Source organism: Gymnoscopelus microlampas (genome assembly GCF_963454915.1).
Source record: "Gymnoscopelus microlampas genome assembly, chromosome: 21".
Lineage (NCBI taxonomy): Eukaryota > Metazoa > Chordata > Actinopteri > Myctophiformes > Myctophidae > Gymnoscopelus > Gymnoscopelus microlampas.
This window is the reverse complement of record NC_139958.1, coordinates 23,780,062-23,923,040: the sequence shown is the minus strand read 5'-3', so window position 1 is coordinate 23,923,040 and position 142,979 is coordinate 23,780,062. Positions and strand designations below refer to the sequence as shown.

General features: G+C 39.6%; 11 protein-coding genes across 17 annotated transcripts in view; 4 read left to right on the top strand and 7 right to left on the bottom strand.

Moving 5' to 3' along the window:
• Nucleotides 1-453, top strand: part of drg1 (developmentally regulated GTP binding protein 1) — a 6,409-nt gene extending 5,956 nt beyond the window's left edge. Inside the window, exon 9 of the mRNA XM_084047942.1 lies at nt 1-453. This exon is cut by the window's left edge and continues 176 nt beyond it. The gene's annotated coding sequence lies outside the window, so the exon portion shown is untranslated.
• Nucleotides 454-8,278: 7,825 nt separating this feature from the next.
• stard7 (StAR related lipid transfer domain containing 7) lies at nt 8,279-18,151 on the bottom strand. Of its 2 annotated transcripts, XR_014600050.1 has the most exons (9): nt 17,245-18,151; nt 16,372-16,532; nt 16,113-16,162; nt 13,704-13,814; nt 13,198-13,280; nt 12,954-13,053; nt 12,760-12,844; nt 10,780-12,141; nt 8,279-10,696 (listed from the first exon to the last, which is right to left on the bottom strand). XR_014600050.1 is itself a non-coding variant. In XM_084047937.1 (8 exons), exons 1-8 carry the CDS (start codon nt 17,709-17,711, stop codon nt 11,963-11,965), a joined length of 1,236 nt encoding a protein of 411 aa, XP_083904063.1. In that variant the 5' UTR covers nt 17,712-18,151; the 3' UTR covers nt 8,279-11,962. The 2 variants fall into 2 exon arrangements, 1 of the variants encoding a protein (XP_083904063.1); XM_084047937.1 differs by having other exon boundaries at nt 8,279-12,141.
• A 9,076-nt stretch (nt 18,152-27,227) lies between these two features.
• On the top strand, nt 27,228-44,208 carry slc20a1b (solute carrier family 20 member 1b). Its single transcript, XM_084047924.1, has 11 exons — nt 27,228-27,558; nt 29,485-30,189; nt 31,121-31,261; nt 31,853-31,938; nt 32,498-32,594; nt 36,549-36,668; nt 38,222-38,503; nt 39,837-40,470; nt 40,623-40,808; nt 40,946-41,030; nt 42,409-44,208. The coding sequence occupies exons 2-11, from the start codon at nt 29,838-29,840 to the stop codon at nt 42,562-42,564; spliced, it is 2,139 nt and encodes a 712-aa protein (XP_083904050.1). The 5' UTR covers nt 27,228-27,558; nt 29,485-29,837; the 3' UTR covers nt 42,565-44,208.
• A 121-nt stretch (nt 44,209-44,329) lies between these two features.
• On the bottom strand, nt 44,330-49,534 carry LOC311038425 (uncharacterized protein). Of its 5 annotated transcripts, XM_084047946.1 has the most exons (15): nt 49,397-49,534; nt 49,132-49,185; nt 49,001-49,030; nt 48,470-48,499; nt 48,333-48,368; nt 48,189-48,209; nt 47,823-47,855; nt 47,660-47,707; nt 47,511-47,531; nt 47,042-47,089; nt 46,514-46,552; nt 46,316-46,345; nt 45,968-45,985; nt 45,559-45,612; nt 44,330-44,590 (listed from the first exon to the last, which is right to left on the bottom strand). In XM_084047946.1, the coding sequence occupies exons 1-15, from the start codon at nt 49,449-49,451 to the stop codon at nt 44,577-44,579; spliced, it is 531 nt and encodes a 176-aa protein (XP_083904072.1). In that variant the 5' UTR covers nt 49,452-49,534; the 3' UTR covers nt 44,330-44,576. The 5 variants fall into 5 exon arrangements, with proteins under 5 accessions (XP_083904072.1, XP_083904073.1, XP_083904074.1 ...); XM_084047947.1 differs by lacking the exon at nt 45,968-45,985; XM_084047948.1 differs by lacking the exon at nt 45,968-45,985 and having other exon boundaries at nt 46,514-46,549.
• A 24,507-nt stretch (nt 49,535-74,041) lies between these two features.
• pcyox1 (prenylcysteine oxidase 1) lies at nt 74,042-79,138 on the bottom strand. Of its 2 annotated transcripts, none has more exons than XM_084047931.1 (7): nt 79,017-79,138; nt 78,451-78,601; nt 77,913-78,119; nt 77,655-77,829; nt 77,276-77,487; nt 76,822-76,974; nt 74,042-76,667 (listed from the first exon to the last, which is right to left on the bottom strand). In XM_084047931.1, exons 2-7 carry the CDS (start codon nt 78,575-78,577, stop codon nt 75,997-75,999), a joined length of 1,545 nt encoding a protein of 514 aa, XP_083904057.1. In that variant the 5' UTR covers nt 78,578-78,601; nt 79,017-79,138; the 3' UTR covers nt 74,042-75,996. The 2 variants fall into 2 exon arrangements, with proteins under 2 accessions (XP_083904057.1, XP_083904058.1); XM_084047932.1 differs by having other exon boundaries at nt 78,945-79,126.
• Nucleotides 79,139-80,215: 1,077 nt separating this feature from the next.
• fam136a (family with sequence similarity 136 member A) lies at nt 80,216-83,123 on the top strand. Its single transcript, XM_084047951.1, has 3 exons — nt 80,216-80,473; nt 81,851-81,991; nt 82,179-83,123. The coding sequence occupies exons 1-3, from the start codon at nt 80,387-80,389 to the stop codon at nt 82,365-82,367; spliced, it is 417 nt and encodes a 138-aa protein (XP_083904077.1). The 5' UTR covers nt 80,216-80,386; the 3' UTR covers nt 82,368-83,123.
• Nucleotides 83,124-84,645: 1,522 nt separating this feature from the next.
• On the bottom strand, nt 84,646-96,827 carry gmcl1 (germ cell-less, spermatogenesis associated). Its single transcript, XM_084047933.1, has 15 exons — nt 96,495-96,827; nt 94,804-94,981; nt 94,122-94,245; nt 93,813-93,909; nt 93,625-93,722; nt 92,900-93,012; nt 92,728-92,793; nt 91,654-91,738; nt 91,288-91,378; nt 89,436-89,576; nt 89,226-89,295; nt 88,427-88,502; nt 88,167-88,312; nt 86,490-86,577; nt 84,646-86,380 (listed from the first exon to the last, which is right to left on the bottom strand). The coding sequence occupies exons 2-15, from the start codon at nt 94,977-94,979 to the stop codon at nt 86,240-86,242; spliced, it is 1,512 nt and encodes a 503-aa protein (XP_083904059.1). The 5' UTR covers nt 94,980-94,981; nt 96,495-96,827; the 3' UTR covers nt 84,646-86,239.
• A 1,206-nt stretch (nt 96,828-98,033) lies between these two features.
• ggcx (gamma-glutamyl carboxylase) lies at nt 98,034-105,640 on the top strand. The gene is made up of 15 exons (XM_084047923.1): nt 98,034-98,197; nt 98,673-98,909; nt 99,226-99,384; nt 100,208-100,373; nt 100,473-100,551; nt 100,657-100,763; nt 101,455-101,618; nt 102,068-102,369; nt 103,087-103,218; nt 103,313-103,464; nt 103,591-103,760; nt 103,896-104,026; nt 104,120-104,267; nt 104,572-104,773; nt 104,946-105,640. Exons 1-15 carry the CDS (start codon nt 98,173-98,175, stop codon nt 105,103-105,105), a joined length of 2,334 nt encoding a protein of 777 aa, XP_083904049.1. The 5' UTR covers nt 98,034-98,172; the 3' UTR covers nt 105,106-105,640.
• Nucleotides 105,641-105,733: 93 nt separating this feature from the next.
• On the bottom strand, nt 105,734-116,013 carry snx24 (sorting nexin 24). The gene is made up of 8 exons (XM_084047945.1): nt 115,813-116,013; nt 113,910-113,993; nt 113,690-113,794; nt 112,573-112,667; nt 112,395-112,424; nt 111,106-111,170; nt 110,840-110,906; nt 105,734-106,695 (listed from the first exon to the last, which is right to left on the bottom strand). Exons 1-8 carry the CDS (start codon nt 115,879-115,881, stop codon nt 106,638-106,640), a joined length of 573 nt encoding a protein of 190 aa, XP_083904071.1. The 5' UTR covers nt 115,882-116,013; the 3' UTR covers nt 105,734-106,637.
• Nucleotides 116,014-117,095: 1,082 nt separating this feature from the next.
• Nucleotides 117,096-124,709, bottom strand: loxa (lysyl oxidase a). Its single transcript, XM_084047936.1, has 8 exons — nt 124,139-124,709; nt 123,451-123,857; nt 123,242-123,350; nt 122,631-122,768; nt 120,130-120,286; nt 119,243-119,338; nt 118,590-118,705; nt 117,096-117,751 (listed from the first exon to the last, which is right to left on the bottom strand). Exons 1-8 carry the CDS (start codon nt 124,432-124,434, stop codon nt 117,745-117,747), a joined length of 1,326 nt encoding a protein of 441 aa, XP_083904062.1. The 5' UTR covers nt 124,435-124,709; the 3' UTR covers nt 117,096-117,744.
• A 9,199-nt stretch (nt 124,710-133,908) lies between these two features.
• Nucleotides 133,909-140,427, bottom strand: LOC311038408 (eosinophil peroxidase-like). The gene is made up of 16 exons (XM_084047921.1): nt 140,345-140,427; nt 140,164-140,235; nt 139,904-139,991; nt 139,335-139,510; nt 139,006-139,144; nt 138,634-138,757; nt 138,318-138,524; nt 137,704-138,067; nt 137,344-137,504; nt 136,608-136,860; nt 136,227-136,397; nt 135,728-135,965; nt 135,411-135,613; nt 135,152-135,183; nt 134,852-134,959; nt 133,909-134,420 (listed from the first exon to the last, which is right to left on the bottom strand). The coding sequence occupies exons 2-16, from the start codon at nt 140,231-140,233 to the stop codon at nt 134,397-134,399; spliced, it is 2,358 nt and encodes a 785-aa protein (XP_083904047.1). The 5' UTR covers nt 140,234-140,235; nt 140,345-140,427; the 3' UTR covers nt 133,909-134,396.
• Nucleotides 140,428-142,979: the final 2,552 nt, after the last annotated feature.

Below are 142,979 nucleotides of genomic sequence, written 5' to 3'. Positions count from 1 at the left end.
TGAGAATAATGGTGCCATGTGGTTCCCAGTTTGTTTGTATTTGAGGGAAGAAGAAGCGAAAAAAAAATAATGCGATTGGCATTTAATTAAGATCTTAAGCACTTAAAGCTGCAAAAGGTTTCATGTCCTACCCAGGATTTCAATCTGGGTCTTCCATGTGGCCGATCAAACCTCCATCAAGAAGAAATCCCTGCTTGGCCAGGGGAGATGTTGCTTATGAGCTTCAGGCAGTACTACTTGTCAACCAATAGGTGTTCTACCCACCAGGGTCTAAAGAGTAGGGAGACCACCTACAACCATTGCAGATGTACTAGTTATATTGTATTAATATAGTCTACCATAAAGATTGATTTAAATGTATCAATAAGTTCCAGATTGCAGCTTTAACTGGGAAAGGTTCACAACCAGTTTTAAACCGTTAGCCCTGACATTAATAAACGTACAATAAAACAAGCTTGCAGTTTCATTTGTCTTTCAAATTATTTTATTTAACGTATATTCATGTCCAATGTAGCTCCATTGATTAGAAATAGATAGAAATTGAAGAAAAAAAATATGCTCTTCATGGGCTCATATTACAGTATAGTACAGTACAATGAAGAGGCTCAGGAGCTATTTTAGTCCATAAATGAAATGAAGTTAATTCTGACAATATAGAACAACACCAAATCCAGTACAAATGTTAAAACAAAAGTCAACTTCCTGTTGATGTTGCTATTTTTATTAGGAAGAAAACCCGGACCGGATCCGGATCTTCAAATAGTCAAATGAACAGGAATTTGACATTTTTATTTAAAAAAGAAATTGCACCGGGTTTGATGGTGTTCAATATTGTCAAAATCAACTGTTTGAGTTTGTTTATGGGCTAAAAAAGCTCCTGAGCCTCTTCACTGTACAATGGAAGTCCGCATTGGATCATCAATTTCTAATCTTCGATGGAGCAATTATTTTAGATTTCTTGTCATGGCAAGGTAACTACACAATCCAAACCTTTACCAAAGTGGTCTAGCCCTTAACATACAACAAAGCCAAGCAATGTAAGATTTAAAAATGTTCCCTTTCTCAAGATGATTTAACCACTTAAAGGTAAATCCCAAGGGTTCGGTTCCCAAGCATCCCTATTCTGGGCATATAATTGCACATTCAGCGGAAATCGATCTACAAGCTCAACGCGTTGCAATGTGCTGTGAATTTGTAGATCTGCTTTTTTTAGGTGGGAGATAAGGAGAGATCCCTGGGGGACCCTCGTCAATGGAATATAGGGTTTAAGTGGTTAATGAAAAATGCGGCTTGACATAATATGAGGAAAAGATGAAATGTGGTTTGACATACAGTAGTATGAGGAAAAGATACATTATAAAGTCACCTTTTTCATCAGTTGAGTAGATACTAGTCTTGTCTCTGGCCCAGAAATGCCCCAATACTGGGCAAGAGTCTGGTCATCTCTCTGGCTCAGAAAAGGCTTCATTTGAAATGCTTGTCTACTACTATACCCCCATGGTCTGCCATAGTGATTTATATGACATTGATGATGAAGGCAGTCACTCAGCCTGGTAGAGTGGTAGCCCAGCCCAGCCCATCCCCTCTCTCTAGTGGGGGACGGTCACTCAGGTTAATCAGTTCATTCACTCAGACACAGTCTGGGGACATCCGAGTCCAGCTGTTCACAACTACCCAGGACCCGTGGTGCAAAATGAATAGCATTTCATCAGAAGCCATTGTGGGCTTTAAGGGTAATTCAGAGCACTGCGATTTTTCTCTGCAACGTTGTAATGCTTACATTTATCTCCCGTTGTACAACATAGTTCAGCGCCAGAAATATAAGATCTACAAGCTTGGATACAAGGCTTTGTGAGCTTGTAGATAAGCTATTTGTGTCCCCCACGACACCGCCATGCGTCCACGTTTAAATCGGTCTTATAACGGTTTCATCTTGTCATGAATCTTTGGTCTGAACTAGGATGGCTGTGTTATCTGTGTCTGTGTTGTAACCTGCTGTAGTAAACGTATCAGTCATTTTGTGTCCGATTACTCAATATTGGTCAGTCATTCCAGAGGGCACCGCCATACATGAAGGAGATAAATGTTGTAAGGCTGGGAATTTCAATGCAAAGTGTTTTATCAAGCCAAAACAGAAAAAGTATGCAATATACAATTGTATATGTAACAGAATACATAGCATAGATACAATATTGCAAGCCATATAATGCTATCTGAAGGTCGTAAGGATTTATTTAAACAGCATTGCAATTAATAGGGTGCTCATGTGGCACGTTTTTATGCTGACACTCCATCAGATATGACAACCTATAGTGTAATATTGAAAAGAAAAGTCATATTAACCCTAACCCATCTAATATAGTCAAATAGATATGGGTAGAGTGACCCATGGGCAAAAGAAAATGTGTTTCATAGAATATCAGCCACAATGGTAAAATTGATCCGTGATGACCTGTACTTTACAGTAAATGAAAATAATTAGACGATAGGCTATGAGCTGTTATGCGTACAATTATGCGGGGATACCATATCTGCATTTCCAGCAGAGATATAACTAAAGAATACATGTTTTTCAGTGTGTTGAGTCTGAACATTTTGAAATAACTTCACATTAGACTTTTTTTTTTATTGCTGCAAACATCCGATGAACATTTATGCTCATTGGCTCCTTAATTGTATGTAGTTAATAGTTGTTCATATTTCTACCCTGCATTTCTATTTCTATACAAATGTATCTAATTTGATTTCCATTTGCAATCATTTTAGTTAATCATAAGAGTGGAAGAAAGACGACACACTGTCAGCACTTACCTCAACACTATAATGGTAAGAGGATGCTATCTACAATGTATTTGATGCAATAGTCTGCAGTTCTCTTTGAGACAGAATGCCTGATTTCAGGAAAAGCTGCAGTGGTTGAGAGTAGTGTACTGTATGTATGTCCAGTGGCAACAGGACCGACACTGCTCAGACCCCGCCTCTCCCCCACCTCCTTTCCCCCTGTAAATTATAGCAGCACTTTAGCTAATGAAAGAGTTGAAGACCGCACACTAATAAAAGCCATTAAGTGAATAAAGCACTTCCCCCTCTAACGAAATTAAAGAATCTGCCGCTTTGGAGAGGGAGGACTCTGTATTAATATTTATGAAATGCGGAACCAGAACCCCCCCGCCCCAAACCTGAGGCCAATCCCACCCAGTCAAAGTACTTCTTGCCTGTCCACCTATCCCAAGAGAAAATGACCAACCCCCTCCTAACTTGAAAGAGGGGCGGAGGGTAGAGACTTTGAGGGTTCCGGAGAAGACGCAGTCAGGACAGTCTGTCTCAAATAGAGGAAGCCGGTGGATCCCCGAGAAGAAGCTCAGAGCATCCACTCTTTTTCACCACTTTTGAATCTGCTCCACCATGGTGCACAGATCGCACCAGGTCTAGTTTCTGTCTGGAGAGACTAGGTGTGTGGAAGTGACTTTCCAAAGACACCAGTTGGAGTGTGTCATAGACTGAATTAAGGTATGGTTCAAATGTGTCTTAAATTAATGCTTTCTTGGGATGGTTGATGTGTTTCTTAGTCACAGGAACATGTAAAAATTCCTCCAATATCTGTCAACCAAATTTTGGTTGAACGTATTGGAGGTTTTTTTCCAGTCAGGCACCTTTTAGACCAGCGGACGAAGTATCCCAGCGATCTGAAGGATTCTGATGTGATCCTTCATCTGACTGATCTGGAGGGTGTAATAAATGGTAAGATTTACACGTTTGAGCATGAGCTAAAAATACAAACTTCAAGTTTTGGAGGTCCATCAAAAAACGAACGAAACCGAGGTAAGAGAGCATAACCATGTGTCCATGTGCAAATCCCATAATACCATTCTATCAGTTCATGCATCATCCTGAAACATCCCCATTAACCCCAAAAACAAAACTGTCCATTTTCACCAAACACATTCCATTTTTGTACCACTAATAATCCATTAATCCCTTTGTGCCACAACAAATCTAGACTTCCTTTGTGTGGTATATGCATATTTATCTAATTCATCCCACAAAGTGGCTCAGTTGCCAAAGACTTAAGTTGATTATCACACCATGCCTTCTAATTTTAGCAAGATGTCCCTGGGGGATCTAGAAATGAGTGGCAGTAACAAGATTGCCAAACCTTTTCAAGGGACTTCCCTTATGGCTCTTTCAGCTGAGAGCATCCTGACTCTTGACATTGAGTCCAGTGACCGTTAACAGGGTTAGGAGAAGGATGTCAGGAATGGTTTAGTCTCTGTTCAAATTAGATCTCAAATCTTAAAAGATGGACTACAGTAATATAGATTTAACTGTTATTCTTTAGTCCGTTTGAGTGATTAGACACAAAGACTCTTTTTGCGAGGCTATTAGAAGAAAAATAGTGGGCAACTGTATTCTCTAAGAATCTCTGGGTTTTCAATAAGACAACCATTATATCACCGAAATTCTATTTCCATTGATTGGTTGGGGAAAAATGCCCAATGCACTGATGGTGTACTAATTTGATCAAGAAGTCCATCCTTATGGCTCGAGTTAAACCATTCCATCAGAATTTTGAATATTCTATTACTTGCATGATAAAACTGACCAACTCTTTATTTTTTTAATACGAACGTGTCTAGCAAAATAGGGTACGAAAGACGAGAGGGCGGGGTTTGACGCAGTTTGTGCGCAGGAAGGGTGGTGCCTATTTTTCCGCAGTGAGAGTGACCTATGACTAATCCTTTTTTTATTTTGCAAATGGTCCTAGCCGCACTGTATGGCGAACACTTCTCCAGTGTAAAGCGGTGGTATCTTTTTGCTCGACCACACTGCGATAACTCCTCCTTCACACCTATGGACTTACACCAACTCTCACATTGGGCTACTAATGAAAGTTGTGAGGATATTTTTACTACTGGGCAAACTCTGGAGAACAAAGTCATCTTATAATATACCAGCTACGGTGTATTTCTTTTGGAAGCATTGTCATGTGTGATTTTCTTTATGCTTTTTCTCGTTAAATTTGTGTCAAACAAAACCAAGAAAGACAACATTTTTGTTTTACAGCTTTAAAACAAGTTTCTTCATCCCTCTGTTTATGCAAAAAAAAAAAAAACTGGATGAGCTGCCTGACTAAGCAGGATCCAATATGATCTCAGAGCTCTGTGCTTTGCCCAGGACGCCATTGTGCTTGATCTAACCATGCAGTGCATCTTCTGTTCATGGTTGTGCCAAGCACCTTGGAGGCTTGTGAGCATTCTTCTTCTAACTTACCTACCAACCCTGCTTATCGATGTTATCTGCCTTTTGATGTTATCAACCCAATGCTGTACTTTATATAGAAAACTCAGATGACCTTTATCCAGGCCAATTGTTTGCTCATCTAATCAGAGGACAAAAGCAATATGTACCAAATAAATAAAGCAGAATCTTACAGTCTTTAGAGAAAGGTCAGGATTGTAGAGATTGTGGATGCAGTTGTAGTACTGAAGGTCACAACTGACCATTAGAAATTTACGTTGAAAATCTCCTTTTGAGGAGTGGGTTACTGTATATTGGGAACCACCAACTGGTCTAAATGAAGGTTTTGACATCTTCCCCTTTCTATACATATGAAATGTGAATTCTGCCATAGTCTGAAGTAGTCTGTCTTTATGTAGTCTGAAGCTCCAAAACAGATATGAAATAGTGGGCAATGATATATGAATGGATTAATGACTTTGTTTGGAAATATTGTAAATGTTTATGGAACAATGTTATTTTTGATTGGTCTTGTTATATAATTATATTAATAAATTATTGTTCATATAAAACTTGCAACACATCTGTTTGTATGGCCTGACAAACATCCCTTGTATGATCGAAATGTTTATTTCATTAAACCTGGGAGCATGACTAATTAAGTTGCCATCTAAGTTTCCTTTTTGCTATACACTTAGTTTTTTGTCTCAGCAGTCAGCACCAACTTCAATGTGCAACTTCAAAGTCATAGCAAACCATTAAAAAAATATAATCTTGATTCTCTTAAGATGTCTGTAACTTAACACAGAATATGTTCTCGTTCAATATTTGTGACTGATATGTTTAATTTCATTTTTGTCTCATGATAACATATGACCATTTCATTGATTCTGGGCCCTAATAAATATTATCTGAATATCCTGTGTGGATGTCTAGCACCAATGAATATATTCTCTTTAATTAAGGGCAAGAATGAAACAAAACAAGTCAGGGAGATTGATGAGGCTTGAGGGGTTTATGAGTTTCATACAAATGAAGCCGTGTTATCTTCTGCAAGCTGGCTAGTTTCAAAATGGCAGATTTGTGGATATGATCAATTATACTAAGTGGTCAGTGGCTTTTAACTATGGCTTTTCATTTCAGCCTGTAGAGGTCACATGCTACAACTATTTGACTCAATTAAGAATGTGGGAGACACTGTGTTATCTAAATCATAATGACACTGGACAATGCCCAATATGTATAAACTGATGGGGTTTAAGATTCTAGATTCTGTTCTAGATGTTATCAAATTATATAATTCTCTTGGTTCTATGTTGTGCATACCCATGTACAATCATTACTGAGATATTTTTTTCTCTTCAGAATCATTAAAAAAAGAAATACATACACAACTGTTGACATTGGTTTAGTAATCAGTTCTCTTAAAACGATTATGAACAGTCCATCAGAGTTTAACGGATGGGCTGACGAATAAGGGTAGTGATGAAGAACTGTCTTTTCACAAACCGTCTTAACACTGGAGTACTGACAACTCTGACAGCATTCCCCCTTTGTCTTAACAATATAACCTTGCCAGCAGTGAATTTGTGTCAGTGTTTGAAAAATAGACTAGTAGTAGGGTTTTATCAGAATGAGTTAAGTCATAATACACTATACTACTATACATGAAAATGATAATGGTTGTATTGAAAACATCCCATTTGAGTTTCCAATCAGATATCTTTAGCCCTAGACTTGGGTGTTGCCCATGTTTCCTAGATTGGAGCCAGACAGAACATCCTTAATGCAAATGATATGGTGCTGGCCTGGATACATTCAAATCAGGCAGTTATTAGTACAGGAAACCCAAGACAACAACCATACAAATAGTGTTAGAGCCAATTTAGTTATCTATATTTTATTTACTGTTTTGGACACCCGTTGCTGCCCCCCGCTGCTTGAGCTATGCAATAGAACCCACAGGGTGCGGGAACCCCTTGATTAAGGAATGACAGACAGACTGTCGGCAGACAGTTGGACAGGGGGAAATGTTTGGAGCCTGAGTGAGGACGGCAGCAAACAGTTTTTTGACCACGAATATAACCTGATTTAGAAAGAAGGAATTAGAAAGTTTTTGTTTGTTACTTTATACTGGACTAAACTTACATTTATACTGATTTATTTACACCTGGACCCTTGAATTGTAAAGTGCGTCTCAACTTTAACCGTCTCCGCGCTGGCTGGCGACTTGAAAATAAAGGTAGGACAAGTCTCCATAACAAATAGGTCCATCATATTCATTGAAGGTTGGCAAAGACTCACATTGATCTAAAAGTTACCAGTAACCTGGAAATAACCAAAGTGATCAAACCATGGCACAAAGTACTAGAAAGGTAGGTTAAGTGATATTTGTTGGGTAACTAAATGTTTTTTATTAAAAGGTTAAAGCACTATATTCTGATAGTAATCATTGCCAGTTCTTTAATAAACAGAAAATACATTTTCAGGTGGGTGGCCAAATTTCAGCCAATCAGGAGAGAGTACCCATTTATCAGCTTACACTTCATAGTGTTCCAATTTTGTCTGCTCATTTCTGTGTGTCATCAAATTTCACTTGTTCATTCTGTATCGTGTGAGTTCTCTCTCCTGATTGGATAGAATTGGTATCCCAACCTGAAAATGCATTTTCTGTTAACTAAAGAGCAGGAGAGACGGGGTAACTCATTACTGGACAAACACTCTATATAAATGATTACTATCAGAATATATAGCTATGTAACACTTATTTTAAATGTAATTAAGACTATCTAACAGTAACAAATGTATTGGTAGCCAGTTAAGCAAAGACCTGGTAGGGTTCCAAGCAGATGCCACTTTTGATCACTTCCCTATGCATCTCAACACAGAGGAGGTTGTACAGATTAGCCATTTAGACTAGAATATAGCCACTGTCTTGCACTGGTATAACCCCACTTATCACTGTGTATGGGTACAACTGTAAAGTGAAACTACACAGTAGTCACTGAAAGCCTTAAGTATAAACACAAAAATACCAAGATATAATTGAAATTGGTTTATTGAACATATTAGTTGTTCCATTTCAACATTTCTGTAAATCACATAGAAGTGCTCCAACTCATAGTTAATCAGTTTCTATACAATAATTATGCTATTTGTAATGCAATCAACATTAGTTTTGGTAATCACATACTGCTAACTCAAAATGTATTTGGACAAAAACTTCACTACTGCAGGTGGCAAACTATGTCGGTAAGTAAGTGACAAAGGGCACACCAGAATGCACTGCCTGAAGCTGAAAATTCTCAAACATAGCATACCCTCCCACCATAACCACACCTTACACTGTTACCAAGATGTTTTTCTTTTCTGCCAAATTTAGTCATTGCCAATTCCCCCATACTTATATGTTCCCCTTCACTGCCAACCTCTCATGTTGGTCTGGGGAAGGTGTGGCCAACCATGTTTCCTCCAATGCACATGTAGTCACAAGTGAGGAGTTTCACCTGTACATTGCATGCAGAGGAACACACTATCCCTCCAAGTTTTGCTCCCTGCTGAACAGGCGCCCTGACCAATTTGTTGGAGTTGCTAGTTCAGTGAGAGAATACGCCCCAGTTTATCATTCACGAACATGGTGTTCACTGAATGTCCAGCCAAGCTGGAAACACTGCTGAGAAATCGAATCCGTCTCCAAGGTTAAGAATGGCTTTTTCTTTACAAAAGTAGGAACACTTTATTCACTGAAGATATTAAGTCTACATATTTTAGACATGACAGGGATATATTAACTAATATTTAATACTTGTGTAGGATCCTTCTATTGACTCGCAATTATATATTTTTTAAGGACATTTTATCGAAGTCCATGCAATTAAGATGTACAAATTCACCCTCTAATTTTAGTACGTTTTCTACAAACACAAACAAAAAAGGATGTCATGACACTTCAGATTGTCAGGCTGTAAACAGTGTAGTCCATTAGGCTATGTTACAACCCATGTGTAATATCACAAAATTCATTAATACCCAGCCAACTCTTATTTAGAACAGCGACAAGGATGTTTAGTTACATACTACTAGGACCTACACTCAAAAACAAACAAAAAAAAAACGTTGCAGATGGGAAATGTTACGAACAACAAGCATTACTGTAGTTGGGATAAACATACAGGTACCATAATACAGGAAACGAAAATGCCTAGTATTCCAGCAGTGTAAACTATAGTGCAGTCTGTTGCAACAGTTTAATCATTACAGAATAATAATACATTAAACGTATGTATTATTTTTAACGGCATGGCACTTAAGGGGCCAGCTGTCTAAAGCAGGGTTCGTCTTGTCTGTATATCCTCACAAACGTAGACCACTTGAATGTCCACCTGTAAAAAAGTAGACCAATCACAGATCTCACGTGCATACAGCGAACCTCACAGCTCCGCTGACGCTAACTACGGCAAATACACCTCGCAACATCAGCACACAAAGCTCACATTGGCATGTTAGCACATCATTGGTGATCTGTAGGCCTTCAAGACACAATGCATATCACGGTAGCCCAATGTGAAAGGATGAAACGAAGCAATTCCATCACTACAGTGAAGCAATGACATTCTAAGATGTAGGCTATTATATGTAGGGGGATTCAAGCCATCAATTTAGCTGTCTTAAATCCTTTTCAATTGCACAGGGAAGCCATGTCTATATTAGACTGTGGCTGGTTTGTGAACATCAGGGTAGCCATCAACCAATCACAGCTGAGCTCTGAAGGGGGGGGGGCTGAGCTGAGGTAGGACAACTTTAGTTTTTTACCGCAAATGAAATTCCACAAGGTTTTATGAGATTGCTCAAGTGCTATAAGTTAGCTATGAAAGGGCGTTCATTTATCAGCAAGTGAGGTCAGATTCCATTGCTGGAAAAATCAAAAAGCCAAGCGCATTAGTACCATTTTATTGTTATTTGAGGTTTATTTGGTTGCCATAAGACACTATGCCCCTAAAATGGTGAGGGACTGGTTATCTATCTGGTTATCGGAAGGCTTTACATCGATGAACCCTGGCAATTACAAACACACAAACACGGTGGGACGGACAGCATGAAATCTGGGTATTGCCAAAAAGCAAAGCATTTCCATCCCCATACTGTAAGAGAAGGAACCCATGAGAGAGGAACGTAAGTCAACTGCTTTCTGAAAGTCAGTATACCAGCCGGTATTAAGGTTCAATCTTGTGGACAAACTTTCCATTTCAAAACTGAATGTTTTCAGTTCAATTTAATATTTCAGTTAATAATTCCATTGAGTTGTATACAACTATCCATCCATACACCATTATATGTCCCATCAATCTGTTGCAACGTTGGCATCTGTTGACCAGTCACTTAAGTAATACTTACGACTGTCCAATGTTAATGCTCAGCTTAGTATCAACTGACAAGCAGTGTAGTTTTACAAGTGAGTCTGTCTTAAAACTTACAGGGAAACAATTTGCAACTTCAATCCCATTGCTCTGATGTGAACAGATCACCGTGGCAAAAAAAAGCTTATAACCAGCTTATAACCTACCAGCCTACAGTATCTACTTTTGACTGGACAGGACACATTATAGTAATGGCTGCTTATAATTCAAATAAATATAATTTATAAATACCCAAGTGTTACCCCATTATTCCCATTCTTTTGTCGTTCTACGTTGCTGTACTACATTACTGTACCCTGTCATAATCTTATGTACCACCATAATGATGCCATAATTGGAGGGCTATAATCTTAAGTGTTGCCAACTCACTGATAAATGATATCAAGTCGAGTGTACAAGACATTGACAAGTTCATAGTAAGTCCACTTCTTCACAGGGAATCCATAACGGATTAAAAGAAATAGCCGGCATAGGCAGAGGATGGTTCATATACAGTATTGTCCTCCTTTATGGAAAGGTTCTGTATGGTATCCCATGTTAGATGAATGTTACATTGACAGTACGTAATGCTTGTGTGAGAGGTGTCTAAAGCACACAAGACTAGACATTTGGGAACGATAAATTATGTATTTGCGATGTCCAGAAGTCATATATGCCACTTTCACAGCCACTTGCATTACTTTGCGCATTCAGCTAGCTCCAATCACACAGCAGACACTACCTTTACATTCAGCTAGCTCAAATCAGAATGTAGACAGTACCACAGCAGAGGTTGCTAGTGGTACATGCAGAGTTGGCATTTGAAAAGTAAGAGACATTGCCACCAGACATTACAGTGTTCATTCAATAGGAGTAACAAGAAGGTACTGTGATAAACATTTACATAACATAATGTGAGAAACAGTGCTTTGGCAAAAGCAACTCTACAATAAAAAGGTGTTTTGGCTCAGTCTTGCTGGTTGGTGCCGTCATTACAGTATTGGGTAAAAGGAGGCTGGAGGGAGGTCTCACCCTTGGATATCGGTTGACAAAGCAAACATAGTGGCAAGACGGGCAGTGTGAAATAACTTCCTTGTAGTAGTCTCTTCTCTTTTTTTCCACAAAGGGTGCACATACTGTCACAAATGGGTTCCACTGTTCTTATGACCACTTATCCAGGACCAATATAGCTATATCAGCGGATGCAGGTCTTTGTATCTTCAAAGTAGGCTATGACTTGATTTGATATTCCCCATAACCACAACTAATCCATGAGCTTGGAGACAGTTTAATTAGAGAGAACCCCTTCCAAACTGATCCCTTAAGTCTCAAGCATAGATCTGGCCAGAATCTCCAGTGCGAGTGTTGTCCCCAGTGAGGCGTTCCTGGCTTCCCTGGCGGGTAGCATCGATGGGCTTCGTAACACCTGTGTAGTCATGGATCCCAACTTCCAAGTTCTTGGCTCTCAAGGCCGCAGCATGTAGTTTGTCCAAAAAGTCAGGCATACCTACCAGATAGAGGTATACATGTTTGAATACCAGAGCTAAATGTAGTCAAAGGAAAAAAACGTTGATTGTGGGCTGAAACCTAGGCCTATTAGAGCTGTGAATTATTGTGCAACTGCTATTGTCCGGAGGAATGGAAAAAAGCATTTCTGCCAGACGGAAGCAGAGCAGCATGGCCCATTTCCTGCACTGATAATGTTACACCTGCTGCTACTTAGCTAGTAGTTAGTTAACATTAAACAATGTAAAACTAAGCACACCACTAACAGCACCACCTAATACCACTACAAGGCCAGCTAATGTTAAAAGCAAGAACCATATATGAAACATATTTTTCTGTTAGCTAGCCAACAGAAATAATTGTGCAGGCTGAAAGTGGTGTGTAACACGCATCAGTCCACATGAGACGAAAGGGGACAAATGTGCAACTCTTTTTATGATTAGCATTTAGTGCACATTTGATCTGTACTATTTAAAATGTGTTAAAGGAAACCATGACAAACACTTGAACCCAAATGCTCTGGTCATGTGATTCCTTAAAAAAAACAGTAGTCCTTTTTAACATAGAACACATGAATCCTATATGACAACTAGACCAAAGACCAGTGTAAAGAACTTACCACTAGACACCATCCAGCTCACACAGTAACGAGGAAAGACAGTTTGAGGGTCATCGCTGTAGGTAAGCAGATAATCGAAACCATTCTGTGTAGAAAAGAAAAACACAACACCACATGGTCACCAATAGCTGAAGAACACAAACCTGTATGTAAAGCAAACTTCAAGTGCTAAAACATTCATCACCAACACCCACCTCATCAAAGGACTTGTGAGGACGGATTACCATCTTTGACTGGTATGAATTGACTCTGACAAAGTCCTGAGATTCTGGGACCCGAGGATGCTGCACAGCTCTTTAACAAAAACAAAATGTATACTGTGACAGAATATATATACTGCATGTCAAAGATACAAATATACAATGCAGTCATTTTTAAATGGATCAAATTCAAACCATACTTGTCTCTTTTAAAAATATTAAGTAAAAAGGTACCCACCTTGATACCAAGGTCATCAGGTTGTTCTCTAGGTCAACATCATAGCGGCGCACATACACGTAGTCCCTCGAGTACATGGGATACTGTCAGGGGCAGCCATAAAATACAAAACTCTTTAACAGACATCACTTGTAAAATTGTGTGGACAAATTGCATTTAACAGATGTAAGGCAAGGGTGCTCCAATATAAAATAGTATAGATTGCATTTAGGTAATAAGCGCCGTACTTCTGTGTTTGTCGACAACTACCAACTTTGCTAGAGTACCTGATGACACTTATTTCTATGGACAGATTGGACACCATAATCAACACATCTTATATGGACAAAATGCATATTGGATGCCCCCATGGATTGATTATTTCCTCTGTGTTTGACATGGCTATTAATGGAACTATCCTTTCTATACTGTTATATTCCTTTGGGTGCCCCTATGAACACATAACTTTGATGAAGTCGGCCTCTTAGCTTTGAGGTGAAATGTAATAGCAAGCAACAGAAACTTACAGGGAAGTGTGTGGCCCAGTGTATAACTTCGGTGCCTGTGTTGACCTCTCTGTCTACCACCTCAAGCTTGATAACCAGAGCATCCCACTTCTTCCTGTACTCGGTATCCAACTGGGGGGGAGGAGGAGGAGGGAAACATGAGAACAGCAGCTTATAGTACTCATTATTATGTGCACAGACCTAGAGGGTTATATTCTACTGTTACTTTATACACAGAGTTTAAGTCTTTCAAGCCAAATCAAATCTCAAGTCATTCAAGACAGGTCCAAGTCTTTCAGGGCATGTTTTTTCTATCGATTAGTCACCCCATGGAGACTTAAATTCATGGATATTTTTGTTTTTATTGCATTCCTAAGCCAATAAATTGATGACCAGCGGACCGGTAGGCAGCGGTTCCGGTAGGAGACACAAAGGAGACTCTTTGTGTCTCCTGGCGGAACCGCTGCCGGTCATCAAATTATTGGCTTAGGAATGCGACAATCAAAAAATGGGGTCACTCCATGGGGTGACTAATCAATAGAAAAAAAGTCCTTTTGGGGGTGAGCTATCCCTTTAAAAGGCCCATTCCATTGGCAAATGTGGTTATGTAATATTTGGCCAGTGTATTGGCATGTGATCGCCAAACAAAAGAGTTAGACAATTATTTCACAAACTCTAATCTCAAATTTAGCTTCTGCTGCACTGCTGTATTAAAGGGATAGGTCACCCAAAAAAAAATACTTTATTTCAATCAATTACACACCCCATGAAGCCTTGAATTCATGGAATCCGGCAGAGAGATGCTAATGTCTCCGGTAAGAGACTATGACACTTTGAGTCTGCTACCGGAGCCGCTGCCGGTCATCAAATTATTGGCTTAGGAATGCGACAAAAACTAAAAATCTCCATGAATTCAAGTCTCCATGGGGTGTGTAATCGAAAGAAAAAAAGTCATTTTTGGGAAGAACTATCCCTTTAAATCTTGGAACGTCAATCAAATGTAATTCTTTACATCACGAATAACGGGAATAACAAGAATGCGGGTTTCTATAGACCAATTATTTGTTTACTAACATTGAGACTGGACGCACAGGTAATTGTTTCACGCAATCAATTCCCAACCTGTTGTTTCGGGGTGCGCTGGTTTCAGTTGTGTTACAGTACTTGTGTGTTGGCTAGTGAGACCTGATAGAATGGGTTTCATTTCGCGCATACTGGTTCTTATCAGTGTGATGTCGTCTGTTAAGGGGTCTCTTGGTGGTTGCTTGATTGTCTCTATGTAATAACTATGTAGTAAGTGCTGCACCCATGTGCTTTTGTTAAGTGTTTAATTGCCGTGCTGGTCTCACCCGTTTTCAGCCCTATATAATGAGTCTGTTGTTTTGTATTAATTTAGCCCTGATGAAGACCTCTTGTGGTAGAAACGTGTTGGTTTAAAAAAGGCTGCTCCTTCTTTTAACTCCGAGTGCTCGGATCTCCAATTTTTTATCTGACATCTTATCCCGTCTGATCCAGGAGCACCTTTTACTATTTCAACTTTGTTGACTTTTGCATCTCCGGTGAGCACCTGGTTGTCTCGTTCTCTCTATCATTCGAAGTTGTTGTGACTGTAAACACGCCTGCAACCAGGCAGGTCATTTAAAAACGAATTCTTATTGACTTGGGAGCGAAGAATAAGTTGCTGACTGATTCATTTCCATATTTGTTTTTGTAGTTAGTGTATTATTTCTCTACAATAAGAGCATACACTATTAGGCTATATAAAAACAAGGCAAGAAACAACACTAACTAACAAAATCAAAGACAGTTGGTCTTAAGTCTTTCAGTGCAAGTCAAAGTCATGTCTCAAGTCATATTTACTACCTTTATTTAACCAAGCAGGCCACAACAAATTACTATTTACAAAGGGCGGCCTGGCAAGAGGCAAGGCTCTTGAACGCTCGAGGTAGGGAGAAGGGCAACACAACACACACATACAAACATCAAGGACAGATGGCCATTGGCCAACATTATATAAGGGAGGGTCTGGGTTGAGCAGGGTGGTGGGGCAATGTGCAGAAATAAAAACAAAATGTTATAATAAAAAGCATGTCAAGTCTGTCAGGAAAGTCTTAAGAAAAGTTGAAAGTCCAATTTTAGTCCAAGTCTCTTGTCTAAAGCACAAACATATTTGTGGAGTAAGAGGAGCTGAAATATTGTAAGTATTAAAAGGTACTCCAATGCAACTAGTCGCTACTCCTTGCAACATAACAGTTTTAAGGCCAGTCCACACCAATGCAACTCCTTGCAACTGCCATTGGGGATAATGGTTGCAAGTAGTTGCATGTTGCAAGGAATTGCATTGGTGTGGACTGGCCTTCAGAGTCGTACAATCTTTCCGTAATTCATAGCTTCCGATAATCATATAAGGAAGCTTTAAAAGCACTGTACCTGAACATTGAAGAACTGTCTTGGTGTGACATCAGTGTAGGAGCCCAATACTGTAGCAAAATGCAAAAAAAAAGCATAATACTTATGAAACTACTGTTTGACATTCAGTTGACATTCATGTGAATACATGTCAACATGAAGAGATGACTAGCCAAAACAGAGCAGCACATGTATAACTCAGATAGCAGTAGCTGCATGGCATGCACATGTCAAGATTCAGGTTTCACATGCCAAATAGACTGTTGAGTTGTTGTCTGACCTCTGTATTCATACAAGTGGCTATTAGGAATTGGCCGCTTCCACACTTTGAAGTCTTTTTTCTCCATCACAATTTCCCAGCCAGGTTCCACTTGTACTGCCACTGATGACGACTTGCTTAATTTTTTCACAGCCTCCAGCGCTTGAAGCTCTAGTCCACATCTTAAAAATAATTCAAAAGTGGAAGCAAATTAATACATACTTTTTTCATCACAGAACACTATTTGAGACCTTTTATCCCCCAACAATCAGAACACAAAGATCTACTTTTGAACATACCTCCAGTGGTGGAAAGTAACTAAGTACATTTACTGTACTTGAGTACAATTTTGAGGTACTATTACTTTACTGGAGTATTTCCAATTTTCAGTACTTCTACGTTTGCTCCACTACATCTCAGAGGCAAATACTGTACTTTTACTCCACTACAATTATTTGACAACATAAGTTACTGCCAGTAGTTACTTTGTAGATTTTGATATTACAAAACATACATTAACCACTTCAGCCCTACATACATTACGGCCATTTGAAAATAGCCAATCTACAAGCTCACAATGCTCGAGATGCGATGCATTATGAGCTTGTGGATCTGCTATTTTCAAAAGATTTTTATACATTTGAAAACTTGTGAAAGGGGACATTCTGCATAATGGGTACTTTAAGTATACTTTGATGCCAATTATTGTGTACTTTTACTCAAGTACATTTTGAATTCTGGACTTTTACTTGTAACAGAGTATTCCTACATAGCATTATTGATACTTTTTTTACTTAAGTAAAAAACGTGAGTACTTTTTCCACCACTGGACCCCCAGCCATCCCCCCAACAATCATCAGAACACAAACATCAAACTTTTTTTCCCCAACATACCTCCGAATCTCTTCATCCTGGATCCTTTCACTCTCCCACATAAAGACACCAGCCAGGGCTGCGACCAGTTTCCCCGAGCGGGCGTGCTCTCTGTGCAGCCTGCGCCATATGCTGCCCACCAGGGTCCACCTGGTCCGCTCAGAGTACAGGTTGGAGTAAAGCTCCCCGATCTGATAGGCCCGTCGGAGCCTCTGGCCGGTCACAAAGCTGCAGTGGTTGGCGAGTATGGACAGCAAGCCCTGCTTCTTCTTACCCGAAGCCCTCGCAGCCGCCTCGCCCCCCGCGCCCACACCTGCTCTCTGGAGCCATGACAACAGCAGGCCCATACTTCTGCCTAGCCATGCGGCCCTTTTTTCGGGTTCCCCATTGCTGGCGTTTCTCCTGAACGCGCCGTAGGTGTTGTTGTGGTATCTCACTGCCCTGGAACCGATATCACAAATCGGACGCCTGGGCATTGACTGGAACATGTTGCTGATAGTCGTTTACGTAATTTCAAAAGATAAATGGGCACGGAATGAAAGCTAAGTGCTGCAGCTGTAACTAACCCGATGGTCTGCAGAGATACTACATAATCCACAAGACATACGGTTTACGAACTGTCAACTGTCACAAATGTAACAACAAAATATGTCACACGACTTCCGTAATTTTAAGATGCCTTTGTATAAGCACACGTTCTACTACAGCATAGTGGCTAGCTAGTGTTAGCTGACAACCATACTAACGCGTGCACGAATACAACTCAATTACCTTTCTAACAATTTTAAGCCAATTCGTTGCACCTTCTAGAATTATCGACCTGGATATTCGGATATGACGTTTATTCGTTGTAGCTGTCCCACTAGTTAGCCCCGCGTTGGCCACACACACTCGAACTGGTGTTTGACCTCCTCAATCCCCCTGTCCCATGAACAGTATTGCCAGGTTGTGTGAGAGAAACAAGCAGCCAGGTCTATCAAAAGAAGCGACTACGACTAGGCTACATGTAGCCTGGGCAGCATTCCATTTCGGGTATATGATCCGGTCGGGAGCGGAAGTAAAAAAAAAGAAAAAGTGGCCGGATGAGCAGGACCGGAAAGACGTCTCACCCCAAAATAGGTCCGTCCTAATAAAATCCTTGATGCGGCATAGTTTAGCTTATTTTTTAAATGTAAATGTGCGTGCACTCTCCGGAGACTATTTAGCGTCAGTATTATCCCACGGGGAAATTCTATTCCATTTAAATAGGGATTGGGGAACCAAAACAAAGCGGCACCGCAAAACCGGATGGGTAGAATCCGGAAAGAGGATTTTTTTTTCTTTTTTTTTTCAGTAGGCGTGGCCTAGACCGGATCATATGGGTCTTTTCGTAACGCAGACCAGGCTTTCCTCCGAGGTGGGAAAGACTGGTGATGCGAGGTAAGGCTACATGAGCCCGTTAAACCTACGCGCAGCGGCTATTTGAAAATAGCCGATCTACAAGCTCACAACCGTCAAATCGTTTCGCGTTGTGAGCTTGTAGATCTGCTTTTTTCTTGAAGAAAATGAAATTGAAATAAATTGGAATATTTTTTAAACATTTTAACAGCACACATTTTGTATGGGGGTCCCTCCCACTCCCTAGCATAACATATTTTCAGATAGAGGTCCTCAGACAAATACATATTAATTTGGGGGTCCTTGATTTGAAAATGTTTGAGAAACACTGGTTTTAAACAACAATACTAGAAACAATCCCCAAAGCAACTACCAATATTTACAAGCAACGTTACAGAAAAAGAAGCCCAAGGTCGCTTATAATAAGCGAACATGGCAATACTGTCCATGAACACACGTGACGCCAGCCAGCCAATGCACCCGCCTTCATTTAGCAAACCGTTCGTTCATTGGCTAAAAGTCATAAAACGACACATTTCATTGGTGTAATTGGGAGTCTGTCTTGGATTGCTCTACTTGCATAGTAGCAAGTTTGCCTGCCCTGCTCACACGCCCCCTTCAGTTTCAGGGCTGGCTCAGGGTCAGACTGTCCGTTATGAATCCATATTTGACCCTAATGTAATGTCATTGTAAATCTGATCCGAGATCAGTGCCAACCACCTATTGCTCACCGGCAAGCACAGAGGCTGACAAGTCGTTGTGTTGCCCTCCAGTGGTTGCGTTAAAAATAATTCATATGACATTGAGTGTACTAAATGTAATATTTGATATTACATTGAGTGTACTAAATGTAATATTTGATATTAAAGAAAATAATACATTTTTGACTGTTATGGAAATAGAGCTTTACAGTGTATTTAATAGCAACATTTTCAGGTTACAAAAGCGTCTATTTAAAAGTGGTGTTCTGGTGATATACATAGGCATATTTCTTGACATCAGATTTTATAATAATAATTTAAAAAAAAAGAATTTCTATTTTTCCTTGAATCAGTCATCGATGGGCATTTTCCCTTCATGCAAAAGTTGAGTCTTAATATCTGACAAAGCTTGGTGTACAGTAATGTGAAGTAAAACCATGATTTACATTCTATTCTGGCATCAGAATAAATATTTGTATTGTTTTTTTTATAGTATTGTCACTTTATACTATTATTGTTACAATAATATTTTTTATCATTATAATAATTATTATTATTATTATGAGAACAAACTTGAAATTATATTAATATGCGCTAGATGGCGACCTCTTCACACGTGGGTGATGAGGCTTCCTGTTTCCCAGTAGCTCTGCCAAGTGCCAAGATGGTTTTGTCTGGAATTCCTACCTGTTTAAAACAAAAATTCCAAGGCGCATATTCGCCACCACCACCACCAGCAGCACCTGTAGACAAATAGCCTAATTATTGTATCTTTTTAAAATGAATGAACTATTTTTCCTACCAAACAAATGGACACCATTTTTATTCATGTAATATCCTGGCCAAAGGTCAGAAAGACATAACAGCACCTAGTTCAGGTACCAGGGCAGGAATTTCATGGAGCCCTATAGCCCATCGCTGCCTTGGTCCCTCAGTTTGGCCTTCTACCTCTCAAAAAATATATATAATAGAGGCAAACCTTTCCAGGTTCCTTTACTAAATGTACTTAGTTACTTTACACCACTGAACCCAGTGACTCTTGATTAGCTGAGCATGTATTGTATGAACTTGACTCAGGAGTTTCTACAAATATTGGCCATTTGTACCAAATTCAATATATTATTTTGTGTAATAAGCAGCTCTCGGGTTATGGTTAGTTTTAGGGTTCATTATTTAATTGATAGAAAATGTATTATTGTTTTAGTCGATGGCCTTCCTGCCCTGGCATTTGACCTTTGTGCCCTCAAAAACATGTGCAACATCATATACAGTATATGGGTATATGTGTACAGTATGTGTGTGTATATATGTGGCATTCACCATGGATGAGTATACCAGAGGGCCACGGCTACCTTCAAGTGTGACACCCAATCCGAGGCTCTAAACTTTAGAGGAATGAGGAAGTGCTAGGCTTTATCAACCAAGCATACATGTCTGGCAAGCTACCCAAGCTGTGGTGCATGATCATTGTTCCGATATCAAAGTCAGGTGATCTCACCACGACGGACAACTAACGGGGCATTGGCCTGAGCTCACTAGTTGCCAAGACAGCTACCTCAACGATCTTAGACCTGTCTTAGAAGCTCTTCTGAGAAACTCACAGAATGGCTTTGAGGGGATGCTGGAAGGCGTCATGGAGCAGAACCTGTCAGCGTTACCCAGCAGTGATCACCTTCATTGACTTCAAAAAAGCTTTCGATACAATACACCAGGGTATATTCATGAACATTATCCAGGCCTATGCTGTTCCTGAGAACATAGTGCAGATGATAGTGGCAAGGTGTACTGTCCTACAAAGCCAAAGTGTAGTAACTACGCAAAGAATCAAACTGATAGAAAAAGGCTTTTAATGTGTTTCAATTGACCAGTCAATGGGGTTATCAGTATATAAGTGATATTGCACTAATTGTATATCTGTTCATGAAGTAATTAGTTTATCCCCCAAAATCATGAAGGTTGACCTTTGAGATAAATAAATAAGTCAATGTGTCCAAAAATGTAGTTAGCCTAGGCTTTGTAGAGCAGTATATTTTGACTCAAGCCAAGGTTCTGACCCACGATGGCAAGACTAAAGAGTTCAGGGTGACCCTAACCCCCTTCATGTTTATTGTGGCGATGGTCCATGCCCTGAGACTCGCAATCAGTGGCAGTGAGGAGACCCTGGGTTTCACGCTGGTCCCGAGGAAAAGTCAGTGATACTGAGTACATCCCATCACATTGCTCTATAGTCTTGGACACAACAGAGAAAGAAGGGAACTACTACTGGCAGCAGGGGCGCCGATCGCGTGGGGGCGCCGGGTCCACAGCCCCCACGCTCAACTGATGAAACCCTCAGATCGGGGCCCAATCTAATTTCCATGACTATGGCAAAGCAGCTCTCTGAAGGTGCCCGCGATGGCCGCGAGAGAGACGCATTCAACGAGCCGGCCGTTAACACCTATAGAACAATAGGCAGGAATGTAACAACCGCACCCAGCCATCAGCCCTTGTAAATCTGCTCTAGTCTGTAGTCACAATGTGACAATAAACCTTACCTGATTCTTCGTGTTTCTTCTCTAATTATTTTAGAAATAAACTGTAATGTTTATTTTACCTTCCTTATAAATTACAATGGCCCTTTATAACTAAAATGAAACGAAAAGAGTAGTTTCAAATCTATAAAATAATTACACTGTTTAAGGTGTTTTTTTAAAGTTTGAGTGCAATTACTGGAATGTTTATTTTACTTTCCTTATAAATTACAATGGCCCTTTATAACTAAAATGAAACGAAAATAGCACCTTTCATGACATGAATGCAGCTCAAATCTATAAAATAATTACACTGTTTAAGGTGTTTTTTTAAAGTTTGAGTGCAATTACTGGAATGTTTATTTTACTTTCCTTATAAATTACAATGGCCCTTTATAACTAAAATGAAACGAAAATAGCACCTTTCATGACATGAATGCAGCTCAAATCTATAAAATAATTACACTGTTTAAGGTGTTTTTTTAAAGTTTGAGTGCAATTACTGGAATGTTTATTTTACTTTCCTTATAAATTACAATGGCCCTTTATAACTAAAATGAAACGAAAATAGCACCTTTCATGACATGAATGCAGCTCAAATCTATAAATTAAGATCATCAATAAATGTCTTCTTGCATAATGTCGGTGCAATGCCATTAATTAAATAGGACTATAGGCTACTTTGTTGATATGGTGTTGAAATGTTGAAACATGCTGAAAAGTGAGTAGGGTGTCATAAAAGCCCCTGTAAAATCGTACCACTGTACCATTGCCAAACTGTAAATAAAGTACTCAATGAAAAAAAAAAGACTTTTTTTTTCGGTCGCGGCGGGGGTCTAGGTCAAGTTCAGCCCCCAGGCTCGCGCACAAACAACGGCGCCCCTGACTGGCAGTAGAAATAGAGTGCAGGAAGATCTCAGAAGCTCAATGCCAAGAAAACAAAAGTAATGGCATTCAACAAGGATGATATAACCATTGCTACTACCAGCATAGGCCTATACATACAGTGCTTGAGGTAGTCAAGGACTTCAAATATCTCTGTGCCTGGACTGCCTTGTTGAACAGGATCTGAAGGTCTGGAGGACACTTGCCTGGAATGCCTTCTACGTGAAGAGAGTGTGGAAATCTGAGATGAGAGATGACCTCAAGAAGCGGCTGTTCGTGGCTACAATAGAATCAATACTGCTATAGGGCCAAGACATGGACGGTTACAGTAAAGCAGGAAAAGGCCCTGGATGGCGTTAAAACAAGAATGCTATGATTCGAATGGCACTTGATGTCACATGGGACCACTGCAAAAGAAACTGTTATGCACATGCACATATGTTACTGGTGCAGGACCATTACAAACAATAATAAAACTAGAAAAAGTGCTCCTCGGAGCACAGGTCTCCGCCAGGTCAGGTAGGTTGTTGTGGGCCAGCAATGTTCGGAATTCACCAATCAGGATGGAATAGGAAAAATTGGACAGAACCATCTTGATCACTTGACTACGGAGATAATGTGTACCGATTTGCATGATGTTTGGACAAAATTTGTAGGACTAATATAAAAAAGAAAAGTGGCCTCCTGGTGGCGCTATAATAGGGCAATGTTAAAAGGGTGTCATTTGTTCCTCAACGTAGTGCGAATGAGCGTGCAAAATTTCACAGCAATCGGACACTGCGTTCATGATTTGCGGCATTTTGTTGAAAACGGGCCACTCCTCCAAACTTTAGATGTTAATCTTAGCCAATCAGGACGGAATATGAAAAATCAAACAGATCGGTCTTGATCACATGACGATAGAGATCATTTGTACCAATTTTGTGAATTTTTTATAAAATCTGAAGGCTTAATATCCAAAAATGTGTTTTACATAAGTCGGACTCCTGGTGGCGCAATAAAAGGCAGATGTGAAAAATGCAAGGCAAAGGTTTTTCCTTGGCCTCTAGGGAGTGCACATTCAAAGTTGTACACAGATCTTTGCAGTTATAGGTAAAAACACGAATGGGCCTGTTATAGCGCCACCATGAGGCTGATTTGAAAAATTAGCCTAGTGGGAATGTGTGTGCAAAATTTCACGGAAACTGCATGCTGTGTTCATGATTTGAGGCATTTTGTTCAAAACTGAGTACTCCTGCAAAAGTGTGCTCCTCGGAACACGGGTCTCCGCCAGGCCGGGTTGCCTACCCTGCAAACTTTGGAAGGCAGTTAATTGGAATGAGATCTGAAAAATCTGACTCATACATCTTGATCACATGACCCCAGAGATAATGTGTACTGATTTGTGTGAGTTTTGGAAAAAAACTGTAGGAGTATAGCAAAAAGTGTGCATTATGGCAGAAAATGTAATCTGGCACAAACGTTGCGTCATAATCCAAGGAATCTAGGGGGGAAAAGATGTTGATCGTACAACCTACGGTTCAAGAATTATAGACCAAAATGTAAAGTGGGCTGTTGTAGCGCCACCATAAAAAGATTAGAAGAAGAATTTGGGATGGAGGTTCTTCTTTGGCTTAGTGGGAATGTGCATGCAAAGTTTCCCAGCAATCGATCAGCAAACAGATATTTTTGTTTGAAACAAATCGGTTTAAAATATAAATATTATATTTATAGAGTAAACTTTCATCACATTAGTGCCTAAAGAGGATAATGGCATATCGATTGCAACAATTTCCTCGTAAAGCACCTGTGTCCTTGATTAAATTTCCCATGCATTGCACTGGTCTGCACTTGACATTGACATTGACATTGACACAATAGGCTACAGTTGACATATGTGTCTGCTTACATTGGTAATGTATACATGGTTCTGTATTTTACAAGCTTCCATTTTAATAAATGCCACTTTCAACAGTTGCCTGTTTTGGGATGGTGATGGTGGTCGGTTGTCCATCCCAAAATATTATCAAAAACTGCTGACATTGAATTTCAGTTTTCTGTGCATCTTCGTGAACCCAAAGGCGAGCTGCTATCAGGGTTTTTAAGACTCTAATCTAGTTTGTTTTATGTATGCATCACAGAAAACATTAAAATGGGTCAGCTTCATATACATTTTCTGAGGCTTCATATACATTTTCTGTAAAACAAAAACACAATCGATTCAGCTTCCTAATAGTCTGCGTTTCATTCAGTTGATGTAGCTGCTAAATGTAATTGTCTTCACCAGTCCTTGAGAATATTGATTTGAGAAAAGGATTTTAATGCTAAGAGATTTTAGTTTTTAAAAATATCCGAGTGGTGCTGTAAAGCTTTATTCAGACAACAATTGCATGCACACCAATGTCTTAAAAGGATCCCTGGCTGATAAGCCTTATATTATTATTTTTTGTTATAGAGGGCAATTACTGTACAATGTAGTAAGGCATGTAAGGCTTATTAGCCAGGGACCCTTTTTATAACGTAGTTTAATTGAGTTGTTTAGTATGGGTGACTGTTGATGCTGCTCACCCTGACATTTGAACCATTTCTGACATTGGTGACAAGACTACTATTTACTATAGATAGATAGAGAGATAGATCGATTGATCGATCGATCGATTGTTAGATCTTTCAATCAGCAAGGATACCAACCATGTGCATAAGCCACAAAGTAAGTAAGTATGTAAGTAAGTAAGTAAGAAAGATATACAAGAAAAAAAATCCCATACTAATTTGAGGAGGGTGGGGTTTTATCGGTCTAACTGCCTGTATGTTTGTTGACAGTCAATTCAATTCAATTCAAAGGGCTTTATTGGTATGAGAAAACATACATTTACATTGCCAAAGCAAAGAACAGTCTGTCTCCGATCTATTTGAATGTCTGCCTGTCTGTCTGCCTGATCCAAACCCCTCAGGGCAGGTGGGAGACACACAATGACAGGAATACCATACAGTACATAAACAGTAAAGGAATTCAGGACCAAATGACAGACCATATCGGACCATCTCTAACACTAAAAATGTTCTTAGATTTGGGCCCAGAGATGAAAATCGTATCAAATGGGGCTCTCTCCTTTATATTAAAACTATTGAGAATCACTTCCATGGATGATGCCAAACACAGGCAGTCACAGGAATACCACACACACATAACAGTAGGCTATGTAGATGCTTTCATGAATGTTGTCATCGCAGGAGGCCTAAGGCAGTTATGAAACACAGGACAGATACAAAAAAAGGAAAAAAAATAGGTCCTTATACACCACATACCAATACATTATTTTATGAAATAAACAGATGTATATTTATGTATTTCACTGATAGTTCTACTATGTGTTAAAAAACAAACAAAAACAAAAAACAAATATAAATCAAAAATTCATTTAATATATCAAATTATTTCCGTGTTCTTCAACTTATTGGTTGGGTTATTGTTTTGCCTTTCCTGCCCTGGAATTTGGCCTTGTGCCCTCAAAATAATATGCAACACCAAAGGTCAAGTGGCCTTGCCACTGAAATCATTTCTAAATGGACCGTTAACAGGTGTGTACAAATGGAACCAAATGGTCCGTTTGGTTCCATTTGCACAGAGTTATGGGGTTCCTTGAAATGAAAAAGTATGAGTACTGTTATAAGGTGGTAATCTTGCATAGTGGTGGACAAAGTACTCAACCCTAGTTGTCACGTCTGTCTTTTATAGCGCCACCAGGAGGCCGACTTAAACATGTTTAAAAAAATATTACTCCTTCAGATTTTATCCAAATTTCACGCAAATCGGTACACATAATCTCTATAGTCATGTGATCAAGACGGAGCTGTTTGATTTTTCATATTCCATCCTGATTGGCTAAGATTGACATCTAAAGTTTGCAGGAGTGGCCCGTTTTGAACAAAAATGCAGCAAATCATGAACGCAGCGCCCGATTTGCATTCGCACTATATTGAGGAACAAATGCCACCCTAACATTGCCCTGTCATAGCGCCACCAGGGGGGCGATTTTTGCTAAACATCTTTTTCATATTACTCCTACAAATGTTATCCAAACATCACGCAAATCACACATTATCTCTATAGTAAAGTGATGAAGACATATCCGTCTGATTTTTCATATTCCATCCTGATTGGCGAATTCCGAACATTGCTGGCCCACAGTAACCTACCTGACCTGGCGGAGACCTGTGCTCCGAGGAGCACTTTTTCTAGTTTGACTTTGAAATGTATTGGAGTGAAAGTCATAAGTATCCAAAATTACAATTACTCAAATAGAATACAGATACTGCACTTTTAAGTAGTATTCAAGTAAGTTAATGACCTTAGTTACTGACTGCGAACTGCGATACTGTCCCCCCCACCACCACTGTGACATAACAAGCGAGGTGATGACAGTGTTGTGTGTGGGCGGGGATCGCAGAAGAAGGGCGTATTAAGGGGGCGTATCCACAGCAACGTGACGTCACTGTGTTAAAAAGAGCAACGCCTGGCTGGCTGCTGGCTACTAGACTAGAGCTACCGGCAAATTCTACGCACGCGGCGGTGAGGAGGTGACGCTCGTGACTCATTCAAAACTAGATATTTCTGGATTTCCGACGGGATTTTTCCAACATCAACGACAGTTGTTGCCGCGGACGGGACACGCCACCATCCAGATAACGGTTATTCGTTTTAACAAAGGGCTGACTTTAGTGTTTTTGTTTTGTTTAAAATAATCGTTTAATTTCCGTTATCCCGCGCGCGCTATCCTTCATAACGTCTCTGTCTCGAGCGCGGGCTGGGTGATAGTGAATAGCTTTCTTTGCTAGCAAAACCGCCTCGTTCTTCTCAGAATTGACAAGTGCAACGTGTGGTAAGTTTAAACCTCATTTGTTTTTATTATCAATGTGTCAGAGAGAGTGTGGACTTGGTGATTCAATCGGCTCTACTTTACCGCGTTCCCTCCCCTAGGTTAGGCTACTGTTAGCATGATGGAGCCGTCAGTGTTTAGATACTGGCATCTTTCCCCCAAAACGTGTGACACAACGTTACGAAATCTTTTTACCTAACGTTGTATTGTATTCATAACCTCGACAGCCATGTGATGTGGCGTTAAAGGCTCATTTATACTTGTGTTATGAATGAATTACTTTAACGTCTCTCTACATTGTTCACCGCACGGGAAATTTCCGCTCGGCAAAAATGGCATCGTTTTCAACTGCAAAGTGAGCTCTCAAGTCGACACTTTCCCCCAGTTGAAAACATGTAATTGTTGTCTCGTCTAATAGGGCTTCTGCGACTAAAAAGACGTGTCTCTTAAGTCAGACAAGTCGATGCTAACATTTGGCTTCCCGTCATTGAGGGCGCTGATTCACGGATATACAAGCTCACTAGTTGTTGCCAGATTCTGCGAGATAAACAGGCAACCAGGTCCATGAAACGAGCCTAAAAGAAGCTATAAAAAAAAAGGTTATTTTGTAACATTTTTGAAACATTTTAACAACACAAATCTTGTATGGGGGTGGGGGGGTCCCTGGCACAAACTATTTTCCGAAGGGGGGGCGACGAATGCTAGCTCTGGTCCCTTATGGACCGTCCAGTAATTCTCCTTCTAACGCTATGGACCAGAGCTAGACAAATACATTTTAATGTGGGGTTCCGTGACATGAAAATGTTGAACTGGTTTAAATAAGCAACTGTACTTAAGAAACAACACCCAAAAAAACGCAACCCGCAACTATCAATATTTACAAGCAACTTTACAGAAAAACAAGCCTGAAGTCGCTTGTAATAAGTGGACATGGCAACACTGCTCACGACGCGCCATGGATGCTACGCGCCGTGAGCTTGTAGATCGGCTGCTTTTGGTGCGCGGCACGGCGCGCGACCAAGTACAAATCAGGCATAATGTTAAAGGTAACCTTGAGGCCCATCTGTTCAGTGTGTGAACGTTAACAACAACATATGTATTATACATAGTGGATTCGCTAGATAAGACGAGTATTGTTGTTGTTATCACGACGGAGCTGCGTTAACTTATCCTGTCAGTACTTTGTGTTCTCTTTAAAAGCTGCTCACATCCGGTTTGCTGTCTTTTAATCGCACAATGCTGTAAATGAATTGCACCCAAAGGATCTTTATTAACATTAACAGTAAAATAATGGCCACGATGAGCGTTTTGTAAATTAAAGACGCGACCGAGTTTTTTTTTCTCCCGGAGATTCGTGAAGATAATGATATTGCTGATTTTAAAGGATAGCGCTTTAGGGGTGATTAGTCAACATCATATGAATGAATGACGACACGTGGGCATATAACGTTACGATGATCTGTATTTTTGGTCTGTAGGTTATTTCGTTTCTTGGCTTCAATGACTTGCTAAATCACTCGGGTTCGCCAATTGACTGTCTGCATCTCTGGAACTAAAACTACGCCGTTGGTTGCGTAAATGTAATATAATTGATTCCATCCTGCGACATTATCCATAAAATGGCTTCCCTCTGTGTTTTCTGGAAAGAAGTCAAGGGTATCCACTTTCGTCCCAAGTATTAAACTTTGTGTAAAGTATTTTACTTTGTGTAATGTTCATTCAATTGTCAGTTACACTGTCTGTGTCTAATACCATTATTATTAATGTAACTGATCTGGTCTGATGTTGAATTTAATTTCCTGCAGTATTCCCTCTGCTCTTGGTGTGTGTTATTTTGTTCATGAATATCAATATTGAATGTGTACTTATCAAGCAGCCCTGAAGGTGAAATGACTGAAACCTTTTTTTTCCCTTCTCACTTTCTTTCAGGATGTACCAACATTCATCTGCAGTTACAGTTGCATAATGGGTGTCCGCTCAGTCTGCTTGATAGCTCTGCTCCAAAGAAACAGTAACAGAACAAGTCTAATTACGGGATAGCAATACGCCCACACCATACCTTAGTTTATTTATTTGAGTCATTCCTAGACAAACTTCTCACCAAATCTACACTGCTTCAGAAGTCCTGTTGGACAGTAGAGGCTGAGGAAACCGATTATTTATTACAATTGTATACCCTCTTATTTGATTAGCTGCTCTTTATAGATTGTGAATCTATTTTGACAGGCATTCATTCCCTTTAAGATTGTGAAGTTAGTCAAATTATAGTCACAGATAACACAATGGTTTCATCAACAACCGCTACGATGATACTGGTGAGCACAGTAGCTGTAGCAGCTACCCAGGGCCCACTGACGGAGTACATGTGGCTCCTGATTGTTGGCTTCATCATTGCCTTCATCCTAGCCTTTTCAGTGGGTGCCAATGATGTTGCCAACTCGTTTGGCACAGCTGTAGGATCTGGGGTGGTCACCTTGCGACAAGCCTGCATTCTGGCCACTGTGTTTGAGACTGTCGGATCTGTGCTTCTTGGGGCCAAAGTTAGTGAAACCATCCGGACGGGCATTATTGATGTTCGCATGTACAATGGCTCTGAGCATGTGTTGATGGCTGGATCCGTCAGTGCAATGGTCGGTGAGTATCTGCAACTTATTTACTTCACAGTTCCTATATTTGAGCAATTTGACAGTTGTCTCCTTTTCGTGCTATTGAAAATCTAACTTCCAAAACATTTTTGACCTTTTGAATATTTTAACATCTAGGAATTTGAGTCAAGCTTGCCTGTCAATAGACCTGGACTTTTGAGCCATGTATAAACTGAATAATTTGTTTTTCTTTGGAACATTGAATTAACACATGATTGAACAATATGATTGCCTTGATATGACAACAAGGCTGACTCATACCAACAAGTATTATTCATAGGAATATACTGTCTAACTGTAATTCAAGATCCTCTTCCTGCTACACATTGAGCTTTAACATTCTGAACAGCGTACCACATCGGTTATTAATGCATTTCTTTCCCGTCTACTTCTACACATTTATGTTGGGATAATAATAGTAGTTGTTTTTCTACATGGTTTATGCTGTATTATCTTTACTCAATAACCACCTGAAATTAAAATGTACCATGAATATGTCTCTAGTCTTATATACTGTAGATATATTTGTGCTGGTTGAATGTTTCCAATATTTACTGTTACGTGTTACGGGAGGCAGCTCAGGCAGGCAATATAACGGGGGGGGGGGGGGGGGGGGGGGCAGCAATATAACAATCTGAATCAGAAACGGCTTTATTGGCAAGATGCATCTGCATGGGCTAGGAATTTGACTTGGTGTGTGCAGTGTGAACCGCATTTCACAGAAGACGAACATAACATGCTGTACAGTGTGACAGAAGACAAACAGAACAGAACATAACATAACCATGAAACGCAGGACAGGTCGGACCTAACAAGGGGGTAGTAATATTGCCAAGTGGTTGTCCAGAGCTATGTAGGAATCATGACAGTAAGAAATTATGTCTTAATACTGAACTAATGAACTTACTCATTCTCATTAGGTTCTGCTGTGTGGCAACTGGTTGCCTCCTTTCTTAAGCTTCCCATCTCTGGAACCCATTGTATTGTTGGTGCTACCATTGGGTTCTCCCTGGTCGCCAGAGGCCAACAAGGGGTCAAGTGGCTTGAACTCCTTCGTATTGGTGAGTCGGAAACCTTTTGAACTCTGCTACCCTACATTCAGTGTTAAAATCATATTTAGTAGTGGTTGTATAGTACAATAGTACATTGACCACTGCTTTGTGTATTAAGCATTCTATATCAAGTCTGGTATTGCTAATAGCAGAACGATGCTCAAATGAAAATAACTATCCACCCATCCTTTTGTGGCATACTGTATATCTAGCTATAGTTACCAGGGAAATGTTCTGCAGCAAACCTCTGCATGTATAAATGTGTTATTCAGAGAATGTTATAGTCCTGGATATGTGCCAGATTTTTTGTGTAGGACTTCCCTAAAGCAGATGTATCCATAACTGAGTTTTGAGCTGTTATTCTGAGAGAAATAAACACTATCTGTAAACTTTTTTATTTTATTTTTTCAAGTCATGTGCTTTTATGGGTTATATTATCTTGAAATAAAAGGATAAAACGATCCCATGACATTTTAAGTGTCTGCTACATTGCCTGTATAAATCAATGGTTCACAAGCACATACTGCCTACTCTAATTTTGACTCTGTTTACTACTATGTGTAAACGATTTAGCAATGTCTGTCTTTCATTTTTATGCAGTGATTTCCTGGTTCCTGAGCCCCCTGTTGTCTGGGATAATGTCAGCCATTGTTTTCTTCATTGTACGCAAATTCATCTTGCACAAGGTAATCCGGCTGTTATCAAATTCCAGTTTTCTCTGAAGGTTTTTGTAATGTGTTTAATGACATTTGCGGAGATAATTATTTACATTGATCTGTATTTGAATGCTGTGGCAGTCCAAGCCTGAACAATGTCACAATTAATGTCGCCAGCAATTGGCTCTCTAAAGCACCGTTTCCCAAGCACTGGGTCGGGACCCATTTGTGGTTCGCGGACCCTTTGTAACGGGTTCCGAGTACATATCCCTCCTTCGTTTTCCTACATTTTTCAAAAGAATTTTGTAAAGAAAAAAAAATAGCAGATCTACAAGCTTGTGAGCTTGTAGATTGGCTATTTTCACTAGTTTGGGTCCCAGGGAGACATCAGATTTCTCTTTTGGGTGTCGAGCTAAAAGGTTTGGGAACCACTGCTCAAGTATGTAGTGTCTTCATACTATTACCATCCTAAAGTCAGGTTCAGCTTACTCCCTCATCCTATTCTGCCATCAAAACCTGACAATTACAATGAGGCAGATTTTCTTACAGCGGATTTATGCTTCTGACTTTGCCATTCCTTTTCCTATAGAAAGATCCTGTGCCCAATGGACTGAGGGCCCTGCCTGTCTTCTATGCCATCACCATGGGAGTCAACTTGTTCTCCATCATGTACACTGGAGCTCCGAGTGAGTATCATTGTTCCACTCCTTTTTGCTCTGCATGCCTGCCCACAGCCACAGCTTAAAATAAACTGCTCCCTCATACAGCCGGATGACCATACTTATTCCAGACTGAACCAGACTTTGTTTACCATTTTCACAGAAAACCTGTTTATTTTAACAGGTTGTTTTTTGGGGCTCTCTTGCCTGTGGTTCTGTGGGTCTTTTTTTATTTTTTTTAACAGGGAAAGATGGAAATAAGTTTTCATGTATTCTTGACGTCAGTGTCTGTGCCTTTTGGAGACAGGGGAGGAAAAAACATGTGAAGAGTGTGTTTTAAATTGGCAATAATTTGTCTCTACCAGTTGTTTTATTGCTACTCTGCATTGTTAAGTATTGCCTCTCTGAGTTCTTTGTTGTTGCCATTTCCCTCATCAAGACACTCCATTAAATGAGCAACTTTTGCTCCTTTTGTTTTCTTCTCTCTACAGGACCTATCTGTTCAAGAAGTTAGCTGGCCTGGGCCATTAAATGAAGGCTACAGGCCAGAATATGACCAGATATGCACTGCTGTATGTGTACTTGCACATCAGCAGACATGCACAAGGAGATCACTTGCACTACCAGCATAGACCATAGTACAGCCCAGTCAGTCACATTCTGTACACTTCTCCTACAGAGACCTGTAATTCAGGGTTCTCATTTAAAATTCATGGGAGATTGCATTCCAGCCACCTTTGCCAATCTAGTCCCTCCTGCAGTAAGTAATTAGGTAATTGGATTAAATGTGCACACTACATAATGTCCACACATGGTTGAGGAAGTTTGTCACCGTATACCCTACTTTAAGTGTAACTGAGCCAATTTAGCACTGGGATAATCCTGGTCATTGGCTACAGTCAATTTCCCCTGTCAAGTAGTCTTAAATATTTAGAACGACAATGCTAGGAATACTACCCTTATTGTACCATCCATTCAGTATACGTGGGGAGATGCAAGTTGTAGTTTTTGGCCCAAAGTAATGTTATGTTTATTACCGTTGGATTGTTAGTACACAAGAGGCCCTGGATTGCAGTTGGACAACCATGAGTGATGTGGGGTTATGCAGGTTTATGGGAAGGGGAGTCATGGTGTTCTGTAATGACTCATGTAGCATGTTCCATGGCTGACGCCTTTAACCCAGTGGCGCAAATGGACACCACAGTACATTCCTATACTTTATACACCAGTGCCAGAGACCTCACTGAGTGAGAAATGAATGCAATTTGTGCCAAAGAATTTGGAGGTCAAAAGTAGATTGTTTACAGATGAGACTTTGTGGCACTTGAGGTTTTCAACACCTTGTAAACCTTGTTTTTAAAATGCAGAATTTAAGAGTATAAACAGTGTATGGTGTTGGGACTGCTTTCAGAGGAGCTCTATGATCATCAGGACTGCTCTCTGATACCTTTATATATATGTACAAAAAATTTTACACAATTTTACTGATGATTTAGCAGGCTTTTACATCCAGAGTTGAATTATATTCCCAGATATGTTTTATAGTCCCTCTGGATTAATTCTGTCCAAGATTGGTCTCGGTATTAGTTTGTCTTGTATCTAGTTTTAGGAAAGTGGAGAGTGTTCATTTTCATAATGAGTATTGAGTTTTATCACAAAATGGAATATTCATGTTCCTCTATGGACAGGCAACGTTTAATATCAGAATCTCACTTTCAAATGTGGTTGCCTGCCACTTGCTCAGATATTACTAAATTGGTTTATTTTTAGCCATGCGAGATATTTATACTAATAATAATAAATAATACTTATAATGCATTATAATGCACTTATAAGGCTTCATAGTACTTCCTGACACTCCCATAAATGTGTACGGAACAGCACATTAACTATCATACAGCACATTCTATGTATGGTAGTTCTGTGCTGTTTCACATTATGACCAGCACTTTTAATACTTCATAAACCTTGTTATAAGTTGTTATGCATAATTGTAAACATTTATAACAATTGTTATGAAGCCTTAAAAATGCACTATAATTCATTTGTAGAAGAATATGAACCTTTTACCTGCAATGGTATAGCTGTTTTTGTTATGTGTTTTTGTTTTTAACTGTTGTACAGTGCTGAGTATTGTAGTGATAATACATTTAGACCAGCGCACACCATTCTCCATTGATGAACATCAATACGCTTCAGCTGGAATGTTAATTTTCTGCCTGGGTTCCCCTCTGAAAAACAAATGCCTAGTGGTATCAGTTGCTTAGGTAACGCTAAACAATCGCATAGAAACGGCTAATCGCATCAAAGCAGAGATAAATTACTTGTAGTGTGATTGTCTTTATGGCTACTGGAAAACCTGGTATAGTTTATGCACAGAGCCTAGGACAAAATTAAGACTATTGTCCACAGGTTAAATGCCAATTGTGTTTTAAACTCCCATGTTAACTGTCTATGTAATAAATATCTGTGATGAACTATACTTAGTAGATGGGGGGAAGAAAAAAAAACACGCCACGTTATTGTGTAATGAAGGCCATGGGAGGGGTTTGGAACGCAACTGTGGTTAAATTTCCACTTCCTGAGCAATCCCATTCATCCCACTGCATGGCTGTGGTATAGACTCACCCTTTTGTGTAGGAGTGCTCTTCATATGACGAGCAAGTGCCATTTTGTTTCCTTTTTTATCGTTTATGGCCTGCTAGAGCTTTCATTTATAAAGACATAACCCATGAAGAGGTCATTCTGACATAATGTGTCGGCTCACAGATATCCCTCTGTTCATTCCAACACGGAGACATAATTTTTCTCCCTTTTTGAGGGTCACTTTATTTTATCACCACCCTTATTTTGTAGCAACCCCAAGGCTATTACAACCCAATGGTGGCAGTCTTATCCTCACCTGTTTTTGGCTGTCTTGTACTATTTCGTAAACATTCTAGGCAAAGGCATGTGCCTCAGCTGTTATGTGGGAGTGGGACATATCGGCCCTCTTCCGTTTTTTTTCCTCCTGGAGGGGATGAGTTTGCATTGCGTAACTAAATACACATCACTATGTGCTTCGCTGCAGTCTCCTACTGCAGCATGTGAGAATGAGTCAGTGGGGAGAGTGTGCGGTGGACTCTGCCCTCAAATGAACACGGCGACCGAGACACTTATCTCTTAGCCCTCATTTCCCTTTGTTTATTTTTTGCATCCCAAACTGTCCCCAAAAGTTAGTGGCTTTTTAATTACATATGACCAAGGTCACCTCACCAGAGACTTAACTGGAATTTTCAACAGCTCTTGTTTTCCCTCTTTCTAACCACACTGCTGACTTGCAGCGCGTCTGTATGATAACAGTGGCTCTTTCTCTGGGGAAATCTGTAATGGTCGCTCTCTCTGCCAGCATGCACTGCACTGCACTGCGTTTACAACCACCACTCTATTCACACGCTTTACTGCAGTCTTGGCAAGGGAGAGCATTTTATGCAACAGCAAACTCTTCAGTGGATGGCTGCCCCTTTTTATTTTTTTGACTTACTTTCCCCTCCAATAGCCTTTTTATGGAGTTCATTCATTGTTGGCTGGGCACTCAGAGGTCACTGTGCCATCTCTTTCACCTTAAGTTGTTACATAACTACATATTGATGGGATGCACATGCTCACCATATTTGACTATGCCATGGCACAATGAATAACTAAATGATAGGCATATTATATCATTGATATTAAAACCTCTGCTTCTAGTCAGAAAACAAATGTAATTTTCATTCGAGATAAGAATACATTTGTGCTTGTCAGTACTCTTAAATCTTATGTCACTAGGCTCCATGTTCTGTCTTGTGTACAAGAAAACTGTAATGTAAGGTGTCAATTGTATGAATGAATGCTCATTGTCCTTAGTAAGGTAGCACCTGCTGCCTTGATTTTAAAAAGCCTTTCCTTTTATTTCCCCTATGCGTTGATCTGTGTCTGTGACTCAACCATGGCTTTCTCCAGTGCTGGGATTCGACAAGATTCCTTGGTGGGGTACTCTGCTCATCTCTCTGGGATTCGCTGTACTGACCGCTCTTGTGGTCTGGTTTGTTGTCTGCCCGCACCTGAAAAAGAAGATTGAACGTAAGTCAACATTTCCTGTTTAACTGACCGTATGACTTACTTTTCTAACCGTAGTCAACGGGTTATGCTGGTCACAGTGAAATAGAGGGTGGTTTGTTTAAGCCCAGAACAAATCAGGGATTTAACATGCATGTATGGTCAAAATGTCAATGACAAGGGCTTAATATAAAACTGCAAAGAAGAGTGCGGGCTTATTTTGTCAGAATGGAGTTCATCAAATAAAATATCTTGCATATATCTCTATCACCAGTGTTGTCCCATAATCCTGCATTACGCTCAAAACAATTTTATATTCAGTGTAGTGTGGTTTTAAAAGGAATGCTACTGAATTGAAGCACTCATGAATGTATGTCATTTTAACATTCATTGTAGTCTCTCTTAAGCCTGATTTATACTTGGTTGTGCATCGTGTCTCGCACTGAAAATAGCAGAAGAAGCTGACAACGCATTACGCGATGTGCTGTGAAGCTTGCACATCGGCTATTTTCAGTGCGAGGCACCGGTGTGCATATAAATCAGGCTTTAACCAAGGCAGAAACGAGTTGAGAAAAATCAGCTTCTGTGTTCTCTTAACCCATTTTGGTCAGGAAAACTTAGGTCAGGATTTAGAAGGTGTTTTTAGCTGTAAAGGCGCTTTATTTAGTTTTTTTTTTTAAAGACAAAAAAAACTGGTTTAAACCACAGTGTCTTGTTCAGTGTGTCATTGGAAAGAGTTCAATGTTATTCAACATGTTTCAAACGGTTTTCAAGATTTTTCTAAAATGTAAAAAAGAAGCTGATTTGAGCATATGGCACGAATTGACATGCTGTGAGCTTGTAGATCTGCTATTTTTGAATAGCCAACGCTAAAATCTAAAATGACACTGAAGCTTTCCTGGTTTTAATGGGTTAAATAGATGATTGATCAATCTAGGCCAGAATTATCTGTCTGGGTCCACCCCTGTCCAGCAGACGAGCATTCTAATTGGGTCATAGTGATCCACTAATTGGGCTTTACCTTCTTAACTGAAATAGCCCCTAGGTTGACTTAAGTTGTTGACATGTAGTTTGCACTCTAGGGGCAGGGGTTGAAGGCTGACGGTAACTGAAGCTATGGCCCCGGTCAAAAATAACCGCTTCAACACCAGCTTTGACCAGTTCTCGCCAACTGATCATGAGAACAAAAAGTCTCTGGGATTGTTGCACAAAGAAAATATTAGCATTTAGTATCTGATTCACTTTAAAACCACAAACAACTGTAATTTGAGGAGTCTGCTCTGTTGAATCTTGATGACTTAGATAACATAAGCTGCCTGCTAGTGGTAGTGTCAATATGATCTTTTAAGGTCATAATCCATGTATCTGATCCTGTGAACAGACTCAATTTTGAACACCGTTAACGCGGGCTTCAGTAGGACAAAAGTTTTTTTGTCTGACTGGTTATGTAACTCTCGATGTTCCCTAGAGCTGGGGTTAAAAGGAAACACATGTACCTTCTCATATTCCACTACTGTGCTGCATACATGTTTGAACACAACCAAAGCAGGCTCTCACCTGACCTTCTGCTCTGCTAGGGGATATCAAGTCTTCCAGCCCCTCGGAGAGCCCCCTGATGGAAAAGAGGGAGTTGAGAGAAGCCCAGTGTCCAATCCTGAAGCCCGCACCCAAGGACACCCCCACACTCGCCTCCACTGCAGTGTCCATTCAGGACTCCCCTGCCCAGCCCTCAGCCCCCCCTGAGGAGCGCAGAGTGGCATTTGATATTGGAGATTCTGAAGACTCTGACAACAGAGAGCGCAAAGTGGCTTTTGACATTGGAGATTCTGATGACACAGAGTACAGCGTTTCTAATGATGGTAAGTGTAGTCGGAGACATGATTATCATATGTACACGGACAGAAAATACAGTGTCCCCACTATACAAAAATATAATGGGTCATGTGTTTAACCCTTTAAGACCTGGAACTGTGTCATTTTTAGATTTGAGCTAAAAAGCATTATTTTACACTTTGGGCTATTGAAAAATAGCAGATCTACAAGCTCATAGCGCGGCACAGAGTGCCGCGCTACGAGCTTGTAGATCTGCTATTTTTGAAAAATTTTGAAAATGTGTGCAAATCTTTGAACATAATATATTTTTAAAGCGAACATTTTTAACTCAAATCTTTGCTTCTGGGGGGTCCCTGGAACAAAATATTTTGATGGGGGTCCGCGGCCAAATACATATAGTTTTGGGGGTCCTTGACATGAAAAAGATTGAGCACCACTGGATATAGAAACATACGTTTTTCAGAATACTGTTGAGATTTAGGAGACATGTAGAATCGGCTTCAGGTCTCAATGGGTTAACAGTGTGAAGAAGAAATGGTGCACGCCATCTTTGGTATTCCCATACCATCTTTATTGCAGAAGTTCTAGAGTTGAAATGTAGTATTCGTAGCTTGATAAGTGTTCCCCCCTTTCAGCATCACTGAAAAGGGGGGGCTCTCCAATTGCAGCAAAACATTTATTCACCAGTGCAGACTTCACACAGCACCTTGAAAGCAAAGGAACACCAGACTGCTTGTTGACAAACTTGCAGCAGACAATGCATTTCAAACTACTACAAGTTCTTCTCATTGCTGCCTGAGGAAGAAGCTGCAATTCAAGTGCTTCCTATTTTATTTATTTTTTCTTTGCCAAAACATTTTTTTTGGGCAAACTTTGACTGTAATATTCTTTCCTGTCTTTATTTTACCCATTGAGACCTGAAGCCGATTCTACATGTCTCCTAAATCTCAACAGTATTCTGAAAAACGTATGTTTCTATATCAGTGGTGCTCAATCTTTTTCATGTCAAGGACCCCCAAAATTATATGTATTTGGCCGCGGACCCCCATCAAAATATCTTGTTCCAGGGACCCCCCAGAAGAAAAGATTTGAGTTAAAAATGTTCGCTTTAAAAAATATATCTATTCAAAGATTTGCATACATTTTCACGATTTTTCAAAAATAGCAGATCTACAAGCTCGTAGCGCGGCACTCGGTGCCGCGCTATGAGCTTGTATATCTGCTATTTTTGAATAGCCCAAAGTGTAAAATAATTATTTTTTAGCTCAAATCTAAAAATGGCACAGTTCCAGGTCTTAATGGGTTAATTCTTTGGTAAACCTTGTAATAAATCTTTTCTGTCTTTATTTTATTCTCTAGACCCCAAACAATCCAACGATCAAGATGCGGTCAACAACCAAGTCCAGCAGAGCAATGGCCAAACCAACACTCCCAATCAAGTCCAGTTCAACAACCAGGCCCAGTTCAACAACAGGCCAGCTCACATCCCCAGCAACGGTTACAGCCAGTACCACACAGTCCACAAGGACTCGGGTCTCTACAAGGACCTGCTACACAAACTGCACCTGGCCAAGGTCGGTGACTGCATGGGCGAGGCAGGCGACAGACCTATCCGCCGCAACAACAGCTATACCTCCTACACCATGGCCATCATTGGCCTGCACGGAGAATACAGGCATAAGGAGGGTGAGTTCCGTGCCTGTGAGGACAGTGACAACAAGGCCCCGGGCTCAGGTGGCCAGGACAGGAAGCGTGTCCGCATGGACAGCTACACCAGCTACTGCAATGCTGTGGCTGAGCACATGACTCCCGAGACTATCGTGGAGGGTGATGTAACGCTGGAGATGGCGAAAGAGGATGCAGGCAGTAGTCACAGCTCTCTGGACGAGGATAGGCTGGACACTGACAGGCCTGAGGTCTCCACTCTCTTCCAGTTCCTCCAGATTCTCACCGCCTGCTTCGGATCCTTCGCCCATGGCGGCAATGATGTTAGGTATGCAGCAGGTGTTAATGAAGGCAGTGTTCTAATCGGGGACCAAACCTTCATTTAGGCTAGGCTATCCATCTTTTTTCATGATTTTAATTGACATGATTAAACTAGAGGTCTTTGGCTGTTATTGAAATAACCTATTCTCTTCTCTGCAGTAATGCGATCGGCCCTCTGGTTGCTCTGTGGCTAGTGTACACGAGCGGTAGTGTGGTTTCATCTGCGCCCACTCCGATCTGGTTGCTTCTCTATGGAGGAGTGGGTATCTGTCTTGGGCTCTGGGTGTGGGGTCGCAGAGTGATCCAGACCATGGGCAAAGATCTGACTCCTATCACCCCTTCCAGGTAAAGATATTGCAGACCCGTTTTATTCTCATTCAGAAAGCCATGCTGGCAAATCACCACATCCTTCCTAGAAATGACCAGTAAGCATCCATATTCATCCATCTGATTAACTCATGTCTGTTTTCTTTCCCCTGCAGTGGTTTCAGCATTGAACTGGCCTCAGCCCTGACTGTGGTGGTTGCCTCTAACATTGGCCTGCCTGTCTCCACCACCCACTGCAAGGTAAGCTGGTCAGACATTGTGGTCTAAAAACTAGACGGAGACATGGAGGATGAGGAGGCTATTTAATGTGTGGGGCAGCTATAGTAAACAAGGATCCTAAACTTGGCAGTCTGTGTGTGTGGGCAACTTTCTTAATAAAAACCTGGCATAAGTTGGGATTTAAGAATGCTGTGCCTTAAGGAGATGTCTTTAAGCAATGTCAAGTTGTGTCATGAGTCTAAGACCATGTATACAGGGTGCCTACGGTGTATGGAATTTGAGTCATTTCCAGGTCTGGATAAGTAGCGAAAAAAGTGTCAGTACCAGTACAGTAAAAAAAATAGAACTGTGATTGCAGGCCAAAGTGAGGCAGCGAGCTTTATGTCATCGAAAGCAAGGCAAGAATTATGGCGTTCGACTGAACGCACACTCTAACACAGAGCTGCCTGTACATCACAGCCTGCAAAAACGGCTATGCCAAATCCGCAACCAAATTAGTTTGAAAGAAAATGTGTCAACAACTTTGAATTGTGTATATACAGTATACATACATATAGCATCACAAATAAACCAATATCATTTTTTTAAAGCAATTTTGGGGGATGTTCTGCCTTTATTTGGATAGTACAGTTGAGATAGACAGGGAATATGGTGAGAGAGACAGGGAGTGACAACGCAGTTAAGGTCGTTGTACCCGGGAATCAAACCAGCGACTCGTCAGGCTGAATTGGTGTTATGTGCCTTAACCACTAGGCCATCGGCACCCCTCAAATAAAACAATATTAATCTTCGCTATATGCAAAAATAAACAGACTATTGTTTCTGCGTAAGGAAACATACTTTCATGGCTGCGTTCACAGACAGATGCTCACAGATGCTGTGAAAATGAAATTATTTAATATAGTTTACTTCCTCTTTGGGCAGAGATGTTTGGCAGTGGAAAATCATCCAACATTCTGCATAGGAGTGACTATATTTATAGTTGGTCATTAAACCGTGTTTACAAGTATGTTTTCTCCAGCTAACGACCAATAAACCAAAGTCATTGAACTTTAGATGTCTTTTTTAATCTTCTGTTACTGGTCAGGTTGAAGATATACAGTTATTGACCAAGTGCTGAACCTGGGGTGATATGCCTGATTTATACTTGGTTGCACGCATCTACAATAGCTGATCTACAAGCTCACAATCCTGCCTTCCCCACCTAATTCTGTTTCCACTATTCCTATCATTCTATTTTGAAATGTTTTAAGTCATATTTTTACCCCCATTTTATCTTGTTTTCTGCTAAACGGTCGGATTTTAAAACATTAATTTACAAAATGGAAAAGTTAAAGAATTTTGAAATAGAAAATGTGTGTAGGAACCGCTATTAAAAAAAATCTCTGCTCATTTCCAGGTGGGCTCTGTGGTAGCAGTAGGCTGGCTGCGCTCTAAGAAGGCAGTGGACTGGCGTTTGTTCCGAAACATCTTCATGGCCTGGTTTGTGACCGTGCCAATCTCTGGCCTGATAAGTGCCGCCATCATGGCGCTCTTCGTCTACGTTATCCTGTGAGTGTTGGGCTGAACCCCATGTGGGCAAGGAGAGAGAGAACGCGCACCGGCGCACACGAGGAAAGAAGGGGGAGGAGAAAAGGCTGGATGTGACATGTGAGGCCAAAATATATTGCTTACCTCAAAACAACCAAGGAAGGAAAGGAAGAAAAAAATAGAAAATGACAAAAAAGGACTTGTGATATGGGCCTGTGGTTATTGGCTGCATCATTCTCACCATAGATTTGGTGGTTTGCTCTGTTTTGGCCAGACCCCTTCAAATTGGAAGATTGCATTTCTTTGCTCTGACTTTTTGCTTTTCAACGCTCATGGTTCTGTAAAGAGCTAATCAAAAACACATCAACTTTTTATTTCTTTTTTTTTTATACTCCACTACTTCCATTTTTTTACTCTGCAATTGTGTATATATACAACTTTGTTCCTTTTTTGTTAATCTTATTTTACAAGTTAGAAAGATGAGCGAACAATTAAAATGCAGTATTAGCCTTTTGCAAATGTATTTCTCCAGTCATAACACATGCTGAAATTAACCTAGAAACAAGAAGTATTTTAGGTGCAAAACGAGGTTATTGCTGTGTGGAATTTTATCTTTTATGACAACGTCTGATAACAAGTCTTTTGTTATTGGAGAATGAATAGTCTGGATATGGTCACCTTGGTTTCCCCCAGTTATGCCACTTCCAGTATCCTGCTGAATTTATGACCAATGGCCCATCAACTGAACCTTTGGCCTCATGATAGACAGACAACAGTTGATTCAAAGTAACAATGCTGCAGTGTTCCACCACTACTATACCATAGGCAACAATATGGTACAATAATGGTTACCGTATACTATCCTAATGGTATCAAACAAATGCATTGATTGGCCCCATTTTGTTTGTTAGGATAAATTGTAATTGATTTTCCTGTCGTGGATATTTTCTAGTTGTGGGCCACTAGAGAATAAAGTGTTTTAGTAGGAAAGTTATGAAGCCACAATGGTTAAAGTTAAGGGATCATTTAAAAAGTATATCCATATCTCTGCCTGAAAAGACATACAGTAGCTACTTGAATCTGAATAATATAATGGTAAAATGTTGATTATTGCAAAAATATGTTTTGAAACAAGACCTTACATTTCCTGTTAAACTTGATTGCTACAGACTAGATGGTTAAATGCTTTAGTTCTGCTCAAGCCTTGGCTAGTCCTTTTGCTTTGCGATTCAACTTGTAATGGCTGATTCCCAGTATTATTACTCTGTGGAATGTACACCTGCCTGGACATCGGGTTGCTCTTACAATTCCCCCTCTCCTAAGGAGTTACACATTTGGTTCATGGGGTTGGCGAGTGAGGAACAGTAGGGTTCTACACTAGTTTGTTTACCTGGTTGGTGTGTTGTGGAGCTGGCCTGGATATTTCTGATGGAGGGGGACATACATCACCGCTGGCATGCCACCAATGTGTGGTCATTGGGCTGCAGTACTGAATGCATTGTAGACCTATAGATGCTGTACAGTAGTTGCCTTAAATCTCTTTTTTTTTTTTTTTTTGGTACCAAAGAAAGTACTTTTTTTTTTGTCATTCTGAGACGGCATACACTGTCCTGACTAGACTGGCAGACAAAAATAAAATTTAAAAAATAAAATAAAAATTGAAAACATTTTCTTGGTGTGGTATGCTATTTATAAATGTTCCATGTCTAGTATGTGACAGCAGCTGAGCACTGCCACAGATGGAAATTATATACCTTCACATGATTACCACAATAAGATGTCCATTTTTAGTACCATAAAACAATAGTTGTGTCGATCTCTACAAATCCCAATGACGTGTTCAGAAATGACCTTGAAAATGATAAAAAATTAGAATGAAAACAAGTCTTATCTAATCACACAGGAAATCACACCGGCTATATAGATAGGTGGAATAGTTCCCTTTTATTGACGAAGTGTTTTAGTACATTGTGCATATCAGGCACTCAATAGTGCTGGGGTCTGCGTGCGGCTCCTTGTGTCCTGTGGATTGCTGCATCACTCCACTACAGCTGTGACGCAGAAAGAGACAATAGATTCCTTTACGCTAGGTGTATTGTACATCACAAGCCCTCACTTCAGTATTTTTCCGTGGCTCTCTAACAAAAAGGTGTATGAATCATCTGTCTTGTGCCTTTCATGATCTTCTGATCTGACTCACTCTTGATGAGTATACATGCATGCATACACACCTTGTAAATCAGGGAGTTTCCTCTTGAATCCAAGTTAAAATACTTAACTTACTTTTTAAATAAGTTATATGTTGCTGCCCGGTTCTGTGAATCTGATCTGCCAGAATGTGCAGTAGAACATGACAGTACTCTTGACCACCACTACATTTGTATCCTTAATGCACAGAATGGGTTAAGAGAGGGACAGTGCATCTTGGATCCTGAAATAACTCCGCTTGAAGCAGATGATGCAGTATAAATCAAGCACAATGGGGACAAGTGTCTATGAGTGCCCTGGATTATTGTCCTAGATTCACAGGGAGACCACATTCAAATAAACAATCCTAGGGCCTTGTCCTTATATATTATTATTTGGTACTCTATTGTGATTTCAAAATATTCTGGTCCAGAGCAAAGTTTTGCATATTTATTATAAATCTAAGAAGAAAAAGATTGCTTGTTGCTTGAATTTGGTTTCTCCATTACACTGTCATTGCTTTCTCGAGAGATTGTTCTTTATCAGTTCATTCTATATTCAACATATTACACATAAAAAAAGAGACTATCTAAATATTAGATTTTAATTTGATAACATTTACAGTACTAAACTGGTCAATAATGTTAGTGTATCATTAGACCAGAACATTATCGGCACACGCTTTAAATATTTATATAGTTGTTACCAAGGAGTTTTCACCTTGTTACTTGGTTGCATCCTTAGTGAATTTCTCTGTAGTGAGCATATGAGAAAATGGAGGATTATAACATACAAGACAAATGTAGGATTCACATTCACTTTCTTGACTTACCCAAATTGCTCGTAACTTTCGCTGCCTCTTGGTCCTCTGGAACAAAAACCAGACCTAAAAACAACAACCAACCCATTACATTACATCAGGTTCATATTGCAAGCCTTTTCAGACCTAAATTAACCACATTAACCCTGGAATCCCTATTTTGGACAAATGTACCAACATTTCAATGTATTTATTATCACAAATCCCCCCGATGGGATGTGTTATGAGCTTGTAGATTGGCTATTTTCGCTATTTGTCTTAGGCCTACAACAAAATATAGTTCGGGCTTAAGTGGTTATGGAGGTGCTGTCGGGACGCTACTTGAATTGTTACACTGATGTAATGTGCAATAATTGTAGTTTTTTTCCCTTTTTTGTCATTTTAGCTTATTTTTTACAACACCTAAGAAGACTCCACTAACCTCGCTTCTGCCTCAAGCCTGTCAAGAAATTCAGAAGTCAGTATAGAATCAAAGTAGCTGAGATGATACAATGAACCAAATTTTTGTTTAGGAAATACCAGATCTACAAGCTCACAACAACACATCAACATTGCATCGTGGTGCTTTTTGAGCTTGTAGATCAGCTATTTTTTAACAGCCTAAGTTTTAAAAGGGTTAAAGTGGTTAAAATGATTTTTTATGCTGTTGACCCCCTGGAACCCCCCTCAAGGACCCCTGAGGACCTCCCCGGACCTCACAATGAGAAACACTCCTGAATGAGAGGCTACAGGGGCTGGAGCAAGGCTAATGGAGGGATGTAAGGCTCACCATCCGAGTCCTCAGTGGATTCAGAAGATTCTGTGAAAGACACATGGAAGATTCACAAGGTTAAGACTTTTTGTCTTTTAAATAAACGTGTATGTGGGTTAGTCAAACCGACATTCTATAGACAATTGCGGCACTTCTCCCAACAGAACTTCATTGCCATCTTAAGGCACTCACATGAACTAGAGTGACCCTACCTACCCTCACTGGTAGAAGCACCAACATTTCCAACTCCCTCTGCTGGAAGACAGCAGTAAAAGTTATGCAACACTGAATAAAGCTGTAGAGATCACATGTGGTCTGTCTAAAGCAGGGGTCTTCAAGGGTGTTTCAGGCCAAGGACCCCCCTAGCTGAGAGAGAGATGAAGCAGGGACCCCCACTACATATTGTATACAATTGCGTTGCAGATTAAATAATAATAATAGATTTCATAGATAGCTGGATTCATGTTAAGGTGTATTTTCAGATAGAACCTTTAAACCCTCAATATTTAGTCAACTTGATCGTTGGCTCTGTACTTGGTCTGCTATTTTTCCCTCTACACGACTCTCCGAAAATAGCCGATCTACAAGCTTACAACGCCTTGCCTCTGTGCTTGTAGATCGGCTATGTTCCACACCACACAAACATTTGGCGGACCCCCTAGGGGTCCCGGACCCCCTGTTGAAGACCCCTGGTCTAAAGTGAATATAAATATGAATGCTTTGTGTTAAATATGGAAGACACACCTTGGGTGTCACCTTGGGTGTCATCCACAGTCTCAGCTTGTTTCTCCTCTATTAAAAAACAACAACATTAATTTAAAGATAGTGTTTAACTTAAAGCGGCACTATGTAACTTTTTTTAATGAATAGAATTAAATCTTGTCCAATCTGTATGGTAGAGTATAGCCTATGTGAATACAATATAACATACAATTGGCAGGTTGTATTTTGTCTCCCTGCTCTTCTATTGAGACATTTAGATCGTGTCAAAGGTCATGTCTCACATAGACACAGGATCTGACACAAATTTTGACCTGATGGTCAAGATTCAATTTATCCCCTGAGCAAGAAGGCAGGCTCTAGCTCAATGGTAAACATTTCAGCACTTGCGCAGGAAACCGGGTTTAATCCGGGGTAGAAGAGGAAAGTTACATAGTGCAGCTTTAAATAAAATGTTTTAGTTATTATATTGCAATAATGACTAAATAGTTACCAGATTCATCTTGAGCAGCCTCTATAAAATAAATGGAGCAGATGAAAGAATAGAATGACTCAAATAGTAGAGTAAAATGACTGGCCCTGTCTGCCATTACCATACAAAATCATTATATATATACATGAACATCACATCAGTTTGCTCACCCAAGTAACGGGAATCTGATTCCTCACTCTTTTCCTCACTCTTCTCATCTGTAAATTGAAAGGAGTTGAAAAGAGTTGAAAAGTAAATGTTTTTCTACAAATTTTACTTTTAGCTTTTAGGGTTTATGGTCCTGGACCATATAGTCACTGCATTCAAACTTACCCTTCACATGGGTAGTTTCAAACTCAGTTTGATCTGAGGAGAGAAAATAATTAAATGTCTTCCCTTTATGTAAAACAGGAATTGAGCAATTCAAACCTTATCTGGTGTTGAACTTGAACGGGGGAAAAAAGGTATTTCTGACAGGGAGAGGAGAGGTGACATTGAGACATATTTACATTTCATGTCATCAGTTAGCATACCTTCTTTTGACATAACATATATTTCACATATGCTCATTTATGTATTTATTCTCCTCATTTATACATATCACATAATATTGGTCTTCTTCTGCTAAAAACTTTATTTTAGAGATTTTAATGATTTAGTTATTATAATGAAATTCTGGCTAAACTAACAATGGCTTACCAGATTTATCTTGAGCAGCCTCTATAAAATAAATGGAACAAATGAAAGTAGAATGTAAAATCTCTGGCCCTGTCTGTCATCATTACCACACAAAGTCCTTCCATTATTAATTTTGTATGAACATCATCACTTCAGTTCGCTCACCCAAGTAACGGGCATCTGCTTCCTCACTCTTTTCATCTGTAAATTTGTGGAAGAATGTATTGACATATTTACTTTGAAGTTACTTTGAGCTTAAGGGTTATGGTCCTGGACCTATAGTCACTGCATTTCAAACTTACCATTCACCTGAGTTTCAGACTCAATTTGATCTGAGGAGAGAAAATGGACAAAAATGTCTTCCCTTTGTGTAAAACAGGAATTGAGCAATACGAGTGATAGCTTGTGTTACAACTGAAAAACAAAAAAGTATTCTTGGGAGAGGTGACATTGAGACACATTTAAATTTTGACATTATTTTTGCATATCCTCATTTTACATAATTTATTTTGCATGTATTTGGCATATGATCATTTGCATATTGTGCAATTATTTCCCATATCCTATATAAACACATTATGCATTTATTTGCATGTGCTCATTTACATATTATGTATTTATTTTCCATGTCCTCATTTACATATCACACATTTTCAATATGCTGAGTTAGATTCTCTGAAACATAGTATATTACAGCATATTGCATAAGCATAACCGCTTAATTATGCTACTTGATGTATGCAGAGTTGACAAAATATCAAACTCTGAAATGTTGTTTCTGAAATAAATGCTTTTCCTTTTGTTTCAGTTAGACCAGTACACTGTAGACCTACCTGTTTTTTGTAGCTCAGTTAGCTCACTTGCTGGAGAAAGAAGGTTAGATTTATTTCAGGGATACACTCAAGACCATCATTATTATTAGCACATTTATTACAAATGATTTAACATGAATGGCCTCTCTTACCTTCTTCAACAGCTGTATCTTCTTTCTGAGCAGATTCCAGTGATGCAGGGAAAACTAGTGGTGTCATAAGTACATTGGTCAGGCTTGTAATGATAACTTAAGTCAACCTGCATTATACTTTACATGGTTGTGAATGTATATTTCACTAAGAGCGTGACTTAGAGCAAACAAATACTTGAGCAGAAAAATGATTACTTGTTACGTTTGTTTACAATATTTGTTTAAATCTCCTTAACTAAAGAGGAACACAATTATTCATTCTTACCAGTGTGGAATCCTGCCACAGCAAGGAAAAGGAATATAGCCACTAGAAACCTCATCTTTGCTCTGTGTTTGGTTATGGTTATTTGTGTTGTTTTGTCTGTGTGAGACCTCTTATACCTTTGCTCACATCACATGCTTTGCATAGACAGGCAGCTGTGGTACCATTGTCCCTCCCTACCTAGCTGGGTGGCACATCCCGGTTAGTCACCACACAGATGTGTCATTATTCAGCCTGTCAATGGCACCCATTGTCAGCTTTTCCATCACACGGCCCTTTATTTGAGATCTAACTGTTTGTGTTGAAAACGAGGCGAGATGTTCAGCCCATGTACTCAAAACAATTTTCATTTCCTGTTTGCCACAATGAAAAAAAGAAAGGCATACAGCATAACCTAAGCATGCAATGTGGGCATCACAGAATAATTTATCATGACTATTCCTCCATCATGTACTCAAAAACGACTGGTGCTTTTTATAATGCAAAGGAAACAATGTTGTATCCTCAATCCTGCGTATGTGCTGTAATGATTAAAAGCTAATTTTATTGACCTCATAAACACGACTTGAAGTGAAATACTAATTTCTACAAAGTAATAATGTTTTAAAATAGTAGAGAAAAACAGTAAGGAATACATTATGTCTGACAAATTTACTGTGAATCGCATTCAGTAGCTGTTAGTTGGACAAGGCACTCTCCTCCTTTACTTACAATAGGTTACAGTCACAAGTCACAAAAATGAACTGAAGAAAAGCAAGCTACCAATTAGTTTTTTGTTGTTGTTTTGCCTGAACCACTTGTGCTTTTGAATGATATACTTTAGGGACCAGTCGAAATTTACAGAAGGGGGTCCCTGGAGGAAAATAGGGGAGGGTCATGCCTTGTGACTATCTTTAAATGATAGAAAGGATTCAAATCCAGTAACACCTTGGTCTATTTAGAACCAATGACAGTCATTAACAAGCCATCAACACACAGCAAGTGTGAACGACCCAGTCAAATCTATTCAGCGTCTTAATGATGGTGGTTGAACAATTAAGCAACACTTCAACAGGTGTTAGGCATATTAGAGAGATGCATTATCCCAATTTCCAACACAGAGATATCCTCTTTTAAAGGACAACTTTGGTTTTTTACAACCAATGTTTATGTTTTAGATTGTAATTAAAGTAAATAAAAGATGAGTGTTAAAAATGTTAAATTTACTGCTTTCTATACTTTTAGCAATTTTCACAATCTTTTTTACAGTGTTTTCACAGTGGGCGGGGGCATTCTGTCCGGTGGCTAAATATGCATTTTTTTAACACATTAACCCGGCGTTTTCTTTATTATTATTTACAGTAGCTCTTCTAGCCCCCAATAACTCACATCTGGCCATCTCAGACAACCGGACCTTTTTTATTGTGTAAAAAAGGCATATTTAGCCACCGGACAGAATGCCCCCGCCCACTGTAAAAAATATTGCAAAAAATGCTAAAACTATAGAAAGCAGTAAATAAAATAAACATTACACTCATCATTTATTTACTTTAATTACAAGCTAAAATATAAACCTTGGTTGTAAAAAACCAAAGTTGTCCTTTAAGTGTGTTTTTGTTGCTCATAGACGAAACGAAAAAAAAATTGTTCCCCCAAAAACCTGTTAGGAGTACGTTTCAGGCAATTTAAAGTCGATTGGTAGTGACTTTTTTGTGACTTTTTTTTTGGTCCCTAACATTCATCGAGCTCTGGACTTAGACATTTTTTTCCGTTTCGGTAGTGACACTACCGAAACGAAAAAAAAAATGTTCCCCCAAAAACCTGTTAGGAGTACGTTTCAGGCAATTTAAAGTTGATTGGTAGTGACTTTTTTTTTGGTCCCTAACATTCATCGAGCTCTGGACTTAGACATTTTTTTTCCGTTTCGGTAGTGACACTACCGAAACGGAAAAAAAATTGTTCCTCCAAAAACCTGTTAGGAGTACGTTTCAGGCAATTTAAAGTTGATTGGTAGTGACTTTTTTGTGACTTTTTTTTTGGTCCCTAACATTCATCGAGCTCTGGACTTAGACATTTTTTTCCGTTTCGGTAGTGACACTACCGAAACGGAAAAAAAAATGTTCCCCCAAAAACCTGTTAGGAGTACGTTTCAGGCAATTTAAAGTTGATTGGTAGTGACTTTTTTGTGACTTTTTTTTTGGTCCCTAACATTCATCGAGCTCTGGACTTGGAAATGTTTTTTCCATTTCGGAAGTGACACTACCGAAACGGAAAAAAAAATGTTCCCCCAAAAACCTGTTAGGAGTACGTTTCAGGCAATTTAAAGTTGATTGGTAGTGACTTTTTTGTGACTCTTTTTTTGGTCCCTAACATTCATTGAGCTCTGGACTTAGTACATTTATTTTTTCACCATTGTGTCACTACCGAAACGAAACCGAAACAAAAGTTAAATCCGAAAAAATCACTAAGTGTGGAGGCCAAAATCGTCCCCCCGAAAACCTGTTAGGAGAACGTTTCAGGCAATTTAGAGTTGATTGGTAGTACTTTGTAGTGACACTTTCTTTGGTCCCTAACATTCATCGAGCTCTGGAGCTCAGGACATTCACAGTTCAAAAATTCCACCTTACTGTGGACATGCATGCTTGAGATTTAAAAAAAAAAAAAAAGTGTAGTTTTGGAGATATTTAACTTTAAGCGCCCCATGTATTGTCGATGCGGCAATGGACATTTAAAGGCAGGCTTACAACTACATACTTACGCCTAGTGTAACAGAGAGGTCCTCTGTTACTTGCCATTTGCACATGTACATTGTAACCTTTATTTATGGATGGATTAATTGCATAGCATATGGTCACTTTAGTATTTGCACGGCATAATTTGCACATTGTAGTTTGCACAGAAAGGAATGCAGTCATTTTATTGTTGATTACATTTAACTGAACATTTGAGATGTGTCCTGTCCAGCTGAGCTGGCCACTCAGCTAACTAGTCCACCTATGGAGACAACATGTTTGGTGATATCTGGCAAGTGCAATTGGTGTAATATGAGTGCAATAGAGACTAAGTGGAATGTGTGAGAGGTGCAATATGGGTAATGCTGAGTAATGATTGAAAACTTAACATGTACCAAAGTGGGCTGTTCTGTTTGCCAGTGTAATTGGGCTGGACCAAGTCAGAAGGGCAGAGGGGGGTTATAATGTGTATTTGGAATTGTGAGGGATCTTGTGTAAAGTTGTAGTATGAGAATCATTAGTGGTGTAGTTCATGGAGTTTTAAGATATTTTATGAGTTAATGTTATATGTATTTCTGTATTTATATATTTCTGTATTTGTATATCTGTTTATCTACCCCTTGAAATGGTGGAGTCTTAATTGCCTGAGCTGCTCCAGCTGAGTATAAAATGCTGCCAGTAACAAGCCTGTTTAGTTAGAGGTAGAATGAAAGCCAGGCAACACCATGTCTGTCACCTGTATTGGAGCTCCTGTATTGTCTTGTTTGATGTCGGTGAATAAACACACCTTTTGGTTGCACTTTACAAACGCCTCTGTACTGCTTCCAGCCGCAAAAGGGCTCATTCTCACACCTAGTAACCTCATTCATACTTTAAAATGTTCATCTTACTGTGGACATGTTTGCCTGAAAAGGAATCTTTGAAATGTTGCATAGTTTTAGAATTGTACTCCTTTAAATGTTCAGAGATTTAGAATGGAGGCGGATGGAAGGTTTTGGGACCTTAAAAAACACTTTCACCTAGAAACTCCATTCACAGTTCAAAAATTCCACCTTACTGTGGACATGCATGCTTGAGAAACTTTAAAAAAAAAAAAATTGTAGTTATGGAGATATTTAACTTTAAGCGCCCCATTCATTGTCGATGCGGCAATGGACATTTAAAGGCAGGCTTACAACTACATACTTACGCCTAGTAACCTCATTCATACTTTAAAATGTTCATCTTACTCTGGACATGTTTGCCTGAAAAGGAATCTTTGAAATGTTGCATAGTTTTAGAATTGTACTCCTTTAAAAGTTCAGAGATTTAGAATGGAGGCGGATGGAAGGTTTTGGGACCTCAAAAAAACACTTTCACCTAGAAACTCAATTCACAGTTCAAAAATTCCCCCTTACTGTGGACATGCATCCTTGAGATGTTTTACTTTGAAATGATTTGTAGTTTTTGAAATATTTAACTTTAAGCGCCTAATGCATTGTCAATGGCAATGGATATTTAAAGGGAAAAGGGTACAAAGTTTTCAAGGCTAAGTTAACAGAACAAGTCAGAACCTCTGTGGTGCAGTGGTTTAGATACAGGACCTGCAACCAGAAGGTTACCGGTTCAAATCCAACCAGGACAGGTCTCCAACAATTACCTGACTCTTGCACCTTTATCTGATCTTTCACTGAACAGCGTGTAAGACACCATAGAAAGTATGTACCATGATGGAGCAGTGGTTAAGATTCAGGCCTTACACACTGAAGGTCCTGAGTTCAAATCTCGCAAGGACATCTTTCTAACTTTTACCTGGGGCTTTTACCTTTATATAATCTTTCAGACAAATTCCACGCAAGTCAACAGAACATGTAAGGACCTCTGTGGTGCAGTGGTTTAGATACAGGACTTGCAACCAGAAGATTCCTGGTTCAAATCCAACTGGCACACTTTTTTTTCTTTCCCAAGACTCAAGACCCAAAAGAGTCTTGAGTCGAACCAATTACTCCCGCGGAGACATCAAATTTCTCTTTTGGGCCATGAGTCCCAAGACTCAAGGCCCAAAAGAGAAATTTGATGTCTCCGCGGGAGTAATTGGTTCGACTCAAGACCCAAAAGAAGGTGAACTGACTGTAATGATTCAAAATGTCATATATAGAATAGAAACCCCATTCAAACTTTAAAATGTTCATCTTACTGTGGACATGTTTGCCTGAAAGGGAATCTTTGAAATGTTTAATAGTTTTAGAATTGTACTCCTTTAAAAGTTCAGAGATTTAGAATGGAGGTCGATGGACGAATTTGGGACCTCAAAAAAACACTTTCACCTAGAAACTCCATTCACAGTTCAAAAATTCCACCTTACTGTGGACATGCATGCTTGAGATTTTTTCTTTTGAAATCATTTGTAGTTTTGGAGATATTTAACTTTAAGCGCCCCATTCATTGTCGATGCGGCAATGGACATTTAAAGGCAGGCTTACAACTACATACTTACGCCTAGTAACCTCATTCATACTTTAAAATGTTCGTCTTACTCTGGACATGTTTGCCTGAAAAGGAATCTTTGAAATGTTGCATAGTTTTAGAATTGTACTCCTTTAAAAGTTCAGAGATTTAGAATGGAGGCGGATGGAAGGTTAGGGTTAGGCTATAGGGACCTCAAAAAAACACGTTCACCTAGAAACTCCATTCACAGTTCAAAAAATCCACCTTACTGTGGACATGCATGCTTGAGATTTTTTCTTTTGAAATCATTTGTAGTTTTGGAGATATTTAACTTTAAGCGCCCCATTCATTGTCGATGCGGCAATGGACATTTAAAGGCAGGCTTACAACTACATACTTACGCCTAGTAACCTCATTCATACTTTAAAATGTTCGTCTTACTCTGGACATGTTTGCCTGAAAAGGAATCTTTGAAATGTTGCATAGTTTTAGAATTGTACTCCTTTAAAAGTTCAGAGATTTAGAATGGAGGCGGATGGAAGGTTAGGGTTAGGCTATAGGGTCCTCAAAAAAACACGTTCACCTAGAAACTCCATTCACAGTTCAAAAATTCCACCTTACTGTGGACATGCATGCTTGAGATTTTTTCTTTTGAAATCATTTGTAGTTTTGGAGATATTTAACTTTAAGCGCCCCATTCATTGTCGATGCGGCAATGGACATTTAAAGGCAGGCTTACAACTACATACTTACGCCTAGTAACCTCATTCATACTTTAAAATGTTCGTCTTACTCTGGACATGTTTGCCTGAAAAGGAATCTTTGAAATGTTGCATAGTTTTAGAATTGTACTCCTTTAAAAGTTCAGAGATTTAGAATGGAGGCGGATGGAAGGTTAGGGTTAGGCTATAGGGACCTCAAAAAAACACGTTCACCTAGAAACTCCATTCACAGTTCAAAAATTCCACCTTACTGTGGACATGCATGCTTGAGATTTTTTCTTTTGAAATCATTTGTAGTTTTGGAGATATTTAACTTTAAGCGCCCCATTCATTGTCGATGCGGCAATGGACATTTAAAGGCAGGCTTACAACTACATACTTACGCCTAGTAACCTCATTCATACTTTAAAATGTTCGTCTTACTCTGGACATGTTTGCCTGAAAAGGAATCTTTGAAATGTTGCATAGTTTTAGAATTGTACTCCTTTAAAAGTTCAGAGATTTAGAATGGAGGCGGATGGAAGGTTAGGGTTAGGCTATAGGGACCTCAAAAAAACACGTTCACCTAGAAACTCCATTCACAGTTCAAAAATTCCACCTTACTGTGGACATGCATGCTTGATATTTTTTCTTTTGAAATCATTTGTAGTTTTGGAGATATTTAACTTTAAGCGCCCCATTCATTGTCGATGCGGCAATGGACATTTAAAGGCAGGCTTACAACTACATACTTACGCCTAGTAACCTCATTCATACTTTAAAATGTTCGTCTTACTCTGGACATGTTTGCCTGAAAAGGAATCTTTGAAATGTTGCATAGTTTTAGAATTGTACTCCTTTAAAAGTTCAGAGATTTAGAATGGAGGCGGATGGAAGGTTAGGGTTAGGCTATAGGGACCTCAAAAAAACACGTTCACCTAGAAACTCCATTCACAGTTCAAAAATTCCACCTTACTGTGGACATGCATGCTTGATATTTTTTCTTTTGAAATCATTTGTAGTTTTGGAGATATTTAACTTTAAGCGCCCCATTCATTGTCGATGCGGCAATGGACATTTAAAGGCAGGCTTACAACTACATACTTACGCCTAGTAACCTCATTCATACTTTAAAATGTTCGTCTTACTCTGGACATGTTTGCCTGAAAAGGAATCTTTGAAATGTTGCATAGTTTTAGAATTGTACTCCTTTAAAAGTTCAGAGATTTAGAATGGAGGCGGATGGAAGGTTAGGGTTAGGCTATAGGGACCTCAAAAAAACACGTTCACCTAGAAACTCCATTCACAGTTCAAAAATTCCACCTTACTGTGGACATGCATGCTTGAGATTTTTTCTTTTGAAATCATTTGTAGTTTTGGAGATATTTAACTTTAAGCGCCCCATTCATTGTCGATGCGGCAATGGACATTTAAAGGCAGGCTTACAACTACATACTTACGCCTAGTAACCTCATTCATACTTTAAAATGTTCGTCTTACTCTGGACATGTTTGCCTGAAAAGGAATCTTTGAAATGTTGCATAGTTTTAGAATTGTACTCCTTTAAAAGTTCCACCAGGAAACCTGTAACTCTCAGCCAACAGCATAGCTAAACTGGTAGAGCATCTGTCCGAAGAGACCGAATTGGCCAGATTCGGTTTCAGTTACTAAGGTGGTGACTGGATTTGAACCAGGACACTCCTACAAGTTATTCTACGGATATCAGTCAATTTATCCGTTGCCCCAAGTACATACTTACGCCTAGTAACCTCATTCATACTTTAAAATGTTCATCTTACTCTGGACATGTTTGCCTGAAAAGGAATCTTTGAAATGTTGCATAGTTTTAGAATTGTACTCCTTTAAAAGTTCCACCAGGAAACCTGGTTTCATTCATTGTCGATGCGGCAATGGACATTTAAAGGCAGGCTTACAACTACATACTTACGCCTAGTAACCTCATTCATACTTTAAAATGTTCGTCTTACTCTGGACATGTTTGCCTGAAAAGGAATCTTTGAAATGTTGCATAGTTTTAGAATTGTACTCCTTTAAAAGTTCAGAGATTTAGAATGGAGGCGGATGGAAGGTTAGGGTTAGGCTATAGGGACCTCAAAAAAACACGTTCACCTAGAAACTCCATTCACAGTTCAAAAATTCCACCTTACTGTGGACATGCATGCTTGAGATTTTTTCTTTTGAAATCATTTGTAGTTTTGGAGATATTTAACTTTAAGCGCCCCATTCATTGTCGATGCGGCAATGGACATTTAAAGGCAGGCTTACAACTACATACTTACGCCTAGTAACCTCATTCATACTTTAAAATGTTCGTCTTACTCTGGACATGTTTGCCTGAAAAGGAATCTTTGAAATGTTGCATAGTTTTAGAATTGTACTCCTTTAAAAGTTCCACCAGGAAACCTGTAACTCTCAGCCAACAGCATAGCTAAACTGGTAGAGCATCTGTCCGAAGAGACCGAATTGGCCAGATTCGGTTTCAGTTACTAAGGTGGTGACTGGATTTGAACCAGGACACTCCTACAAGTTATTCTACGGATATCAGTCAATTTATCCGTTGCCCCAAGTACATACTTACGCCTAGTAACCTCATTCATACTTTAAAATGTTCATCTTACTCTGGACATGTTTGCCTGAAAAGGAATCTTTGAAATGTTGCATAGTTTTAGAATTGTACTCCTTTAAAAGTTCCACCAGGAAACCTGGTTTCATTCATTGTCGATGCGGCAATGGACATTTAAAGGCAGGCTTACAACTACATACTTACGCCTAGTAACCTCATTCATACTTTAAAATGTTCGTCTTACTCTGGACATGTTTGCCTGAAAAGGAATCTTTGAAATGTTGCATAGTTTTAGAATTGTACTCCTTTAAAAGTTCAGAGATTTAGAATGGAGGCGGATGGAAGGTTAGGGTTAGGCTATAGGGACCTCAAAAAAACACGTTCACCTAGAAACTCCATTCACAGTTCAAAAATTCCACCTTACTGTGGACATGCATGCTTGAGATTTTTTCTTTTGAAATCATTTGTAGTTTTGGAGATATTTAACTTTAAGCGCCCCATTCATTGTCGATGCGGCAATGGACATTTAAAGGCAGGCTTACAACTACATACTTACGCCTAGTAACCTCATTCATACTTTAAAATGTTCGTCTTACTCTGGACATGTTTGCCTGAAAAGGAATCTTTGAAATGTTGCATAGTTTTAGAATTGTACTCCTTTAAAAGTTCCACCAGGAAACCTGTAACTCTCAGCCAACAGCATAGCTAAACTGGTAGAGCATCTGTCCGAAGAGACCGAATTGGCCAGATTCGGTTTCAGTTACTAAGGTGGTGACTGGATTTGAACCAGGACACTCCTACAAGTTATTCTACGGATATCAGTCAATTTATCCGTTGCCCCAAGTACATACTTACGCCTAGTAACCTCATTCATACTTTAAAATGTTCATCTTACTCTGGACATGTTTGCCTGAAAAGGAATCTTTGAAATGTTGCATAGTTTTAGAATTGTACTCCTTTAAAAGTTCCACCAGGAAACCTGGTTTCATTCATTGTCGATGCGGCAATGGACATTTAAAGGCAGGCTTACAACTACATACTTACGCCTAGTAACCTCATTCATACTTTAAAATGTTCATCTTACTCTGGACATGTTTGCCTGAAAAGGAATCTTTGAAATGTTGCATATTTTTAGAATTGTACTCCTTTAAAAGTTCAGAGTTTTTGAATGTTGGCGGATGGAAGGTTTTGGGACCTCAAAAAAACACTTTCACCTAGAAACTCCATTCACAGTTCAAAAATTCCCCCTTCTGTGGACATGCATCCTTGAGATGTTTTACTTTGAAATGATTTGTAGTTTTTGAAATATTTAACTTTAAGCGCCTAATGCATTGTCAATGGCAATGGATATTTAAAGGGAAAAGGGTACAAAGTTTTCAAGGCTAAGTTAACAGAATAAGTCAGAACCTCTGTGGTGCAGTGGTTTAGATACAGGACCTGCAACCAGAAGGTTACCGGTTCAAATCCAACCAGGACAGGTCTCCAACAAATACCTGACTCTTGCACCTTTATCTGATCTTTCACTGAACAGCGTGTAAGACACCATAGAAAGTATGTACCATGATGGAGCAGTGGTTAAGATTCAGGCCTTACACACTGAAGGTCCTGAGTTCAAATCTCGCAAGGACATCTTTCTAACTTTTACCTGGGGCTTTTACCTTTATATAATCTTTCATACAAATTCCACGCAAGTCAACAGAACATGTAAGGACCTCTGTGGTGCAGTGGTTTAGATACAGGACTTGCAACCAGAAGATTCCTGGTTCAAATCCAACTGGCACACTTTTTTTTCTTTCCCAAGACTCAAGACCCAAAAGAGTCTTGAGTCGAACCAATTACTCCCGCGGAGACATCAAATTTCTCTTTTGGGCCATGAGTCCCAAGACTCAAGGCCCAAAAGAGAAATTTGATGTCTCCGCGGGAGTAATTGGTTCGACTCAAGACCCAAAAGAAGGTGAACTGACTGTAATGATTCAAAATGTCATATATAGAATAGAAACCCCATTCAAACTTTAAAATGTTCATCTTACTGTGGACATGTTTGCCTGAAAGGGAATCTTTGAAATGTTTAATAGTTTTAGAATTGTACTCCTTTAAAAGTTCAGAGATTTAGAATGGAGGTCGATGGACGAATTTGGGACCTCAAAAAAACACTTTCACCTAGAAACTCCATTCACAGTTCAAAAATTCCACCTTACTGTGGACATGCATGCTTGAGATTTTTTCTTTTGAAATCATTTGTAGTTTTGGAGATATTTAACTTTAAGCGCCCCATTCATTGTCGATGCGGCAATGGACATTTAAAGGCAGGCTTACAACTACATACTTACGCCTAGTAACCTCATTCATACTTTAAAATGTTCGTCTTACTCTGGACACGTTTGCCTGAAAAGGAATCTTTGAAATGTTGCATAGTTTTAGAATTGTACTCCTTTAAAAGTTCAGAGATTTAGAATGGAGGTCGATGGACGAATTTGGGACCTCAAAAAAACACTTTCACCTAGAAACTCCATTCACAGTTCAAAAATTCCACCTTACTGTGGACATGCATGCTTGAGATTTTTTCTTTTGAAATCATTTGTAGTTTTGGAGATATTTAACTTTAAGCGCCCCATTCATTGTCGATGCGGCAATGGACATTTAAAGGCAGGCTTACAACTACATACTTACGCCTAGTAACCTCATTCATACTTTAAAATGTTCGTCTTACTCTGGACATGTTTGCCTGAAAAGGAATCTTTGAAATGTTGCATAGTTTTAGAATTGTACTCCTTTAAAAGTTCAGAGATTTAGAATGGAGGCGGATGGAAGGTTAGGGTTAGGCTATAGGGACCTCAAAAAAACACGTTCACCTAGAAACTCCATTCACAGTTCAAAAATTCCACCTTACTGTGGACATGCATGCTTGAGATTTTTTCTTTTGAAATCATTTGTAGTTTTGGAGATATTTAACTTTAAGCGCCCCATTCATTGTCGATGCGGCAATGGACATTTAAAGGCAGGCTTACAACTACATACTTACGCCTAGTAACCTCATTCATACTTTAAAATGTTCGTCTTACTCTGGACATGTTTGCCTGAAAAGGAATCTTTGAAATGTTGCATAGTTTTAGAATTGTACTCCTTTAAAAGTTCAGAGATTTAGAATGGAGGCGGATGGAAGGTTAGGGTTAGGCTATAGGGACCTCAAAAAAACACGTTCACCTAGAAACTCCATTCACAGTTCAAAAATTCCACCTTACTGTGGACATGCATGCTTGATATTTTTTCTTTTGAAATCATTTGTAGTTTTGGAGATATTTAACTTTAAGCGCCCCATTCATTGTCGATGCGGCAATGGACATTTAAAGGCAGGCTTACAACTACATACTTACGCCTAGTAACCTCATTCATACTTTAAAATGTTCGTCTTACTCTGGACATGTTTGCCTGAAAAGGAATCTTTGAAATGTTGCATAGTTTTAGAATTGTACTCCTTTAAAAGTTCAGAGATTTAGAATGGAGGCGGATGGAAGGTTAGGGTTAGGCTATAGGGACCTCAAAAAAACACGTTCACCTAGAAACTCCATTCACAGTTCAAAAATTCCACCTTACTGTGGACATGCATGCTTGATATTTTTTCTTTTGAAATCATTTGTAGTTTTGGAGATATTTAACTTTAAGCGCCCCATTCATTGTCGATGCGGCAATGGACATTTAAAGGCAGGCTTACAACTACATACTTACGCCTAGTAACCTCATTCATACTTTAAAATGTTCGTCTTACTCTGGACATGTTTGCCTGAAAAGGAATCTTTGAAATGTTGCATAGTTTTAGAATTGTACTCCTTTAAAAGTTCAGAGATTTAGAATGGAGGCGGATGGAAGGTTAGGGTTAGGCTATAGGGACCTCAAAAAAACACGTTCACCTAGAAACTCCATTCACAGTTCAAAAATTCCACCTTACTGTGGACATGCATGCTTGAGATTTTTTCTTTTGAAATCATTTGTAGTTTTGGAGATATTTAACTTTAAGCGCCCCATTCATTGTCGATGCGGCAATGGACATTTAAAGGCAGGCTTACAACTACATACTTACGCCTAGTAACCTCATTCATACTTTAAAATGTTCGTCTTACTCTGGACATGTTTGCCTGAAAAGGAATCTTTGAAATGTTGCATAGTTTTAGAATTGTACTCCTTTAAAAGTTCCACCAGGAAACCTGTAACTCTCAGCCAACAGCATAGCTAAACTGGTAGAGCATCTGTCCGAAGAGACCGAATTGGCCAGATTCGGTTTCAGTTACTAAGGTGGTGACTGGATTTGAACCAGGACACTCCTACAAGTTATTCTACGGATATCAGTCAATTTATCCGTTGCCCCAAGTACATACTTACGCCTAGTAACCTCATTCATACTTTAAAATGTTCATCTTACTCTGGACATGTTTGCCTGAAAAGGAATCTTTGAAATGTTGCATAGTTTTAGAATTGTACTCCTTTAAAAGTTCCACCAGGAAACCTGGTTTCATTCATTGTCGATGCGGCAATGGACATTTAAAGGCAGGCTTACAACTACATACTTACGCCTAGTAACCTCATTCATACTTTAAAATGTTCGTCTTACTCTGGACATGTTTGCCTGAAAAGGAATCTTTGAAATGTTGCATAGTTTTAGAATTGTACTCCTTTAAAAGTTCAGAGATTTAGAATGGAGGCGGATGGAAGGTTAGGGTTAGGCTATAGGGACCTCAAAAAAACACGTTCACCTAGAAACTCCATTCACAGTTCAAAAATTCCACCTTACTGTGGACATGCATGCTTGAGATTTTTTCTTTTGAAATCATTTGTAGTTTTGGAGATATTTAACTTTAAGCGCCCCATTCATTGTCGATGCGGCAATGGACATTTAAAGGCAGGCTTACAACTACATACTTACGCCTAGTAACCTCATTCATACTTTAAAATGTTCGTCTTACTCTGGACATGTTTGCCTGAAAAGGAATCTTTGAAATGTTGCATAGTTTTAGAATTGTACTCCTTTAAAAGTTCCACCAGGAAACCTGTAACTCTCAGCCAACAGCATAGCTAAACTGGTAGAGCATCTGTCCGAAGAGACCGAATTGGCCAGATTCGGTTTCAGTTACTAAGGTGGTGACTGGATTTGAACCAGGACACTCCTACAAGTTATTCTACGGATATCAGTCAATTTATCCGTTGCCCCAAGTACATACTTACGCCTAGTAACCTCATTCATACTTTAAAATGTTCATCTTACTCTGGACATGTTTGCCTGAAAAGGAATCTTTGAAATGTTGCATAGTTTTAGAATTGTACTCCTTTAAAAGTTCCACCAGGAAACCTGGTTTCATTCATTGTCGATGCGGCAATGGACATTTAAAGGCAGGCTTACAACTACATACTTACGCCTAGTAACCTCATTCATACTTTAAAATGTTCGTCTTACTCTGGACATGTTTGCCTGAAAAGGAATCTTTGAAATGTTGCATAGTTTTAGAATTGTACTCCTTTAAAAGTTCAGAGATTTAGAATGGAGGCGGATGGAAGGTTAGGGTTAGGCTATAGGGACCTCAAAAAAACACGTTCACCTAGAAACTCCATTCACAGTTCAAAAATTCCACCTTACTGTGGACATGCATGCTTGAGATTTTTTCTTTTGAAATCATTTGTAGTTTTGGAGATATTTAACTTTAAGCGCCCCATTCATTGTCGATGCGGCAATGGACATTTAAAGGCAGGCTTACAACTACATACTTACGCCTAGTAACCTCATTCATACTTTAAAATGTTCGTCTTACTCTGGACATGTTTGCCTGAAAAGGAATCTTTGAAATGTTGCATAGTTTTAGAATTGTACTCCTTTAAAAGTTCCACCAGGAAACCTGTAACTCTCAGCCAACAGCATAGCTAAACTGGTAGAGCATCTGTCCGAAGAGACCGAATTGGCCAGATTCGGTTTCAGTTACTAAGGTGGTGACTGGATTTGAACCAGGACACTCCTACAAGTTATTCTACGGATATCAGTCAATTTATCCGTTGCCCCAAGTACATACTTACGCCTAGTAACCTCATTCATACTTTAAAATGTTCATCTTACTCTGGACATGTTTGCCTGAAAAGGAATCTTTGAAATGTTGCATAGTTTTAGAATTGTACTCCTTTAAAAGTTCCACCAGGAAACCTGGTTTCATTCATTGTCGATGCGGCAATGGACATTTAAAGGCAGGCTTACAACTACATACTTACGCCTAGTAACCTCATTCATACTTTAAAATGTTCATCTTACTCTGGACATGTTTGCCTGAAAAGGAATCTTTGAAATGTTGCATATTTTTAGAATTGTACTCCTTTAAAAGTTCAGAGTTTTTGAATGTTGGCGGATGGAAGGTTTTGGGACCTCAAAAAAACACTTTCACCTAGAAACTCCATTCACAGTTCAAAAATTCCCCCTTCTGTGGACATGCATCCTTGAGATGTTTTACTTTGAAATGATTTGTAGTTTTTGAAATATTTAACTTTAAGCGCCTAATGCATTGTCAATGGCAATGGATATTTAAAGGGAAAAGGGTACAAAGTTTTCAAGGCTAAGTTAACAGAATAAGTCAGAACCTCTGTGGTGCAGTGGTTTAGATACAGGACCTGCAACCAGAAGGTTACCGGTTCAAATCCAACCAGGACAGGTCTCCAACAAATACCTGACTCTTGCACCTTTATCTGATCTTTCACTGAACAGCGTGTAAGACACCATAGAAAGTATGTACCATGATGGAGCAGTGGTTAAGATTCAGGCCTTACACACTGAAGGTCCTGAGTTCAAATCTCGCAAGGACATCTTTCTAACTTTTACCTGGGGCTTTTACCTTTATATAATCTTTCATACAAATTCCACGCAAGTCAACAGAACATGTAAGGACCTCTGTGGTGCAGTGGTTTAGATACAGGACTTGCAACCAGAAGATTCCTGGTTCAAATCCAACTGGCACACTTTTTTTTCTTTCCCAAGACTCAAGACCCAAAAGAGTCTTGAGTCGAACCAATTACTCCCGCGGAGACATCAAATTTCTCTTTTGGGCCATGAGTCCCAAGACTCAAGGCCCAAAAGAGAAATTTGATGTCTCCGCGGGAGTAATTGGTTCGACTCAAGACCCAAAAGAAGGTGAACTGACTGTAATGATTCAAAATGTCATATATAGAATAGAAACCCCATTCAAACTTTAAAATGTTCATCTTACTGTGGACATGTTTGCCTGAAAGGGAATCTTTGAAATGTTTAATAGTTTTAGAATTGTACTCCTTTAAAAGTTCAGAGATTTAGAATGGAGGTCGATGGACGAATTTGGGACCTCAAAAAAACACTTTCACCTAGAAACTCCATTCACAGTTCAAAAATTCCACCTTACTGTGGACATGCATGCTTGAGATTTTTTCTTTTGAAATCATTTGTAGTTTTGGAGATATTTAACTTTAAGCGCCCCATTCATTGTCGATGCGGCAATGGACATTTAAAGGCAGGCTTACAACTACATACTTACGCCTAGTAACCTCATTCATACTTTAAAATGTTCGTCTTACTCTGGACACGTTTGCCTGAAAAGGAATCTTTGAAATGTTGCATAGTTTTAGAATTGTACTCCTTTAAAAGTTCAGAGATTTAGAATGGAGGTCGATGGACGAATTTGGGACCTCAAAAAAACACTTTCACCTAGAAACTCCATTCACAGTTCAAAAATTCCACCTTACTGTGGACATGCATGCTTGAGATTTTTTCTTTTGAAATCATTTGTAGTTTTGGAGATATTTAACTTTAAGCGCCCCATTCATTGTCGATGCGGCAATGGACATTTAAAGGCAGGCTTACAACTACATACTTACGCCTAGTAACCTCATTCATACTTTAAAATGTTCGTCTTACTCTGGACATGTTTGCCTGAAAAGGAATCTTTGAAATGTTGCATAGTTTTAGAATTGTACTCCTTTAAAAGTTCAGAGATTTAGAATGGAGGCGGATGGAAGGTTAGGGTTAGGCTATAGGGACCTCAAAAAAACACGTTCACCTAGAAACTCCATTCACAGTTCAAAAATTCCACCTTACTGTGGACATGCATGCTTGAGATTTTTTCTTTTGAAATCATTTGTAGTTTTGGAGATATTTAACTTTAAGCGCCCCATTCATTGTCGATGCGGCAATGGACATTTAAAGGCAGGCTTACAACTACATACTTACGCCTAGTAACCTCATTCATACTTTAAAATGTTCGTCTTACTCTGGACATGTTTGCCTGAAAAGGAATCTTTGAAATGTTGCATAGTTTTAGAATTGTACTCCTTTAAAAGTTCAGAGATTTAGAATGGAGGCGGATGGAAGGTTAGGGTTAGGCTATAGGGACCTCAAAAAAACACGTTCACCTAGAAACTCCATTCACAGTTCAAAAATTCCACCTTACTGTGGACATGCATGCTTGATATTTTTTCTTTTGAAATCATTTGTAGTTTTGGAGATATTTAACTTTAAGCGCCCCATTCATTGTCGATGCGGCAATGGACATTTAAAGGCAGGCTTACAACTACATACTTACGCCTAGTAACCTCATTCATACTTTAAAATGTTCGTCTTACTCTGAACATGTTTGCCTGAAAAGGAATCTTTGAAATGTTGCATAGTTTTAGAATTGTACTCCTTTAAAAGTTCAGAGATTTAGAATGGAGGCGGATGGAAGGTTAGGGTTAGGCTATAGGGACCTCAAAAAAACACGTTCACCTAGAAACTCCATTCACAGTTCAAAAATTCCACCTTACTGTGGACATGCATGCTTGAGATTTTTTCTTTTGAAATCATTTGTAGTTTTGGAGATATTTAACTTTAAGCGCCCCATTCATTGTCGATGCGGCAATGGACATTTAAAGGCAGGCTTACAACTACATACTTACGCCTAGTAACCTCATTCATACTTTAAAATGTTCGTCTTACTCTGGACATGTTTGCCTGAAAAGGAATCTTTGAAATGTTGCATAGTTTTAGAATTGTACTCCTTTAAAAGTTCCACCAGGAAACCTGTAACTCTCAGCCAACAGCATAGCTAAACTGGTAGAGCATCTGTCCGAAGAGACCGAATTGGCCAGATTCGGTTTCAGTTACTAAGGTGGTGACTGGATTTGAACCAGGACACTCCTACAAGTTATTCTACGGATATCAGTCAATTTATCCGTTGCCCCAAGTACATACTTACGCCTAGTAACCTCATTCATACTTTAAAATGTTCATCTTACTCTGGACATGTTTGCCTGAAAAGGAATCTTTGAAATGTTGCATAGTTTTAGAATTGTACTCCTTTAAAAGTTCCACCAGGAAACCTGGTTTCATTCATTGTCGATGCGGCAATGGACATTTAAAGGCAGGCTTACAACTACATACTTACGCCTAGTAACCTCATTCATACTTTAAAATGTTCATCTTACTCTGGACATGTTTGCCTGAAAAGGAATCTTTGAAATGTTGCATATTTTTAGAATTGTACTCCTTTAAAAGTTCAGAGTTTTTGAATGTTGGCGGATGGAAGGTTTTGGGACCTCAAAAAAACACTTTCACCTAGAAACTCCATTCACAGTTCAAAAATTCCCCCTTCTGTGGACATGCATCCTTGAGATGTTTTACTTTGAAATGATTTGTAGTTTTTGAAATATTTAACTTTAAGCGCCTAATGCATTGTCAATGGCAATGGATATTTAAAGGGAAAAGGGTACAAAGTTTTCAAGGCTAAGTTAACAGAACAAGTCAGAACCTCTGTGGTGCAGTGGTTTAGATACAGGACCTGCAACCAGAAGGTTACCGGTTCAAATCCAACCAGGACAGGTCTCCAACAAATACCTGACTCTTGCACCTTTATCTGATCTTTCACTGAACAGCGTGTAAGACACCATAGAAAGTATGTACCATGATGGAGCAGTGGTTAAGATTCAGGCCTTACACACTGAAGGTCCTGAGTTCAAATCTCGCAAGGACATCTTTCTAACTTTTACCTTGGGCTTTTACCTTTATATAATCTTTCAGACAAATTCCACGCAAGTCAACAGAACATGTAAGGACCTCTGTGGTGCAGTGGTTTAGATACAGGACTTGCAACCAGAAGATTCCTGGTTCAAATCCAACTGGCACACTTTTTTTTCTTTCCCAAGACTCAAGACCCAAAAGAGTCTTGAGTCGAACCAATTACTCCCGCGGAGACATCAAATTTCTCTTTTGGGCCATGAGTCCCAAGACTCAAGGCCCAAAAGAGAAATTTGATGTCTCCGCGGGAGTAATTGGTTCGACTCAAGACCCAAAAGAAGGTGAACTGACTGTAATGATTCAAAATGTCATATATAGAATAGAAACCCCATTCAAACTTTAAAATGTTCATCTTACTGTGAACATGTTTGCCTGAAAGGGAATCTTTGAAATGTTTAATAGTTTTAGAATTGCACTCCTTTAAAAGTTCAGAGATTTAGAATGGAGGTCGATGGACGAATTTGGGACCTCAAAAAAACACTTTCACCTAGAAACTCCATTCACAGTTCAAAAATTCCACCTTACTGTGGACATGCATGCTTGAGATTTTTTCTTTTGAAATCATTTGTAGTTTTGGAGATATTTAACTTTAAGCGCCCCATTCATTGTCGATGCGGCAATGGACATTTAAAGGCAGGCTTACAACTACATACTTACGCCTAGTAACCTCATTCATACTTTAAAATGTTCGTCTTACTCTGGACATGTTTGCCTGAAAAGGAATCTTTGAAATGTTGCATAGTTTTAGAATTGTACTCCTTTAAAAGTTCAGAGATTTAGAATGGAGGCGGATGGAAGGTTAGGGTTAGGCTATAGGGACCTCAAAAAAACACGTTCACCTAGAAACTCCATTCACAGTTCAAAAATTCCACCTTACTGTGGACATGCATGCTTGAGATTTTTTCTTTTGAAATCATTTGTAGTTTTGGAGATATTTAACTTTAAGCGCCCCATTCATTGTCGATGCGGCAATGGACATTTAAAGGCAGGCTTACAACTACATACTTACGCCTAGTAACCTGATTCATACTTTAAAATGTTCATCTTACTCTGGACATGTTTGCCTGTAAAGGAATCTTTGAAATGTTGCATAGTTTTAGAATTGTACTCCTTTAAAAGTTCAGAGATTTAGAATGGAGGCGGATGGAAGGTTAGGGTTAGGGTATAGGGACCTCAAAAAAACACGTTCACCAGGAAACTCCATTCACAGTTCAAAAATTCCACCTTACTGTGGACATGCATGCTTGAGATTTTTTCTTTTGAAATCATTTGTAGTTTTGGAGATATTTAACTTTAAGCGCCCCATTCATTGTCGATGCGGCAATGGACATTTAAAGGCAGGCTTACAACTACATACTTACGCCTAGTAACCTCATTCATACTTTAAAATGTTCATCTTACTCTGGACATGTTTGCCTGAAAAGGAATCTTTGAAATGTTTAATAGTTTTAGAATTGTACTCCTTTAAAAGTTCAGAGATTTAGAATGGAGGTCGATGGACGAATTTGGGACCTCAAAAAAACACTTTCACCTAGAAACTCCATTCACAGTTCAAAAAATCCACCTTACTGTGGACATGCATGCTTGAGATTTTTTCTTTTGAAATCATTTGTAGTTTTGGAGATATTTAACTTTAAGCGCCCCATTCATTGTCGATGCGGCAATGGACATTTAAAGGCAGGCTTACAACTACTTACTTACGCCTAGTAACCTCATTCATACTTTAAAATGTTCATCTTACTCTGGACATGTTTGCCCGAAAAGGAATCTTTGAAATGTTGCATAGTTTTAGAATTGTACTCCTTTAAAAGTTCAGAGATTTAGAATGGAGGCGGATGGAAGGTTAGGGTTAGGGTATAGGGACCTCAAAAAACACGTTCACCTAGAAACTCCATTCACAGTTAAAAAAATCCACCTTACTGTGGACATGCATGCTTGAGATTTTTTCTTTTGAAATCATTTGTAGTTTTGGAGATATTTTAGAAAAATCGTCAAGGAACCTTCTTTTTTGTTGTTAATCAAAGCAGACTAAAGACTGTAAGAACACTGTAGTGGAAAGAGGTAGCAAATAGCTGAGCCTGTTAAGACGCTGTCTACATGAAACAGACGATGCGGGTTCAAACCCCACTCTACTCTTTATTAACCTGAGGCTGACTTCCAGAAGAACAACCATTGCTCAGTGACTCACAGCAGATGTCTCCAAGTATTGTTGAAACATTCTGTTGTATGTTAGCCTTCAGTTAGTAAAGTTGAATACTTCAGCATTTAATTATTAAATGCGCCATGCATGCAATGTTGAGATTACATGGAATTCATCTATTTATATATCTGCAGGGGGTCGCCGTTAGTGGCGGCGGTAAGGGGTGTGTTTTTGGGACGAGCGTTCCGTAAAAGTCGATAAGCAAACTCAGAATCAGGCTAACGACTAGCCTGAATTAACATGCTGCACGCGCTGAAGCTGCGTAATGCTATAGTCAAAGATGTTTACTTCTGCGTGACGTAGGTGAGCACGCCTTTTTAGGAGACCGGAAGCAAGTTGGAGTCCACCTACGTCACGCAGAAACGGGAGGTAAACCGGAGAATGCGTATCTTGCCAAATTACCCATCTTTGACTGTAGCATCACGCAGCTTCAGCGGGTTCAGCCTGTTAACTGAGGCTAGTCGTTAGCCTGTTTTTCAGTTTGCTTATCTACAATTGCGGAACGCTCGTCCCAAAAACACACCCCTACAGTTTTGGCCATAATGAGGTTTCCGCCCGACAGACAATATATTTATATTTATATTGTACATGCAAAATTGCTGCTATACGAAAACTTATACTGCACTGTTTCTTATTTTTATTTTCATTTGTAATAAAATGTCACTGACATCAAAAGGTATTCTTCATTTTACGTATGGTCCAGTATATTATTAATTCATATCAGTCACTGTTTATTCCAGTGGGGCAAGGCAGCCTACTGTAAGTCTTAAACAAAATATATAAAACAACCCTAACAGTGGGATAAAATCAATAGAGAGTATGCACATGCGTCACTTTTCCACCGGGACATCTGAAATACATTTTACACCCATATCCTCAGATGTAGTGTCTGCTGATGGACACTAGATGACGTCCAAACAGCAGTTTTTTGTCTTTTTAGTCAGTCTGTCCAAAAAGAGGGTTAAACACTCAATCAAACATACATACCCCAAACACACATACACGAAACGTCTTTTTAAAAGCTGTTTATTTAAGATGTGACGGATGTCAACACAACAATCTGAAGGGAACAACAAACGCTTCAGTTAAGATAAGGTGAGCGTTATTTAAAATGATTAAGCAACAAAAACAGAACGATTGATGGAGTAATAACCAAGAATTAAACATGACTAAAATACAATAATTATGGTTCATCAACCAACTGTAATCACAAAGAGACACAAGACACAATTAAGGGAACATCTTTATGTATCAGCTAACAGTATGGAAACTGTATAAGGCTATAAATATGAATTGTAATCAAACTGAACAATTTATTCAATTAAATACAAAAATGTACCAGTCTGGTATTCACACTGTCACAAAATAATATATTTAGAGATTAAGCATCATTAGAATAATCTCATTGCGTTTATATACAAATGATAAATTATCAATACAAATAATCAGTTTTCTTCCCCTACATAGTTTGTCACAGTCAAGTCCTGACAGTAGTAGCCTACTGTATAGCTGTGCTGTCGGGCAGAAACCAGCTGTGTCCAAAATATTAAGTAATCGGTTCGACTCAAGACCCAATAGAGTCTTGAGTCGAACCAATTACTCCCGCGAACGCATTTGATCCAAGTAGACATCAAATTTCTCTTTTGGGCCTTTGAGTCTTGGGACTTAAGGCCCAAAAGAGAAATTTGATGCCTACTTGGATCTAAGGCGTTCGACTCAAGACTCTTTTGGGTCTTGAGTCTTGGGACTCATGACTCAAATCAAATCCTGGAAATGGCAAATCAGCATGTGTCTGTCTCCAAGGGGTCTAGTGCTGTAATAGTCTAGGAGTGAAGGATTGCGACATAAAGTTGGCAAGTGAAATGGTGTTTTATTGTATGACCTTCCTTTGGTTTATTTTTAGGTTTGAAATGAATTTGCACATACAATGAATTTGCAAATAGACAATTTTCAAGACAAGAATTTAACTTTCAGACATACACAGAAAATGAGCCCCGGCACAAAGCAATAACCAAATAAACCAAGCTAAACCTATCCTTACTTTTAAACCTCTTACTAACCTTATCTACACAAAAATGAAAATTACAAGAGAACTCTACTCTAATCTAACTACTCTAAATCTAAACTATATCAAAAGTTGGCTTTGTACAAGAAACTGGTGCCGGTAGCTCTATAGGCAAAAATCACAAACAGAGTTGTATTATGGAGGAATCAAATCAAACTGCTTAACAAGTAATCGAACAATCGGTCAGCCGAAGCCTGCCCCGAAACTCTTCATTTTAACATGTCTTCTTAGCAAGTTCAACATTTTCACAAACAGGATGTACCAAAACAGAACATGAGCGGGTTCAACAATTCCAGGAGGGTGCATGTCAAGAACGTGGTGTTACCAAAGTTTTGGACACCACATATAGACCAAACTTTCCCTGAGCACCATCTCCATGGACAGTGTGTAACACCATGGCCAGCATGTTACACACTGCCAATGCACACAGCTGCTGACAGCTCTTCAATAGGAGGCCTTCTTCAGTGATTGGTCCAGTCTGATTGAAGGTGCCTAGCCAATCAGTGGCTGCCAGGTCTCCTCCACAGCAGGACCTGAGCTGAATGAATGAAGGTCAGGGTGCATACCAAACACTGTGCAATAATTATAATAAATAGCACCCTTCTTAAATACACAGATATGTAACAGGGATAGACTCCTGTGTTCTTGGCTGTTGCTGACAATAAGCTCACTTGTAAAGTGCATGAGCCAAATGGCTTTAATTAATTTGGTGGAATGACCCATCACGTTCATGTAATGCCAATGTACAAAGGTTAGTGTGCTTGGTTAGCTCTGCTGGAAGAGCTCTTGACTTCGGACCACAAGGTCATGGGATTGAATCCCAGCACAGGATCTTTGGCATCTGAGCAATCTGGCTCCTACGGGTTTACTATCGTTTTTCGCCTTTATCATAAAGGTTGCTGGGCAATATATAGAGGATGAAATGCATAATTTATTAAATAATATAAAGGTAATATCAAATACATTGTAGAAAATGAGAGACATGACGCTTTATTAGCAAGACAGTCTTTTATTATATCATTCCTCATTTTACTGGTTTCCCCTGAAACCCCTTTACTGTTACAGAGTAGGCCTACAAGTGCCTTAGAATCACTGCTGATGATGTGGCCATAGCTGAATGGTTAGAGAGCCTGCCTGTCAAGCCGTAAATCTCAAATTCGATCCCAGGCCTCAGCAATGTGTCAAAGTGTTCTTGAACAAGACACTTTAAAGAATAGTTCACCCAAAAAATACTTATTTTCTATCAATTACACACTCCATGAAGCCTTGAATTCATTGAGATTTTGGATGCATGGCGCATATAATAGGCTATCGCATTGTAGATTGGTAGGCGATAATTCCAATATTCACTATACATTCCTCATGTTTAAGCCTAACTGAATTATATATTTATGAACTTGCATATAAATTTTATATATTTTTGGACAACTTGTGCATTTAATTTGTCGGCAATATGGTAGTTAAAAAAAAAGTAAGGCTACTGTTAAAAAAGTCATACACTATGTCATAATACTTAGGCTAAATTGTTCACAGCACAGCTTTCTGTTTTTTGTATTTAATTGATTGGTGTTTGTTGCACTACATGAAATGGAAGAGCTAATCAAAGAAGCTGTGGTCATAAGAATAGTACAATTAGCCACCAATCAATTTAACAGCAAATGTACACAAAACTTTTGTTTGATTACAACTGGTTTAGTTTTGGTTATCTAAAACTAATAAGTGACTAAGATATGACAATAAAGGGCATTGTGAATTTATAAATCTGCTATTTTCCTTCCTTTTTTTGATCTGGATGTTAGTCTTCAAAACATGCTTTGGAGTCAAAAGAAGGACTTTGAACTGGTGATCTTGGGAACACTGTATGAGAACTAGTTGGGAGACTTGCTGTAAACTAGAGGGAGCAAATTACACTATATGCGATCTTTGTCAACACTTTATTGCAATTGTAAACAATTTCAAAACATATTTTAAATGATGGAAGATAAGACACAACATTGTTAGAAATCACCAATAAATATAAAATTGAGATTCACCCCATTTAAGCTCATTAAAATGGTGCCTTTAAAACAAAGATTCTACACCCAATTTCAGTGTATGTTTTAGAAGGGACTATGCTGTATAACCCACTCGGTTGCATGGATTAAAGTGCAGTTTTGGTTCTTGCTACAGTGTCTTGACATATATCCTTTAGCTAAAAATGTTAGAAATAATGTATAACCTACAGTTGTTAATTGAAAGAGAACGCTCGCACACTGTGGGCTCCAGTTGCAGGATTAAAAAAAATGTATTGCACCTGAGTGCTGCTGTAACCTACAGTTGTTTTAAGTAGTTACTGTATATCAAAGAGCTCCAGGTGGGGCAACTATGAACAAAATGTTCTTAAAACCTGTAGAATGGTAAAAGATTCTACAAAAAAAATATTCTCCCCATATGCCACAACAGTACAGTACAGCATATATACAGTCATATTGCTTTGGCCCCGCTGCCACCACCAATTTTAAAGTGATTTAAATAACATACACGCAAACATATTTCTGAGGTTATGGGGGAGATAAGCAATTAGACAAATACAAAGGCCAATTCGATTGACATCTCTAAGGCACCACAATAATCTCAAACAGTACATAGAATAACACTAACGCATATTCAAATGCCATTAAGTGGTAAGTGCGATTAGGTCCTCCATAATGGCTTTGTTTAATTAACCTTTTTTATTATTATTATAAAAGGCCTTGGGTTCATTATTTATATTCAAATTGCATATTCTAATCATCATTTGTGTCACAACTCTTTTGATGACAATTGCATACAGTAATCAACAAGAAACATACAGTGTTCTACTGTAACCTTACGAGGTAGGTAGAGAGCTTGGGAAAACGTGAATCCATCAGCATTGGGGACATATTGCTAAACATTCTGGAAAGGATTAGCCACAAGGTAAGGTTGGCTGTTGTATTGGTAAAACCTAAATGATTTCTTAGGAGTTATCAAGTCCATAACAGCAAGTATGCACATAACACTATTTCAAAGTAGTTTGTACAAGACCAAACATTTCCGCATCTGTCCTGCAATGAAGCATATCTCACACAACGTATACTGTAATTCAATAATGTCATCACAGTAACCAGAATAAAGAACAGTGCATTGTTATTTAGACATGTGTTACTGTTGCTGGTATTGTCAGTGATTACTGTAAGTGTGTGGTTATGCTTGATGGATATTACTAACTTTGCTATCTCAACTTAAAGCCCCATTGTGTGATATGCTGCCTCTAATAAGGGGAAGTATTCCATTGTGAGTCAAAACAAGCAAGCAATCTTGGGACAGATTTACATGCTTTAGAACACAGGGGGGGGGGGGGACACATTTGGACAGCCAGCACCAGTGCATATTATTCAGGCCTGCCTGCCTTGTGCTGTTTTAATTAAAAAGTGGGTTTCTTCACTCCTGTTCTGGCTCTGAATTCATTCATCCTTCTTTCCCTCTTATTTCTTTAGATCTTGAATCTGCGGCCCTAAAAACTGCATCAAGCTAGTTCAAAACTGATCAAATGGCTACAGTAGGCACTTTGTGCTCTTTTGTTCCAACAAATTATCATTTAGTGTAGCACATTTCAAATATTGTCAGTTGTCCATCTTTCCTTAGGTAGGCTGTGTCTTACTTGTCTGCCAGACACAATGTACAAGGAGGGCATACTTGTTTTTAACCCTGCATGTAAACTATGCATGGGAGGTGGGTAAACGCTATTTCTGAAATTAAGAGGGTCAATGGTATTTACCTGCATTTATCCCACACTATGTACAACCCCACTTGAGACTGTCAAAAAATATCACACAATGCAGCTTTATGTACACCCTTCCTTCTCATGTATCAAAGTTCCCCTCTTAGTCTGGTATGTAGGTCCTCCTGGTCTACCTTTGCTCCCTGCCCATGCCAACGATGGTGCGCCAGCAGGGCCACGTTCCGGGCTGAGATGGCGCTCATCTCCATTGCACTGGCTGCCCACTCAATAGCATTCACATAGTAGAGCCGGTCATGCACGATGAAGGGAGGGGTCCGGCGGTGAGGTGGCCGATAAGCAGGGTAAGCCAACCACCGTGTCTCTGACACTGAATCCCAGGACAGAAACATCTGCTCCATCTGCTCCTGGGATAGAGGCTGCTGAGAGAACACCTTCCACACCTTGGTCTGGCTGGCTGGGGGTCGCTTGTAGCCCTCGGGGATGTGGACAGGATCCAGGGAGCTCAGGCTGTTTATGACACAGCCCTTAGAGTCTGTGGTGAGGACTTCAGAAAATGTGACTTCTGAGGCTTGCTCTGTGGTCCCAAGGTAGGACACATTCAATAGACCATGGACCAAAGTGGAGACAGTCTGGTGGTAACGCCCAGGGTAGTGAGAGGGGATTGGTGGAGAAAAGCCTGGAAAGGTGATGTCAGATTTACCCTGGTGGAGGGGGGTGGCTATGACCACTATGTCATACAGGGAATGCGCAGAACCAGACTCTCCAACATAAGTGATCTCATAGAAATTGGCCGTTGTGCCTGAGAATGTGAGAAGATCAGTCAGTTAGACTGTGAAGGATATGGTTATTATGGCAATATTTAACATAAGAGAAGTGCGTACAGGGGGGGGGGGGGTTAAGAATAAATAAACAGTAGCAGCTCTACAAATAATATTTGAGAATCTCTACCATACCTGACTTGGATGGCCTAACCTTGACGGAAATGGAAGTGACTTGGGCAGGGATGACCTCAGCTTTACTGTGGTATAGAAGTCCTGAGCACACTATTTTATTACCTCCATCCACGGCCCACAGACCTGGATCTGCTCCTGCTAGAGAGACAGCCCCTAGAGACAAGAAAACAAAACCAGTAATTAACAATCCAAATATTTGGGCTTTAACCCATTTAGCGGGTTATTTGTAACTATACCTTTCAAGACGGGAAACTCTTTTGGGGTTGTTGTTTCTATGTACAGTATATAGCAACATCTATTTTTTTTTTTTTTTTTTTTTTTAAGTTTTTCAGAAAACTTAGGTCAGGCGTTATTAGAATCGGCCTCAGGTCTAAATGGGTTAAAAAAAAAGAAACCTCAGAAACATTGCATACAGGATGAAGTAATCCAGTCTTGTTTGTACTGTGAAACATACCCACAAACCCATTGACGCGGACACTCTGGCCATAGTTGACACGCATGACAGGGGCCACAATGTCATTGAGGAAAATCTGTGAAAAGCCCTCCGCCATCATGCTTTCCTCCAGGGTCTGATTTGCCAGGGTTAGAAAACCATCTCCACCCATAGCATGCAAGAGCTTCTCCACGGTGGAAAAGGAGTAGGCAAACTGCTGGTACTGGTAGATCCTGTGAAGAATAAACAAGATGTGGTCCAACAAGCAGCATGGCTTCCATGTGGATCACGGACATCCCAGTCTATGATGTCAGAAATCTCTGACGTCATCACTATCACGACAGTCATCTCCACATTTCTCCACAAAATGCTATACTGTATATCAGAATACCCTACTCACCTCATAAACTTGTCCAGAACACCCTCCACCCACATGTGCATGCGAAGGAAGTTGAACCCATAGCGCCAAAGCAGACGCAAAAAGTTCACAATAAACCAGTCACTCTCTTCAAAGGTGATGGCCTTTCCATCAAAGATGGCCATTTTGGAAGGGACATCATTCCTCGGAGGGATTCCTTGTAAACAGAGGGAAAAGAGAGTTCTGAGCTCCAGGCCTACTACAGATTTGGCACAAGGTGTTTGAGAGAATTTGTATTACCTAATTTATCAATAAAGTGCTTCATGTGCAAGTTTAAGGGATGAATAACAGCACCCCCCGTCTCATATTCATAGTCCCCTATCTTCACAGTGGCCAGTCTCCCGCCAACTGTGCCTGGCTCAAACACATCAATCTTCACACCAGGTCCGAACTCCTGTCTCAGGAAGTATGCAGCTGCAGTGCCACCAATGCCAGCCCCAACAACAGCTTTAAAGAAGAGAAACAACACATCAATCATTCTAACCACGTGAAACCCTATATAGAACACTTCATCTTATGAAGAGTAGCTGAAAAGAAACTTCCTATAAATGGCATACCAAAAACGGGGATGCCAGGTTGAAAGCATGGTTGAAAGTGGTTAAAACAGGTGCAACTTCATTCATTCCCTCGTTGTCCAATTCATAAACTGCATGAATGTTATAGTATACACACATATAACCTTGATTGCTTGGATAGAATGTGTGTGTATACTATACAAATATTCTATATATATATTAGAATGTGGGCTCTGGGCTGTGATCTACTGGAACTGGCTTACCGATCTTCTTGGGCTGGTCTCGTAGCTCTGGAGCTGAGGCTAGACTTCTTCTTCCAGTCTGACAAAGCCCCAGAACCAGCAAGGTCCTCAAGGACAGGGCTCTTACACTCATTGTGGATGTGGACATTCAGTTGTTTACAAGAATGTGCATCTGTACATGCGGGTAAACATTGACATTAATTAAAACCAAATTGATACAGGACTAACGTTATTAGCCTTGGATCAAGACCAACATAGATCTATTTTATCGAGTTTGACTTTTACTTTAGTATATGTCAATATGCAAATGACAAAATCGATAAAATACATATATGATAGTCTTGATCCAAGGCTATAACGTTATAAAAACTGACCAAGACTTTAGTTTATTCTATATATTGATGGCAAAAAGCATAGGTCTAGTCTATGTATGCCTATGTTTACTTTGTACTGTCATAACATTAAAAAGTCTGGAGAACGTTCATTCCATAGGGAGTTAACAGCGCAGTGCTCACCATTTAAATTCGAGAGGGTCGAGATTTGAAGTTGTAAAGCAAAACAAAGTTTGAAGTTAGTAGTATAACTACCTGTAGGTCAAAGTCCTGAGTTGATCAAGGTAAAGCTGTAAACTGAGGCTGAATAGAAGATTAAGTTGACTGAACGTCTAGCAGTTGCAGAATGGATGAAACACTTCTGGTTTCAATTTGTTGTCGGCCTTCACAATAAAGGTTCTGAAAGGGGAAGGGGAAGTAGTATAGCAGACTTGGATCACAAGACCGTCTTGGATGATCTTCAAAATAGTGTTTTCACTTTCAATCTTTTTGGTCCATACATCTACATAAACGTTCAGATTTTAAATATAAAGTGCTTACCCCATGGCCACGGATGTAAAAATTATGTACATTCCCTCAGAAGTACCCGTATCTTCCGTATTGTTCATTAAAAAGCATTGTAATCCGATTGGTGGCCATTTTCTCCGTATGCTTTCAACCACGTGACCCTATCGGTTGGGAGGTGTATTGCACTCTGATACATTATAACTGACACATGAAAAATTACCACCAATGGGATTAAAAATATTTTTATTGATTAATATGGAATATACGGGTACTTCTGCGAGGCCGTACATAATTATACCATCAGTGGCCATAGGGTAAGCATTTTATATTTGGAATCTGAACGTTTATGTAGATGTACAGGCCGTAAATAGAGAAAGTGCAAACACTATTTTGAAGATCATCCAAGACTGTTATGTAATATATGACTGTCTTGTATCAAGGCTATAGTAGTAGTAATTATTACACACACTCTATTGTCAAATTCTTTCTCAACTTAAAATACATACACTTGTACTACTCCATTAGCCTGGGATCAAGACTATCATAGATGTATTTGATCGATTTTGACATTTGACATCTATGATAGCAAATGTCAAAATCAATAAAATACATCTATGATAGTCTTGATCCAAGGCTACTACTTCATCATGATTCATCTGTTAACTGAAATGTAATTTAAGTTATATATATGTACTAAATAGACACACCGTGGAAAAAAACGAAGAAAAAACAAACAGTCCACTGAATTTTTGGAAGTTAGAAAGTGCATTACTGTACGTACCTGAAAAAAACGAACACACGTGAAAATGTATTTTATTTATGCATTGTAATAACAATAATATAAGACGACAGACAAACCCAAACCAAAACAGTCCCCAAAAAAAACGGAACCGGATTTTTTTGTCAGCGGAAGAAAAACGGAAGTGACGTGATTATTGTTGAATGAACCATGCTTTGTTGCAGGAGGTGACCTTAGGTATTATAATAAGTGTAATATAAAGAAACGCAGGGCCCCAAACAACATCAACAACAACGTCCCGTGCATATAGACTGTAGCCTACCGATATATTATAACTCTATGTACCAACCCCTGATCTGAGGACGACGGACGGACAGCCATGGCAGAGGCTCACCAGGCACGCGTGCAGACAGTAGTGGAAGACATGGTCCAAAGCCTAGAAAGGGACCATATTCGCAAAATGCAAGTAAGTGCCCCCCCCCCCTTTAATTATTTGAATATGTAATATTGTCGCACATACTGTGTATCACGTCCAGCCCAGATTTGGCACAAACAAGGGGTTGAATTCGTTCTCCTGTTATGCAACAAAAATGTGGAATGCCCTACCAAAAGCAGTGAAGGAGTGTAAAACCCTACTAACCTTCAAAACTGCCCTAAAAGAGTACCTCCAGGTGGCTGCAACTGCCCCCTGTAAAAGTCGTAACCTACCCCCCCCCCCCCTTTCGATATTTTTTGTTTTTCTTATTTTTAATTTCTAAACTGTATGATGTTCTGCATAGTAGTGTATATCTGTCTGTCATTTAATGTCACTATAAATTGAGTACAAAATGACCCCAATTGAAACAAGCCATTGTGCTTTCTTGGGCTTTTTAATCCTATTTAGTTGACCTTGTATTTGAACTGTACTTTCATGTGCTTTTTTTCTGCAAACTTCTAAATAAAGTATTCAATCAATCACACACTATGTCCTATTTCAATTAGTGCAACCATGAACACTATGCATGCAATGGTACAGTAACTATGTATATTTACTCAAGTACTGTACTTGAGGTATTTTTTTTTTACTTTACTAGAGTATTTCCAGTTTTCAGTCATTTTACTTTGACTCCACTACATCTCAGAGGCAAATATTGTACTCTTACTCCAATAGGCAATTATTTAAAAACTTAAGTTACTAGTTACTTTGTAGATTTTCATTATTATTACAAAACATGCATTAACCTGACTTTATCCCTATATACTTCGGCTATTTGAAAATAGCCGATACAAGCTCACAACTATTTTCAAAAGATTTCAATTCATTTTGAACACTTGTGAAATAGGACATTCTGCCTAAGGAGTACTTTTACTTTTGGTACTTTAAGTACATTTTGATGCCAATACTTTTGTACTTTTACTCAAGTATTTATATTTTTTTTATACCAGACTTTTACTTGTAAGTACAGATTATTTCTGCATTGCAATATTGATACATTTGAGTACTTTTTCCACCACTAGTAATTGTTGGTATATTATTGCATATTATTGTATGTCTTTAAATGTCTCTATGAATTGAATACATAGGACCACAATGGAAATAAGCCCTCAGGGCTTTTTGTGTTATCCTTTTAACACCATTTTATAATCGTACCACTGCACTATTTGCAAACTGTTAATATAGAATTCAATCAATCAATCAAAAAAAATATCGTTGCACAATGTTGTACAGTACACACTATGTGCCAATTCAATTAGTGTAACCTATGAATACTACGAAAAGCAAATCCCGATTTGATGTATGCTTTTTCATATGGCAGTGTCGTGTGCTCTTATAAATTAAAAACGTATAACATGTCAATTTCAGGGTCGCATGTTCGGGTGCAGCGCAGAATGCTGTGAGCGCTCCTCGGATTCAATGACACAGGTGCACCACTGCATCGAGCGCTGTCACACGCCTCTGGCACACGCTCAGGGACTGGTCACCTCGGAATTAGAGAAGTTTCAGGTTTGGGGACCTCTATTAACTCTGTGTGTGTGCCGCGGGGGGGGGGGCGGGGTTGTAGGGCTGTCAGGATTACAAATTTAATTTAATAAGTGTGTGTGTGTGTGTGTGTGTGTGTGTGTGTGTGTGTGTTTTATCGCATCTCATGTCATTAGTGGCCGTTTTAACTTTTGTATTGTTTTGCTCTCAGGACCGTCTGACTAGATGCACAATGCACTGCAGTGATAAGGCTAAAGACCTGTTCGATTCTGGGGCCAAGGAGCCAGCCGTACGAGCTCTGATGGACCAGTGTGTCGGTACCTGTGTGGATGACCACATTAACCTGATCCCCAGCATGACCCGCAGATTGAAAGAGAACTTGGACTCTATACCACAGTGACGAGGGGACAACATGAAACTTGGGCTCAGTCAACAGTATAACAAGCAGGGTTAAGTCATTCAGTTAATTTGCACTGTAAATGCAGTAAGAGGACGATCACACCATAGTCTACTGGGGAAGGTAATAATATATAAAAAAAAACCAAAAGGGAACATGACATACACAGGTCGGAGCTTGGATGACTTTATTGAGGCTGATATTGCAATGGTGGGAACTGGCATGCACTTCATAGATCACAAACTGAAACAATTTACTGTGAGTGACTACTACTACAGTAGTCTGAAGTTAGCTGTGGTCCATATGGACCAGAGCTAGTCTGAAGTATGTATTGAGACTAGGAGCTGAACTCTGTTGGTATACCTGTTCATGTACAATTTGTGCCATTGCACATTGTTCATGTTATATTTTATCATTTGTATGGATGTAATTCATGACCAGTTGAAATATAAGAGGGGCTTTTGTTTGAATGGTAAAGAAATACAAATCCAATATTAATTTGTACATATTAGAGGTATATACATACTAACAATACCTTGTACACTAGTTTTGCATCTTTTTTTTGTATGTATGAGACCTCAAATTGTCTGTAAATTGACACATTTCATCAATACCTCTCAGCCTCAATCTCTGTACACCATCGCCAGGTCTCTCTTCAACACTTGTATGCAGATGTTGATACGTGCCGTTTGTCTTTCCTCGTTCAGAACTGTTTCTTAAAAATAAATACAAACTGTAAGTGGTTTTGGCTTTGCTTTACTGACAGCATACTAATGTCATTTCTGCTATACTGCATAGTGGCTCAGCTGGTTAGTGCACAAACCACATCCTTGTTAGTTGTGACAGTGGCGTGTTATAGGTTTTCTTGGAGGGCATACGATATGCGTGTGGTCAATGGATGAAATGGTTAGTAGAGGGCTATGCTTTTTCCCCCAAAAAACTGCATGTCATACTGCGTATATAGTGTAACACAGTAGAAAACACCACTAACTCAGTGGGAGGACCAGAGTTTGAATCCAACTTCGATCTAGCCAACTGCATAAGAAATGATTAAATACAGTTATGGCTAGGTAGATCAACATTTAAGGGAAATGGTATGTCTAGGAGGCCAATGGGAAAATAAAAAAATTAAAGAGAATTAACCACAACCATGCAAGATTGAGGAGATTGCCGCAAGAAGTTGACAGAGCTTTTTCATCAAATCTCAACACAAAGCATTGTAAACGCTCAGCTGTATAGCAAAAAACAAATATTAAGAAGCAGCAGCAAACAGTGGATACTCCAAAATGTAAATATTTATAGTTATCGTGCAGATTTTAGCCACTTTCACCCTGGTGTCCCCATTTTTAGCACATTTTCAGATGTTTTTCTTCTTTCTAAAACGTTGAGAAATAGATCTACAAGCTCACGTATTGTGATGCGAAACACAAGCTTTTAGATTGGCTAATTTAGCTACTGTATTGGCCGTAAAATGAAGTGCTCTATATATAGGGCTTAGTTGGTTAATGTGCAAGGAATACGACTTTGAAAACATGGAAAACAATATGTATCACTTTGTAACAGATTCCGTAAAAGTCAGGAACGAAGGGGGGTTCCATCGTGCCTCAAGCCAAGTTCAGGCTGGTCCGGTGCAGGACACATACAGTAGCAAGTATAATGAAGGATGCGCACTGGAGCAACTCAGACAGTTGGAGCCTTTTCTTTTATTAACAGAGTGCACAGATATAAATGACAATTCAATAAAAGAAAAGGCTCCAACTGTCTGAGGTGGTCCAGTGCCTTCATTCTACTCCCTAAAAAAGTTAGTTTTGACTGTAGAATTAACATGAACCAACACGCAGATTGAATCTAGCCTATTTGTTTGAGAGGCTGCAGTAGGTAGTGCATACATAGCAATGGTCATGACTTGAACCACTTCAATGCCCTATACTTACTTGGGGTCCACTCTGTACTTGGTCTGCTCTTTTTCACCCTCTACACCAAATCTTTTTGCTGAAAATAGCTTTTAGATTTTCGAGTATGATTCATGTCATTTTGTGACAGTCATGTCCTGTTGCTCTATCGCTCACTCAGTTGCTGTGGTAGAAAACAATTCTCTACACAAGGGTCTCTTTTAGTGCTTTGTATATTGCATGACTATAATCTTAACAAGGGAATAGGTAAAACTGAGTTTGTTTCACATTGTGTAATAGAAAGCTATGCCAAGATGTCTTCTTGCCTGTCATTTGCTCGTTGGACAAAGGATAAGGCACTATAACCAAATATCCATGTAGACCTGCTCAACCTTTGAACCATCACTGTTTATTCTGCAAAACCACAATCTTTATTCCAAACATTATAAGACATTAAAAAAACAGCTAAATCATATCAACAATTTCCTGAAGACAGACCAAAAGAAAAACTTGAGGGCTGAACACTTCAGGTTAAGAAGTCACAGGTGTCTTAAGACCTTTCATATAAATCTGCACATTAAAATGCATTAAAACGTGCTCTGCAATGACAACATAACTTCAACAAACAAATTAACTATTTACAGTAGTATTTTGGGCCAGGCACACGGGCGGATGGGTGGATTGAGATGCAACGACAAGCTTTTGTATTTTAGTGACTTGCTGTGGGCCGATGAGGGGCAGAGGCACAGTAGGGTGTGTCATTTGCAAATCAGGTGCTGCCTACCTGCTTGGACCTGACCGTCATACTGTATACCCCGGAACGCACGTCATATTTTTTGCCATTGTTGTGTTGTGCAGGTGTGCACACAGATAGTGTGGTCTCTAAAATCACACCTTCTCTGGTCTGTTGCTACAGTACATCCCATACACCACACCTTTGACTGCAACTGCACTTGGGTATTCCCAAAATAGGTCCCATAGCATGTTGGATTACCTATCTAAAGCAAGTTTCAAGCCTCTTCAACTTTATTTTCATGCCATACTGAAAAGAATGGAATCCAGTGGCCTCCTAGAAAATCAAACACAGATGGTATGCTTTGGAAACTGTTCGCCAGCAATGCTAAGTATACTGTGAGTCGCTGTCAAGGCTTTAATTAAATGAAATAAAATTTACAACAGCTATACAGTATTACAGATATGTGATAAAACAGTGATCACACAAAGAAAAACACTCTCTGAAACTTACAGGAATGTCACTCTCTAGGGTTAACTGATCACAATGACTAATTATTGTGGGATTATGATTTGAGTGAAATTGTTTCAACTTTGACAGTTGGGGCGAGCAGAGCATGTTCCAATTTAAGTTATCCAGCGGGCAGACTGGGGTCTCAGTGTATTATTTGTAAACGTGTGGCATCTATCTATAATTAAGCACACTATGGATGAAATGCATTTCATTTAATAAAAAACACTTTGGCAGAACACACGTTCAGTATCACTCAAGAATCAAAAGAATAAATTGTCTAAGCAACAGTAACTATCAAATGTATGGAAGATGTAACAGATATGTTTTGGATAAGGAGATATTCTGATAGCACCGCTGCCCACTTGGGTGGACCTTTTTTGTGGCAGTTGTTTGTACCCATTTCCTTTCACACAAAAAATAAAAGAACAAACAAAAATATAATATATATTAAATAAACCAACAAAGGCATTCCAGGGGAATTATAAATCATTGACTCAAAAATGGTTATAACTTAAATGGTGAACTTGTATAAAAATACAAAAACAAATAAAAGAAAAAAAAACATCCCCAATCACCACATCACAATGCTGGCCTACAATTCATGCAGACACCATGTCCCATGTCAAAGTTGTTGATGCTGGTGGGTGAGAGGGATGGTAAACAAAGTTATGTCAACAGGGTCACATGTTGATCATTACCAAAGGGAATGGTAGAGGTCATTGGATGCGGAATGAGCATCAAGACAGACACTGAGCACTACTCTCTGGCTCTGAGGCATCAGTCTTGCGGTCCAGGTTGGGTGACGTGTACAGGAAATTACAGCACACATAAAGAGGAAAAGACAGCAGACGGCTGTCCAGGTTCATCACTACATACTCCTAAGAGATTAAAGGGAGAATGATAAATGCTTGTTAGCAACTCATATGCACATCTAGATCTTGACAGTTTACCTATCACACTAAGTTGTAATTGGTATTCGGCACTGACCTGGTCTTTCTCGAGGGTTAGCAGCTGGTAACCTGTGGAGACCTTACAAACCAACTTCCCACCACTGTCAAATGAGGCAAGGCGTAACCTTGACAGAAAGAGGGACAAATAAATGTGTTCACTAAATCGCATAGGCGCAAAGTTAAAGCATTACATTGAACAGTAACACACAATATGATTCAGTTCATACGATATGAATAATCAATGCCAGTGAGTGAACCACTTAAAACCTCTATACTTCAACTAGTAAACTAATACTTAGTTGACCGCTGACACCAAGTCTGACACCAAGCCTCCACACCAAGTCTCTTTGTTGGAAATTATTACACCACCATAACCCAGTCAGAGCTTTCATTACGACCGTGCCTTTGCGGTGGCCGCCCCATGGGTTTGGAATAGCCTCCCCCTCTACATTTGATCCGCCCAGTCCATCTATCTTAAGTCTCTACTTAAGATTCACCTCTTCACTTTGGCGTTAAACCCACGTTAAATCACGTCTCGCAGCTTTACATGCGTGTACTTGGGTGTATGGGTGTAGGTCTGTGTGTGTGTCTCGTGCACATGTGGATACATGCTTTTATACATTTATGAACACTTGTTTTATGCTTGTGTTTATGTTTATACACATCTATCTCGCCTTGTATGTATCGATTTGTTTTCTTTGCTTGTGCTGCTTGAGTTGCTTTGTTTTGTTTGTTTTTGAACTTGTGCAACACTCTGGCTTGTTTTGACAAAATGGTTGTTTTTAAACGTTCTATATAAAGTTTGATTTGATTTGAAATAGCTGATCTACAAGCACGACACGCTGTGAGCTTGTAGATCTGCTATTTTTGGTGAATCTTCCCCCCAGAATAGGGATGCATGGGTTCAAGTGGTTAACTGAGCTCAGTGTATCTAGTCTCTCGCCCAGGTTACCTCCTGCAGCAAAGCAACTATAAGTTTAAGTTACAACTGTTAAGTCCACAGTGAAATATTCACTGAATTTACTTATTCTCACATTACACTATAAAATAAAGCTCACATGTGCCATGTCTCTTCCTAGTTCATAACACAGAAGTTCTTGTGCAAGGTCCAGAAACATGCTAGCCTATGAGTTATCCCACGTGTGCATACATTTCTTATATGGCACTGTCGCCATTATGTAATTGTAATGTTTGCCATGACATTTGGTATTGTCTGAGTACTGTGAGTAGTAGTGGCTGCTGGCAGGAACAATGCTCCTTCAAAATAAATGGAACAGAAAACAGTTATGACATTTAACTGTGCTTGGTGACCTGACAATGCTCTCGCTAGTCATTATTAATTTTAAATAGACCATTTCTGAACATAAGAAAACTGGCAAAAACACCCAATGAATGCATAAATAAATAGGGCAATTAACTAAAATATGTTATATCACCCATGTTCTGGGCATATCCACCAAGACAAACAAACATACTCTGTAAAGTTTCAGTATACACAATGCTAACTTTTGTTACTGTTCCTAGTAACTGCGGAACAGTGCAGCAGACACTGAAGGCAGATTACTAAGATGATTTCCAGTCAGGATATGTCCTAGGTCTACTCAATCAAAGCTGGAGAAAGCCATATAAGACCATGGGATTCTCAAGATACTGAAGCAGGAAACTTCCCTTCAGACATACAAACTGTTGGTGCTTATGGCTGATGATCACTGACCTGTATGCCAGATGCCTCTGAGGCTGTAGACTCACAGCTCCCCCACATGGCTGACTCAAAGTATTCCTTTTGAAGACTATGAAGCGGTTTGTGTAGGTCACCAGCAGGTCAAACCCAAAATTAAAGCCCGTCCATCGCCAGCAGTACTGAAGAGAGGACATCATTTTATAATGTAATTCCATAGGACTGTATTACACCCCAAATATAGGACTTTATAACAAATATAGGACCCCATGGCAGGGAGACACTGTACAACTCACATCTCCATCTTTGGTCAGTTTCCTGCCACAACGCATACTGCTCAACTCAAACTCCTCCTTGTTTGCTTCCTGTGGACTGCAGACACATTACCAGTCAAAGGTTTGGACACACATACTCTAGGTTTTTTCTTTATTCAAACAATTTCCTACATAAATGTAAAATTAATGCTGAAAACAACAAAACTATGACATAACAGACAATACACATGGCTGAAGAATGGCAAAACGTGTGCAACACTGTCATCAAGTCAAACGGAGGCTACTTACCTCAAATCTAAAATATATTGTAATATACATTTTGGTTTGGTTTTCAATATTATTCTAAAATGTAGACAATGGTAAAAAAAAACAATACGGTATGGACAGATGAACTAGAAGTACAGCATATGGTTGTGAAACCGTGTTTAAGAAAATTATTTTAGTAAACATTCTACAAGTGCAACATTAGAAGTGTGAATCATCAAAAACTATGGTTGTTCTTAGGATGGCTTAATGACAGCGAATATTACCATCTGTGTTAAGGTGTGATTCACCTGTAGTAGCATAACAATCCAGGTTAGCTACTGTAGCAAGATGACAGCTGTTTAGCTGATGTAACTAATTATCGCAAAAACTTTTTTTTTTTTTTAGATAATAATCTAGTATAGATTTAAAGTGTATGGAGCTTGTTTAAATAATATTAAAAAAAACTATAAAAAGCAGTTATTATAGATCAGTGGAAAACACAGATATGGTGTTCACAAACAATTATGTAATCATAGGTCCAGAGTTTCCTACAGTATATATAAGTGGTTCTCACCCATTGTCATTGTCAAATTCTGTCCGGAGCATGGCAAACCACTGGTTCTTGTACACTGATGTTAGCCAATCTATGAAATGAATGGAAATAATTTACCCATTGCACATACAAAAGAAGAATAGCAATGTAATTGTTTTTTATTGACAGCTAGATATGTGTCAAATTGAGATTTCCTTTACTAAAGGAACAACAAATGGGAGCACAAATTACCAGGGGACAAAATGTTGTCTCTCTCCAGAATCCGCGCAGAGGCAAGGTCATTGATGATATACTGGAGGCGAACATGTTTGAAAACCGAAGCAAAGGGTTCACCTTCCTCTGTACTCAGGAAGGGCTCTTTCTCACACAGCTCTGGGGAAAAGAAAAAAATTGAAATGAATTTTCTGTTTGCTGGGATTGGGGTGGCCTAAAGGTTCCAGGCTCGATCCGCCCGGACCGGCAGGAAAAGTCTGGGTGGGGAAGTGAATGACCATTACTCCCCTCCCTCAATACTGCCCGAGTGCCCTTGAGCAAGGCACTGAACCCCCAATTGCTGCTCAGTGGTCAACAGTAGAAAAGGTCCTTACACACCGGGAGTGACACAAAGAAACTATATGAAAATGCAAAGCGATTATACCACACCAAACTATCAATTTGGTGATGTCTCATTCATACAGGTTGATTTTATTCGCAGTGAAATTCAACCTCGTTTTGAAAAATAAATACGTCTTAAGGACTTTGCAGACTAAGCTTTTGTTTAATGCATGACTAAAACGCATACGATTTGGTGGACAATGCTGTGCGTATTACGAAGGAACTATTCCCACTTTTCCTGGGAAAATAACCACAAACAGCCCCCCTACTTTTATCTTTTTATTGTATGGCACATACATAATCAGAATAATGTCTGTGACACTTTCCCTGGCGTGGTGTGTACAGTAGAGAGCTGTGCTCTAAGCAGTCTGAAGACATTCCACGGTCAGCTGGCTATGCTTATTTGGCCACCACCTGCATTCCTTCAGTATTTGCCAGTGGGCTTGCAAGGTATTCAGTTAAAGGATATATTTGTCATGAATCACACCAAAATCATAATTGGAATAGTGTTTGAATAATATGCATTTAACGCATCACAGAGGAAATACACTCCATCCCTTCCTGTGTGCTGCAAAATGATTTTGCCTAAATGAAGGAGTTGTGGATATCGAACTGGTCTCGATTTTAAGAAATGACGCACCGTCGCAGTTACCTGTCGGACGACAATTTCGGAGCAGGTGTGCAAGAGATCATAGAGAAGCGTGTGTTCGTTTTAAAACTTTTAACGTCCGTTTTTTATTTTGAAAAATCTGACTGTCTGCAAAGGCCTTTATTGTTGCGTTATATATATTTGAAAACGTGATTCAAAAAAGATTAAATAAAACATATTTGCATTCTGTGTGAATGTACTCATAAAATAAACAGCTATTTACATTAATGTGAACTAATCGCATGAAATTAGCGCTCCCGGTGTGTATGGTCCTTAAGACTGTGGTTGAACTGGGCAGTTTCCAGGTTTTAATATGTGTGAATGAATGAATGAATGAATTTTTTATTTCCGTGTCTTGTCAAAAAGACCCATCCCTTACGGGATTATTAGACACCAAAACATAAATAAACAATATCAAATTCTCTTCATAGAAGACTGCACAAAGGAAAACGTTTGGCAAACACCCAAAACAAAACAAAAATAAATAAAATAAATTACACTTCACATGTATGTTCTTTGTGTGTGTCTGAAGTGCAGGGTGTTGCTGAAAAAGAGCATTCATGCTAAGGATAAAGGATAATTCCTTTTAACAGGTCGTTCATGAAAGTCCTTGCGGTCTTGTTTCCAATGAGAACCTGTGAGCAATTAGGGGTTAAGAGTCTTGCTCAGGGACAAATTTCATTTCATCGACACATATGCTGGGATGGCCTGGAATCGAACCTGGGGCAACCAGGGCCTCTGGCTCCCTAGGCGGGCTCACTAACCACTCAGCTATGGCCGCCCCTCAGCATACCTACCCTGGCTACATATCTAATCTCACAACACTAAAGGGGATTTTACCTGTCCTGCGTTTGCAAAGCCATGCATCAGCATCAGCAAGAAGCTGCTTGATGGGGCCGTCCCATGATGGGTTGAGCTGCAGGAACATCCACTAACAAGAACAGGAAAGATTATTTATCAAAAACATTTTGACTTATGAGTTAAATGTTCTCAAATAGAAACAAAATAATTCAATCAATGTTTTTTCAAATTGATTAGAACATTGTGCACTCCCACTTATTACCAACATTTCGGTCAAAACATTGTTTATCGAAGGTCTAGGGCTCTCCAAAATCAGAACCGGCATCGGATCAAAACATCTGTCGGGCTCTACAATTTACTGAGTGTATCTAAGATGTATAAATTATAGGTCTAATGTCTATGTACCTTCTTCAGAGCTGTGTATACATCCATCTCCACCTGCATGACAAATAGGTCAGATGACTGCACAAGTTGCTGCATCACTTCAGCTCTGAAAATACATAATAGAGACAAACACTGCTCACGTAGGCTATATACATAAGGGCTCACTGCACACTTATGTACGCCAGGGGTGTCAAACTTATTTTAGGACTGGTCGAAATGTGACTTTGTGCAGGCCAGAATACGTTTCATCTCTGCATGCATGTGTGCTCCCAACGTGGAAAGGCACAAATACTGTCATAGTATTTGGTCACAACACATGATGAGTAACATTCTTAGACTATTGATTTCAGGTCTAGTACTAAACAAGAGCGTGTATAGTATAATCTTATTTACATTTCATTCTTTGACATGTCTATACAGTAGCTTTCAGCTTGCAGTATCTAAGCATCCAACGGCCTTTCAGTGCACCATTGTATTCTATGACAGAGCAAGTGTCCGCAAAGTCTGCATGGCACTGTTTAATATGGTTATAATCAGATGGATCAAGGCAAGATGGAGGGACCAGAAGTCAGCAGAACCATCTAGGCTTCACCACTACATTGAAGATCCCATGGATGTTCTTGGCCGGCACCTGCCCCGAAAGCAATTGACAACCCTCAACTGCCTGAGGACAGACATAGGATGCTTTGATGCAGCTATGCAGCAATGGATTCTTGCGGACAGTGCCCACTGCGAATGTGTAAATCCATTACAAAATGATGTGTAGAACTGAACACATAATAACCTGCTGCCCCAAACACCTGCCACCGAATGGCGATCATGTTCTAATTGACCAGGACGATGACACACTAGACTGGCTTGCCTCAACAGAGCAGAAGGTCTAAGGACATACGCCTGAAGAAGGATGCAGCTGGCATAAGTTTCCTTGCGACTGATCTATTACAAGCCACCACCAACCTTAAGTAGTAAATAACTAGTTTAAAATAAACTAGCAGTTACTAAATACGTAGCAAGGACTTCTTCACATACAAGTTTCGTAGTAAGGGATTAACAATTGTCTTGTGCAACCACACGTAAAAGATGAACATCATTTACCCAAGTTCTTTCATTAGGTCAACATTCTGGTGAGTCATAAGGTTGTTCAGAAGCCATTCAAGACACCTGCCAGAACAGACATACAAATACAACTCATGTAAGTATGCACCATTATTATACATAAAAAATGCCTGTTGTGATTTGAAGTAATTGAAAAGATGAAGAGTCTCACTTTTTCATGACTGAATCCAAGCCATAGATACTAGCAGAGGTATAGTAACAACACACTGTCTTCACACTGATATTCTCCTTCATTGTCTCTCCGCACTGCAGGATCAAGCCGTCCTGGATACATAAATAAGCCATATGAATTACTTAGGTTTGATCATTATTTGGACAAAAATGCAAATAGAATATAGCCATCTTTCTAACTGTGGCAATTGCCAAGGGTTAAAAGTTTTATCTGTAAGGCCAGTGACATTATATCACATCATCTAAAATCAGCAATTCATCTCTCAACATTTGATTAGTCTAAATCAAAACACATAACTTTTTATTATGCCTTTTTATGACAAGTACTTTTATCCTAATTAAAAAGGGGCTGAATGTAAGGAATGAAAAAAAGAAAAAGACTAACAAGTACTATTTGGTTCCAATTGAAAATGCATACATGTTGGTAACTTTTTAGATGAATTGCATGTCATACCTATTGGGGTTTTCTAAAATATTTTGTTTAAGCTGTTTTTAGTCTTGGTCTTTTTATGTTTGTTTATATTGCACTGCAAGTGACTGAGGGGGAACGGTATTTAATGTTCTGTATGTATGTAAGTTCATGGGGAAAGTGACAATTAAAGTGATTCTGATTCTACATGGCACAGTGTTACTACTTTTATATTCAAAATGTCTATTCAGCAGAATAAGTTAGTTGAATTTGAGGAAGAAGATAAGTCTACTGACCAGCTGAAGCATGCAAGCAGCAGCAAGAATACTGACGACTCTACTGGGTTTGATCAGCACATCATCCCGGTACAAGGATCCAAATACCACCTGTAGAGCTGCACACATAGGAACATATTTTTGCGGATAGTGCTTTTAGAAAAATGTAACGATTATGACAAAAACCTTTCAGTGACCTAGATCCTTACCTTCTGTATCAATGTTCTGGTCGGGAATCTCCAATTCAATTACCATCATGTTGGACTCCTTCCAGGAGCCACTGAACATGCTGGAGAAATACCCCGACTGCACAATCATTATGGCACAGAGAGGAAAGTACAGGGGAAATACAGAGAGACACAGGAAAGGGGGTGTTAAGTAACTGACTGACATAACTTTGGAAGTGATGTAGACATAGGATAAGACAGGCTTGGTGTAATAAAAGAGAGATGTGAGAGAATAAATGAATAGAACATGGAATGGTGGGGGTTGTAAGAAAGATAAATGCATTGATTTACCTGGCAGAGGTACACCTTATGAAGGTTCCACTCCTGTCCCAGGGCACAGATGCGAATGTCACTGTTTTCCCCATTTAGGAACAACGTTTGATAGATGTACTTGGATGTGCTTTTCAGTTTCTTCCTATTATTTGGAAAGAAGCCGGCAGAGGACAAACAAAAACAACAAAAACAAGGATTAGAACTTAACATTTCAAATAAGGCGAAGTTGATTTGTGGTGGTTCTCAAACGTCTTCATTTTAAGGACCCCTTAGTTTGGTATGCATTAAAGGCCACAGACCCCCATAACTCTGAGAGTTACAGACCTGTAAGGGTCCATTTGGTTCCTAAAAATCAGGAACCCCCTTAAGGACCTGTGAGGGTCCCCGGACCCCACTTTGAGAACCACTGTACTAGATCACTTTTCTTCACTTCTTCACTTTCACTTCACTTTATATGAAGCCCCCCATCTATAATGCATTGTAAACGTAATGCATTGATTAAAATCTGCTTATAACACTTCAGAATTATAGTTACAATAAAAATTAGCATGAATATGAGCAATTATAACTATAACGTGTTCTAAGTGGATTTAATACATCATAAGTTTATAACGTTCATTACAGACATGGGCTTCATAGGCAGTAATACCACATTTTTATTGTAACAAAAAAACAACACCTTATATGATTTATCGCTCACCTTCGAGGAGTATCTAATAAAGGATCGTCCTCATGTTCACTGTCACAGTCACAAGAAGAAGCGCTTCGTTTCCTCTTCTTACACTCACATCCATGTTTGCGACTGCTGCACACAGCCTCTGCAACTTCCACTGATCTCAGAGAGGGGGGCTGGAACCTGCTGCTCCAACTTCCCATATCTATACTTACAAGATCATACAACACACAACCAAAACAAAGCTCAGACTTGTGTTAGCTGAACATTTGACTTGTACACAAGCTTAGTAAAGGATATTATAAACCTGATGTTACAAGCTCTATCGCTTGCCTTTTCTAACCATTATTAAGCAAAAGGAGTCAAGATTTTCTTAGAGCTCCGACTTCTCCAAGATAGTGCTGTGACGTCAGTCATAAATGCAAGAAGCTAACATGCTTGGTGATGTAGAAAAAACAATGTGTTTTTAAGCAGACTTTCAAGTTTCTATTCATTAAATACTTATTCATTAAACATATGCACTTCGTGAAGGCATATAAGTAGACTTAAGCGTAAAACTTAAGCAAACATCACCCCAATATGTCGGTATTATATTGATATTGTGAATAGTAGATATTGTCCAGGGATTTTGGATATTATAATATCGTGATTTTGCAGAGTGTAATCTTTTCCTGGTTTTAAAGGTTTAAAGGTCTTTACCTGCCATTTAGTTATTACAGACATAACTGATGATTATTTTCAAATGCCATTGTGTAAATATTTTGTGAAGGCACCAGTAGTCATCCCCACAATATCAATAGAGGTATTTGGTGAAAAATGTTGTGATATTTGATTTTGCCCAGCTCTAGCCTCCTAGCCTGGCCATGCCAGGCTAATATCACAGTTTTTTTTGCACTGGCAGATTTGTCTGGTTTCCAGGCTACTAGCCTCCCACAGTGCTTTAAAAATCAAATGACAAACAGAATAGAAGAAAATAAAGGATATGGGGAGATAAAACAACTTGCTACTAAATATGTTACACTAAAAAGGTGAACAATGATCTTTTTCAACAAATGCATATTGTCGTCTTCCCCCAAATCATATGTTATTGATATTGTGATATTGCATACATGAAATCACAGCCATTCTACTATTGTATCTCTGCTACTGCAATATGATTGAACTAAGAATTGATGTCATACAACAATATTATATTATTGTATTCAACAGTTTAGCACATTGAACGTCGTTCTGCATTAAGAATGTCAACATGCCAAAAATGTAAAGGAAATGGGATCAATACTTGTATGTAACGATTATTAGGAACATTACATATAAGCAATATAACATTGAATGTTTCTATAAACTACGAAGCTCCATTTGACTGGAATGACAGTGGCTTACCAGTGGTACTGTACTTAAGTACAATTTTGAGGTGTTTTTACTTTACTGGAGTATTAATACTTATTCTTATTCTACTCCACTACATCTCAAAGGCAAATGTTGTACTTTTACTACACTATAAGTATTTGAAAACATGAGTTACTAATTACTTTGAAGATTGTACTTTTGGTACTTTGAGTACATTTTGATACCAATACTTGTGTACTTTTACTCGAGTAAATTTAGAATTCCAGACTTTTACTTGTAACAAAGTATTTCTACATTGCAGTAGATACCAAGTTGATACCTTTACTTAAGTGAAATGTGTGAGTACTTTTTCCACCACTGTGGCTTACCTGATGATCAGCCCAGTTAAAGGCAAGGGTTACACAGGTTATACAGGTTAACAAAGTGTCTCCTGCCTGAGGTCAGCTTCTCAGACGTAAACAAGGCAGTGTATGTGTGAGTGTGTGGTGGTGGAGCCGACGCTACTAGCATGTATGTAACGACTTCAAACTACGGCAGGAGAGAATTCTCTGAGGTTGCTCGACCTGACAGGTCTTCTTCCAAACAACATGCATCCATTTGTCGTTTATGAAATGCTTTATTTGGTTTCCTCAGTGCAATAAACAATAATTACACTACTAACATCTATCGTTGGCTAACAACACTAGCCTGCAGTGCTGCTGCCATCCTGACCAGTGTTGCCAGGTTACGCGCGAGAAATAAGCAACCAGTCTGTGAAAACAAGCCCAAAAGAAGAAACTAGGGCAATAGGCCATTATTTATTAGCACTTTAAACTCAATTCTTACTTGTAAACTTGACCTTAGGCTCTGTACTTGGTCTGCTCTTTTTCCCTTTACACAAAACCTCTTGAAAATAGCCGATCTACAAGCTCATGGCGTTGAGAGCTTGTAGATCTGCTATTTTCAAAAGATCTTGAAATAAAATATGGAAGATTTGAAAGATTTTTAAAAAATTCTAGCAACACACATCTGGTACGGGGGCTCCCTTGGGCCAGGGGCCCTGGCACAAAACCTTTTCAGATGGGGGTTAGGGACAAATACATATTAATTTGGGGGTCCATGACATGCAAATATTTGAGAACCACTGGTTTAAATAATTGTGAAACAAGCCTAGCCCAAATAATCAACCACAAAAAAAAACAGCAACCGCAACTTTACCGAAAAACAAGTCCAAAGTCGCTTATAATAAGCGGACATGGCAACGCTGGCTGCCATCCTGACGTGACGTAATTATAGTAAATCCCATAGTCCGCATTGACGAGCGCTCTGTGATTGGCTAGTTGGTTGTTTGGCAACCGAGAGTTGAGTTAAGGCAGACCGAAGTTACAACGTTAGAGAGGGATACTTGGCTCAATGTTGCCATCTATGTACGACCATATGTCTAACAGTCTTAACTCTATGCTAACAGTAGGACATTTTATGTAATGTTATCCTCACTTTGCTGTCCCTTCGTGGTCAATAATTTAGCGTATTAATTTTCAATGTAAATGTTAACTGGTATTGATATCATATTTACAAAAATACGCAGCTTATCGCATTAAAAAAAAGAAACAGATAAACATTTCAAACATTCATCATCATCACTCAACAACACACTTTGCCATCTTTACTACGATGTTGGCCATTGCAGTTTTTTATTTTCCTTCTATGAGATAATCTAAAATATCAAAACCAAATGTTTAAACAAATATTACATTCTTATATATATATATGGAACAGTCTCATTCCTGACCACTGGAGGCAGTAGATATATGTGTGTGTCGACTATGGTCGGCGACCTCTCAGAGGCGTGGTCTAAAGAGGAACCAACCAATAAACAAAGAGCACTTCTTTCACAACATTCCAATCCCATCCTACTCCCTTCCTCCTCTGCGTGCACAGTGACACGTACCTTGTGTACTGTGGACAGCTTTACCTGGCACAGGGGAAAGGAAGGAGTGTGTCTTTTTTTAAATTCCCTATCCCAAGATCTTCCCTCCAGCCAGCTATTGTAGATGATCTGGTAGCATGGAGGCAACTGACGCCACTGCAGGTAGGTTGACACTACTACTTGCTATACAGCATTGTGGTGGTTATTAATATGTTGTGTAACTTGTGTTTCCAAAGCCTGCAGCCCTGAAGCTGGGTGCAAGAAAATACAGTGTTGCTCAGGCATTATTGGTGTATTACTGTTATATGTGGTTCCAGACAGTCAATGCAAAGGCTAAAATGTAAATTAGATAGCATGTTATGTAGACAGATGCCAGGTCATTGTTGAACTGGCATCCTATAGTGTGTATAGTTTCAATGTACAGATTATTGTTTTTTTTTGTAGATATTCTACTGTTAGGCTGATGATATGTTCTTGGTTTACCAGATACTAGATGACTATTTCTATGCATTTGATGTATTACCTTGTTGTCCTTGATTACTGTAAATCGCTCTGGATTAAGAGCGTCTGCTAAACGCCTAAATTGTAATCAAGACTGTTAAGTGCAGCACCTTACTTGCCCTTGTCTTCTCTGTAGGGGCTCCTTTTGTTGAGGAGACCTCCTCAGGAGATGTCAGCAGTGATGATGGGAAAGAAGAGCAAACCACGACGCAAGATGCAACTCCCAGAGAAGAAGGAGGGCCACCGACTGAGAGCAGGATGAAACGCCTTTTGGGGTTTGAGAAGGGAGACCTTTCTTCTTGGCATCGTCTGGTGTGCCTCCTGAACCGGCCCACTGACCCTGCATCGCTGGGCATCTTCCGTTGTCTGTTTGGTGAGCTGTCTGTTCTTGGCCTATTACTTTCAGGGACCGTAATCAAGGAATGAGGTGGAAAATCAGCTGCAAGAGTTCTTCTTTATACACACACACACACACACACACACACACACACACACACACACACACACACACACACACACACACACACACACACACACACACACACACACACACACACACACACACACACACACACAGTAAAATCTTCTGAGACTGTACAATTGGAGCCAAATGGACCCGTAAGTACAGTCTCAGAGTTACAAAATTAAGGCAGGAATTTACTGTGCACTATAATTTCTTTTAACCACAGGCATGCTGATGGCTATTGACATCACTCAAGAGCGTGGCCTTAGTCACCTGGACTTCAGGTACCTGGATGGGGCCCCGATATGCCGCTTTCCGCTCTTCAATTTCTTACAGCCATTGCCGATGGATTGGATGTACTTTGTCTATGTGGTAATGTTCTTTGGTGGGTAATGTATTACTTTTATGTATTATTTAACGTAATGTTCTGTATATCTCGGCTCAAAGTTAACTTTTGTGTAGGTATGCTGCCTTTTAATGAGACTAGATGAGCTGAGGTTATTTGAAACCACAAGAAGCTAATCAGAAAAGGTCTTTTCATCAAGCCTGCCAACTCTGTAACAATATATACTTGGGATCACTGCAAGCATTTTCCCAAAAGCTGCCTCCAATGCTCCCCGTAATCACCCCCTGCACCAGATGTTTCACACCTGGAGATAGAGCCTATTCCGATGCAGGTCCTAAACTTTGGGACAGACTCCCCAACGTTAAAGGCTGCATTACTGTAAGCCAACTGCTGCTCTGATACCATCGACACACTTAGTACTAGACTAAAAGACCCATATCTTCTGTCTTGTCTACTCCACTAAGCCTGGTTTCACCTACACTCCCACTCCCACACCATCATACCAGCTGGCACTCAATCAGTCACGACACTCATCACCGCTCAATCACAATGAGGGGAAAAGGACAGGTAGAGGGCAAAAAAGCCCACAATACAAATGTAGGACCCTAGTCATAACACTCCTTAAATCCAAATGTCATGCCCCTGTCCCAAATCTCACTGCTCCTAGCCATTTTGCTTGGGTTCTTGCTGAAAATGATCATTTGTTTTTACACAAACCTGTATAGACCATTTCTAAGCTGCCACATTTTACTTAAGTTTTCTTGTCTCATATGCATGGACTTGCTATATATGGTTGTCTGTCTGTCTGTCTGTCTGTCTGTCCAACAAGTAAAGTTAAACATGTATATGTTTCTTACTATAGGTGCTGTGGGTATTATGCTTGGATGTTTCTACCGTCTCTCCTGCCTTATGTTCATATCCACCTACTGGTATGTCTTCTTTCTGGATAAAACGGCATGGAATAATCACTCCTACCTATATGGCCTTATTGGATTCCAACTCACACTCATGGATGCCAACAGATACTGGTAAAAAAAAAAGATGTGCACATGTGATTGATTGCATTCCTCTCTAATTGTTTGCTCACTTGATTGGATGGATTGAATGGATTTATGTTTTATGTGTAGGTCAATTGATGGGCTACGGAAACCTGCGAAAAGAAATGCCCATGTGCCACTTTGGAATTATACTCTCTTAAGGACACAGGTTTGTACCCATACAAGGAATGGTGTCCATTATAGAATCCGTTAACAATGAAATTGATTGGAGTGTTTTTTTTTTAATGAAGTCTATATTTATTATCACTTCTAGATATTCATTGTATACTTCATTGCTGGAATCAAGAAATTGGATGCAGACTGGGTGGAAGGTTACTCAATGTCATACTTAGCACACCATTGGCTCTTTGATCCATTCAAGTGAGTACAAGCACAATTGTTTGGTTTGTGTGGTTACGTTGCCATGATGTAACTCAAAAAAATATTAGCAACATACTGTATCTTCAATAGTTGCACCATAGATAAAAATAATTATGATCCAATATATTCTTCCCATTAACTTACATTGCACAACGAAACAGGTTTCAGTCACATTTTTAGCACATAAATGAACACAAAGTGGATTCTGGATTCTGTATATAATTACAAAACCTGTATGTTGTTTTTTGGGGTGTTTGCACTGATATATATTGCCGTTTCTTACACGTGCAATACCAAACACAGTTATCTGATTGAGGAAGCATACCTACCAGATCTCCTTCCTAATTAAAATAGTAAGATCAACACAAAGTTGATCTTACTTTTTATTTCCAAAAGATGCCAATTCGGGTTTTGTGATTTCATACATTAGCAGAATCCACTTTGTTCACGTTAATTTGTGAGCTAAGTGTGACTTTGACACCCGTTTCCCTGTGCAATGTAACTCATTGGGGAGACAGTTTTGGATGATCAATTATCTATGGCACAAGTTTTGAAGATGCATATGTTGCCATCATTTAGATCATGGCAAGGTAACTGCACAACCCAAACCTATTCAAAAGTTGAATTGTAAAGTGTTGCTTCTCCTTATTCGGTTATATATTAAGATGTCTCACATCTTATTTCTTTCTAGATTGATTCTTCCAGTGGAGACTGTAAACCTGGTGGTGGTACATGGATGTGGTCTTATTCTGGATCTGACAGCTGGCTACCTGTTGTTTTTTGATGCCACACGACCATTTGGAATTTTCTTTGTCAGCTACTTTCATTGTATGAATTCACAACTGTTCAGCATCGGTGAGAGCTCATTGATAAAGTCACTTAGCTGCACATAGCCTTCTATTTAGCTGGTCCATTGCCTGATTTATAAGTGGATCTTCATCGTGTCGCACATCATTAATATCAGATCAACAAGCTAACAATGTGTCCCATTGTAATGTGTTGAGAGATCGGTTAGATTTATTTTATTATCGGCGCACGACACGATGTGTAACTAAGTACAAATCGGGCATTATGCTGTGGATAGAAGACATAAAGAAAATATGTAGCCTAAACCTCAGTGTATGGAATTCATATTCACTTATGTTAAGGACGATGATTGGGGGCTGATTGTATCATTGTACTCAATCAAGAAATTGTCTTCTAAGCTTTGTATGAATCCGATAGTCTTTCACAACCATTTGTATGAGCACACAGTAACTTAACCTATTACCCTCCTTTGATTACAATGTACACATTCTTCACAGGGATGTTCGCCTACACCATGTTGGCCACCAGTCCCCTCTTCTGCTACCCTGACTGGCCTAGGAGATTTTTTGCCTGCTTCCCAGAGTCCCTAAGAGTAGTTCTGCCGCTTACATCTCCAAACCCTCAACCCAGTACTTCCTGTGTTTACCCTGAGATCCAGAACACCAGCACAGAACGTCAGGAGACCCCCTCTCTCCCCAAAGCTTCCAAACCATGGTTTAAGCACAAGCTGAGAGCTGCGTTTGTTATTCTCTACCTGGCTGAACAGTTCTTCCTGCCTTATTCTCACTTCGTCACACAGGTATACCCTCATAAGCCTGATTTATTCGACAGAGTTGCGCCCTGAAAATAGCTGATCAACAACCCATAAAGCGTCATATTGCAAGCTTGTAGCTATGCTATTTTTGCCACATGACAGAGTATAAATTAAGCATTATTCCTTTCTTTTTAACAATAGGTCATAATGTTGAACACTGTATGTATGTTTTTCTTATTTTTAAGCCCATAAAACATGAACAGATTGATTTCAAAGGCAGCTGTGAGTGAAATGTTGCGTAAACTTTGTTCACTCGAGTCATGTCTGTCTTTTGTTTAAAAACTAAGTACACTGCTGTAAGCCTTTTAACCTCACTAACCCAGACAGGGGATGGTTACTCAATCAGTGTCAATATTGTCATGGGCCTGCAGCAAACAGTAGCTCAGATTGCCTTTGTCAGCTGGAGGTGAAGGGCTGTTAGATGGATGTTACAAAAACAGATACTTATCTGAATTTTCATATAGCGTTGTTAATTATTTGTAAGAACTATACAAATTTGCAAACATGTAATAAGTTACTTGAAGAAATGGTACGCAACATGAGCAAAGATTTTAAATGAGCAAAACAACCAGTAGTTCTTGTACAATTTAGCCCTTAAGTTGGAGAATAAAACAAATTATCTATTTGATATTTAATTTGCAGTATGCTGCAAAAATAATTGCAATATCATTTTTTCTACAATAACTACTTGTTTGTATTTAGGGCTACAACAACTGGACCAATGGCTTATATGGGTACTCCTGGGACATGATGGTTCACTCTCGCAGCCACCAGCATGTCAAAATCACCTATAAAGATGGAAAAACGGGAGAGGTTGGATATTTGAACCCTGGGGTGAGCCATAGAGAAAACACACAGTCTAAAGATTCATTAATACAACTGTGAACATATTTAATATGAACTATGTTGTGTGTGTGTGTGTGTGTAGGTGTTCACACAAAGCCGGCGCTGGAAAGACCATGGAGACATGTTGAAACAGTACGCCACTTGCCTCAGTCACTTCCTACCTCGCTACAACATCTCTGAGCCTGAAGTATACTTTGATATTTGGGTCTCTATCAATGAGCGCTTCCAGCAAAGGTATGCTTGTATAAGGCCCTTTTTAATTTATAAGAAATCTTTTCAATTGATTTTACTTTAGATTAATCAAATAGACCAATTAATTGTCAGCGTGGTGCTCATATTTGCTCTGCACTCCTCTGCAAGGATCTTTGACCCCCGTGTGGATATTGTAAAGGCTGAATGGTCACCTTTCCGTCCCAACCCCTGGCTGATGCCCCTTCTGGTAGACCTCTCACCTTGGAGGACCAAGTTTCAGGAGATTGAGGGCAATCTAGACAATCAGACAGAGATCGTCTTTATCGCCGACTTCCCAGGTTACACATTCCCTGTTCTCTCTCCCTTTACTTTTTGCTCATGGCGGACCAAGTAAAGACTTTGGGTTCTGTGTGCTGCTAAACGTTATCAGCCTAGTAATTTGTGCTAATTGCAAGCATGCATCTTGTACACAGGTCTTCACCTAGAAAACTATGTAAGTGAAGACCTGGGCAACACCAGTGTTCAGGTGCTACAGGGCCAGCTGATGGTTGAGATATTAGAGGAGAAGAAGAACTACACTCTGCAACCTGGAGAGCAGATGAAGGTAGCGCAATACAATATTATCACAGTTGGCTTTGTACTTCATTTCATGAGATGACACTGGTATTTAGTAGCTTTTTTTTGTGTGTGTGTGTAGATACCTGCTGGCGAATATCACAAGGTATACACAGTATCTGAGGAGCCCTCCTGCTACATGTACATCTATGTCAACACTACAGAAGCAGCCCTACAGGAGAACTTCACCAAGCTGTTCGAGCTCCAAGAAAGAATTCGCAATGGAACAGGTAAAGCCGTTATTTCACAGAGGAGATTGTGTGCACATCTTATGCCTGTATTTAGGCCAGGTGCTGGACATCAAGGCAAGAATCAAGGAGAAGAAACATCTGCACACTGTTTGAAGCTTCAAACAGTGTGCGGATGTTGTATCTTCTCCTTGATTAAAGCCTTTATCATGTCACTATGGAGTAATAATCACCATAAGATAGTCCAATACTGGAGTGCATGACAAATAGTATATCTCATACAAAAAGACAACAATAAATGTATAACACAGAAGTATTTGTGGTTCTTATCCCATTTCCTCCACAGAAACGGAACCCCTGCCTCCAGAACTGCAGCCGCTTATCTATGAAGGTGATGAAGGGTCAGAGGTCAATGCCACTGATCCAATTGTTCGCATGTTCCTGAAGAGACAGCGGCGCATGAAGGAGGTGAAGAAGCGCAGGGAGGCCAATGTGTTTGAACGACTAGATCGCTTTGTGGTGAAAAAGTATTACATGATACGGAGGGGGTGAGTCTTGCCATTTTCTTTTTTTATTCAAATTAAACTGAATGATATATCATATTCTGTACATAAAACACATGAATGTCACATTCAACCCTTAAATATTTGGTTTATTAACCAACATAGTCAGACCTCTTTAGTTTGCATACTGTATAATTCTACTGTCTTCCTCTTATAGATTCTTGATGACAACCATTGCAATGCGGAACCTGGCATTTGGTCTTCCTCCTCTGGAACAACTGACCAGGGAAGTTAACTTTGCGAATATGAAAGAGCCACAGGCAGAAGGCAAACAAGATGAGCGCCTCAATGATGAAGTTGGTCACGGGGAACTTTAAACCAGAATTATTGTGCGAGTGCTTGTAAGTACTGAATGTACAGGTCAATTAACAAATGTGTGGGCAATTACTACTGGACTGTTACTACCCTGGGTACGCAGCTGCCCATCCGTTGATTTTAATTTACAAATAATTATGAATTTTTTTATTTCACTTTCAGAATATTTTTTAAAGTCAGTATTTCTTATGTTCATTACGGTAACTTACATTTGTACAGAGACATTTCTGTAAATTAGAGCGGTACCAACGGTAGAATGATACATTCTAGGATATTACTTTTTTGTTGTGCAATATCATGTTTCTTAGTTCAGTGCTCAGTCATTAGTATTATTATGAGTATTATTTTGTATTGTCAACATATGACCAAACCCTACACGTTCACCTTTGCACACTGAATCAGCAAAGGCGGAGCTGTAGATTATGCTCTCTCAGTGAAAGGTCCTCTGAGAACTGATGCACGGAAATATAAAACACTAATTAGTAGGCTATCAACATTTCTTTTTGTATTTCCTTCTATAATAAAATGTGAAAACTGAATTCATGCTGCTTCTGTGGGTGCAGGGTCCACACTGTCCATAAGGCTTCACTTACACATTTCACTGACACTTTAAGTAAACACTTTTGTGGAAATAATCATCTTTATTCATGTCAGTCTTAATACATATCTTACAGATTATAGTGCCCTTACTAAAGTGCTACAGTACAACTCTCCACAGTGTTGTTCAGAGTAGGGTGTCATTATGGCACACAATTGATACATATACAGTCAGAGCACAATCAGTACAAGGTTACACAATATAAATAAACTCCAAATATAAATCTACCATACAGATATCTAAGAAATTACTTAATTTGTTATAAAACACAGCAATCATGATTTGTTTGGCTTAGATGGGTTATTCATTTCTTGTAGTTTGCACATATTGTTTAAAACAAGTCATCTTCACTTTGCCATAGTGCCAGTCAAGTCAGACAATTGTTTCCACTGGAGTATCTATAGAGCAGGTAACCAATTACTGGCCAAATGGTAAGTGCAAATTCATATATTAAACAAAGTTCAACAAAGATAGCAAGTGCCCACGATATGAGATGCTTTTCAGTTCCTTGGGCAGTGGGCACGGTTAATTAAAATGCAATGTATAGACTTTCAGAGGTTTATTATATTTCAAGATTAATTTGATTGTGAATAGTCTCTCCACAGTTGGAAAACTTCATTGGCCAACATAAATGGAACATTTAGTGTAACATTATTGACATTAGTGTTAAATGCTGGTCCTTTGCTAATCTAAATTAAGTGTCATAGTCTTTCCCTTCTCCCCTATTATGTGAAAATCAGCATGGGCCTCATTTATAAAGACAACTTACGTATATAAAAAAACATAAAATACAGCCTGTAAATTACTCACAATAATTCATGCACAAGCTGAGATGTACAGAACTTCAACTTGACACGAGAAGGTAGCTAAGTATGCATTGGTTTTGTATGTAGACGTGGTCATTGGCAACTAGCGGTCTGCATCAGACAGCTTAGTTTATCCAATAGTCCTTCCTGTCTCTGGATTTCCATGGTCACATTGAGACATGATCACCCTAGAAAACATGACACTAGTCACTACACCCTCCGTTGCATTCAGGTCAAGGGGGCAATAGAACTGGTCTGACAAATTCAAGGTCAATTTAATGCCTCCTGCATTAATAATTTCTTTCCTGTTCACCGTTTGAGCACTCAGCATCTGCAACTGCTCAAGTTCAGTCTCTCTAACTGTCCCTAATTCATTTACATTTACATACTGGTTGAGACTGAATGAAAATGAATTAATTTGGAGAAAATCTTGACTATATACAGTAGTATGCATCAAGAAGCAGCTGGCCAGGAGCTTGTTTTGATGCGATGCCTTCCTCCTAGAGTAAAATGAAACGGATGTTTCAGGCTGCTAATATGTTCTGGCCTGGACAAGAGCCGTCATCAGCCGTCAACCCAGCTTGATGTACTAGCAAAATAAAGGAATGTGAATCCGAGCTGAAGTCTTGCATTTTTATCCTTTGCAAGTGCCACTACTTGCACCCATCTGGTGTTTTTATACTAAGCATTGACTGTAGCAGGGCACACAGCGAAGGAGAGACACGCAGCACGATCTCCCTGTTACCTCTATGTGACAAAGACCATCACTGAATCTTTCCTAATTTCTCTCCGATCACCCTCATGTAATGTGTTCCCACCATACACCATACTATATCCTCACCCCCATCCTTTGACTCTTTGCTTTCCACAGACTCTTCCACTTACACATTTTGATCTACCTTCTCAGCTTCCTTTTCACCTTCTGGACGGTTTGTCTTAAACCCATTTGTCCATTCTCATCTGCTCGTTGGCTGTCCAACATCATGTGAATTGCACAAACAAGTTTTCAGGGTGTTAAGATAAGTAAGCCTTGCCGAGCCATGAGGCCCATAGGGCAGCAGCCTATCTCCTGTGTCTGCAGCGTGAGGCAGCTTGATGTACAAGTACACCCCCTGGACATGACACTAGTATGTCACAGGGTGTTAAGAGACCATGGTTCAATTCGGACGATCTCTTGTTTTCAGCCTGCAAGAAATTGTTGGCAAACACACTTATATTTCATGGAAAATGTGCATTGTTACTATAGCAACCCGACGCCAATCTCAACTGACGTTTACATTGCGTGAATATGGCAGCCAAATGCCTTCAATCATAACTGTTACTCCACAACTCCTCCCTTACTGTATGTCAGCCTCTCTCTTCAAGTCAGACATAATGCTTCTCTTGAAACCTACCTTTAACCCATCTGATGTCAAACTATGGACTGGTATTAATTAGTCCTCTCAAACACGTTTGGCTTCAATTTAGCCTGACTTATTTTTACTGTAGTTGTGTGCCAGTGTCGTGCACTGAAAATAGCTGAACACAGACAACTAAGTATAAACTAGGCTTTGCTAAGACAATTCTTACTTTCACTGATGTACTCCTCACCACAACTGCTCATAGGTGCAGTTCTCTGTCATATGCCTTGAACCTGAACCACCATGATCAATCCTTTTGCCCACAAAAATGCATCATGTTCCCATCGGGAAACAACATTACTAAGGCCACTGAATGTAAATAACTTCTTGGGGGGAAAATCTTGTTCACATAGTGTAATTTTAGGATGGGTTGTGGGAATATGCATTGCCCTAATGTAGAAAAGGGTTCTACCTATTTGTATTTAAGCATAAGCGGATTTTCATTTTGTGCTGACAAAATAATTTAGTGTTCAACTTAAAGATGCATTGTGCGATATGGGGCCCCTACCAATGTAGAAGGGGAATTATGGTAACAATGGCTCTCCCCATTCCCTGTGACACTTTCCTCTGGCTCCCCATTTTTGATTGAATAATCTCATCATGCACCCAATAGACTACAACAGACAAATTGAGACACATTTAGCTACTACTACTAGCCTGTCCTGTTTCAGTTTTGTTAGCATGTCAAGTGAAGAGGTAGGTGGTTTAAATGTATTAAACAATTACATTATCATCAACAGTTTGCACACTGCAGGCCTCCCGTAGCACAATTTTAATGCACTATGAGTAAGGTGACCATATTTGAAAACCCCCAAACTGGGACCCTTAAGTGAACCTGCACATTTATTATGATTATTTCTCTTGCATTTTCTACATTCTATGTATTATCCAGCACCTGTCCAGATGCTTTTTGGATGTGCATGCTTTTATTTTGATTATCACTTTTTGCAGGCATTTCTAACTGCAGTTAGAAGACATCTTGGAGAACTATGGGTATGGGAGTTTAACCACTTAAGCCCTATTCAAAATTTAAAAAACAACAACAAAAGAAACTGCCAATCTACAAGCTCATACAATGTGTTACATAGCGGCACAATGTGAGTTAAAGTCAAGCCAGATTTACAGGGTTTTGAAAGGAGAGGAAAAACTACATTGACAGCTGGCATGTGCACATATTGGCTGATAGGGTTGGTTATTGTTACTTTAAAAAAGGTATTGATCAAATTAAGACTACCAAGTAGCAGAGTCCAGCAATCAATACCTACTTCTCTAACATCATACGACACATGATTGGCCCACAACAGCTTCTACAGCTCCTGTGTTTGAAGTTTGGCTCGTCGTCTCATTTATGATATGGTCCCCAGTCCCCATTCCTTTGGGGTGTTTTTGCCACAGTACATTTGCACATACGTAAAATGTGTCCTCTACATTTTCTAACTATTAGGAACAGTGGGCTATTGCCATTAATACAGCGCCCGGGGAGCAATTAGGGGTTAAGTGTCTTGCTCAGACACAAACTGGGCCGGGGGTGAACTGGGGACCTTCTGTTTCCGAGGCGGCCTCTCTACCCATTCAGCTATGGCTGAATTTCGTTCAGTTTATGTGATGCTTCTGAAGCAGTCAAAAGTGTGGCTGGCTTTGCGTTATATTGTGTCAAGGCCTCTTCCACTCCAGCAGAGCGGATCTTTTCCAGTGCTGGAGATAAAATAAGTACAGAAAGGTTATGTCTGGCTTCAGAAAAAGCAGACTTGTTTATGTGAAGAATTATAAGTGGGTTCTAGGCACTCGGGTGGTGCAGTGGTAAAGTGCCTGCCCACCACCGCGGAGGCAGGGGGTTTCGAATCCAACGTGGTGCATCCGGCTTTGTCGAGCACTTATCTATGCGAACACAATTGGCCTGTGTTCGGGGGAGGTAAGCCGGGCGGGGAGGGTGATATTTGTCACTGACAGGCTGTCAGCAGGGAGTGCTGGGCCGGAGGAGTAGGGCGGAGGCTCTACATCCTCCCGGTGGGGGCTACTCACTGGCAGGTGAGTCAGTAGGATACAACAGCAGTGACTGACAACACACAAGTGTGGAATTAATTGGCATAACATTGGGGAGAAAAATAATAATAATGAAAATTACAAAAATAAGTTAGACTAACTGAAGCAGCATATCCGTTGCATTGTATTGTTGTCAAGTCATGTAAATTATACTAGAACTCAAATTATGTTTTAACCACTTAAGCCTATTTCATACAGCATTGTACATGCCCAAAATGATGGACGCTAGGTGGAAAGTGGTTAAAATGGCTGTTTAAATGCATACTTTATTCAGTTAAAAAATGTTTTGTCTTTTTACTATTTCAGCATTGTCAGTAGTGTAGACTCTACACTACTGACAAAGCTGAAATAGTAAAGAAAAATCATCTGTTCTGTTTCTTCGGAATTTTAAACGGCACACCCCTCTCAGGCGGCACACTAAAGGGCCACGGAACGGCGGTTGGGAAACGCTGGTGTATAGAGTGACGTGTGTTATACTCAAGTACTTACAGTTACAGTACATGACTGATATTCAAATTAAGTACTCCTTTGGTATCAGTGCCATTTCAAGACACTGGTATTCAGACTGGTATTGTAATTTTCCAAACAATACCTAGCCCTGTTGGTCAGTAAGTAGCGTTACATCTCAATGAAACGTCGATGTTGAAATGTCAATTTGAATAAAACTGATGTTGCTGAGCAAGAGCAGAGTGCAGGATTTTTGTTCATGATTGCATCACAGGCCTTATGAATATACAAAATATCGCACAATGCAGCTTTAAGGTGTGTTTTACAAATGAGGCCCAATGCATCTACATGTAACATACACACAAGAGCACACCTACATAGAGTTTAAATCAGAAGCAACCTTTTGTTCTAATGACCCCTCAAAACGTCTTTGTATCTCTACCTTGGTTGAAGGTCTGGATAGAATACTCCGTGCATTACACCTTCAATCACAACATTTGAAAAGGTATCTGAAGATGGAGAAGAAGAAACATATTTGAGATTTTGTTAAAGAGTGGCTATGTGTATGGTTGTAGTAAACATTTCCACAGATGGTTAATCTTGCAAAATATGCAACTGGAATGATTATGTTAAGGAAAGGGTAGTGTATAGTAGTATGTTTGTGATAGTGTAGTGTAGTGTATTGTAAGTGCAGTAGTATGATCTTACCATGGGTAGATGGGAGCAGATAGGGGTCTCTCAGAAAGAGCATAACTGGTTGGTGTGAAAGTTTACTGTAAAAGAACCCACAAATGAGGCCACTTAAGAAAAATCTCAGAATGCAGAAACAGTGGTACAAAGGCAGTGGCAACAGCATAGTTCAAGAGGTACAGAACATTTTAAAATGGGCAGAACAGATCAGTTAACTCGTCTGAGCTTTATTGTCTCCGCCAGGCCGAAAGGCATGGCGAGAGTATGTTTTGCACCATGTCCGTCCGTGTGTGTGTGTGTGTGTGTGTGTGTGTGTGTGTGTGTGTGTGTGTGTGTGTGTGTGTGTGTGTGTGTGTGTGTGTGTGTGTGTCCGTCCATGTGTGTGTCCGTCTGTGAAGCTAACGGGCTTCTACCTGGCTGTTGAAGGCACAAGGGGGCAGGGCTGGCGGGCTAAGTTAGTGCAGTGAGTGTGGCAGTTGGGGCAAACGCAGTCCCCACAACATCATTTACGATTCTGTGCCTATCGGTACATAACTCGGACGGCGCTTAGTCGACTAGCAGACCATCGGCCGGTCGTCGCGGGCACTCGCGCCTGGAGGCGCTCGGATCTGTTATAGCGCCACCAGGAGGCCGCTTTTTACAAAACACATTGTTTGACAGTACTCCTACAGATTTTGCCCAAACGTCACGCGAATCGGTACACATATCATATATGGAATCATATTCCATCCTGATTGGCTAAAATGGCTTCCAAGGTTTGCAGAAGTGCTCAGTTTTGAACAAAATGCCTCAAATCATGAACACAGCTTGCAATTTCCGTGAAATTTTGCACGCACGTTCCCACTATGCCGAGGAAGAAATGCCACTTGAACATTTTCAAATCAGCCTCATGGTGGCGCTATAACATGCCGATTACTGTTTTTACCTATAACTACACGATCTGTGTAAAACTTTGTATGTGCACTCCCTAGAGGCCAGGGAAAAACCTTTGCCCTGCATTTTTCACATCTGCCTTTTATAGCGCCACCAGGAGGCCGACTTATATAAAACACATTTTTTTATATTACTCCTTTCACGCAAATCGGTACACATGAGCTCTATAGTCATGTGATCAAGACGGATCTGTTAGATTTTTCATATTCCATCCTGATTGGCGAATTCCGAACATTGCTGCCCCACACTATCCTACCTGACCTGGCAGAGCCCTGTGCTCCGAGGAGCACTTTTTCTAGTTTTGACAATACATTTTAAATATTCACAAAAAACATATCCAAGAAAACTGGAAAAAGAAAAGAAAAAAGACTGACCTTGATTCTTCTGATTCCGTTTCAAATGACCTTGAGTGAAAGAAAAACGTATGTTTACACACAGTGATCTAGATCGAGAAAATGTATCTCACACTGTAAATGGGAACTCTAGACTCAACAGCACAAAACTCCTCAAGCGGTGGTTTCTTTTTATGGAAAACCCACAGCTCAAACTCACCCACAGCTTTCTGTTTTTGGCACTGAAGGAAAATGGCGGATATTCAGGAAATCCAGGAATATCTTTGGAAGAACCTCATTCTCCATGATTATAGTCTATAAAGAAGAAAAAAAGGCAAATTACAGTGTATATGATGGACAAGAACACAAACCTATCTGCATAGCTCGTGTTGGGTTAAACCAAATCATTTTCATTTGTTATTCTTTTTAACCGTCAACTTTAGTCCACATAGTTTGTATTGATTCAATGTTTCATGATTCAAATTACAGTCCTAAATAACATTATATAATATTGTAATTTATTGCAAAACAATATGATACTTCTAAACTGTACCCTGTTGTAACCCACAGGTAACCACAAAAAGATGTTGGGGAAGGGCTTCCATACGGACTCAAAATAATGAAAAAGTATCAAAGCAGGAAGTTCCACACATGCAGCAAAATATGTATTAGTGCTATTAGGTAGTGCAGAGTTCAAACAACCCTCTAATCAAGGAACACAATAGGCTCTTGACGTACAAACAGCAACGAGTTTTGAACTAATGTACTTTCTCAGGCAGCATTTCTGCAATGCTTGTGTTCCTTGCTTTTGACCTTTAACCCATTAAGACCTGAGGCCGGTTCTACAAATGCCTTCTAAATGAGTAGTTCTCAAACTTTTCCATGCCACAAGGACTCCCAAATTGACATGTATTTGGTCGCAGACCCCATCTGAAAATGTTTTGTACCAGCCCCCCGCCCTCCCCCCAATCAAACACTTTTAAGATTTTTCAAAAATGTAAAAAAAAATAGCAGATGTACAAGCTCGCAGTGACGCGCTGCTGTGAGCTTGTATATCTGCTATTTTGTATTTATTATTTTGTTTTGTTTTTCAAGTCAGATAAGAAAGGCATGCAACATAGATCTATGTTGAATTGTACCACTTGTATAATTGTAACACTGTATACTTCATCATATTGCAAACAGCTCACAGGCTCACAACATTGCATCGCAACGTGTTGTGAGCTTATAGATCTGCTCTTTCGGGGGTGTATTTTTCTTCTTTCTTCACAGCTAATTAAGGATCAAATTACATACAAGCCAGATTTCACACAGGGGTTGAGTGGGGATGCAGGTACCTGTAGATAGAGCTCCAGACCAAGCCTCCTCTGCTCCAGAACCTTGGGAACCCAGTTCCTTACATGTTTAGAAGGAATCTCAGGTGGCTTTATGCTCTTCTTTAACTAGAGGTGTTCAAAGATCAGATGCAAATGAAAATCCAAAATAACTCACAAGTACACGACACATAACTACTAGTACTACTGGGTCAACTGGATGGTGGGATACACACAAACTCACCATTTTATGCAGAGCATGAAATTCACTGTAGCGCTTCTCAACAGCATGCTGCCTGCCATTCATGAGCACATCAATGCTAAAAACCTGAAAGGGAAAAACAAAAGAAAATGATACATTTGTGTTAATGCTACAGTAATAAAACACAGTGAGTCAATTGTTTTTGTTGTTGTTGTTTGGCTGAAGACCTTATGTATGGCAGTGGTTCTCAAACTTTTTCATGTCAAGGACCCCCAAAATGATATGTTATTAGCCACGGACCCCCATCTCAAAATTGTTGTTCCAGGGACCCCCACAAGCAAAGATTTGAGTTACAAATGTTCGCTTTAAAAAATATGTATTCAAAGATTTGCACAAAAGTTCACGATTTTTCAAAAATAGCAGATCTACAAGCTCATAGCGCGGCACTCGGTGCCGCGCTATGAGCTTGTATATCTGCTATTTTTGAATAGCCAAAGTATAAAAGGTTAAAAGTATTGTGGTGCTAAATTAACACATTTTGCTGGGGACCCCCTGGAACCCCCTAAAGTACCCCTGGGGGTCCCCGGACCCCACTTTGAGAACCAATGATGTATGGTATGTCACGAGTTTATCAGAAAATGTACACACCACCACTTTATCTCACACAGTGCATTATGCAAGGCAGGCAGTAATTATCTGTGTCAGCTAGTTATCAGGAAACATCTGGTTACTCTTATCCAAGTGTGAATACACTAATGACTCCTCCTGTGACACTCTCCCACTTCCCTCAACTTGATCTGTTCCTTAAATTTCTGTAGGCCTATTTGTTGTATACATTGTTATTATTGTTCTTATCAAGATACAGTCAAATGGATTAAGAAAATCACCTAACCTTGGACCAAGACTGTCAAACATTCATTTATTTATTTAATCGATTCTGACATTTTAAATGTCAAAATCGAGTCCAAGGCTAGAGAATCACGCATACAAAAACACATGGTATTCTTGTGATCTTTGAATAAAATGCTCAAAATCTCAAATCTCGATTTGAGAGTCCTCATTATGTGGGGTGAACAACATATACGTCAACAAATACGAGTTTATCTGGTTGTCTCACTGTAATATTATTAATGGAATGTTTACACCTGCTGATGAATACAGGATCACTCCCCAGGAGTGATACTATATTTGAGGATATCATCAATCGGATTTCGGCTCACAATCATTGATCGAACACAAAAATAAACTTAGGTTGATTCTTATGTTCGATCAATGATTGTGAACCAAAATCAATTGATTATTCTCGTTTTAGTCGTGGTGGATCGAGTCGCTTACTGTAGCATTGCTTGCTAAAAAATAACCCCAATCCCGTTAGCAGTGCCATATATAGTCGTAGACAACTAGTCAAAGCAGTATATTTACTTGATGTAATTAATTGACATTTGTAGTTTATTTTCAGGGTGACCATAACAAGTTGGCTGCCAATCTAAATACGTGACAGCTAGGAGACAGACAGACGACCCGTGTTGCCAGGTTTAGCGAGAGAAACAAGCCCAAAAGAAGCAAGTAGAGCGTTGTGAGCTTGTAGATCTGTTATTTTCAACAAAACAAATCTTGAAGAACATTTAAAAAAAAAAGTGGAATATATTTTTGAAACATTTTAACACCACAAGTCTTGTATGGGGGTCCACGGCATAACACATTTTCAGATGGGGGTCTGCAGATACATATGGAGGTCCTTCACATAAAATGTTTGAGAAACACTGGTTTAAACAACATTCAGGAAACAAGGCCAAATAAGCAACTACACTTTAGAAACAAGCCCCCAAAAAAACGCAACCCGCAGCTATCAATATTTACATGCAACTTTGCAGAAATACAAGCCCAAAGTCGCTTATAATCAGCAGACATGGCAACGCTGAAGACGACAGACAGAGTAGCTTACCGTGTATCCTTTCTCGATCGAGCTGTTTTCTGAACGGAATGATGGTATTGAGACCCTGACGGGATGCATTGTCACTAAAACAACAACATTAACGAGGACAGAGCATAATATATAACTCTATAAATGGGACACAGAGCCACGAAACCCAGCTTTGAAAGCTGGCAAATAATACTGCTGTTGGTCACTCTCGTCCCCCTGATAAAAATCATTGCTTGTACCCGGCAGTGTTGCCACATTGTGTGAGACAAATAAGCAACCTGGTCTATGAAAAAAAGCCCAAAAGAAGCGACTTACAGGCCACCTAACTGACCATTGGCTTTATGAAAATAGCCGATCTACAAGCTCACAATGCGTAGCAATGCGACGCGTTGTGAGCTTGTGGATTTGCTATTTTCAAAGAAAAACATTTTTTTTTAATTAAAGGAGGATATTTTGGAAAATGTTATTCATATTTTCAGAAGGTTGGGTCTACAAATACAAATTAATTTGGGGGTCCTTGACATGAAAATGTTTGAGAACCACTGGTTTAAACAACATTAGGAAACAAGCCCAAAATAAGAAACTACTCTTCTTTAGAAACAAGCCAATAAGAAACTACACTTTAGAAACAAGTCCAAAATAATTAACTACACTTTAGAAACCAAACCAGCCCCAAAAATGTAAACCCGCAACTACCAATATTTACAAGCAACTTTACAGTAAAACAAACCCAAAGTCGCTTATAAGGAGCGGACATGGCAACGCTGGTACCCGGGCAGGCTGTCCAAAGCCTCATTGCTGCCACCTAGTGAAGTGGAGTAAAGTGACACCTGATCAAATCATGAGACATTATTAAACTGTTTTTGCATGCAAAAAAAAGTGTCACTATTGGCAATTGTGCCAAAAACGAGGTTGTTTGGATATGTTATAGCAGGAAAATTACAGATTTTCATATTAAGTGTTCAAATCCACCCCTGTATATCCCTCTTCAATGCATATTGAACTATGATGGTAGCATGTAATAATGCTAGCAGCCTGTTGGTTAGGTAGAGATGCATGCAATAGATATTTTATGCAAGAGCTTTAGTGATTGCTACTAGTGATTGCTACTAGCTCAAGCTGGTGTGTGTGTGTGTGTGTGTGTGTGTGTGTGTGTGTGTGTGTGTGTGTGTGTGTGTGTGTGTGTGTGTGTGTGTGTGTGTGTGTGTGTGTGTGTGTGTGTGTGCGTGTGCGTGTGCGTGTGTGTGTGTGTGTGTGCTCAGTGAGGACTGGTAGTTTAAGAAGAGGACATGAGTATCACAATGTTTTATTCAAGTATATTTCACCAAAGGATTTGCAGTAAAATGAGCTTCCTTCATGGCATAAAAATATAACAAATAGTTTCCTTTAATAATGGTCTTTTCAGCTTAGTTCTATAGTGATTGATAGACTGCACAGTTTGGGTTTGAGGGCTTTTATTTTGCTGGACTTAACTAGTTGTTGCCGTTTTCTCTTTAATTAGGTATGGTAAGAAATGCAAGCACAAAGTCAAAATGGAATAGAAGCTAATGAAAAGTGAACAAGATAAAAACTAAATAAAAGGGTGAAAGGCAAAGATGAAAAACAATATGCCTGTATGAAAATATGTACACACAACTTTATCAAGCTCACATTTTGTGTCTGCAAATTGTTTACTCATCATCGTCATTATCTGGTACTAAATAAAACATTTCTGAAATCCAATCATTTCAAATGTATCATACTTTTAACAAATTTGCAATTATATATAATATAAAAAAGAACCCTCACTGTAATCCTTAAGTACTTTCAATGATTACTTAATGTGTAGCTAAGTACAGAAAAAGTCATTTGGAAAAGAGCCAACATTCACAATTCATACTGGTTTTCTTATGCAGTCCTTCTCTTCAATGTCATTATAGAACTGCTCCACAGAGTTGTTGTGAATGACTGTAATCAATACCTGAAAAACAAAACATTATTTTTTATCTGTAGTTATAAAACAAATACCTGATCATGTTTGAATTAATCCAAAACAGCTTGATGACATTTCCTTTAAATTAAAAATGCTGATTTGGCAACACACAAACGTATTCGTTTCATAAATGAGACACATTATACAGTATATGTCGACAAAGACCAGACCATAAGAAAAATATTGGTGCGTAGGAACAGATATAACAGATATAATGTAAAGGTCCATGGTCCTTTACATTATAACCCCACAACCAAAGAGCATCTTTCCTGTGATTCTCAAACAAGTCAAGGACCCCCAATTGATATGTATTTAGCCACTGACCCATTTGAAAAAAATGTGCCAGGGACCCCTAAGTAAGAAGACTTGTCAAGATTTGTTAACATTTTTCGAAAATAGACGATCAACAAGTGTTGTGAGTTTGTCGATCAGCTATTGTCGAATAGCCGAAAAATAAAATAGGGCTTAAGTGTTTAAACTGTTCCTCATTTTGCTGGGAACGCCCTGGAGCCCTATCAATGACCCTTAGGGCCCTATCTTACCTTACCCCTTATGCCTAAACTTTTTAGGCATTTTTTTACTATTTTGAAAAACATTTTTAAATAGTTCAAATAGCCAATCTACATCGACACATTCTCAGCTTGTAGATCGGCTAATTGAGCTATTTAAAAATGTTTTTCAAAATAGTAAAAAATGGCAAAATAGTTTAGGGATAAGGGGTAAGGCGGAGCGCAAGATAGGGCCCCTAGCGTCCCCCCGCACCCCACTTTGAGAACCAGTGTACGAAATGTTTAAATAAATTTGATGACAAAATAGTCATACTTACGGTGACATGTGGCAGCCTGATACATAGGCATAGTTGCCAGTGTAGCGAACCTCACAGCGTACTATGTTGTTGCTATAGTCCTGTTCTGGAACCTGATAGCTAGGGTTTACAGCGATCTAGAGAAAAATAACAGAGGGGAGATCACATCCTCACTGTCAGGTGGCAACATTGAAACCGTTTCTTTTCAGGAAATGTGTGTGAAAAAAAAGAAAAGAAACGTGGAGCTTGTGTTCCAATGGATCCAATGTAGTTATTATTTAGTAACAAGCTCTTGTTAATACTTTTCATTGGTTAAATATTTATAAAACCCACAGACAGAAGTACTTTCAAACTGGGCATATTATTATAGGAGAAAATCTCAAATCTTAAACATTTTCAATCGATTTCGGCGATTTTGTTATGTTACTTTTGTGTGACACTGCCATATGAAACAAAACGAAAGAAGAAATATGGAGATAGAAGGTGTCTGCCCGACAGTGACGATAAGTGAACATTACAACAGAGATAAAGTCACCCATGCTACTGTATGTACGGTATAAGCTCTACTGCGATTCTAAAACATGCAGTAATTGTGCATTAGGGGTAAAACGTTCTTTAACAGGGCTCTTTAACAAAGAAGTGTGCCAGCTATGTCATCTGGTATTCTAACAAACCTTGAGTACATAGTTTCCAGGTTTCACATCTGTGATGTCAATCCACTGGCAGTCAATGTCAGCATTATAGGTATCATAACATCCTGGACTCAGCCCCTGTAATTTTGAAAAACATAATCATAAAACAGCTGATTTTCAAATCACAATCACTGGAAGTAGGCTATTATTTATAAGACTTGTATTTTAGACACTATTAGACACTTATTGTGTATTCATTATTGTTTATTTTCACTTTTTGCCATACAGCAAAATATTTAGGGCTTAAGGTGGTTAAAATCTGTAAATATCTAACATCAAGATTTAGGACTGAGAGTATGTTGTAGAAACATACTCATAAACATGCAGTTCTGAAACATGACAAGGACCCCCAAATTGTAGTATTTGGCCACAGACCCCCCATCTGTTTTGTCAGAAGATTTGTCAACATAACATTTTGTCAAGATTTTGAAAAGAAGTTCACAACAGATAGGTAGAGGCCTAGAGATAGGCTTGTAGATTGGCCTTTTTCAAATAAAGCTGAAAATAAAATAGGGCTTAAAGGAATAGTTCAACCCCAAAATTACTTTTTTTCTATCGATTAGTCACTCCATGGAGACTTGAATTCATGGATAGTCGCATTGCTAATTCCCGGCAGCGGTTCCGGTACCGCTGCCTACCGGTCCGCTGGTCATCAAATGATCTTATGCGACAAAAACAAAAAAATATCCATGAATTCAAGTCTTCATGGGGTGACTAATCGATATAAAAAAGTAATTTTGGGGGTGAACTATCCCTTTAAGACAACTGTTCCTCATTTTGCTGGGGACCACCTGGAAGCCCGTCAAGGACCCCTGGGGGTCCCCGGACCATGCTTTGAGAACCAGTGTTGTAGAAGTTTCCGAGGTCACCTGGGTGTGTGAAGTGCACGCAAATCTCCTGTAGTAGCCATAGTCACAGGAGGTGTCCTCCAGGCAGAAGCTGGCTTTGTGGCCCTCTGCCACCGACCTTTGAGTGGTGGAATCCAGTAGGTCATAGTGGCTGAATTCATCCATGCTGTGGTAATGCCTGAGAATCAGCAACATTATGTTTAACACTTACAATATTATGGGGCTTTTGAATTGTTTTAGCTCGAGTAACTAAATGGAAATGAATTTAGAAGAACCCAAGGTCATTATAGTGAATATTGTAATAAGTCTCCGAACCATGTTGGTTTTCAGCATTTCAAAAAGAATGACAGAATATTTTGCATGATTTGGTCTTAACCACTTAAGCCCTATTTAACACTTTGTTTTACGGCGATGTAGTGCAAAAGTACAAGCTCTACAGGCTCACATCTCCATAGCTTTACAGTTGTTGTTGATGTTGTTGTTGTTGTTGTTTTTGAAGATTTGGGGAAATCTTTGAAGCTTTTCACCTATAATGACATGACCACGGTAGTGACACCAGTAATTCATCATTTTATTGTAGTTACAATGTGTAAACTAAAGTTAACTTAATCCGAATGATGTTACCAATCAGCTTGAACATCACTTTTTACATTTTCTACTGAATTGACTTTCAAAACACTGCCTAAAAAAAAAGAAAAGGTCACGGTAAAATCTAGGGTGTTTGAACTCTAACTGAATTGAACTCTAAGATTGTACAAATGGACTCTTTCGGATCCACTTTTAGTGTGTACAGAACCTACAGTATGTCGATCATTGGGGCTGTGCCAGATGTACTCCTTACTTGGGATTAGAAAAGTGGATTGCTTATTTTAGGACATAACTATGGAATGAGGTAGTCTAACTCTGATACTGTGGAATTGTGAAATGTGAGCACTTTCCCATGTGTTCACTAAAGGAAGGTTCACTATTTTTCATTTCAGCTGGGTTTCTTTTATCACACTTGTTTATTGCATTTCTTTATGTAAACTGTACATAAATATGTCAGTGGTTAGGCACACAAAATGGATTTATGCTGAAATATAATATAAGTATTAACCACTTAAGCCCTATATATTTTGTTGTACAACAAATAGTGACAACAAATTGCAATGTTGTGAGCTTGTAGATCAGCTATTTTTGAAAATTGTGGATTTATTTTCTATTGTTTTGTCTCTCTCTCTCTCTCTCTCTCACACACACACACACACACACACACACACACACACACACACACACACACACAGAAATAGACTGGGGGACACTTAAAGGTTCAATAAAATAGTTCCAATCCAGTCAATAGTTCAGATTGCTATTCTAGTTGAGTGTTTTATTGAATTTGATCAATTGATTGTATAGCTTATGTATAGAATATTATATTATATTATATTACTATATTACACTACATTAGACTGAAATTAACAACGGGGATTCAAGCATTATACTATATTAACCAAAGATATATGATGAGGAATGAATATGTGATTTTTAATAATATGTTTAATAATATGTTTTTAAAGTGTTGTGTCATTGAACAAACATGCTATGTGAGTCTTCATTTAGAGGTAGGAAAGAGGTAGACAATTGTTCAATAGTGGCAATATTTTCCTTCAAAGGCCTTGTCTGTAATTGCACTATGGCACCCTCTGTTGAAACAATGTTGCCTGAGTCCCAGTTGTGTTAACATACTCTTGTATTAGATTGAAGACATTTTTCCATAAGCTCCCAGACTGGCTATGTTTAGGTTATGGCTAGTAGCTGGGGCCTGCTACTGTTGATATACTGTAGTTCTGGCTGTGATTCTCTATCATTGTTTGGGCTAAAGTTGCACTGGCTGTCTTCTCAAAGTCTAGGAGTGGTACTGAGTCCAGAAGTTACTGTATTTTAAGTAGCTACGTATATCCCTATAATGAAGTTTTTACATTATTTTGTTTTTAATTAGCTTTTAGGCCACACATCTCTACAACCATATTCATTAAGGGTCTCAACAAGGAAATGATGTATTTTGCCGCAGCGCCCCATCTGAAAACATTTTGTGCCAGGGACCCCAATACACGATTTGTGTTGATAAAATATTTCAAAAGAATCTGATGTATATAGATGACTATTGACGCCATATTAACACATTTTGCTAGGGAACTCCTGGAACCACCTCAAGAACCCCTGGGGGTCCCCGGACCCCACTCTGAGAACCACTTATTTACATATGTTTTCTTGCACAACTGTAAAAAGGGGGGGAAAGGGTGATGAGGACAGATATTTTGTCAGCAAGAGCACAGCACTACAAAGGAAAATCAAATATTCAAAGCCAGACCTTTTTCTTTTCCAAGCAGCGCTTGAATCGAATGTCGAGACACTGACGCCTGATTTATATTTCGTTGTGTACACCGGTGTCGTGCGCCGAACATAACAACAGATCTACAAGCCCACACCATTGTATGATGGATTATAAATCAAACATTGCAGAGAGACTGATGTGTACTCACTGGTGACAGCTGTGCCATTCCCATGAGTAGCGTGGTCTGCTGGGCAGGAAGTCTGCTGTGCCCTGGTTCTTTACCCTTTGAGGGAATCTCAACAACATGCGAGTGTCATAGTCTCTCACCTCCCCTCTGTAGGCTGAACTGAATGTGCAAACAAAACACCATCACAATTATATATATAAAATAATCACTGCATGCCATGCATGAAGATAATAATCTCAGTAATCTCTTTTCATGCTAAATGCCTCCTCCTCTGGGGAGCCGTTTCCCTGAATTAAGGCAGGCAAATTGTGGATGGAAAAAAAATATTCTCCAAGTACCGTATATGACTGTTTGGGTTAGTTTAATGAGTTTACCAGTGGTAATGTTTTTTTTCTTTCTTTCTTCTCTCTCTCCTAGGGAAACTACAGTGATTAAACTTCAGAGAATTCCACCACTCCACCCTTAAGGATTAGTGGCAGGACTCTATTACTTTACTTCATTGCGTGGCACCACAAGGGCTACCCTGGACCACAGACACTTTAGGTGGTTGTTATGGTCGACTGAATCACACTGGGCCTTGACAGTCAGCAAACCCACTTCTACTCTCCCATATAGGTTTGATTATAGCCTACCTTGACAAACAGTTTTCTTCAGCTGCACATCTGAGATTGTACATTGGAACCCTCTGAACATATACAGAGGACTGAATGTAGTATGCGTCTGGTACTAGATCAGGCAGTCCTAAAATTAAAAAAAAATGTAAAATGTTGCATAACTTCATCACTTCCAAATAAATCTGAGTAAAAACAACAACTTTTAGGGCAACTCCACATTTTCTTACCATACTGATGAAACCTTGTGCCATACCCGGGTCTTGATCTGGGCCTCGGTCTCTCGTACGCGTCATAGTGATTGTAATAGGGATTGTCTCTATCTGACTTGTATGGGTCATAGGGGTCATCACCAACCATCATGTCTTCTCTTCTCGGCAGTGGTGGGCTAACACTGGGTTTATCCAATGTGTCATTCTTTGTGTTATTGGCCAGCGTTTCTGCTTGAACCCTTGGATGGGGGGCATTCTGATGGTGGTGGTGGTCGTGCCCTCTCAAACGTCTTTGAACCTGAGGTGGGAGCCAGCGCAGACCGTCGGTGCGCCCTCCTCCGGACTCGGACCCTGCCTGGGAAGTTGTTTCAGGCGGTACCTGGTTGGAGGTTCCCAGCTGTTTTCTTGCTGCCCCATCAGTAGGGCTGTCACGATTACAAAATTTAAGTTGACGATTAATTGTCATACAGATAATTGTGATTAACAATTTAATTGTGTTTTTGGCATTGAACATTGGAGCATATGAATAAAAATTGCATTTCTGTTTGGCCTTTTTAGGCTTCGTAATCAAAAAGCAGAAATAGCTGATCTACAAGCTTACAACTCGTCACGAAGTGACACTTTGTAAGCTTGTAGATCTACTATTTCTACTTTTTATAGTGTAAAACATTATTACACGATTATATAATAATTGTGACAGGCCTACCCATCAGTCACGTCTCCATCGCGAATGATGGTGACAGGTCTTGCTTGCACTTGCTCCTTAGATGTGCCCCTTTGCCTCGGTGGCTGGTACTCGGAACCGTGACTTAATATACTAAAAATCTTGCCGTTGTGTGACCATTGTAGCGTCTGTCGAAGAGCCGCCGTCCTTTGGTTATTAGTATTACTCCCTAGCCTCGTTTCTTGATTCCTCTGAGAATTAACAGCTCGCGGTATGAAAACTAATAAATAGATGCATGTGTATGCGTAAAGTGGCGTGCCAAAAATGCGTAATCCCATGACGAATCCGACTGGAATGGATGTGTCCGTATGTGGCCAAACAAGTTTTTTTTTCCAAATAATTGGGAATATATCACCTCCCTTTGATTTAATTTAAAATGTCTTCATTTCTTAAGGCATGTCCAAACAATAGAAAAGCACATCTGGACTCATACCTCTCCGCGTAAACTCATATCGTTCTGTTCCTGCAGCTTGTAGACGCATGGGCCAAGTGAGATGGGGAGGAGGAGTTCACAGTCCTGCCTGCTGCTGCTCACATAACGAGTGGATATAGCAGAGGGCTGATCATTTTTCACTTGTTTGATAACTGGACCAGGGGTCTTCAAAAGGGGGTCGGGGACCCCCAGGGGGTCCTCAGAGTTACTGTCGGGGGTCCACCAATTCTTTGATAGGATTTTCTTTTCCTTTTACACTAACCACTTAAACCAGCATCTCTATTCTGAGGAACATTTGCCGAAAATAGCAGATCTACAAGCTCGATCTGCTATTTTCGGCAGAGGTTTGGTGTAGGGGGGGAAGCAGAGGAGCAAATCAAGTACTAAGTATTGATGTAGTATTGTAGTATTGAATTTAAGTGGTGAAATGTCTGAAATGAACAAAAAACATGAATTGATACACTGATGGTAGTCAATGAAGCTACGAAACGAAATCTATGAAAAAGTATAATCTGCAACACAATTGTATGCAGTGTAGTAGTGGGGGTCCCTGCTTCATCTCTCTCAGCTAAGGGGTCCTTGGGCTGAAAAACGTTGAAGACCCCTGAACTAGACGCTTCCCGGAGCACGTGCAAAGCACGTTTGCTCGTGTTGCATTACGCTAATGGTGATAATATAAATACCTAAGAGCTTTTTGTTTTTCTCAGTATCCCCATCCCCAAGAAAAACAGATGCACGTGCCTGGATAGACAAGACGACATTTAGCAATTCTTGCTATAATTCCTTGTCCTTTCCTTTTCTTAATTTTCTATATTTATAAACACGTGTCATGATAAATAGCACTCACCCTGACTGTTGAACGAACCCTTGCCTAAGTGCAGCGCACAGTGCCAAGAGGCTCTCCGCACATCAACTTTCTCATAGGAGGAGCCCAACAACCTAAACAGAATGGTAGTATAATGGCTCTGCAACATGTTATTTTTTCTGGGAAACCATGAAACATTTTCCCCCTGCCTTAACCCTCTCCTCTCCTTTGGCTCCTTTCTGAAAACGTGGAGTAGGCCTTGCCTAGTCATCATGTAGCCTATGTGGTAATACTGACTATATCTGCCAAGTACTCTCCATTTCGCCAATAATACACACACATTAAGGTTATCCTGACAGATGAAGGCTTCTCTTTTTGCATTTGGTTGCAACCTGGCCACAATGACCCCAAAGTCCTTGACAAATTTGAAGCTTTTGTTGTATTCCAATAAAAATACTGGCATGTTGTTAACACCAGAGGCATAATGCCTTGTTTGGGAAACTTAATCAAAGGTTTTCATTTTCCTCTGTCTAGCAATCCAGGAAAGCCTTCTAGAATCTGCATACTTAACCACATTATGGCTGCTACTTAACCTCATAAACGTCAGCATGCACAAGGTCTTTAAATTTCACAAGTCACACACATACTTTATGGGATATTCTCTACATGGTGCAGAGATAACATATATAGGCTAATGGAGACTTTTTTTCGTATTCATATATTTAAACAAAGCTGCCTTTTGGGCTGGTATGTGGTTCAGTTGTCACATCTGCAATCTATAGCTGTTCTCACAGAGAATAGAAGGTGTGTATGTAGTAAGCCATATATGTAAGCCACTACTGTTCTTTCTTGTTTGTAATCCTCCTTTATATTAAAATCGTCCATAAATAACCATAAACAAACCCGATACGCCCATATATAGGCAGGACCAGGGCCATGTCACTATGACTCAGACATAACCATAAACAAACCCGATAAACTCATATATAGGCAGGACCACGGCCACATCACTATGACTCAGACATAACCATAAACAAACCTGATACGCCCATATATAGGCAGGACCAGGGCCATGACACTATGACTCAGACATAACCATAAACAAACCCGATACACCCAAATACAGGCAGGACCAGGGCCACATCACTATGACTCAGACATAACCATAAACCTGATACGCCATAGGCATGGCACTATGACTCAGACATACCCATAAACAACCCATCACAACAAACAAACAAAGAAACTGCGGGCATTCCAAGGCTACTACATTTTATACACACATTTTAAGTGTTTGAGAAATCATTGCAAAACACGTAATATAAGTTAATGATATGAAATGATATAATATATATTTCTTATTTAATGTCGTTTCATCAGTCAAAATGGACAAAAAGGGAAACAAAAATAACACTACAATAGATGCCCGCCTGCACAGCCAAATTGTGCACGACAGCGCACATGCACACACACAATCTAAGAGTTCAGCACCATGGACAGCGATCATGTCATTTTGGAACCCAATTCAACCAATTGAATTGAAATGAACCAATTGGACACATATGACATGTGATGGGCCGCCCGCCCAAGACTATTTAGGCAGTGTGAATGCACCATAGACTGTGGAATGCACACAATCTATAGTAGTCGTTGGTACAGATCAGGAAAAATATTAAATGTAAGCATGCATTGCAGTTCACTAAGTTGAATTATCTTTGGATAATGCAGGTGGCAGGCCACATGTTTCAGACAGTGGCAGTGAGTGACATTGCATCTCTGCAATGTCACTGCCACCACCAGGCGGTGAGAACAGCATCACACCAGGCCCTCAGGGCTGTGTGCTGAACCCTCTCTTCCACACACATCACTGCGTGGCCATGCACAGCCCCAACCATCGTCATCAAGTAGTCTGACGACACAACAACGATGGGCCTGATCGTCAACGATGACGAGACATGACAGGAACAAGATCAGATCACTGGCACAATGGTGTCATGAGACCAACTTCTCACTTTACCGCGAAGAAGACCAAGGTGCTGATCGTCGACTACAGGAGGCCGCCCCATTAAGGTAATCAAACCCGGGACTCGCTGCCATGCATCAGAGTCTATGGTACACGCTTAACTACTCGGCTGTTGGCACCCCAAGAGATTGTGATATTCTGCCTCATTCTTATTTTATTTACGCACCTTATGTATATTTGATATTGTTCTCTAATTATAGTAAAGTGCATTTATATAGTGCTTTTATCCAAAGCGCTTTACATAGTTTGTGCATTACATTCACCCATCGATGGCGGAGGAAACCATGCAAGGCACCAACCTGCTCATCTGGAGCAATTAGGGGTTCAGCGTCTTGCTCAAGGACACTTCGACACTTACTCTGGGGGAGCCCGGGATCGAACTGGGAACCTCATGATTCCTCACGGAACCATCCGGCCAATATACCCTGAGCCACTGCCGCGGCATTATCTTACTTTTTTCCTTGATTTCCTCTATTCTTATGATTATATTTTGTAACTGCAGAACATTGGGAGCTTGAATGGAAAATACGTTTACCCACTCCTTTATACCTGTAAACTTTTGATGTGACAATAAACTTGAAGTTGATGTTGTTTGTGTAAGCGGATACAAAAGGCATCAAATATTTTCTCCTCAATTTTCTTGAAGGTGTTAATACCAATAGACAAAATAGTGGTTGACGTTGCCATTCACTCATTGTTACGTAATCAAGGTACATCCATCCCAAAAGGCAGAAACAGAGATCAGCACAGTAATCAATACTGGAAGCTTTGAAAATAAATGTACTTTCCTAAAATGTTGTCTTCATCACCACATAGTCAACAGCTTTTCACTGCTTTCCTCCTTTGTATTTAGAACTATCTTTTACTGAAACATTAGTTTTTCTTCCTACCGTTAATTACAGAAGAACCTAAAGGTTAGACATTTTTTTCACATTTGCCGTAGCCTCTATTTCCAGCAGTCTCAAATGATACCTCTCTCTTTCCACAAAGAAAAATAATAATATATTGCAAAATCATGAGTATTAATTTAATTCTGAGAATGTGCACATGGGTCCACTGAGGATTTTATTGTACATCCAATAAAAAATGACTATATAGGCAGTTGACTTTTGGCCATGATTTGATTGTGCGTTGGCTTTGAGCATGGATTGGGTCATACTTCTGTGGTTCCTCATACCACTGGCTCCTCAAGAGAGTGAAAGTATGTGAAGGCTACGTGTTCCTGGGTTATTTCCACTCCCTTCCATGGAAGGCCAGCCAGCCAGACAGAACCAGCTGTACTGGGTCACTGTTATTTTTTGCTCATAACTCATTGAAGTTCCTCCATGCAGACTCTATTCTCTCCAGTGAGGGTAGTACAGTGTTCCTTCAGACAGTGAGTGAAGCCACATCTGCAAGCTATTAACCCAGTTCCTTTGTCCACGTTGCTGGAATTCTCTCGCACTTCTGATCTTGGGCATATTGTAGTATGAGAATTTAAATTTATCCTCTTTTGAATTGTTAAATGTGTTTTTCTTTTTTGAGACAACGCCCTCGGACTAAAATACGTCCTTCAGGAAAGTGAAAAAAGTAAGAGCTGGCATTTTCTTGTGTGTCCCCTTCCACTGTGATACTAAATGGAGTGTAAAATCAACACAATTTTTCAGTGCATCACAAACTCAACATCTGGCCAGTAAATACCAACCTATAGCCACCCTGAGACACTTAACAGCAGCCGACTTCTGAAGCTTAGAAAATGGATATTAAGTAGTCATTTGTCTATTTCTCATGGTACCAAATTATTCAACAGTTTGGTCTTTAATAACTCAATACATTCTGATTGTAATAATTGCTATAGTGTTTGTTTATTCAGTAACAGGAGTTTCCATGTCTCTCCAGCTAAAAAGTAAAAGAAACATTAGTGCATTTTTAGGTCAGAATGCCAAGTTTATCTAATGAGGAGAGAGAACTCATACAGGATACAGCATAAACAAGTGAAATTTGAAGTAATGACACAAAGAAATGAGCAGATACATTTAGAAATGGAACAGGAACACTATAAAATGGAAGATAATGAATGGGTTCTCTTTCCTAATTGGCTGAAATTGACAGCCCACCTAAAATGTATTTTCTGTTTATTAAAGAGCTGGAGAGACGGGGAGACTCCTGTTACTAAACACACTTTTTAGCAATGATTACTACTATTACAATATGCGTTATGAAATATCACTTACACTACCTACAGTATATGCTCGATAAAATATCACTTACACTACCTTTAATTGAATATGTGTTAATGTAATGTACTGAGTGGCTTACACCTCTGCCTTTATAACCTATTTAAAACTATTGTATTTCATAAAGTCCAAAAACACAGCTTCAATGAGAAAATAATTATCCTTTCCATTTCTTGAACATTTTTGCACAGTCAAGCTTTCTTCCCCCTTTCCCCCCAACATCTCTATATTTTTAGCAGCATGATATCACCAACTTAAAAAAGCCCCCCCCCCCCCCCCCCCCCCCACACACACACACACACACACACACACACACACACACACACACACACACACACACACACACACACACACACACACACACAATAGTCATACTTCATCGTTACGACTCTAAGAACTGAGTTGAGTACACCTGCATTTTGGCCCTCACTAGCACTTTCCCAGCACATCTGCTAATCCCCTCTACAATTTAACTGCAATTAAGACACAATCACTGTTTACTATTAGCTTATTCTCTAACAATCACCTTTAACTCCAATCAACAGACGGATGCAAACTCACACAAACAAACAAACACACACACACACACACACACACACACACACACACACACACACACACACACACACACACACACACACACACACACACACACACACACACACACAAACACACACTTTCTTGGCTCTCAGCCATTTAAAATATGTCTGCATTCAACAGGGCTCTCAAAACTCTGACACAGACAGACAGTCAGTTCTTTCCCCCTCTTTCATAAATGGTAGGTTTCCATTACTTCGGGAGTGAAGCTTGAACCCCCCTCCCCCCCCCCCCCCCACACACGCAAAAACGCACGCACACACACACACAAATCTCGGTCTTAGTGGTCGACGTGGCACTCTGCACGGGTAGACTCAGCAACCAGGAGGAGGAGCCCTTCACTAACATGCAACCCAACAAACCTGACATACCATAGGGTCTCATATACTCAGTTAGTTATTTCTTACTCCTAATATCACTCCTCATCTCACAGAAGCAGGTTCTAATTTGGGTATCCTTAACATCCTAGGAGAATTTTACAGTGTTTTCTCAGTATAATGGAGGCATATAAGACTATTTGCTCAATTTTCCTACATCTGACTGGACAAAAAAGTAATGAAAAATCATGAAAAATCACAGTCACGGTCACTGCCATGGTGACTGAAGAAATGAGATATGTGTGCCTTTATGTACAAAGAGATGGTCCACACTCATAAGTTATTTGGTTTCTTGCACGGAATACACAAATGTGAGTCCTGTCTATCACTTCTACTGTACTTCTCTTATTTCTTCTCTTAACTTACTACACTACATCAACTCAACACACTATCAACATATTGTGAAGGGTTTGCTCCCATGTTTACTCTGATAGTGTTCTCTTCTCACATTAATCACCTAAATCACCTAAATATTTTGGATACTGAAATGTAAGAGAAGAGGAACTTTTAACAATTAAATAAACATACAATACAAAATCTGATGATATAGAATTTTACAGAGATGGGAAAAGTACTGACATTCTGTACTCGAGTAGAAGTACAATTACTTGTGTAAAAAACTACTTTGGTAAAAGTAAAAGTACTCATTCAAATAATTACTCGAGTAAAAGTAAAAAAGTACAGGCTCTGAAATGTACTTTATGAGTAAAAGTAAAAGTATTTTTACCGGATATTTCTGTGCAAAGCCAATTGTACCCCAAAGATCCCCACCAAACACGTCTTAAAACTGGCCCAGGATTGGTTTCCAAACTGTGATGTGACGAATCATACAAGTAGTCGATCCAACTTTTGAAATCAATAAGTGGTTCTCAACCTTTTTACACTGAGTACCACCTGAGAAAATATTTGCTTCTCCAAGTAGGCTACCACCATTATGACTGATGTTAAAATACAGTAGCGTAGTCCTACCCCATCCTATTCAGCTAAATTGTCGAATGTTTATGCATGTTCTAATCATATAGACTTTACTTTAGACCAGGGGTCTTCAACAGGGGGTCCGGGACCCCTAGGGTCTAGGGTCTACAACAAGCTCACAACGCCTCCCGCTGCAAGGCGTAGTGAGCTTGTAGATCGGCTATTTTCGGCAAAGAGGTTTGGTGTAGGAGGGAAAAGGAGCAAATCAAGTACTAATAAGTAGACTATTGAAGGTTTTAAGTGGTTAAATGTCTGAAATTAATAAAAAAAATCACACCCAGTGTGAAGTGGGCGGTGTGTGGTCATCACAACATGACTCACTTTAAAAAAAAGGATAAAAGCCTTTTTAAAGTCCATACTGCTATTCATAGGGCTGCACATGTGTCATGTGTTTCGCTGGTGATGACACTAGCTGTAATGTGATTGGCTGACTTTGCAAAAGTATCGATTTGCATTAACAATGGAAGGTTAGGGGTATACACATGTTTTGGTCGGTGTCCAAAACTCACTTATAGGGGGCGGCTACACCGCCCCAAAAATCACACCCAGTGTGAAGTGGGCGGTGTGTGGTCATCACAACATGACTCACTTTACGGCGGCTACACCGCCCAAAAAACATGAATTTACACAACACTGATGACAGCCTAAGCAATCTATGACATCTATGAAAATGTTTAATCTGGAACACAATTTTATACAATATGTAGTGGGAGTCCCTGCTTCATCTCTCTCAGCTAATTGGGGTCCCTGCTTCATCTCTCTCAGCTAAGGGGTCCCTGCTTCATCTCTCTCTCAGCTAGGGGGATCCCTGCTTCATCTCTTTCTCAGCTAAGGGGTCCCTGCTTCATCTATCTCTCTCTCAGCTAGGGGAGTCCTCACTCCCTCCTTCATCTCTCTCTCAGCTAAGGGGTCCTTGGCCTGAAAAACGTTGAAGACCCCTGCTTTAGACCATTTCCCCCCATCTTTTTTTTTTTTTTTACAGTTTGAACAAAATAGCCAATACAATACTGGCTACTTCAAATAAGTAAACGCACGCGCGCGCGCGCACACACACACACACACACACACACACACACACACACACACACACACACACACAGCTAACAAGCTATTGCAAAGCCAGATATGACCGAAAAGTTGTGCACCTGAAGACCATGTAGACTTTTTTTTTTAAACCAAAGCTACAGTTGTGCGGACCTTTGGCTTTACACACAAAGAGTAGAACTACTTTTAGCCAGCATCATGATATAATTAATAACCACTCACCTAATGCTTCGGAGGTTCAAAAAGAACGCACTTCCAACGTGTTTAAGTCACAGGAGCATGGTTTCATATTGTTAATATGACGTTTGGCCCAAATCTGCGTTTATAATCCACGTGAGTTCATGTTTACATTTTCCCCCCGGAGTCTTACAGATCAGCTCATGGTGGCAGCAAAACAACACACTTCCTCTAAAAACGATTTCAAAATAAGAGCATCTGGTAATATGATTAGTCAACACTAGCTTTATTTTTTAGTCTAGTTACAGGAAGTAGACATTTGCAGTAGGCCTATGTTACACACCGGTGTGTGACTCACTGGCCAGAGCTACTGACGTTCTACCCTGCGAGCGTCGCGACTGCATGGATGAGTGCTTCTTTTAATTTGATCTGCCACGCAACATTAATATTTAGCATTAAAACTAAAGTACTTGTACTTCGAGCCTATTTTGAAAAAGTACTCAGTAGAAAGTACTAGTACTTGTGTTAAAATGTAACGGATAAAAGTAAAAAGTAGTCAGAAAAATAAGTACTCAGTAAAGTACAGATACTCGAAAAAAGTACTTCGTTACAGTAACGAAGTACTTGTACTTCGTTACTTCCCATCTCTGGAATTTTATGACTTCTCTTCATGAGATTATGACTAAAGGCATACGTACACATCATTGTATATTGTGAGGTCATTACATTCAATTAAATATTATGTAATTTATTTGACATAGAACAATGGCTCCATCTACTGTACAGGACCCATACATTTACATTTTTATGTGTTAACCACTTAGGCCTAATCCCTATATTCAAACATTTTTTTAAATGTTCACCTATAATGGCCTGGCAAATAGGGATGTCAGAGTTCATGTAATAAAGTCGTACTTCAAAACTACTCCACAATGCAAAGCACATCTTGACCCAATCCATGCCTATTTAAGAAATGGTGCAGTAATTGCGCACAGTTTAACCATGTGACACATTTAGCATAACAGTAGGGGTTGCTGATGAACAGAAAGTTCATAATTCTCTGACAGATAAAAAAAGAAAAGAAAAAGAAAACGTTTGCTTAGTTTCACCTTTTTAATGTTGAATGCACAATAAAACTTATTTTTAGGATTACAGTAAAACAAAACAAAAAGCAATAGCGTAAATCACAAAATATACTAAATATATTCAGTGCAAAAGGTGTAATATTTGATCACAATTACTGTATATGCTCTTTCGTATAATACTGGTAAAATCCATAATGAAAATAGGTTATTACAGACAGTAACAAAAAAAACATAAACAGTATGATGTACAGTAACAGTGTTGTTCAATATTTTCAGTTTTTTGCTTAAAATGCTATCTCACTGGCATACATGTTCAAATTATTACAAGAAAGTGTAAAACAGTTATGGAACCCATATAATGTTTGTTGAATCCTGATTTGTTATATTAAGTAATTAAGCAAACAGTGTTTGAGCAATCAAGACAGATAGAAGATGTTGGTACAGAATTAAGGCCTTCTAGCCCTCCACGGATACTCTTCATATTACTACTGCAACATCTCGTCCCCTTTTAAAGTGTGATGACCTGTGGGATCTAGGGAGAAGCATAGATGAGAGGTCACTCTCACAGAAAGATAATATAAGCTCACAACGAGTCGTGACACGATGCATTGGAAGCTTGTAGATTCGCTATTTTGGCACGCGACAGCATTGTATGATGGGGAACTAATAGTCTTGTTCCATAGCTGTAGTCTCAGGTTTTCAGAAGTCAAATTGGCATACCCGTTCTGTTCTAGTTCATTTTCACACATGGTTCATTTGATTGGCATGGCAGCAGGGTTGAAACAGATATGACATCTTCACATGCATTTCCAGTTCAAATCTGAAGCTATAGGGAAATTAACAGAACAAGAAACAGGTAGGCCTATGCAACCTTATGGAAACCTGGGACTACAGTTGTGCACAGAACCTATGCATAATTCTGTCTTGTTATTGGCCAAGATGTACTGTATATTAGTATATTACTTCATTGTCCTGAAGCTCCTGGTTATCCAGTCCAACAAGCAGGTTCTCTTGGTCCATTGGGTCCACCTGGTTGGCTTGTTCGTCTTGATTTAATGCACCTGTCTCATTCTTAATATCAAAGACAGAAATTGGATATTTAGCTTATTTTGTCTCACAATTTAGAAGATCGTATTTTTGAGACTGGTGCTGATCAAATAAGCTTGGGTGAAATTGTTAGTATTAACCATACCCTTGATCAAGTGGTTGTCAAGACATTGCACCAAATAACACTGTACAATAAAAACAAAAACAGAGTCTGACCTCATTTCCTTGGACATCATTTTCTTCTTGGCCTGCAACACCAACATTTTCATTAAAACCATAATTTGCAGCTATATTTTCAAAGGAAGCAGAACAAAATAATTGCATTCTCATGTACTTGTACACAATAACAATATTTGAATATCGAATCTTGAACATTGAATAATACATACATTATTGAACATGAATTATAACCAACAGAATATTACGGAGAAAAGTATATCAATCCCCACAATTAAGAATTAAAATGCTCTTTCACCTGAACCGGGTCTCGACTCTCTCCAGCTCGCCAGATCCAGCCTTGGGATTGTATTGCAGTTGACGAGCCTTGATTTCACATCAAAGACATCCTGAGGAACAGCGGTGATTCCAGTGTTGTCACAGATGATTCTGGCCAGGGTTACGCGTTGCAGTTGAGTTCTCTGTGCAGGGGTGAAGACATTTGGAGCCTCATACCACAACCTTGGAATAGAAAAGAAGGTGTGAGTATGTATGTACAGTATGCATGTATGTATGTATGTATGTACTGTATGTACTATTGTATGAATGTACTGTATGTATTTCTATATCACTCACCTGTCTCCTGTACGGATATTCGCAAACTGTTTTCTAATGAGACAGGCAAACAGAGGGCCAACACGGGCACCTCCGCTAAAAGGCTCAGCTACACCACCGAGCCAGACATCGATGTTAGCAGGTGTGCCATAGAGCTTAAGCAGACTGCGAGCCAGGTTACGATTCCCCAGAACCACACCAAGCTGAGCCTCATTTTGAGGTTGAGAGAGGCCACAATCCCTGCGCCAGGCGTTGTAACCTTGTTGGTAAGCAAAGATAATTGTTATGGATTTTGATTAAACAGTGATGCTTTTTTTATTTGGTGAGCAGTAGGCTATCATACGGCTTTGTGGTGAAAATGGCCGATCTACAAGTTCATGCTTTGTAAAGAAAGCTTGTAGATCTGCTATTTCCCCCCAAAAATATGTGTTTTATATATTTTTAACATTTTGAAATATTCGCATAGGCCTAGAATGAAATATGGACACCAGTTTGAAAGTGGTTAACACATGTACTGTACCAGGAAGGCCATGGTCACGTCCTCTAGCCATGTTGAGGGCAGCCAGGTCCAAAGCTACTTCCATGACAAATTGGAAAAGCTTGTCCCTCACATCATCCACCAACATGTTATCCTGCGTGTTCAGTTTAGCCGGCGATCTAATCATGCCACGGAGCACAGGGTCAATGCCACCTGAGAAAACCAATGTAATCGTTACAATACCCATTGAAGAAATATTATTTTAAAAACTGTCCGATTGTCTTAATAATCTTTTGGACTTGAGAAATACATTTTCACATTTTTACATTTTTGTGAAGTGATTAATGTGAATCATGAAAGATAGGTTTTCTGCACATTACACAGTGTTCATGTACACTGGTTTCACTGAATGACGTACTGTACCTTCAAAAACAATTCTCCAGGGAGTAAAGAAGGCCTGGAACAAGGGGACATTGCGGACATTAGCCTGTCTGTAGTTTGCATCCAGACGGGGCAAGACAGGCTGGAGGGTATTATGTGCAAAGCGGTATGCTGCTGTAGCAAACACGTTGGAAATGCTGGGGTCTACATTAGGGTTGTAGCCACGGTAAGGGCCAAGCTTTCGGACTTCGGCAGCACCAAGAATATGTGTCAGGTAGTCTCGGAACACAAACACCTAGAAGATATGAAATATTGTGGTGTAAGTCAGTCATGTGCAGGAACAGTCAGTGTCTGGATGAATATATATACAGTTTGTCTCATCTGTAGTTCTGGCAGTTCTGTTTCAATAGTTCAGTTTCTACATTTGTCTGGAGATGATTATGGAGGGGAGGATGAGGAGGAAGCTGAATGCTATAATGGAGGACCCCTCTCATCCATCATCATTTATTGATAGACTGAACATATATATTTATTGATTGGCTGTACATACTGTGTATTCATTCATTCAGAAATCCGGAACAGATATCTAGTGCCAGAATCTAAGCTTGGTTCTTTACTCTTACTATGTACCTGTACCTCTCCTGTGTTTCATTTTACACTTGCATTTCCCTATGGCCTAACTTATCGTATCTTACAGTGATGTATTATTATGATCATTGTTATGTTTTTAAAATGAGAAATATGAGCACAAGTTCATATGTTGCAAAGGTCATGTTACCTGTGTGTAGGCACCATTAATCTTGCGAGCCTCTTCGTAGAGTGTCTCACTGTCCCATTGTGGGTTAATTCTCCTCAGTTCGGTGGCTAAACGGTTGTGTTCACGCACAAATAGCGTGTGAATAGATAACAGATATATGTTTTCATTCACACGGCTATCACCTGAAAAAATAGCAAAACAGACAATGACCAAATATCAATCACTTCCTCTTGTCAATATGTCAAATACTATCATTGGATGTTCGCCTTCATTTGAGTGGTCAGGTGGGCTTTACAAGAGTGTATAATTAGCATTCTTCGTTCTTCATCAGATTAAAAGATTTTATTCTCAGCCTCAGAGACAAACAGAGCACATACTAACCTGCAAGGAAACAGGGCACCTCTCTTGCATTTCGGTCGCCGGTGATTCTTCTACGCGTGGCACACATGTTTGTCCCATTCATAGGGTCACTGGGAAGCAGGTCACGTCCACTGTCTCTGCATGACAGATTGATACGCATCAGGCCCCTGTTATTTGTTAAGTCACGGAGGCGAATTGCTAGCTGTTCCTCAGACCCATATACTTGGCTAAGGTCAAGGAAAGCTGTCAGAGCATTGATCTGCTCTCTCTTGCATGGTTGACCACCAAAATTGAAGGCTGAAGTTCCTGTTCCACAAGCAGGTGCCGATCTGAAGGAAGGTATGCAAGGCAGGGGGCGAGGTCGACGAGGGTCATTACGGGGGAACTGTTAATAAGAAAGCATAGATTAACCACTTAAGCCCTATATACTTTGACAAATAGTGAAAATAGTTGATCTATTAGTTTAATGACATGCCCAAAATAGGGACACCAGATTCAATGTGCTTGAAATTTATGGGAAGAAAAAAAAACAACAACACAGGGAACAGTTTGGGAAAATGTTGAAATTGTTGCAGGCTAATAACATAACATAAACATAAAGATTATTGCACTAAGGCTAGAAGAAGGACACCAACCCGAATGGGGATGCAGGGCTCAACTTCTTCACAGCTCTCTTCACAGTTAATATTGTTGCTGAAGGAACGAATGCTGGGGGAGAAAGGTGTGAAGCTAAGATCATGATCGTTCCACTGGCCAAAGAAGGTTGTCATGAGGGTGTTCTCTCTGTCATTGACCACGTTTCTATCCATTGCACGTAGTATGTTGTTGGAGACCTCTCTCACCTTAGAGAGGAGCAGAATTGGTTATGTTTGCTAAATAATATATTGAAGATGTTATTCTGATACCTCATGCATCATGCTGTACATCCAGTTAGCCTACAGTATATCATACCAGTGGGAGCATGAAATTGTTGATCCTGTTTCTGGAGCCCTTTGTTAGGAACAGTCCATCATCGTATTCAGCAGGAAGCCAGCGGACGAATGGTGTGTTGGAGGCCCCAAGACGAGGGTTCCTCCTAGAGAAACAAACATGAAAGTCATGCATTTGATAGATTCAATTGAGAAACCCAAAGGAAACATAAAATTCCAGCCAAATATATAATTGATGTCTTGAAAACGTAAGGTGCTCAATCATTAAATCTTTTGAGGTAAATATTTCTTCATATAATAAAAGTAGTCCTATCAAAGCTATACATCTTGATGGCTATACAGCCTAATTAGGCTCAGCTGTGTAATGTAACAAACGCATGATGGCAGTCCTTACAAGTTGTTGCAGAGGCTTGTGATTGTTCGAAACCTGTTCACGTTTGGGATGGTGCGGCATTGCCATTGCGGGGAACGAATTCGAGCAGAACATCCAGTTATGTCAGCAAGCATCCTCAGCTGCTGAGGAGAAAGAAGATCTGGAAAGAATGTACAAAAATGTAAATATATGTCATATAATGGAGTTGTGCACCAAAAATGGTGATCCACAAGCTCACAACGCCTCACAATGCTACATATTGTGAGCTTGCAGATCTGCTAGATTGCACTTTTAAGGGACACAGGTATAAATTGTGTGGAATGTGCATTTGTGTCGAAGTCTCAGCTGACCTGTTGCATTCAGTGAGCGTTTGTGCACATGGTGGACCTTGTCGTGCAACAGTCTGAGGGTTTGGGCCATGTAGTCTGCCGATCGCACTGCTTGGCGGGTATCTCCACGTGGTTGCTTCATGAGCCGAAGAACATCAGATGGGCTCACTTGATCCCTACGCACCCTGCGCAGGCTCCTTGAAAGAAAATTGGTAGTAATGATAAATGAAAGAATCAATAGGCCTAATCATGTCCTACAGAGACGAAATATCCTCCTGTCCTAGATTTTTGTTTTCATTTGTGATTATATCACAAGTGTGGTAGATTAGCTCAGAGACTCTGCCTAAAGACCAAAAGCCTAATCTCCCCCAGCCAAGGATGATTCCCTTTTAGGCTAGTGGATAAGATTATGGGCTTTAGTGTCCCTTCCTGTGTGGGCTCAAATCCTAGGTGTTACACAAGCCATTTAAAATAATTATTTTTTCTACCGATTATTACCTTTCCTGATGAAGCAGAATAAATGGGTTGTATGCATTATTCAGTTGTTTAGTGAACTGTACTGTATGTAGTAGGTTAATTCATTAACTCACTCTTCTCTGGAGTACTTGTAAGCTTCATCCACAATTTTCTTTGCCTTCTCAAAAGCCTCTTGAAAGTATGGGCTGCCCAAATGTTCCCCTGTAAACCATCAGAAAGATAATTAGTCATGTCCTTCCATATACCATGGAAATTGCCAGGGTTTGTAATATACATGCAAGTAATGACCAACGTATGTTGAGCAGCTATACAATGAATATAATATAACTTAATGAAATTATGCAGGAGTTTTTCATTTTGTAAAATATTATACCTGATGGAGTAGAGTGGCTGTGCATGAAGCACATGCCCAGTGTCAAAAAGATGAAGAGACAGGGATTCATCTCTGAAATGTATGATGAGAGAAGAAATATCAGTCTATTTACATATGAGTGCCTACAATAAGTAATTTTAAAATCTTTGCATTAGATGACAGAAAGAAACATAATAATTACCTGTGACTTTGATGGTCCTCTGAGAACCCCAAAATATGAAGTTGTTTTAGCATTAAGATCACTAGCCCTACTTATAGTCAGAAAAATGCCTCGCCCCCCTGTGTTGTAGTTCCTTCTTCATTCTCCCCCCTAGCTCAAGTGGTAGTTCCTTCTTCCTTCTCCTCATCATTAAGTGTTTGTTTGTGTTAAAACATTCTGAGATGATATTTCTGATACACTGGCTAAAATTACAGAAGCTCCCTTCCCGTTAGACCCTGAAATTTGCCTCTTAGGCAACTTCCTCTTGAGAAGATTACTTGATATACATGTAGGTTGTTATCTACAGCTATCTCGGTCTAGATCATTTTTTTCTCGAAGCTACTTAATGTTTATACTGCAGATTTGTCTCTTCTTGTTGTTCCTTTTCTTTTCTTTTTTGCGCCTTTATTTTTGATTATGTTTTGATTATGTTTTGTGTCCTGTCCTTTATGTATGTGGGTTTGTATGTGGGGGAGGAGGGAGGGATGTGGGGGTTGTATGTGTACTTTTGTGAAAAATGTAAAATGAAAAATAAAATATTCCAAAAAAAGTGTTTGTTTGAGTTGACTAGACTTCATCATTCACTGATAAGGATCATGTTTAAGAATATTTATAATCTGTTCTGAAACCTCATGACGCATGCAATTAGTCAAATAATCTATCATTTCTATCTATAAATTATAATAGAGGTTTGGGCCGCTAGATGTTTAATGTTGTCAGTTGTTCCTCTCCCCTCCTCAGGTCATTGTTGACCTCTTTTTGCTTGTATGAAGGAGAGCAGCCAAGGAGGAAGAAGGAGCCGTTGACCCCAGAATGCCCTAAACAGCTCAGTTTACACACATCCTGCAGTCTACGTGCCCCGCACACACAAACAAACGTGCACACGCTGATGTGCACACACATATACATTGGCCAATTCAATTCTGGATTCCCGTGACACCGTGTCTGGGATTAAATACAGCCCCAGCCCCCAAGGCACTTGCATCTACCTCTATTTTGAAGGGCAGGGCAAAGTCTGGGGCAGCGAGAACAGGAGCACTGCATAGTAACGCTTTGGCCGTTTCAAAGGCATGATGACACTCCGAGGACCAGACAAACTGTCTAGTAGCACTAAGCAAGCTGGTTAAAGGAGCTATAACCGAGGAAAAGTTACGACAGAAGGATCTATAAATGGTAAATGGTGCATTTATATAGCGCTTCTATCCGAAGCGCTTTACATTGATTGTGCCATTAACCCATTCACACACACACACACACACACACATTCATACACCGATGGCGGAGGAAACCATGCAAGGCACCAACCTGCTCATCGGGAGCAATTAGGGGTTCAACGTCTTGCTCAAGGACACTTCGACACTAACTCTAGGGGAGCGCCCCAGCCTGGGATCGAACTGGGAACCTTGCGGTTTTCCAGTTCACTCTACCCAGCCACTCTTCCCCTGAGCCACTGCTGCCCCCCTATAGTAGCCCGACATTCCAACGAATCGGCGTAACTCACGTTGTTGGTTGGGGCCGGGTAATCAATAATAGCCATAACCTTTGCATGCACAGGACGCACTTTTCCCAAGCCAACCTAGATAAGTAACCGTTGCTTTCCCAAATTCACATTTGGCCAGATTCACAGTTAACGTAGCTTCCCTGGGGGGACCCAATTATGTTACGAAAACCCTTTAGGGTCTAGGTTTGGGTTTGTAACACAAGGATGGAAAACAGGTTGTTGCAAAGGTGTGCAAATAATGGAGGCGAAACAATGGCTTGAGCAAAAGGTGCTGTGTGCTTTTACTCTTCAAGCAGTGTTATTTACAATATGTACATTTCAGTATGCATTGCACAGGGCATAAGGTTTAACCAAAACAAAAGTAAGCCACTACCAGGGGACTCAGGTGTTGCCAAAATAACAAACAAAACAGCTAGGGAACAAAAGACAGCTTAACTACCTAACTAAATTGTAACTAGTACAAAAAAAAACACTGCCTACCTAACTACACTAACAATGACCAGTGTCAAAATACGTGGCAAACACCCCTTACCTAGTGTGCTTAACAATGTTCTTCCTACGTGATGGCTATGTACAGAGGCCTCTGTCTTTCCTGTCCCAAGGCAGCAGCATACACATAGCAGGTTAACTGTAGAACACTTTCTAAGCTGTTAAGGTTAGCTCAGAGATTGTAGGTGCATTCAGGTGAAATGTTGGTGAGAGTGAACTGTGGTGGAACCCAGCATTTTATAGGCAGCAGATGGTGGTGATTGGATGAAGGTGGGGCCAGGTAACAGTTTGATTGACAGCTGATGGGTTGATGACTTCAGACCTGTAGTGAGTGACAGAGGGGAGAGATAGACAGGACAAAACCACAGTAGCAACCATAGTGGAACGTAACAAGAATGTTTCATGACATCAGAACAAAAACCTGGGACAGATTTAAACTGGAAATAATGCCATAATTTGCAGGCTGTGACAGTTAGCTGTCACAGGGAGAGCTCCGCTTCCAACCAAATGGCCTGCGACCTATGACCTTGAGATCATCGATCTTCAAGCACTGATGATTGGAGGCAGAGTTAGTTTCATACTTTCATAATTATTATCCATATTAAACAAGTGGTTATTACGTGTCCT

Bases quoted from the DNA above. Each gene is read 5' to 3' on its own strand.
- stard7 (XM_084047937.1), bottom strand. From the start codon at position 17,711: ATGTTCCAGTCAATGCCCAGGCGTCCGATTTGTGATATCGGTTCCAGG. The intron at 16,163-16,371 runs GTCAGACAACAA...ATTTTGCTACAG, and splicing joins CCACTTGTATGAATACAGAG to TATTGGGCTCCTACACTGAT. The intron at 12,845-12,953 runs GTGGGTGTTGGT...TTTTCTACACAG, and splicing joins CTCACAAGTCCTTTGATGAG to AATGGTTTCGATTATCTGCT.
- slc20a1b (XM_084047924.1), top strand. From the start codon at position 29,838: ATGGTTTCATCAACAACCGCTACGATGATACTGGTGAGCACAGTAGCT. The intron at 31,262-31,852 runs GTGAGTCGGAAA...ATTTTTATGCAG, and splicing joins GCTTGAACTCCTTCGTATTG to TGATTTCCTGGTTCCTGAGC. The intron at 36,669-38,221 runs GTAAGTCAACAT...CTGCTCTGCTAG, and splicing joins CCTGAAAAAGAAGATTGAAC to GGGATATCAAGTCTTCCAGC.
- LOC311038425 (XM_084047946.1), bottom strand. From the start codon at position 49,451: ATGAGGTTTCTAGTGGCTATATTCCTTTTCCTTGCTGTGGCAGGATTC. The intron at 47,856-48,188 runs GTAAGCCATTGT...TTCTCTCCTCAG, and splicing joins GGCTGCTCAAGATAAATCTG to ATCAAACTGAGTTTGAAACT. The intron at 47,708-47,822 runs GTAAGTTTGAAT...TTCAATTTACAG, and splicing joins TGAAACTACCCATGTGAAGG to ATGAGAAGAGTGAGGAAAAG.
- pcyox1 (XM_084047931.1), bottom strand. From the start codon at position 78,577: ATGTCCACATCCACAATGAGTGTAAGAGCCCTGTCCTTGAGGACCTTG. The intron at 76,975-77,275 runs GTATGTTTCACA...TCTTGTCTCTAG, and splicing joins CCGCGTCAATGGGTTTGTGG to GGGCTGTCTCTCTAGCAGGA. The intron at 76,668-76,821 runs GTATGGTAGAGA...TCACATTCTCAG, and splicing joins GGTTAGGCCATCCAAGTCAG to GCACAACGGCCAATTTCTAT.
- fam136a (XM_084047951.1), top strand. From the start codon at position 80,387: ATGGCAGAGGCTCACCAGGCACGCGTGCAGACAGTAGTGGAAGACATG. The intron at 80,474-81,850 runs GTAAGTGCCCCC...TGTCAATTTCAG, and splicing joins ACCATATTCGCAAAATGCAA to GGTCGCATGTTCGGGTGCAG. The intron at 81,992-82,178 runs GTTTGGGGACCT...TTTTGCTCTCAG, and splicing joins CGGAATTAGAGAAGTTTCAG to GACCGTCTGACTAGATGCAC.
- gmcl1 (XM_084047933.1), bottom strand. From the start codon at position 94,979: ATGGGAAGTTGGAGCAGCAGGTTCCAGCCCCCCTCTCTGAGATCAGTG. The intron at 93,910-94,121 runs GTAAATCAATGC...ATGATTGTGCAG, and splicing joins ATAAGGTGTACCTCTGCCAG to TCGGGGTATTTCTCCAGCAT. The intron at 92,794-92,899 runs GTGAGACTCTTC...CTGTTCTGGCAG, and splicing joins TTGGATTCAGTCATGAAAAA to GTGTCTTGAATGGCTTCTGA.
- ggcx (XM_084047923.1), top strand. From the start codon at position 98,173: ATGGAGGCAACTGACGCCACTGCAG. The intron at 100,764-101,454 runs GTGAGTACAAGC...ATTTCTTTCTAG, and splicing joins TGGCTCTTTGATCCATTCAA to ATTGATTCTTCCAGTGGAGA. The intron at 103,219-103,312 runs GTGAGCCATAGA...GTGTGTGTGTAG, and splicing joins TTGGATATTTGAACCCTGGG to GTGTTCACACAAAGCCGGCG.
- snx24 (XM_084047945.1), bottom strand. From the start codon at position 115,881: ATGCATCCCGTCAGGGTCTCAATACCATCATTCCGTTCAGAAAACAGC. The intron at 111,171-112,394 runs GTCAGTCTTTTT...GTTCTTTTACAG, and splicing joins ACGGAATCAGAAGAATCAAG to TAAACTTTCACACCAACCAG. The intron at 106,696-110,839 runs GTAGAGATACAA...CATGTTTTCTAG, and splicing joins TATCCAGACCTTCAACCAAG to GGTGATCATGTCTCAATGTG.
- loxa (XM_084047936.1), bottom strand. From the start codon at position 124,434: ATGGGATTACGCATTTTTGGCACGCCACTTTACGCATACACATGCATC. The intron at 123,858-124,138 runs GTAGGCCTGTCA...TAATCGTGACAG, and splicing joins GATGGAGACGTGACTGATGG to CCCTACTGATGGGGCAGCAA. The intron at 119,339-120,129 runs GTGACCTCGGAA...TCAAAATTACAG, and splicing joins CGTGCACTTCACACACCCAG to GGGCTGAGTCCAGGATGTTA.
- LOC311038408 (XM_084047921.1), bottom strand. From the start codon at position 140,233: ATGAATCCCTGTCTCTTCATCTTTTTGACACTGGGCATGTGCTTCATG. The intron at 138,068-138,317 runs GTTGGTGTCCTT...TCTTATTAACAG, and splicing joins AGCCCTGCATCCCCATTCGG to TTCCCCCGTAATGACCCTCG. The intron at 135,614-135,727 runs GTGAGTGATATA...TTCTATTCCAAG, and splicing joins AATATCCGTACAGGAGACAG to GTTGTGGTATGAGGCTCCAA.